General features: G+C 43.6%; 2 protein-coding genes across 10 annotated transcripts in view; one reads left to right on the top strand and one right to left on the bottom strand.

The window, feature by feature from the left end:
• Positions 1-52,689: 52,689 nt before the first annotated feature.
• CDYL2 (chromodomain Y like 2) lies at positions 52,690-113,989 on the top strand. The gene is made up of 7 exons (XM_077309766.1): positions 52,690-52,795; positions 73,283-73,877; positions 93,105-93,322; positions 100,909-101,081; positions 102,412-102,622; positions 103,598-103,741; positions 105,633-113,989. Exons 1-7 carry the CDS (start codon positions 52,772-52,774, stop codon positions 105,789-105,791), a joined length of 1,524 nt encoding a protein of 507 aa, XP_077165881.1. The 5' UTR covers positions 52,690-52,771; the 3' UTR covers positions 105,792-113,989.
• A 29,243-nt stretch (positions 113,990-143,232) lies between these two features.
• Positions 143,233-144,179, bottom strand: part of CMC2 (C-X9-C motif containing 2) — an 18,415-nt gene continuing 17,468 nt past the window's right edge. For all 9 annotated transcript variants that reach the window (XM_077309564.1, XM_077309556.1, XM_077309560.1 and 6 more), the window contains one exon: positions 143,233-143,472. In XM_077309564.1, coding sequence (XP_077165679.1) covers positions 143,392-143,472 — 81 coding nt within the window. In that variant the 3' untranslated portion in view covers positions 143,233-143,391. The remainder of the gene's footprint in view (positions 143,473-144,179) is intronic.

The following is a 144,179-nucleotide window of genomic DNA, read 5'->3' as shown; positions in this document are numbered from 1 at the left end:
GAAAGCTTTGCCCATGAGGTTGGGAGTTCAATCCCAGCAGCCGGCTCAAGGTTGACTCAGCCTTCCATCCTTCCGAGGTCGGTAAAATGAGTACCCAGCTTGCTGGGGGGTAAACGGTAATGACTGGGGAAGGCACTGGCAAACCACCCCGTACTGAGTCTGCCATGAAAACGCTGAAGGGCGTCACCCCAAGGGTCAGACATGACTCGGTGCTTGCACAGGGGATACCTTTACCTTTACCTTTAATAAATTATTGTAACTATGTATTTTAATGCTTCATGGGGTCGCGTTGGGTTGGACACGACTTCGCAACTAACAACAACAAACACATTTTAATGCGCTGTAACCTGCCTAGAGCCCAATGGGAGCGAGGAGGTCTAAAAACATAAAACAATAATAATAATAATAATAATAATAATAATAATAATAATAATAATAATAAAATTAAAACAACCACCAAAGCAATAATTTTACACTAACCTTTTTGCATCCATACATTGCTGCTGTGAACATTTGCAGTTTGCTAATGTTTTGCTAATGCCATTCCTTATATGTTTATTTATTGCATGTGATTTTGGTGTCATTTTTACACCACTGAAAGGCCATGCCCTTTATACACAACCAGTGAAAAACAATGTTAAAAACTGTGCAGAGATCAAGCAATTCAAGATAACGGTAAATATTAAGAAATACAGATTTGCACCTGGTTGGCCCAGGCTTGCCCAATCTCTTCAGACCTCCAAAGTTAAGATGGGTCAGCTCTGTTAGGACTCAGATGAGAGACCGTCAAGGCAGGCCAGGGTTGCTATGCAGAAGCAGGCAATGGCAAGCAACCTCCGTCTGTCTCTTTCCTTGAAAAATCTACAGGGTCGCCATAAATTGGAACAAAACATGAGTAAGCTCAGCTATTTGCAGTGTGAGGAGAAAGTCCTCATACAAGATCTACAAGATCTGCTTCATGAGCAGATCTCTTTGGATACAGGCCAAAGTGTCATGGATTAGATTCTAATAAGGTAGGAGCTGAAAGCCAACATGGATCAGGCGGCGTCCCACAACTAAATCCAGCTCATGGGAGGCAGGGGCAAACTAGCTGATCTGTCAGCTTAGCGTTGGAGGGATCGTCTGGCAAGAATCCCATCGACACAGAACTGGCCGATCTCACACTCAGCTTCTCTGTAAATGCAGCTAGCAGAGACGCTTCCGTATCTGATACTTGTGCCGAGTCTGTAAATCAATTACACAGCCATAGCCCCTTCCAGACTTCCTTCCAACTAGTTCCTCCCCTTCCCCCACCCAGTAGCTTTCACTAAATTGCCCAATCCATTAAACTTTATTCCTTGGTAGCAGCAATTGTATTAATTATAGCTGAATTGCAGGCAAGGGACATCATAGGAATTATAGAAGACAGCAACGGAGAGTATCAATTTGGCCTTCTGCGTACTCACATGGTTGGAAAAGAGTCAATTCAGGCACGCACACGGAACAGTGACTGGCAGGGGTCCAGCGGCGAGCTTCAGATGCCATAATACCTCCACAAACACTGCTAATAAAAACGGTGCTCTTTAAAGGGGCCCGGTGATATTTTAGAAACACATCTTGGCACCGAATTGCAGCAGCATCCAGTCGCTCTGCTCTTTTAATTTTAGCTTATTAGAATCCTTTATCTTTTCAATGCTCCAACTCTAATTTTCTATGTAAACGTATCACACTCATTTTGTGTTGCTGAAATGCAGTAATGGGAAGAGGCAATGAGTGAGTTTCGCTATCCCTTGAGCACAAAATTGCAAAAGTGTGATTGATTGTCCCCAAGCTACATTGTAAGAGCAAAGCAGGATGTCCCACCCAAAGTGGGGCCTTTAAAGAGCAATGCAGCCCTAGAAGACTGGAATGCAAATAGTGACTGGCAACTGGTAGGAGAACAATGGGCAAGGATATTTGGGGGGGGGGGTTGCAACACCAGCCACAGCATCATTTTACTTCTGGTGAAAAAGTTCTGGTAAAAAACAAACAAACAGAAGTACCATTCATAGCTCTAGGAGTTGCTATAAAATCTGTGGTGTTACCATAGAGTTTCCAACAACTCCTAGAGCTACCTTATGTCACTTTCTTTGTTGCCCACAAGAAGTGAGGTGGGCCTGCAGCCACCATCATGGTTACTGTCATTTTTTAAAATCTTCTGCCCCTGCTCAGAACAGTGGAGGGCAACGGGAGCAGGAGGCATGGCATTTCCCCACTCCCACTAGAGGAATGGGACTTCTAGTGTAAATCCATCCATTAGGAGATATTCTTAAATTTGCTGGTAACAAGTTTGATTTGGGTACACACATCCCTCCCAAATATAAGGATAGAATGGAGGGATGGGGCACCTACTTTGGGAGCCCCTGGAAACCAACCCTGTGGACCAATCCTTTTGAAATTCAGAGGGGAGTCAGGGAAGAGCCTCCCAGAGCTACCCTGAAATTTTGGAGGCTGTACCTCAAACCCCCACTCCTCCAGGCCCTCGGAAAGGCAGAAAAGCCAAAAACATTCCAATTTTAGTCAATGGAGGAAGTAGATTGGCTGCCTGGCTTGATTGACAGGCAGAAGAGAGTTGCTTGTAAAGTGTGTTGCTCTCTTCGGCCATTTCAAGCAGAATGTAAGAAGTGTGAAAAGGCAGCAGACTGCAGCGAGACAGCAAAAAAATTAGGAATGGCTGAAGGTGCGATAATCTTTAGTGCTTCGCCACTCAGCTGGCGTACTGCTATTTTTAGCGATGTGCAGAAATGCCCTAATAATCCACTATACCTACTGTATGCTGTGCTTATTCTTACACTTTTGAGTTTTTACTACCCCAGTTTCCTTACCCTGCCATATCTACTTCTGCGCACTCAGTTTTACACCCGGAGTTCTGTTTTGACCCTAATTGGGTATCTCTTACCAGTCTGAAGTTATTTTCATTGACCTGCAGAGGGTGTCGTGGAGGGGAGTGGTTAATATGATATTATCTCTCCCTGCCATTTTATCGTATAGAAGTCAGCTAATCCCTGATTGTCTCGTGACGATTTTTACCTCAGGTAAAGCAATTCAGTAGATATCTCTTGCCAGCCTGGAGTCACCGTACTGCCCAGCTAGACATAATAAAGAGTTATTACCCGGAGATATTGATCAAGGAATCCGTTACTGTTCTGTTTAGGTAGGCCAGGACCACTGTAAGTATGCTATTATCTGTTAAACAGATCTTATTAAAGGTCCTCTTTACAGGCAGCCCTCAGGGTAAAATTAATACGTTTCAATTATTTCAGGTATGAAGCTGAAGATTTCAGGGGGATTTTGAACAGCAAAGCTTACTTTAAAATTCCCAAGCAGTTCAATACAGGTATTAATTTTAAACCCTCCAACTGCTGCTTCTGCTGTGCTTGCCTTTAAATGGTTTTTATCCTCTACCTGGAAGACATATTTTTTTATTATTAATGCAGTACAAATCATCTCTATCTCTGGATATTTAAAAGGGGAGATTCCCCCCCCCCCCTCTGCCATTTGTAATCCCGTTCTTTGCGAGACATTGTTTTCAGCAGAGCAGTGACAAATATGCTATGATATTTGGGAATTGATGCTTCCAGAAACATTTGGCTCACAGGAGGGCATAACACAATGGTTGAACAAAGCCCAACTGCGGAGAGGGGAACCCGCCAGGGTTTGCAGGGTGCACCTCATTTCCCCCAATATTTCATTTCCCTCCTCCTGGAAACCCCCATCCTCACCTCTCCTTCCCTCCCATTAACTGACTTACCTTTGCCCCCATATTCACCTACATTTGATTTTTTTGCACCCCCGTCTATGTACAATTGCTCATGTATACATGGAATAAGTGTATTGGTGACACATCTCCATGACTAGGAATGCCACCTGGGGATCCCCTGGAATTGCAGCTCGCCTCCAGACTAAAGAGAACCATTCCCCTGGAGAAAATTGCTGCCTTGGAGGATGGTTGCCAAAGCATTATACTACACTGAGGACCCTCCCTACCCCAAATCCTGTTCACTCCCGGCTCCACCCCCAAATTCCCCAGGTATTTCCCAACCCAGAGATGACAACCCAAGTAACCAGAAATGGCTCAAAAGCAGAATTTCTGATCACAGACATAATGTATAAACATGTGTACTTCCTACAATTTTGGATTCAATACTGAGAAACCATGAGGTACATTGTGGGTCCATCTTTAGATGAAAGATTAAGCTATGTAACTCCACTCTACAAAGTATTTTGAGCCAAAATTTAAAAATTATCAGCAAAGCCTTGGTTTCTAAAAAAAATGTTGGCTAAGCTCAGCACACAACACATTATAGGGCACACACCTGGATACACCAATAATTTGACAGAAGAAGGTCCCCTGGATCCCTTCTATCTTTCTATTGAAAGCTTTTGCCCAAAGAGGAATACCGTAAAACAACTGGGATAATATGTTCAACTTATCAATTTATTCCGTGACACCCATACAAGAATAATCTGTCCTTAGTGCTGGGCAATCATGAGATTCTTATGGCTGCCGGGACATATTGGTTGCCTTCCAAAAAATAAAAACATTTAATTTGAGCTGAGGAACACTTAGCTACATTTAAAGAGCGGTCACGGTGGACAGACCATTTAAGGTTGTCATTAAATGTAATGCCTAAATGAGCCAGCAACCATGCGTAGGTGGGGATGTGCTCAGGCCATTCCCCATTCTACGTGCACTGATTTCAGCATGCATCCACAGCTAGTAACAAATAACTATAACAACAACATTAGTGCCAGCCTAACAAACCAGGAGCCTCTTGTGGCGCAGAGTGGTAAGGCAGCCGCCTGAAAGCTTTGCCCATGAGGTTGGGAGTTCGATCCCAGCAGCCGGCTCAAGGTTGACTCAGCCTTCCATCCTTCCGAGGTCGGTAAAATGAGTACCCAGCTTGCTGGGGGGTAAACGGTCATGACTGGGGAAGGCACTGGCAAACCACCCCGTATTGAGTCTGCCATGAAAACGCTAGAGGGCGTCACCCCAAGGGTCAGACATGACTCGGTGCTTGCACAGGGGATACCTTTACCTTTACCTTTAACAAACCAGGTAATCTTCTCAGGTCTTTCTCAGAGTGTCCATAGCTTTGGACGATGGTGTAGAAAGCCAATTTACGGCACCACAACAGGGTTTTTCGAGAAAAGAGACAGAGTTGGGTTGCAACTGTAGACTTCCTCTGGCTGGCAACTCTCACTTCCTCCCTCTAGATTCCTGTGGTGGCTTCATGCTTGCACAGCTCACTTTCCATGGCTACCCAGCCCCTGGTTTTATTTTCAGCTCCTACATGAAATCCCTTTTGTATAACTAAATATATGATTGATCTGGAATTTTTTAGCGGAATGGTAATGGTTCTCTTGTGGTAATGGTTCTCTTGAGAGCCTCTTGTGGCGCAGAGTGGTAAGGCAGCCGTCTGAAAGCTTTGCCCATGAGGTTGGGAGTTCGATCCCAGCAGCCGGCTCAAGGTCGACTCAGCCTTCCATCCTTCCGAGGTCGGTAAAATGAGTACCCAGCTTGCTGGGGGGTAAACGGTCATGACTGGGGAAGGCACTGGCAAACCACCCCGTATTGAGTCTGCCATGAAAACGCTAGAGGGCGTCACCCCAAGGGTCAGACATGACTCGGTGCTTGCACAGGGGATACCTTTACCTTTACCTTTAATGGTTCTCTGTTGCTATGGGCGTTCCTGTTTATACCATTTCCGTTTTATCTCCCCCTCTTACATTCACTACATTTCCTGAACCTGTTAAGCTCATTTTCAAGGCAATGTCGTTCTACACGTACAGCCTGACAGCTGAGTGATTCTTGGATCAGTGCGGTATAGTGGTTAAGAGTAGTGGACTTTAATCTGGAGAACTGGCTTTGATTCCCCATTCCTCCACATGAAGCCTGCAGGGTGACTTTGAGCCAGGCACAGTTCTCTCAGAACTCTCTCAGCCCCTCTCACCTCCTAAGGTGCCTGTTATAGGGACAGAAAACGAATGCAGCTGTAGGCCACTTTAGGACTCTTTGTGGTAGTGGGAAAAAAGAGTGTATAAGACTTATTCTTCTTCATCTATCTCCTTCTTCCAACTTCTTGTGTTGAACAGGTGTGATAAGAGAGAAGCAAGAGAGCCAAATAGCTGGGAGAGAATCGCAATTGGTCCTTAAAACAGAAATAAACAGTGACAGCAATTCTGTGTTTCAAAGACATTAGATTACTAATGAATACACCTTCTCAGTTCAAGAACAGTGCAGGATATGGCCAGGTTGTTTTCTTCTGCCTGGAAGCTTTCCAGGAGGTTCTGGCTGAGAACTTGGTAGGTCTTGGGCAGACCCAACAGGGCATTTTTATGTCCTTATCAGTATAATTTTCTGGCCCAGGAATTGGTCACATTTGGTTGATTCAAGGATTTCACCCCACTACATACATTTAATCTCCTCATGAGAGAGTTACCAAAAGGTGAAGCCTGAAACAGAGTACATTTGTCCTCATAAAATGAAATATTAATATTATTTCAGCCACCATAGAAACAGAAACAAATCTTGTTTCTTTCCCATTCTAATTTGCCATCTGTGGACTTCATTATTGACTTTTTAAAAGACCCCTGAAAGACAAGCTGATGTTTAAGACACTAAAAGGAAACCTCTGACACCCTTCCCCTGCAGAGCTCAACAAGCACATTTCTAGCAGTGGAAAGAAAAATATATTAAGCTCCATTTGTTGAGTGAGAGCTTAACCAGCAGTCTTTTGAAGCAAAATTGATCAATAGTACCTTAGGTAATAGAGCTTGTCTCCTGGTGAAATGCAAGGGAATATTACGGTCATTATTGAAATGTTCCTAGCAGTCAAATCTATGATGTGACAAAACTGAAATACAATTCTTTATTAAGTAGAAAGACTATAAGACATGAATGATTGTGAGAAAGTGCATGAAACTACTTTACACTGAATCAGCTCTTGAGTCCATCAACGGCAGTATTGCTCTCCAGGATCACAAGAAGAGCTTTCAAGTCAACCACAACCTGATCCCGTCAACTGGAGATGCTGAGGACTGAACCTGAGACTTTATGCATGTCAAGCAGATACTACTCAGTCACTGAGCTACAGCCCCTCCCCCTAAATTAACAATCACTGTGTGTAAACCTGGACACCTTCCAATAGAAAGGTCCTAGAAAGGTTCAGAGGTTCTGACTCTGGCTAACAAGTTGGAAAAAGAGACCACAGAAATGCTTGTTGACATAGGTGAACTTGTGGGATGTTTCTGCCCCTCTGTGCCACAAAACCTTGCTGCCTCTACCACAAGTTAGCCCTAAAAGCTACACATCAGCAAAATGGAGTGGAAAGGATTAAATAGCTAACCACAAATTGTATTATAGTAGAGCAGGGGTAGTCAAACTGCGGCCCTCCAGATGTCCATGGACTACAATTCCCAGGAGCCCCCTGCCAGCGAATGCTGGCAGGGGGCTCCTGGGAATTGTAGTCCATGGACATCTGGAGGGCCGCAGTTTGACTACCCCTGTAGTAGAGTATGTATGGGGGGGACTGAAATCATAGAATCATACAGATATTTAAATTTAGAGGACCATCATTAGATTTCTATGGGGAAAGAAATCAAAAGAATCATAGAATCACCAAGTTTCTAGATACAAGAAGAAGAAGAAGAAGAAGAAGAAGAAGAAGAAGAAGAAGAAGAAGAAGAAGAAGAAGAAGAAGAGTTGGTTCTTATATGCTGCTTTTGTCTACCCAAAGGAGTCTCAAAGCGGGTTACAATCACCTTCCCTTCCTTCTCCTCACAATAGACACTCTGTGAGGCAGGTGAGGCAGAGAGAGCCCTGTTATTGCTGAAGAAGAAGAGTTGGTTCTTATATGCCGCTTTTCTCTACCCGATGGAGTCTCAAAGCAGTTTACAATCACCTTCCCTTTCCTTTCCCCACAACAGACATCCTGTGAGGTGGGTGAGGCTGACAGAGCCCAAATATTACTGCTCAGTCAGAACAGCTTTATCAGTGCTGTGGCGAGCCCAAGGTCACCCAGCTGGCTGCATGTGGGGGAGCGCAGAATCAAATCCAGCTTGCCAGATTAGAAGTCCGCACTCCTAACCACTACACCAAACTGGCTTATTCTGTGACACACATACAAGAATAATCTGTTCTTCATGCCGGGAAATCATGAGTATGATTTTCATATCAGAAGGAAATTCAGACTCCCTTTTGGAAGCAGAAGGAGGAGTGGGTCTGAAAATAAGGTGTAAGGAGGCTGCATAATCCACACAGTAACATTCACAATATATATATATATTACAAAACAGGGCTGTGTACACAGTTAAAACCTTCAATTAAGTGTAATGTGCTAAACCCAGCAATTCAAGAGAGACATAAAATTGTATAGAGCCAATCTAGCCCCCCCAGAGAATTCATAAAACTAATTATCCCTTGTTATTCACAGCCCAGATTTGATTTAAGGGCAAAATATTTATACTGAATTGTTTATTTCGGTTAGTGCTCTATTTCTTGCAGCCTGATTTTGCCAAATTCAAACATGATGAGTCATATGCCGATTTTTGAAAAACTGTGTATCAAGTGAGTAAAAAAAAATTGGAGCTGCTCTTGAATGAAAAAAATAGGGGGGTAGAATATATATGCTAATGGGAGATCCCTGATGGACTGTTGTTTTTTTAACTTTAAACTGCATTCATGCAGATCTCTGGTTTGGATTGGGCCTCAAGGGATTAACTCCCTCCCTCTACATTGAATACATATTAATTTTGAGACCAACCAGAAATGGTTTTGTTTTCATTTCTGTATCAAATATGTTCCACGAACACTCCAGATAGGATGCTCCAGACAGGATGCTTTAGGATGCTTTGGGCTGATCCTGCGTTGAGCAGGGGGTTGGACTAGATGGCCTGTATGGCCCCTTCCAACTCTATGATTCTAGGATTATATAGCAAGAACTGCCATTGCATTAGTGGCTTGCAAAACTGAACAGACACTGAGCACAACAGTGCATTCGTTAAGTGTTCTGCCACGTGGCGTGACAAAAGGGTCTGATTCAGTGCAAAATGTCCTCTTGCACTAGAGCATTTACGCAAACAGAAATGCAAGTCAAATGTTTGTGCAAAATGCCATACAGTCAGTTTGGGGGAACTTTGATCCATAAGAAGAGAAGCTCTAGGTCAAAGGTGTCAAGAGCCCTGCATGGGCTGGTTCCTGCCCTTAGCCTGTATGGCCTAAGGGCCATACAGGCTAAGGGCAGGAGCCAGCCCATGCAGGGCTTTTAACCAGCTGTCGAGCAACTGTCGTAAGGGAAGAAGAAGAAGAAGAAGAAGAGTTGGTTCTTATATGCCGCTTTTCCCTACCCGAAGGAGGCTCAAAGCGGCTTACAGTCGCCTTCCCATTCGTCTCCCCACAACAGACACCCTGTGGGGTGGGTGAGGCTGAGAGAGCCCTGATATCACTGCTCGGTCAGAACAGTTTTATCAGTGCCGTGGCGAGCCCAAGGTCACCCAGCTGGCTGCATGTGGGGGAGTGCAGAATCGAACCTGGCATGCCAGATTAGAAGTCCGCACTCCTAATCACTACACCAAACTGGAAGGGAGGCAAGAGTTTGCTGGGAGGGGGGCAAATGTGTGCACACAGTGAGGTTTGTGTCATCAAAGGTGTAAAGAAACAGAAAAAAGGGCTAGGGGTAAATGTGTGTGGGGGGAGAGAGGAATGGCAGTGAAGGAAGAGAAAGGCACACACATCACTTCTAATTGCAGCTTTGGAGGTCTCACTTTTTATTCAGGTAGATTTGGGATAGGCTGGCCATGCTAACTGGACCCCAATGATTGTGTGTTCACAATAAAGGTTTAAAACAGGATGGATGCCAAACTAATAGGGAGGTGGCTGCTTCATCACATGCCCCTCCCTTCTTTTCCCGTTCATACCCCATCAACAGAAAACACAAACAGAAAAGTGTTTTAGCTGCCCAATCCCAATATTACTGTGCACAATGACGAGAACATTTTATTTGTACTGAGGGCATGTTGTTTTGCAGTCCTGTTGCATCACGGGCTGTGCCATTTTTTAAAAAATTTTGATCCGGAAATGGAAAGGGGAGGGTGGTTTGCCATTTCCTTCTCCAGTGGATCACCTTTTGTCAGAGCTCTCCGCTATGACCTAGCCATCATAATAATAACAGGGTTATTATTATAACAGGGTTCAGAAGGTTGGGGGCCTGAATCTGGTTCTCCCCAGATCCCCCCCCCTCCCCCAGTTCTTATCCCTCCTGCATTTCCCATAAGTGCGGGGCTGAGGTAAAGGTCTGATGGAGAAGCTGTTTCCAGAATCTCCAAGGGGCACTTTTTGTCCTCCAAAGCTGCCTTGTCATGGCGAAGGGGAGCTATGAGCTATGCCGTGCAGGGCCACCCAAGACGGATAGGGAGGGTGGTGCAAGTGCGGGCAAAACACTACCGAGACTGTCTCACATTTCTCCATTCACACGGGCCTGCCCCTATGTGCCCCCAAAACTCCTGCCAACTCCTGCGCAGTTGTGGGTTGCTGTCAACATCATGTGGAAGCAGCACTAAAACCTGAGCGCAATGAGAGGCTGTGCAGGGCCAAATTCCTTGTGCGGAAAAGGTCCTAGTATTCACACTTGCTTGCTGCTACATTGCAAGATCTCAGTGCCTTGTCAATTCAAGACCCCATAGTTATAGAATAAACGTGCTTATTTTTTTTCATTTTTCATTATGCAGCACATGAAAATATCAGACATCGACTATAATACTTTTTAACAGCTTGTTCCACATCTTTATCTCAGCGAGTGTCATCTTAAAAATAAATCAATTCTTTTTATTCCCTCTTATCCTTTTGTGTGTGCATATCTGGCAGAGAGAGAAAGTATTCAGGGCATGTGTTGTGCTAATTCTTCACCCTCTGACTCTCTCCCATTTTTCTCCCCGGTATTATCACCACACAATTTTTTGTAATGATCCAGTTATGTCCAATTCTTGTCTGAATTATCTCCTTCTAACGAAAGGTGAATGTACTGTGGGCTTTTCAGTTTACTTACAAACGGAAAAAAGTTTGATAGACATAATAAAACCTGGGAAAGTTTGATATGTATTATAAAAACCTGACAGCGTGATTTGGGGCTTAAAACTACCATGGGGCCATTTGCCTACTACTTCTCGACTGTGAAGCTGTCTTTCACTGAATCTGAGCCATGGCCCATGAAAGACAATATTGCCTACTCAGACTCCAGGATCTCAGGTGGAGGTCTTTCATATCACTAACTATTGTTTATCGCTATGTCACTGAGGCCTTGTGGGGCACACTTCTTGTGAGAGACCAGATAGAAAACTGTATTCCAGGCAAGTGCCTACCAGTAAATATGATCACTGCTTAACTGGTGCCTGCATTTAATCACTGAATCTGATTTAGTGGGTGGCTTTTATATTCTCCAAGGTGAAGTAACTATTCAGCTTCTCGACATCTGGATCAAAAACTGTTTTCCACACATCATCACCATCAAATCCTGTTTGATCTGCAGAACAGCCTACATTCCAGTTTAATATTGTATGTCTTATAGAACTTGTGGCTTCTCTATTATGCCCAAAAGTATCTTTTCCTCTGCTGTCCTTTCTTCTTCTTTTCTTCCTATTTGATCCTCAATATTCAGCTTGATGAAAAATTCTGTGGGATGCAAAAGCTTGCTATACAGTGATATTTTTTTTAAGTTGCTAGAATCTGATTCTCACATAGGATATATGTGAAAACATCAAGGCTTCTCCACTGCCACCAGTTCTGTTAGTCTTTAAGGTGCTCCTGGATGCTTGCTCTTTTCAGATCTGAAGACCTTGAACTTTATCTGGAATTCAACCGGTAACTAGTGCAGCTGCTGGAGAGCAGGTCGAATATGTGCACTCTGACCGTTTATGCACAGGATGTTTCATGCCGGGCTGCAGGCTGGAGTTTTAGTCATGGCAGGTTGCCCCACCTCTTCCTGCAGCCACATGATCTGTGCTCCTGCACGGGAGCTGGAGCAGTGAAGTTCCCAGTGCATAAACAGTCTATGAGTTCCTTGTGAGGACCCAAACAGCCGCATTCTGTATCAGCTGAAGTTCCTGGATCAAGACAAGGGAAGGCTCTTTCTTTCAGAATACCATGTCATTTCTGCATTGTTTTCTGTTGCATTTTCCCCGTAGGGTGCTGTATAAGATGTTTCCACATCAAAAGGCATTAGAAGACTCTTAGTTCTTGGATTCTTCTGTGGACCAAGACAACTACCTATATAATTTTTTAAAAAAATAACTGTTATAGCAGGCTATTTTGACAATGTTCATATGTTCCCATACTCTTACTTTATTCCTTCTTAAACCTTTCTCCACCACACCAATTATTAACGAGAAGTACTTGCATAAGTATACCATGTCTGGAAATTGTTACTCGGTTACAATAATACCTGCACATTCTGAAGATAATGTCATCTGCTTTTGGAGTGCACAGTGCACAGTGATGAAGAAGAGATGAGGATAGGCAACACAGGGGTTCTTGCAGAGTAAAAAGATGGCAGGAGAACTACTCTTAAGAACCTGGCATCTTGCAGTACAGTGTCTCAAGGAATTGACAGGGGTATTACAGTTGAACCAAGAACAGATAATTATGGGGGATTTGTAATTGCTGATGAGGAAAACAGCTGAGAAAAGGACACAATGAAGGCCTTAATGGCACTTGTGGTTATTTCACCTAAGTATGCTTCTGGTCACTTTAAATTGCTCAAAGGTACAGCTGCAGTCCTGTACACACACTCTTTATAACTCATAACATTCATGCGGGGCTTAGCAGCCTTACTGCATGCAGGGTCACAGCCAAAGCCAGCAAATATTGGCCAGGATCTTGCCTCACTATTATATTGTGGCACGCTTGCAAGCAAATAAGCAAAAGAGTCTACAATGTTAGCAGATGAGCTAACTCTCAGGCCCCAATCCAAGACGGTCACAACAGAGGTCAAATGTTTTTGGTCAGCGGTAATACAGAGATCAGTTCTCCTGGAGGTAACATCAAAGGACTGACTGTATGACATCACATCCATGCTGCCTCCTCCCCACCCCCCAAACTCCACCTATCCCAGGCACTGCCCCCAAATCTCGAAGAATTTCTCAAGCCAGAGTTGGCAACCCTAGCAGGGATCACCAAGCAGCTCTGATCGCCTCTACTGTAGGCTTGTAAAGATTTGTCATGATTTGTACAATTGCTGTTTGCAACCAAGACTATGAACTGAGCCTTTTATGCTTTTCCCCAGGGATGCAGTTACTATTGAGAACTGAAATTATATTGGCAGCATTACTTATAGTGATTTATTTATAGTAGGAAGTTATTTATACCAAGTGGCTCCCATGTGTTTGGGCTGCATTTTAACTATGCCAGTGATCTCCTGCAGCAGTGACTCTCCTCAGCTTTGTTGAACCTGTAGGTGCTTTTTGATTTTTGATAACAGGCAATGGATATTATTATTTATCATATGGTATGGGTAGCATAGCCAGGAGATACTAAGAAAGCCAGCTTGGTGTAGTGGTTAGGTGCATGGACTTCTAATCTGGTGAGCTGGGTTTGATTCCCTGCTCCTCCACATGCAGCCAGCTGGGAGGCCTTGGGCTCACCTCAGCAATGATAAAGCTGTTCTGAGCAATAATATCAGGGCTCTCTCAGCCTCACCCACCTCACAGGGTGTCTGTTGTAGGGAGAGGAAAGGGAGGGTGATTGTAAGCCGCATTGGGTAGAGAAAAGTGGCATATGAACCAACCCTTCTTCTTTAGCAATATCAGGGCTCTCTCTGCCTCACAGAGTGTCTATTGTGGGGAGAGGGAAGGGAAGGCAATTGTAAGCCGCTTTGGGACTCCTTTGGATAGACAAAAGCAGCATATAAGAACCAACTCTTCTTCTTCTTCTTCTTCTTCTTCTTCTTCTTCTTCTTCTTCTTCTTCTTCTTCTTCTTCTTCTTCTTCTTCTTCTTCTTCTAGGATTGTCTGACAGCCAGTCAAGGACATTTTGATCTGGTTTGCCATTTCCTGCCTCTGCATTGCCAAAACTGCCTTGGCACAAGCTGGGACATTTTGGGGGTGGTGCTAGGAGTGGGTGGAGTTTGAGAAGCATATGACATCATCTCCAGGTGGCACTTTGGCATTGGAGTTCTGTAGGCTAATGGTAAGCCTACCAATCACAAACAGTTCATGCCAATCTTCCTCCTAGAATGGAATTATGACTGAAATTATTTCCCCCAGAGAAAATATTCCTTTGGAGGGTGGTCGCTATGTCATTCTACTTTTCTGGTCTCCCTCCTCTCTCCAAACTCTGCTCTACCCACAAATCTCTAGGAATTCCCTAAATGAGAGTTGGTAACCCTATTCCAGTCTAATAACACACTTCCAAGGAATTTACAAATTATTGGTTTCACTTTCCAGTTATAGCTAGAAGTTTTCTGGTGACAAGTGCATCATAATCCTATGTAAATCCTAGCTGTTGACTGGGGCTTACTCCCAGGTAAGGATGCAGCCTGGACCATTCTGCTTATGGGGGGTGTTTGTGTGTGCCCATGCACAATTGTGCATACTCTCTTTTCTGTCTTTCTCTCTGTTACTCTTGATTCATTCTGCTCTAGTAATTGGAGTCGATGTCTTAAATGCATTTAAACCATGAATCATACTGCAGTCTCCAAAGGAAGAGGTGGAGTTAGTCATAAATAAACACTATCGTACGACTAAGAAGAGGATATGGTGAGCAGGGAGGCGGGGGAAGAACGGGAGAACGAAGCTATTTTAATCAGCAAATGTAGTGCAAAGACATAAAATTAAGCCAGCTTTGATATTCACAGCCAGCAGAGGGAGCAAGGAAAAGTGTTTCACATGGGAGGGGGAATAAAAAAACTAATTAAAAATACTTTTTCCCCCCTGTTGTACAATGCAGTAGGGTTCCAGACAGTGCCTGGCAACCAGCAGGAGTGTTGTAGTTGTGGGCAGGGACATGAGGGTGGCTGCAATGTCAATTTGACCATAGAGTTTCCAGAAAATCGCAGAGCTGCATTATGTCACTTCCAGGTTTTTACTAGAAGTGTTGCCTATTGTGAAAATCACATGTGCACAGCCGTAGTCCCTGTATGGGGGCATCATAAAAACCCGATTTCAGGATTCCTCAATTCTGTTGAGCCTGTAGCCATTTTGCAGATTTTGAGATCGGGTAAATGGGATCTGGGGTAAATCACCGAACTTTGACCAGTTCCATAAGGAGGCTGCCATTTTCAAAGGGATGTCCCTGCAAACAGGATGTTGATACCTGTTGGGATCTTCTTAAACACCCTCAGCTCCAGTAAGACAGAGGTAAGACAGCATTGCCTCTGTGTCCTGGGGGAAATACCTTGGGCTACAAGTGCTGCTTCCAGATTCTATGAGGCCCTGGACAGAGTATGGTGACAGACAGCACAAAAAAAGTCAGGTTCTGAGAAAGGGGTATGAATCTTCACCAGGCAGAGAGAGACAGAGTGACAGATTTCTCTGAGCACTCTGATTGGCCAGCAATAGCAGAGAGGAAGTTAATATATGATACCTGTATGCTGAAAGAGATTCAATCTGAATTGAGTCTATTATGGTTCTGGTAGAATCCGCAAGTCTGTGCTTAGCAGACCATCCGCTCTGATGAGAAACTCTAGTTAGAGAACTGAGTTTTCTCCTGCTTGCTAATCCACACAGTGTCTGGACAACTAGGCAGATAGTTGGAAGTGGCTGCTTCGCTCGTTGCCCAGCAAGCTTCTCGCTGCAAGCATGCCGGCGGACACAAAAGCACATGCTGGTGGCCGCGCCTGTCTCTTCCCCCCCTCACAGTAAGAAGCTCACCGGGCCGCAAGCAAAGCAGCCACTTCCAACTATCTGCCTAGTTGTCCAGACACTGTGTGGATTAGCAAGCAGGAGAAAACTCAGTTCTCTAACTAGAGTTTCTCGTCAGAGAGGATGGTCAGCTAAGCACAGACTTGCAGATTCAAAATTACATGGAAAGATGGGGCTATTTCTGGGTTCAAGGTGGAACATCTCCTGTTATGTACTAATACTTTCCACAAGGACAAAATCACTGAGGTTGTCTACCTGGCTCAGCTATTCATTTTCTTTGTAGTGTGGGAAGACAATAAAGAGAGATTATCCAGACACTCAAGCCCTCCGTTAATGTGACAGGGAAGTAGTTCATTTGATCATCACAAATATCGACAGATGTTGTCTATTTATACAGAGGGTCTGGCAGGTTAACATCTATCCACTTCACTTACCCCATCACAGCTTAATCTATTCTAGGAAATGTTTTTAGCCAGCCAAACTTCAGAAAACCCCTTCCCATTCAGAGTCAATTCCAAGGGCCATTCCGCACAGATTCTTTATAGCAGGAGTGTGGCAAATTGAAATCGCTACAAAAATGCGGTTATGCACAACGTCGTTGACAATCTGCCACACTCCTGAAACCGATCCGCAAAAAGCTCTTTGTTGTTGCGCTTTCAGGGAAATCCCAAAAAGTGAATTCACCCTCCGGAAAGCGCTACACTCTTGCAACCAATCTGCAACACTAGCGGGAAAGTTCTCTGTGTTACCATTGTTGCGGTTTCTGCAAAGTCCCTCCCCCTGGCTCTCTCCTCTGATCTTCCGGCGAAGCGATCGCCATTTTTTTTTCTCGGAGCGAGCGGAGATCAATGCACCGGCGAACCTTCGTTTATACAGAGAGGCTTCCCCAGCTGCAGTCCCTCCCCAGAGCTGCTTTAAGTCACCAAGCACCACAGAGCCCCGTTTGCTGGTTTATTTTCCCTTTATTTTTCCCTTTATTTTCGGCCGAAAATCGCGCCCGTGCGGGGGGGGGTTACTTGGGGGGAGCGTGGCAACGATAAAACGGCAGCTCAAACACCACCTGCTAGCTAGATTGGTCTCTCCATTGCAACGAATCAACGCAGATTGGTTGCAACGTGTTTTTTTTTAAAAACCTGCCTTAAAGGGAAAGGGGCTTTTCAGGAGCATGATAACAGCCGCCCATTGGCTGGTCATTTGATTGACGGCCAGGGGCGGGACAAAGCTCAGCAATATCGCTTCCTGGCTAGCAATTTTTGCCGAAACTGGAAACCTGTTGGAAACGATAGAAACGCAACTGGATTCCACTACAAAGGCAGGTATGCATAACGACGAATTCCACTATTTAAAATGGTGTTTTTTCGTTCCACAACCAATTTGCAACATAGATCCTGGTGTGGCCCCAAATATTCGGGTTAAAGTAATACAATGCCGCCCAGTTTAGCTGCCATTTTCTATGTTACCAAGCAATCCATCAGGTCAATGAATTTCCAACAGTATGCTGGAAAACCCAGGAACTCTTGACATGGGAAGGGTTCCTTGAAGCTAGAAGGTCTGATGAACACTGCAATTATCACCTCTGTGTGGCCCCTCTTGCATGGGTTATGTGTATTTGTTTTTAAACTTCCACCTTTCTCTTCCAACCGGGCTAGAAGCAACTCAAAGCATTAAACATTTTTAAAAGCCATTGATGAAAAATAACAACATCTAAAACAGATCATAAAAACCAGGAAACTCAACAGGTTGGCAATCAGTAAAAAAAGAGCAGGTATGCTTTGAAAAAGCATAACCTGGTTCGAGAGGCATTTAATTATACTGTTAAATCATGACTCTGTGTTTGTTGTTTGCGATGGCTTTGAAACAATGCAATAAAAATACTTGGCTATGTTGTTAAACCTATCAATAGCTTGAGAACTCCCAGGGGGAGAGCTAAGGGTGAAGGTCTTGAGGGCCTCCTTACCCTGGAGGGACTGTGGAGTCAGGGAAGTTGTGTGGAGTCAGGGCTTTGTTTTCATCTGATGTGGGGCCTGAGTGGTGAATGGATGCAAGAGGAATCTTTGCCTGGAGCCTCTTGGTGGCTCTCAGCAGCCCTCGCTCCGAAAGAGGACCACATTACAAGAATCACAGAGCTGCTGCCAAAAAATGGCAGCCCCCATGTCGAATTTCAACCATGGAAGGTTTTAAGAGTTTTTGAGAGCTCTTCTACGCAGGTAGGGAATTCCATCCAAGGAGCTGCCCAACAGGGAAACTTGTACTGAGTACAATTGACAAGGTCCTTGACAAGAATAGAATTAGCTTGTGAAAATTTGCCCTCTGTTGGAATGACCTCACACTCCTTTCAAATACTGACAAAGACAGGTCGTGGCTCTCCAGGGTCTCAGGAAGATGTCACCTCCCGCCTGGTCCTTTTCACTGGAGCTGCTGGGTTTGGAATCAGGACCTTCTTCATGCCAAGTAGATGCTCTGCAACTGACCCACGGCCCCTCCCTCCCATCGGGTGAGGGTTTTGCTTCTCTCATAATCAAACGGGCAGCCTTCCAGGCAAAAATGAAACAGTGCCTTTAAACATTCCCTGTTGATGCCCCTTGACAGTAAGCCAATGGCACACGGCGTTTTCACCAAGTAATGCATTTCCTTTTCATCATTGCAGCCAGCCAAGTTTCATGTGATCTTATTTTCAACAGCAAAATTACTTCCTGTAGCGAGTTCAGCTGCTCGAAACTCTTCGCAAAGAATCCAGCGCGGCAGGAAATAGTCTTGCCCTATTTAAATATTTTCTCATTATACAAGTTACTTCCCTTAAGGTTTTTTTTTTCTTTCTATTTTTTAATGTTAACTTCCCATTCAAACTCAGAAAGCTTAGGTTCACTTCCAAGGGCAAGACCACTTTACTTGAAAAAATAATTAATCGTTTCAAAGAGAACTTATTACTAGCATGGATAAATGTTTACAGTAGATCTTTTCCAGCTCCGGCAATAACAAAGCAAGGCAAACACAGTCACGGGGAATGGAGTCACATGCAGTATATTTAATAAGGCTGAAACGCAGCTTGGATTTTTCATTCTGATAAAGAGCGACTTATTTGCATTTTTAAAACCAACACTCTAGAACAGCCTTTCTCAGCTTTTGTTGCTGTTGAAGACCCCTGAAACTTTCTTCAGGCTTTGAGAAACCCCAGAAGTGGCACGATTGTGCAGAATATGGTTGGGAAGCAGAGCTGTGGACATGCCCACCTGGGGCCGCTCCCCTTCCCATCCCCTTCAGGCCAATCACTGGTCATTTTGGGAGGGGTGGGAGGTCAAAACAACCATATATGGTCATATCACAGGTAAATGTTTACCAAATTTTAAAAATATGTTGAAAAATCCCACCCATTCGGGAAACCCTTCTAGGGCTATCAAGATACCCCAGGGTTTCACAAAACCTTGGTTGAGAAAGCCTTCTCTAGACATGTATGGGATGTAATCGTACCATCTGCATTGCAAACCACTCAGGTGCAGTTCAAGGAGAAATGCTTTCAGACACAATAGATTATTGGGTTCCCTGAACAACAAAGCTTATATTTATATTGGAATGGCTTTGAAGGCTGCTTGCCTGGTCGGCCAGTTTCACACGGAGCTATGACCACAGCGGCTTTATTGACGTTTCGTCAAGGACTTCAAGCACAGAATAATTATAGAGCCAGGATCACAGCCTAGGTTCCCCACCCTGCTTGTTTGACTTTTCTGGAACTGACCCTGGCAGGAAGAGCTGAGGAGCTTTTCTGGTCCTTGAATGTGTATACAAAAGGAGCTCAAGATAAAAGGTTGTGAGATTGTAAGACAAAGGGTCCAGGGGTTGCTAATTCCATTTGGGAAAATCCTGGAGACTCGGGAATGGAGCCTGTGGATGGTGGAGCTGGCCCAGGGCAGGATATGATGCTGGATTGCAGGGGTGGCCAAACTGTGGTTCTCCAGATGGTCATAGACCACAGGTCCAATGAGCCCCTGCCAACACATGCCAGCGTGGACACAATGTGGCCACCCCTGCCATACCTGTTAGGGTTGCCAGCTCTGAACTGGGAAATACCTGGAGATTTTAGGGGTGGAGCTGGGAGTGAGAAGGATTTGGGGAGGGGAGGGACCTCAGTGAAGCATAATGCTATGGAATCCATCCTCCAAGGCAGCCATTTTCTCCAGGGGAACTGATCTCCATCACCTGTAGATAAGCTGTAAAACAAAGGGTTCCTCAAGTTCCACCTGAGGATTCGCATCCCTATATACAGAACTCCAAAGCTGCCATTTTCTCTAGGGAGCTAAGCTCTGTAGTCTAGAAAGCAAGTCTAATTCTGTGAGGAGTCCAGCCCCTATCTGGAGGTTGGCAACCCTAAACCCAGATGGATAGGGAGAAAGGAAGTTGAGGGTACAGCAGCAAGAGATATGGGGCACAAATCCTGGTTCTTCTCAAAAGCTTACTACATCGCCCTTGCCAGTCTAGATACACCAGAATTTAATATCCAAAAAGATAACATTCAGAAATCAACGGAAGAATACATTTGCCTCCCATGGCATTCTGCTGTTGATTGTTCTTTATTAAAGCAACTTTCAAGGGAAACTCCAAAGAGGAATTGCTGAACTAGAATTTGTTAGTGTGTTTGATTTTGAGGGTCTAAGCGTCTGCTGAGAACACTAGTTTGATCTTTGGCCAGTCTGCAAATCAATGTGTTTCAGGCTTGCATTCTCATTTGATCGGATATTTTTTTCTTTTCCTTCCTCAGTGTTAATTGGCTGAGGCTTGTGATCTCACTTCCTCTCTCACTTCCTGCCTCAATGTTGATTGGCTGGGGCTTGTGATATCACTTCCAGTCTCAGTGCTGATTGGCTGATGCTTGTGACCTCACTTCCTGTCTCTGTGTTGTTTAGCTGAGTCTTGTGACCTCACTTCCTGTTTCAGTGTTTATTGGCTGAGGCTTTTGACCTCACTTCCTGTTTCATTGTTGATTAGATGATGCTTGTGATCTCACTTCCTATATCAGTGTTCCATATGGCTGTATATTATACTATCTATGCGTCATAGCAGTCATTCACATATAGATTCATTTTTTATTTTATTGAACTATTTATACCTGCCATTCCCATACCTCAAGGAAGTTTACAAATGCAAATTAAAAAAAAAATCACGATAGAGTAAAAGCCCCATATAAATCCTACTCCTAAAAATGAATTTTCTGGCTCATGTCAGAAAATCCATTTGCACACATTTACTATTGCACTGTGATTGTGTGATAGTAAATACTGAGTGGGACCAACCATGCTTCAAAGGAAGGAAGCCTCTCCAGGAGTTTCCCAACGTGAATTTGGCAACCCGACCCTCCCATCACCCACCAGTGTCCAGGAGGAACCTGGCAACCCTTCTAATCATGACACCAAACTGGCTCTTATCTATATTATCTGCATCATCTATCATGTTTCATTTTCTATAGCTTCCCTTATAGCTCGTGGGCTCTTGGTCCTGTTGTTCACATACCCAGAACTAACAACCCCATGAATCTGTCATGTTCTAGCCCACAAAAAAATCAACCACAATAAAGCTGCTGTTAGTCTTTTAAGTGCTACAGTTCCCCTTATTCTTGTTTTTTGGGTCTGAGAATCACTCACATAAATTCAGTAGCATTTGCAAAAATCAAACTTCCAACTTGGAAGTGATGTAAAGTAGGTATCATTTGAAACTCTTTTGTTGTTACACACACGCACACCGGATCCTGTCCCTAGTCTTCTGCCAGTTACCAAGTGTGGACTGGCAATCTAGCCATCACAGCCTAAATTTTGCACCAAGACTGACTGCTTTAAAAAAAATTGCTTGTAAATTTTAGTCTGATATTGCTGGGAAGAGGGAATCATTATCTTTTACAACTTTTTTGAAACATTTGATTCCTTTGGCTGCAATTTCCTGCTCCTATGTGTCTCTGTATTGCAGGCTTTTTACTTCCCAAATATGAAGTATATTCTGAGGGTTTCATCATAATCTATTAAACAGCCTCCACAAGTATTTTCCAGCCTCAAGAGGTTGACTCTTTGCTGAAAGTGCAGATTTTATATTTGCTTGAAAAAAATTTATACTGAAGTAAAGGCCTGAGTTCTTGTTCCTGTTTTGGAAAATTGTGTGTTATGAAGTGCAATTTCTAAAGGTCAGAAGGCCAAACAACATGTTTGCAGAGGGGGGAAGAATCTGCTGCTAAAATAAATCTTAACTCAGAAAGAGGAGAACTTTCTGTCATTTGCCCCAAAGGCAATTAAAATGCACCTGCCGTGGCCATCTTAAATGCAGAATGGATATCTGTGGGCTTACAAAAAAATAATAAAATTGGCCATGTAGGGATAAATGCTTGGAATGTATATAGCATGGTAATGGAAGACAGCATGCTAAGTACTCGTTTAATCAAATTTCAAAAGTGAAAGAACAATAAATGAGAAACAACCAAAAGCAACCAAAGAAATAGAAAAGAGTCATAGGAAAAGGGAAAGCCATCCCAGCTCAAACATGTCAGTAAAAAGCAAAAAATAAATCAGTGTGTGGATATAAAAAAAAATAGACAAGTATTTCTTTATCTGGAAAATTGATTTCTGCCTTTCCACCCAATCAGTGTAAGCAGCTTACAATGGCAAAACCCTGCCCAAATGAAGACACAAAACAACACTAGTTTTATGCAAGCCAATAGGTGGGACCTGTGTCTCCCCTGCTTTGGCACCTCTCCCACCTTTTCAAGGGATTAAGAAATCTGGGAGATCCCCCACGCACGGCCTCTCCCAAACATGTGGAGTCACACACCACCAGAGGTTCTGCAAGTTTCAGGAGAGGGGGATTAGATGCAATGGAGGCTGCAAACTTGTGTGTGGGGGGGGGATTAGGCACAATAGCAACATCTGTGGGCAGCCAAGCCACAAACAGAGACTCCACCAGTTTCAGAGGGGGTGTGGCCACTGAAGTTTTCACATGATGTCAGCATGTTAGGGAGCTTCCAGACCATGTTCCCAAATCCCCATGACCACCCACCGAATTCTACCGGGCAACCCTGCTGATATGATTCACAATTGTTTAAAACGAGCTAAGTTATTGAGTTAACCTATTTATCATCACTTCTTCTTCCTTCAGACAGTGAAAAGTAGGGTTTCAAACCCACTCTTCTTCTAAATTAGAGGAGGGGAGAAACCATACATAATTTGTTTCAGGGAAGAGGAGAAGGAGGCAAGAAAACTAAAATTCCCCCTTGGGTCCTTGTGCATGAACCAGTGCAAAAGTCTTGATTGGGGTGCATCAGGAAGAAATGTAAATATGCTTCTTGGTTTCTCTTCCCTTGTGGTTTAAGGAACACGGTGTGCCTCGCACCCAGTGTCCTTTTGAGTCCTGTCTTGTGCCAAACTGATTCATTTAAAATTAATTAAAAATATGATTGGTCTGTTTGGGGGAAAGATAAGGCATAAATGTCAGTTTTGCTGTGACGATCAGAGAGGCACAGGAGAATAATCAGGGTTTTATATGCAATTATAGGCCCATTACCCACACACATCTTACTACAGATTTTCAGAGCAGTAAGCCTTTAATCTTGACTTCAGATTCTGTGCCCACCTTATGCCCCATTCTTTGATCCTCTGGTATACTTATTCTGCAGCTACAGTAAAAAAATGCACTTTTCTAAATTGGGGTGGAACATCCCTTGTAATGTGGGGGGGAGTCCTATTTTTTTTAATTAAGCAACTGGCATCCAACAAGCACTTTCCATTTAAATCTTCATTAATCATGTTTTGTGCATACATTTTAGCATTTGATCATTGAATGAAAGGGAACAGAAAGGAATGCAGGCAAAGGGAGAAATCCCAAAGTTGAAATTGACAAAACTTTTTAAAACTGACAAGCAGATGCAAAGTCCTGCTTTCGATGTTGCAGAGCTCTGTGTTATCAACCACTGTGAAAAACCACACAATATCATATTGTGGGGAAACAGGCTTATAGAATGCACAGTAGAACACTGACTGTGATCACTGCTGATGTATGTGTGCATCTCTGAGTGTGTCTGCAAGCCTGTGCAAAGTCAGCTACCACCACACTTTCCCAGGGTTGCAATTTGTATGGGGAAGAGTCCTCTGGCAGAAGATCTGGAGAGTTCTTTTAGTCCTGGCCCACTAAATTGGGGGGAGGGGGGGGAAGGAGGGTGGGTATTTCGGCCAATGCCCTAGCACAGCAGCATAATGCTAATTTTCTGCCTTTCCTTGCAAATGTGCATGGTTTTCCATTTGTGATTCTCTAATTTGATCCTGCACACTGGTCATGATCTTGGCAGTTTTTTGTTTTTTTAAAAAAAATTCTGCCCTGTCCTAATAGCACTCATTCCTCCAAATGGATTGATTCCAAGCTATTCTAAAGTCCGGCAGTTTGCAGAAGGTCCATGTGGCTCAGATGCCATCTTAAGGTTAGGCTCCCAAAGTAACCTGTGAGGGGCAGCAAAAGGAATGGGGAAAAAAAATCCAAGGAAGCAAAACAAGAGGGAAATTGGCACAAAACCACTCTCAGAAAACACAAGGAAACAGCAACCAGAAAGCAAACTAAGTGGTGAAGGAAGGAAAATCGATGCAGTATGAGAAAGAAAACCCAACAAACATACACGGTAAAAGTGAGGGGAAATACCCACATACAATAGGCCGTATTTATGAATCCATAACAACCCAGAGACAGTTTAATGGAGGTGAAATATGCTCTGAAAGCCTGACTTTGAAATGAACAGACAAATGTCAGCTATTATGTTCTGTACTTTTGTGGCATCAGCTGTTCCATCTCCTTCCAATGATTTTCTGTGAATGTTGTATAGATGCACATGGGCTATGCTTTTCTATGTCTGTTGTAAATATGCTACAGTCAATGCTTCCATACTAAAAAATACATATCTAAATACATATATTTGAGATCCAGGGCACAACAAGGGACAATAGATGAAAAGCATGCTTGGTTCAGTTCTAGAACATATGGCTAATTTCTGAGGGGGGAACTGTGGCTTAGTGGTAAACCTAAGAAGGGGTGATGAGAAAGGGGTGATGAGAAATACCCCCTTCTGGGATACCAGAGAGTTGCTACCAGTCTGGGTAGATAAGAATGACCTTGATGGACCAATGGTCTGATCCAGCAGAAGACAACATCATGCATGCATGTGAACCTATCCAGTAGGAATCCTTATTAGCAACAGTCCTTATTAGATGAATGCAATTTATGAAACTGCTGATCTATTTTATGTGCAATTTTTTTTTCAAGCTTAAAACTTGATCCATTCCAGGCAGTGTGTGGTAGAATCATGTAACTGAATAGGTTGGCTTAAAAAAATTCCTTACCTATAAGGCAGGGGTAGTCAAACTGCGGCCCTCCAGATGTCCATGGACTACAATTCCCAGGAGCCCCCTGCCAGCATTCGCTGGCAGGGGGCTTCTGGGAATTGTAGTCCATGGACATCTGGAGGGCCGCAGTTTGACTACCCCTGCTATAAGGAAACTAGATATTTGGAAGGATAGTTCTAGTTTAGCCTTTCCTAATACGTCAACTTTATATGTATGGAGGGTTGTGATGTAGTATCCCAACTATAGACTGAATTTCTACAGCCCCGATAGCTATTTTGCTGTCATCCACTGTTGCAAACACAGAGATTCAGTCAACATAGTGTGTTGTTGTAGCTAGACAAAGGAAACTGAAAGGTGCAATCCATTGGGTGATTCATGAGTGGCTAGAGATGAGTCATGCAGTGGGGGTGGTGACGTGAGTCATCATCCTATCCATGATGGTGACATGCATGCTGCATTGTACTTCATAACAGGATCCTTTTGTCCTGCCACTTCACCAACCACATCAACCATCTTCCTTCCTTGGCTGCTGCATCAGAAAGGAAGGTTCAGACAAAGAAACCAAGGAAGTAAATTCAGGAATCAATGGAAGTAGATTTCAGTAGATTCAGGATGGAAAAAAAGGAAATACTTCTTTGCTCGGAGTGCGATTCAAACGTGTAGTTCTCTCTCAGAGCATGTCATGATGGCCACAGGAATAAAGGGGGATTGGATAGATTCATGGAGGATGTCCATCAGTGACTGCTAGCCATGGTGACTGCAGGTAACTTCCACATACTGAAGCACTAAACCTCTGAATCTCAAAGCCAGGAGGCAACATCAGGAGAAGGTCTTGGCTTTGATGCCCTGTTGTTGGGCCTCCAGAGGAACTGATTGGTCACTGTGTGACAAGGTGCTGGACTAGATGGACCACTGATCTGATCCAACAGGGCTTTTCTAATGCTCTTGTGGAAGGATGTCATGGATAGACAGGAGGGCACTCAGTGTCTTTCAAGGCAGGTTACAGTCTCTGGATGTAAGTAGTGCATCAGCTGGAGGCAATGGTTAAAGGGTTAGACTAATATCTGGCTGGCCCACGTTAAAATTCCCACTCTGTCATGAAGTTTGCTGGGTGACCTTGAACCGGTTACTCTTTAACTTACTTCAGAGGGCTTTTGTGAGGATAAAATGGAAGAAGGGAGAATAATTATGCAATTATGAGCTTCCTGGAGAAAAAGCAAGGTAAAAATGTGCGAAAGAAAATAAATATTTCTCTGGGATTGCCAGATAGTTACTGATCTACTTCTAATATTTCTTCAACCAGGAAATGGAACATTCCCCTCAAGACTCTTGTGAAATCCTGGAGGATTTTACCGTGATTCAGATTCCCTAATGTGAATGGATCAGTCATTCCTGGTCAGTGATAGAGCTCCTGCCAGGTGTAGAAGAGGAGAAGAAGAAGAGTTGGTTTTTATATGCCACTTTTCTCTACCCGAAGGAGTCTCAAAGTGGCTTACAGTTGCCTTCCCTTTCCTCTCCTCACAACAGACAACTCGTGAGGTGGGTGAAGCTGAGAGAACCCTGATACTACTGAAGAAGAAGAAGAAGAAGAAGAAGAAGAAGAAGAGCCCTGATATTACTGCTCAGTAAGAATAGCTTTATCATTGCTGTGATCAGCCCAAAGTCACCCAGCTGGCTGCATGTGGGGGAGTGCAGCCTCAAACCCGGCTCGCCAGATTAGAGGTCCGCACTCCTAACCACTACACCAAGCTGCTATCCTTTTCCACCATCCTCTGACTCTGGCCTTAACAGGATATGCCAGTTCCAAGCCAAAGCTCTGGAGACTTTATTTCATATGAGAAGAGGAGATGACCTTTTCATTAGTTGGAGTCAACGCCACTTTTTGCTATTGCATCGCAATGACTTTTGCAGAAAAGTTTGTGCATTCTCTGTAACTCCTGTGAGCAAACGCAGTTTAATGAAATACAAAAAAAAAAAAAAAAAAGGGTTCAAACACTTGCCTCATAAGTATATTCCTTTTTCCAGTCATGCCTTCAGGGCATGAGATAAACATTTGAATTCCAGCCCAACCACAACAGAGTCAAAATCTTCAAAGCAGGAATGGGCTGACTTCAGACTTGAGCAACTGACCATTTTAACTAGGATCCCTTCCGGTTTCAAAGTAAGGGGCATACCTGATCCTTTTTATTGTTGCCATTGTGTAAGCTCTGAACTGAGGTGTGCATAATTGAGCAGAATACAAAAGATGTCCTGCAGGAGGCATCAGAGGAGATGCATATTTGACATAGATAGGATGGGAACTTCATGATAATTTTCAAAATTATCAAATTATCTCTTCCAGTGTCCTGATTGGCTCAGTAGGAGACTTCCTGCTTTTTGCGTGCACATCCTCCCTGCTTGCCGACAGAACAGTTGTTGAACAGACAGAATGATTGAAGACAACAGCAGTCTGGTGTTTCACTCTCTTGGCATGTTCAATTCCTGCCAACAATCATAGCCATGACCTGGATAGCCCAGGATAGTCTGATCTTGTCAGCTCTCAGAGGTTAAGCAGGGTAAGCCCTAATTAGTACTTGAATAGGAAACCATCAAGGATGTCCAAGTTGTGCTACACAGAGCAAGTAATGTTCTAGCAAGAAGGCCCTCTCCCCCTCTTCCCAGTGTTTTGGGGTTTCTAATCAGGTAGAGGTGTGTGGCTATGATCCGGATAGCTCAGGCTGGCTTGGTCTGGTCATATTTTGGAATCAAAGCAAGGCTGGCCCTTGTTAATACCTGGATGGAAGGCCACCAAGGAAGCCCAGAGGCAGGCCATGACAAACACTTATGTTTGCATCATGCCTCGGAGACCCTATGGGGTCACCATGTTAGCTGCAACATGACACCAAAAACAAACAAACCAAAATCCTAGACTATGCAATTTATGCATAAGCAGTCTTTCTGACTAAGCATCCACACTGCAATGTTCATAGAATCATAGAGAGTTGGAAGGGACTTCATGGGTCATCTAGTCCAATCTGCACTATACAGGACACTCACAACTCTATCGCTCATCCACTGTAACCTGCCACCCCCTTAGGCCTTCACAGAATCAGCCTCTCCGTCAGATGTCTATCCAGCCTCTGTTTTAAAATTTCCAAAGATGGAGAACCCACCACCTCCCTAGGAAGCCTGCTCCACTGAGAATCTGCTCTGACTGTCAGGAAATACTATTTCATCCCATTGGTTAAGGTCCATCCCTGTTCATTCAACCCCTGTTCAACTGGGGCAAATATGGCTGCTCCTTTGCTTCCAGGTCCACCTTTTGTCATGTGGGAGTAGCTGTGGGCTACTGAAGCTGGATCAGAGCTCTTTGGCACCAATGCTGCACACAGTCAAATCCCTCACGCTGATCTGGGGTGCGGACATTGTGCTGCCACCATACAGTCATTAGTGAGTGGATTTTCCTGTGTGGACAAGACAATCCAGTTGTGAATGATTGCTACTGAACAACAATAGCACAATGCCCAGTAAAGTATGGGTGGATGCAGGCTGGCACCTTTAATTAAGTGGGCAGGGTGCTCAAAGCCCACACAATCTTGTAAGTATTGCTCTTGATGGCCCAGTGAAATGCAGAAAGGCTATCGAAATAAGGCCCATATTTTCTCTCATTTGTGGCATCCAAAGGTAATGTCTTTCCATGCAGAAAGTTGTTCATTCTTTTCTAACCATCCCCCCCCCCCATTAAAGTGGCAAACTCTACCTGGAACCTAGACAACAGTTGTGTTTTTCCTGTCTCGAGAAACATCCCCAATAATCAACATGGTACACTTGGAACTCACTCTGTACATCTGCATCTGCGTAAGATAAGAATCCAGGTCAGCATTTCCAGAACTAGGTGACATTCAGGACAAGTATGATATTATGTTATCATTATACGATTCTTAGATACATAGGAGTTGGCGTGTACGCTACTCCCCCATCCTTTCCTCTTCACCTCTTTGATAATTGGGGGAGGGATGGGATTTTTAGCCGTCATGTTAGTAGATTGATGTTTTAATGGGAATTTTAATGGGGTTCGTTGTTGTGACCTGCCTCAAGCCTGTCAGGAGAGGTGGGAAATAATAATAATAATAATAATAATAATAATAATAATAATAATAATAATAGCAAAATCAGAGAAATTACACGGCATTATTGCTTATTTATTATACCTTAATTTTGCCTACTTTCCTACTTTTACAAAAAAAAAATTCCCTACTAAGCAGGACATATAATACCAAGGGTTGGATCCTGCCAACATTTTTGCTCAAGCTCTCCCAGTTCCCCTCCTTGCCCAAGTCTGCCAACTCTTGAATTGGGAAATCCTTGGAGATTTGTGAGGATGGAGCCTGGGCAGGGCAGGGCACGAGGAGTGGTCTCAGCTGGGTATGTTGCCATACAAACCATCCTCCAAGGCAGCCTTTTCTTTTCTTTTTTCCAGGAAAGCTGATCTCTACAGCCTGGAGATCAGTTGTAATTCTGGCAGATCTTCAGGTCTCATGTGGAAGTTGGCAACCCTATACCTTCCCACCCCCACCTTCCATGGCTTTTGCTGATAGAATAAAATGAGGAACCTTTCTTTCAAATTGCCTTCAACTCTATGAAATACTCTTATCTCTCTCCAGTCTTAAGTGTTCTTGACCTTAGTCTCTGATGACTCATCCCGCCCACTCCATCCTGAATGTGGCAACATACATATAACAATGCCAGGCATTTAAAACGCACTTGGGCTGCTCAGCATGGTTAGTCTACATACTCAAAGGAATACTGGCCCCACACCCTGAAAACTAGATCAACACTACCCTCATATTGCAGACAGGAGGAGACAAAACTGAGGATCAGAAATAATGGCTTTTGTACAATATCAGTCTAATCCCATGCATGTGTCTTTGGAAGTAAATATGCTCCCACATGATGAGTGTGTATAGGCTTGCAACCCTAAGAAGGCTGAAAAAAACATTTGAACTGGATCCAGATTATACCATGCCAGGATGTCAGACATAATTCAAGAACCAAGGTATCTGAAGGAAGACATTCAAAAAACAACTTGATTGGTTCCTGTTGTTCACAGGGGCCAACAAAATGCCTCAAGGAAGCCAAAAATAAAGACAATGATCTTCCCCTGGGACTGCCCATCATCAGTTAGTGTTTAGAGGCAAACAACGTTTCAACATGGCCATAATAGTCTATAGCCACTGATAGATCTTGATGCAGTAAATCATCTTGTCCCTTCTACAGCCATCCTAGCTAGTAGCCTTCTGGAGGTGGTGAAGTCCAAAGTTAATTGTGCTGTGTGAGAATAATTATTTTATGTTGTCTTTCTTTAACTTCCAGGAGAAATGCTTCTTCCTCCCCAAAAAACAAATCTGTATCTAAACTTCATTCAAGTGATGAGCCTGCAAGCACTTTTGAATACAATAATATGTTGACCTGGACTCCATTTCTTTGCCTCTCTCTGATAAGCACATTAACTCATTTGTTTTAGGGGCTAGCTGCCTGGCCTTGGCCTCCAGACATGAAATTGGGCATTTAAACAAAGATGCTTGGCCATAGCCATATATATATCATTCTAGGATCCAAACCATATACCTAGCATGCACACAGAATATCTTGCTGTCCCTCCTTTGGACTTCTGCACATCACATACGGTAGCTATTAATCTTTTTTCTAACCCAAACTATACCCTCTATCATTCCATCTCAGCCCTTTACTTTCTTGTAGAGTGCTTGTGTTAGTTTAAGTTGTGTGAAAGTGTGTTAGGGCTTTATTTTTATTTTTCAATATAATCATTTTTGTTTCATTTAAATTTGGTCTCTGCCTGAGTTTTCTAATAGGGACATCCTGGTATATATAGGTGGAGATCTCGCTTGTTACCCCTCTTGCTCAGACGTCTCCTAGAATTAAGTAATCCAATATTCAAGAGATGAGTCTATTTTTGGTAACACATCATTTTATGTGACCCAGAATTACATTAGCACTCTGTCTTTGAGACACATTCCAAAGACAAACCTCTACTTGCCATCTGTGCTTTTGTTATTTAGGTGATGGGTTAGGGCAGTTTTATTTCTTTTGCCTAAATCTTTTCATTGTGCCATCGCTCTTAACTTACAATTCTCATCTACTATAGGAGTCAAAGAGGCATCATTGTGGAGGGCCAGTGGCTTAGTGGAAGAATACCAGCTTGGCATCCAGGGAGTCCCAGGTTCAATCCTCAGTAGATCCAGTAAGCAGAATCAGGTTGCAGTTGATGTGAAGCTGAGACCTGAAAACCTTCTATGTTTGACTAGAAATACCAACCATGAGGGACTGATGGTCTGTGTCAATATAAAGCAGGCAAGCAAGAAGGAAGACAGGAAAGAATAAGAAATCATTTCCCTTTTCAAATTTGAGTTTGTTTTTTCTTGTCTAGTGAACCAGTGTGGGAGGGAGCAGCCATGACCAAGTATTAGCAGTCCAGGCTTGATGAACACTGAGATAGTCAACATGCATGAATCAAACATTTTTTGTAATCCAGACACAAAAAACTTTGAATTAGTGTAGCTAATGTCACAGTAACTCTCATCCCAAAGGTGAACAGAGAATGGGAAAGAAGTGTGAGATTGCATGCACAGAATATTTTCAATCCAATCAAATGTTATCTGAAGTTCAAGAATCTTGGTCACAATTTGCAAGTGGTGATCCAAATAGAATGGTAATCGATCACCCTGGCACCAAATTCCCAGGATTCTTGGGGGGCGTGAGATCATGATGATGATAATAATAACTGGTACAAACCTGATAAAAGTTTAGACTGAACCTGTATGCTCAGAGCTTAAGATCTCTTTACAATCAACCTAAACGGACATCAACCCACACAGATTGTCCTCCAAGCCCATTTCAGATTATCCATGGTGGTCCAAATACTTTGGAAGTGCTGGCTATCAGACCATCTGTAAATAATGAAGTAATTGTTTTTGTTCACGTCAGAGTGTAATGGGGATGCTTAATATATATTTTATTAGGGTTGCAAGCTTTAATTAATATAATCAGTACTATTAATTCACATGTTACTTGTTTAATTGGCAAAGAGCACTTTTAATGAACATGGGCATAATATAATTGGTGGGATGGTGAGCAAAGGACACACAGCAACTTCTGGTGCTATTTGAGTGTTATTGCAAGATGAAACAAAAAATCAAAAACCCAAATGACTAAGGATGGCCTTTTCTTGTAACAATGAATGGTAGGCCTAAATAATACACTCACCACGGGGAATTTTCTGTTTACACATGATGTCTTTGTCTATTTCTTTGTCTATTTCTATGATTCACCTTTACAATACTGGTGTCAGATACTCATGCTACAATTCCACTTAGAAAGTCAACAATGATTAAGTAGGGTTATCAGGTCCCTGTAGGTTGCAAGCTCCAGGTTGAAGAATTCCTGGAGATTTGGGGGTGGTATCTGGGGAGGACAGGGACCTCAGTGGGGTACAATTCTGTAGGAGCCCACCCTCCAAAACATCCATGATCTCCAGGGAAGCATCTTTGTAGTGTTGTAATTCCATTAGATGCCCGGGGCCCACCTGGAAGGTGGCATTGCATAATGAGAGAGATCAGCCCATTTGCAGCCTATGCCTTTTGGTTTTCAATGGTGGCACCGACACTTTGGAACTGCCTTCTGAATATGGTGCAGAGAGCTCTTTCTTCCATGAAAGATGCGAAGCAGAATTATTTTGATGCCCTTTTGGCAGAAGTCACTGATAAGTGTCTCTGATGGGCAGCAAGCCAAGGCACTGACTCATCTTGTAGCCACCGTTTGTAGCCCGGGGATGGGAAAGCAAATAGAGAAAGATGTTTTTTGAACAAAGTTTGGATCCGGTGGCACCTTTAAGACCGACAAAGTTTAATTTGGGGTATAAGTTTTGTGTGCATGTTCACTTCATGCTTTAATCATTCTTGATTGATTCTTAACTCACCAGGTCATGGTGGGTAAGGAAAGGAACTACAATAAACCGTCTTGAGTAATACCTTTGAAATTGGTAGAACTACACCAATAAGAAATGTGGCCTCTCCTTAAACACAAAAAAGACAAAAATGATGACCACTGCAAAAAACAGACATGTCAAATAGAAGTTGATGGAGAGAGGTGATCGAATGCATTCAAGAATTCGTTTTTCTGGGATTACAGATTGATGGGAGTGGCGATTGCAGCATGGAAATAAAATATTGAGTTGCTCTGGGCTTGAATGAGCTTGAATCGAGCATGGAAAAGCAAGGACATAAGCCTGACTCCCAAATATAGATTAGTTAGATCTATCATATTTCCAATAGCCACTGATGACTGTGAAAGTTGGACAATGAAAATTAGGACAAGAGAAGAATCGATTTGTTTGAACTCTGGTGCTGGAGAAGGCTTCCATTGACAGCAAAAGTCACAAACAAGGAAATACTACAGTGCGTAAAGTCTGATCTATCATTGGTAGGTAAAACCATGAACCTCCGGCTCACTTACGTTGGCCATATCATGTGATCCAACTCAATGGAGAAAGCAATTATGCTAGGATTGGTCATTGGGAAAAGGAAACCAGGCTGACAAAGGGCACGGTGGTTGGTCATGATCAAAATGGACATCGCCCAGCACATTGCACGGCTGAGAGGGGCAGTGTGTGATTGGGGGTCATGGTGACAGCTGTGCCATGGGATCGCCAAGAGTTGGACATGGCTGAATCATGAAATCATGTCACCTTTTGCACTTTGTGCATGGAAGTGTCATCACTCCAATGCAAAGTAATAACCATTGAGGGTGTGAAGCTGCTAATCACCGTTTAAAGCCAGCTGAGCCCAGTGGTCATTTCTAATTCAGGTGGCTTTAAGGGGGGCATTGGATGCCAAGACAAATATGGCAAGATAGAAATGAAAAGAAAAGAAAGGGGTATGATCAGTGGCGATCGTAGCTGTTTGGGCTTCCTGCAGTGCCACAAGCCTGGCTCAAAATATATTTGGCAGGGATTAAACTTGAGAGCAGCCACCCCAAGCATCAATGTGAAGGGGGGGGGGAGATACTTGGCAACAGTCAACAGCTCGTTGCCCCCCAGCTTCTAGATAAAGAGTAAAAAAGGTAAAGGTAAAGGTATCCCCTGTGCAAGCACCGAGTCATGTCTGACCCTTGGGGTGACGCCCTCCAGCGTTTTCATGGCAGACTCAATACGGGGTGGTTTGCCAGTGCCTTCCCCAGTCATCACCGTTTACCCCCCAGCAAGCTGGGTACTCATTTTACCGACCTCGGAAGGATGGAAGGCTGAGTCAACCTTAGATAAAGAGTACACTTATCCATTTCCAGTCTGCAAATAATAAATATTTTCAGTCCCCATTACAATACTTGGCAGCACTTCTTTGCCCGTTAATTTGAAGAAACGCAACACACATATTTTTCCCTGCTGTAAACCCAGCTGAAGGGAAATCCACAGCAAGTGCGCATTCTCCAACGGCAACTTGATTGCAAGCAGATTAGTCTGTGGAAATTACCTTGAAACACGGGCAACCGGAATTGATTGCTAGATCATGGGACTATCAATTGGAAAAGGCTGTTTCCATTCTGGGTGAAAAAACATGGGGCTTGAAACGCGGCGAGAAATTGCCGTTAACTTTGCAATAACACTGCGAGGCATTATTATTATTGCCGGAGAAAGTGTGCAATTGAGATTCAGCAGAGTTTATGATACCAATGACCTCAGGTAGGACAATTTCATGGAAGTGTTTTATTGCATGCTTATGTGGTCAGGGATGCTTGGGGGAAATCACGTGATTGCTAAATAAGGATGTGGATATTGTTAACCTAGCTAAACAATTAATTTTCTCCCTTACGAATATTATCAGTGGCCCTTTAATCCACCAAAATGGCAGTCAAACATTAATTTATTTATTTTATCCCCCTCCTTTCCAGGACATCTGATTGGAGTTCACAGTCCCCCTTCCTTTCAGCCCAACACTAGTCTTGTGAGATAGTTTACGCTTACAAAAAGAAACTGGCCCAAAGCAGCCAATGATAACTCCTAAGAAAGTCTACTCAGAGGTAAATCCCATGTTAGTACTCCCAGGAAAGTGTCCCTGGATGAGATACATATTATGTGACTGCACTTACCCATAAAATGCTCTGCAGCCTTCGTTTGCCTTGGGGTCATGCAGGGAAGGCAAGGGTTAACCCCTCAATATATTCAGGATTTTTAATCCCACCTCCCTTCGCCCACACTCCAGCCAGGCTGTGTTGGTATCTCAAATACTTTCAAATCTTGGGCCGATACACTCTGTCAGCCCAACCTAGCTCACACATTTGTTGTGAGGATAAATAAGTGGAGAGAAGAAGGATGTAAGTCACTTTGGGTTTCCATTGGATATAAATAAATAAATACTACAAAAACACATGCAATGGAAGATAATACCCCTTTGGCTAAAAAACATTTGTGATGTCTGACCCTGCTGCATTTCTACCATTCCTTTGCTGCTCTCGCTAGTCTACGGAGGTTGGTGACTGGGTGCTGCTCAGGCCATGAGGCTGGACACTCAACCAGGTCTTTGCCTGCCACCTCATTGTTCGTGCTGTGGCTTCCTCTGACCATGGCTTTCTTGCAGCTATTTCCAATGGCATGTTCTCACTAGTCACTGCAATCTTGACTCACCTTGCCTTCTCTGGGAGTGGCAGCAAGGCAGGGAAGAAGAGAAAGATGGGGAAGGGGTGATAGGAGAGGAGAAAGCAAAGAAAGGAGAAGGGATGCACCCTCCATGCAACTTTCTTGCAAGTTCCCGTTTATATTTTTTTATATTCACAGTGCAAACAGCAGTTGTGGGGTGCTGTTTAACATCAAGAAAATTACATAGATGGAAAGCTATAATTCCAAACCCTTAACATGCAGTCTAACCCCAGTCTGAACTGGGGGCTTCTGACTCAGTGATTTCAAAATGCTGATTAGGAATTGTTTAAAACATGCTTGGGAACTACCTGTCTGGGTCAGACCTTGCCACATTGATCCATGTAACGATCACCTCCAGAGTGAACGACTACAATTTGGGCCAAATAGGGATACCCTTGAAGACAATTTGGAAACTGCAGGGAGTCCAGAATGTCCAGGTTGCTGACTGAAACACCATGGTCAGCTCTTACCATTCCATTTCTGTGGCAGCTGTACTGGCTACCAATTAGACTCCAGATTGTATTCAAATTGTTGTGGATGTTCTTCCAAAGCCCTTAATGGTTTGGGACCCTCATTCCTATAGGGCCACCCAGGAAAAAAAACAAACATGCTCCCTTTGACTGTCAAGGAAACCCACTTGACCTCAACCTGGAACAAAGCAGTGAGACCCTAGAAACAGGGCAGAAAACTAATGCTACGTTCATTTATATCCCATCCTCCACTGATTTAAGAGCCAAAATGGTGTTCTTTCGGTCAGCAAACCAAAAAGTCCAGCAGCATCTCGAAGACCAACAAAACTTAATTCTGGGTATAAGCTTTCCTGGACAGTTTCTTTGCATTCCTCAACTCAACTATGTAGCAGCACCGAGAAAAAACTGAATTCAATCAAGTTACCCATTCTCCAGATGCTTCCTCAAATACAAATTGATAAAAACATGCACTGGTAGACTAATACCAGCAATGAAAGTCTCCTCTGCATGGGCACCTGCAAGTGCCTGTAAAAAGAAAAATATTATGATGATCTCTGCATGCTAAATCCTGCTTTTAACAAAGCAGGAAGAGCATTTTAAATGCCAAATGCTCATTGGAAGATTAGGGGCTCTGCTTTCCAGTGATTGTAATAAAGAATAATCTACCCAGTCTCCTTCTCTAAAGGAGGATCTTAATTTTTCTAAGAAAAGAAAGACACAAGTTAAAAAAAAGCCACTTAGCATGCTTGCACAGTCCCTGCCTCCCTGGAGAGCCAGCTTGGTGTAGTGGTTAGGAGCACCGATTTCTAATCTGGCGAGCCGGGTTTGATTCCCTGCTCCTCCTCCACATGCAGCCAGCTGGGTGACCTTGGGCTCACCACAGCACTGATAGAGATGTTCTGACCGAGCAGTAATATCAGGGCTCTCTCAGCCTCCCCTCCCTCACAGGATGTCTGTTGCAGGAAGAGGAAAGGGAAGGTGATGTAAGCTGCTTTGAGACTCCTTCTGTTAGAGAAAAGCAGCATATAAGAACCAACTCTTCTTCTGTTTTGGTAATATCAGGGCTCTCTCAGCCTCACCTGCCTCACAGGGTGTCTGTTGTGGGGAGAGAAAAGGGATGGCGATTGTAAGCCACTTTGAGACTCCTTCTGTTAGAGAAAAGCAGCATATAAGAACCAACTCTTCTTCTTCTTCTTCTTCTTCTTCTTCTTCTTCTTCTTCTTCTTCTTCTGCTTCTTCTTCTTCTTCTTCCTCCTCTATAATATCAGGGCTCTCTCAGATTCACCTGCCTCACAGGTTGCCTGTTGTGGGGAGAGGAAAGGGAAGGAGATTGTAAGCCGCTTTGAGACTCCTGTTAGAGAAAAGTGGCATATAAGAACCAACTCTTCTATTGCCAGTTATGAGTTACAGTCCTGATCTATGTGAAGTCACTGCTGGTTGGCCAAGCCCTGATCTATCTCCTAGGTACAACAGGGAAGAAAACATGGATTTGCAGAGTAGAAATAAAATACTAACTTTGATCCAAATATAATTCTTCCTGCTGAAGATTGCTTGAAGTTGTGTTGAAAGAACAGTTCTATACAACATCTGTTGGGGTTTTTTAAGTTAGAAATTTGACAGGAAGCCCACTTGAAACACACACCACCAACATAAGCAAACACAAGAGGCAAAAATGATGAGAAGCTAATAGGACAGCAAATACTGAACAGCTTTTTAATGTATTTTGACAGCTTTGACATCAGTGACTCCATTAAATATATATAGAAACCTACGTAGAAGGGAGCTGAACCTCAAAGTTTGAGTTGCCTATAGCTTCCAAGTAATTTCATTTCTGAGGAATAGTTTTAAGGAAGTAAATGCTGGTCTGATGCTTAGCTAAGGATGTCACCCTCCAGGTGGGACAGGGCTGTGGTGAACCCAAGATCACCCAGCTGGCTGCATGTGGAGGAGGAGCAGGGAATCAAACCCGGCTCGCCAGATAAGAAGTCCACACTCCTAACCACTACACCAAGCTGATGATGATACAAAAGCTGGCTTTGTTTTAAAAAAAATAGACTTTGAAACAGTAGAATGCATTGGGTTTCCACCACAGAATGTATGTGCATTATGAAGGGAAAGGTGCCCTAATAAGTCATGTGAAAAGCTATGAAGCACAAAGAGGTGGAGAAACAGTACAGACAGACACCACTAGGGACTATCTTCTTCGACCGTTTCCTTCACAAGTGAATCAGGTACTTCAGCAGAAGCGGTAGAAGTGTACCATGGTGTGCTGCACCATCATAGCTGTTCGTGTCAAGACGTCACAGATAAACTGCTGCCAGGAATGTTGCCTGATTCTGGCATAGCAAAAAAGATCTCTTGTGGATGGACAAAACCCACCAACATTGAGGAGAACATTTTGGCATCAAAATCCATGGAATTGTTGCTGGAGGACCTAAATGCCACACACTTTTTCTCAGCAGGATGTGAACCTTCCTACAAGGGAAACACAAAATTCTTTCCTATGACTGTTCATTACCACAATGGAGTGTTTTAAAGAAAGATTACCTGATTTCTATAATTCTAGAAGAACAGTGAGGCTATAGCAGGGGTAGTCAACTGAGTTCCTCCAGATCTCCATGGACTCCAATTCCCATGAGCCCCTGCCAGCATTTGCATGGGAATTGTAGTCCACGAACATCTGGAGGACCACAAGTTGACTACCTCTGTGCTATAGGACAGTGGTCTGACTTTGGACAGTTCTAAAGTTGTCTTCTGGTATATATCCATTGTGGCTTATCTCTTCAGTGGTAGAAGCATGAAAGGACTTTATAATGGGTCTGTTTTGGGGGCCTTGGGGGGGGTACCTGCATGTGCACCCAGGGTCACAGTTAAAGAACTGCTCAAATGCTTCTGGAGTTGACATCTTCCAAGTGGTGCCTGGAGATCTCCTGGACTTACAGTTTGATCTCCAGGAGATAGACATCAGTTTCTCTGGAGCAAAGGGATACTTTGGAGAATGGATTCTATAGCATTATACTTTGCTATGATCTCTCTATTCTCCAAACCCCATCTTCCCCAGGCCTCATCTCTTGGTGTAGTGGTTAGGAGTGCGGACTTCAAATCTGGCAAGCCGGGTTTGATTCTGTGCTCCCCAACATGCAACCAGCTGGGTGACCTTGGGCTCACCACAGCACTGATAAAGCTGTTCCGAAAGAGCAGGAATATCAGGGCTCCCTCAGCCTCCCCTCCCTCACAGGATGTCTGTTGTGGAGAGAGAGAAAAGGGAAGGCAAATGTAAGCCGTTTTGAGACTACTTTGGGTAGAGAAAAGTGGCAAATATGAACCTGCTGTTGTTGTTGTTGTTGTTGTTGTTGTTGTTGTTGTTCTTGTTCTTGTTCTTGTTCTTGTTCTTGTTCTTGTTGTTCTTGTTGTTGTTCTTCTTCTTCTTCTTCTTCTTCTTCTTCTTCTTCTTCTTCTTCTTCATCATCTCCAGGCAGCCCTAAATATTTCTGAAAGGATATTATCCCCATATACTGGGAAAACATGCTATTCCTAGTCAGAGGGAATATGTAGTTAAACTATAAATGTAATGATGGCTGATCTCTTTATGTTCAGATTACAGCAACAAGACAACCCGTAGATGGGTTTTATGAGAAATGTTCTCCATTTGTTTTACACTGCAATGCTTAAAATGAAGACGGTGTTACCAGCAATATACTGTGGCATAATATATCTTTTAGTTTCAGTTTTGTTTCTCCTTTCTTATGCGTAATCTAAAATTGAAAATTAAAGGGGAGGAGCATATATCCAATGGAGTTAACGGCAGCTGATTCCAGTTGCATATTCTTAAACACGTTTGAATGCGTTTCCAAATTTGTGTTCTCAGGCTCTGCCCTGGATTAATTTAGTGGACTGTGATTGCAGCAGCAGCAGCAAGGATAAAATAGCTATTGAGCCATAGTTTTATGATTAAATAAATAAAAGGCATACTATGGTGGAAGAGAGAGAAATAAGAATTAAAGGTGTTTGCTCAGCTTTTTGCAGTAAAACACAAACTGCAGTGTTGTTGTTTTTTTAAGCTGCACATACAAGAAGCTTGGCAATTTCTGCTATTTGCAACAATTTTGAAATATGTTAAGCTCTGGGGATGACCTGGGCAAAGTGGCAGCACCTTGCTGGCAAGGGTACAAGATATTTATTAATTTTTTCTTATAATCCTGTTATCTGCGCTAGGTCCTGAGCTGCTCGAGAGAGAAGTCATATATATATATATGACTTCTATAATTCTATAAGACCAGTAAGTCAATAATGAATAAATACATTTAAAAAAACAGTTAATTATATTACTACATTGTTATAAAAGGATTTTTTTTAATGTAGCATAAATGCAGAACAAAAATTATTTAGATAGACCAATCAAGGTAGGAAGATTTCTAAAAATTGTGGATTAATTTACAAACGGGCAATCCTTCAAATTCAGAGTCTTGCATCTCAGAAGGCAGTGGAGGCAGGCAGCTTAGCCATGTGCTTATGAGTCTATTTCTTGTTGGCTGGGATCCTGAAGGTTTCTTTCATGAATGAAAGGCAGCTTTTTACTGATATAAAGCAGGGCTCCCTGATTGTCTGCAGATCCTGCCCTGGAGCTGCCGTTGTGCTGTATCTCACATGGTTCTGGAGGATCTGGTGTGGCTGTTTTGCAGGATACATAGAACTGTAGCAGGAAGGAGGACCTTGCGCTACTTGGAAGCTGAAAAATTCAGCTTAGCCATAGAGCAAAATACTACTGGACCTGAATTTTGGAAGAAAGAGAAGGGGGGGGGAGTCTTTTAACTATCCTTCCTTATTGAAATAAACATATTATTCCCAGGTTTCTCCCCTCCTCTGTTTCCTTCCCCTCCCTCTGTTCTAAACTACTGTTGGCTCTCCGAGGCAGGACCTACTTCTAGCCCATGAAGTGCTATGCATGTTCATGGTGCTACATAAAATAATATATTAATATTACAGCAGGGCAGTGTGGCATAGCAGTTAGGGTGTCTAATCAGGACCGAGGGAGACTGGAGCTCAAATACATGCTCCGTTGTAAATGTCTCCCTTCGCCTAATCTCATTTACAAGATTATTGTGAAGATAAAATGGAATGAGGGGGAACCAGGTCCACCCTCCTGAACGTTTTGTAGGAAACAAAGAGTGACAGCTATCGTTAACCTTGACAACCTTTCATTTATTATAATATGATATGATGATGATTTTGGCCCATAATCCTAAAAAGCTATTCGGAGAACGTCCCTTCAATCAGTACGCATGGCATGTATTGCAGGTGGCACAAGGCAGAAACAAGAGAACTCCCATAGGCATGAAGAGTTCGTTTTGGTTTTGGTTTTGGTTTGAAGGAAGTATAGTCTTGAAAATGTTGAGCATTCCGGCGAATAAGACCAGCAGTCCTGTTGGCTCTAGCAGCCATGGAGCAGACCTTTGAGACATGACTATAAAGTAGTACAATTTCTTGGGAAATAAGAAATGTTGTTATAATTCATCATGCCTTAGGCACAGCTGGTTGATTCAGCCAGGCCCTTGTTTTTCCGCTTTGTCAGGATCACATGGCCTCATGTGTCGTTGCTGACACAAGGGTTCAAATACAGCTGACTTCCAGTTACTATCCCATCCAAACAATGACCTTTTGAATAAGCTTTGTACTTTAAACTTTCCCTCCCCACCAACAAACAGGCCACAGGAATCTGCACCGCCATGCGGGGTGGGGGTGGGGAGGAAACAACCCTTTAGGGGTTTTTTGTTACTGTTCACACAGCTAATGCTAAATGGGCTAGCTGCTGACTTGTAGTTGATTGGTAGGGCCATAATATTTAACAAGTAGCATTTTGTGAAAAAATCTCTTGGGAGGGGTTACAGTATATGTTATGGGAATTTAGCCTTGATCCAAATGCTATCCTGGGTCATGGAAGTGTTTAGGGACTCAACAAGGACATGTCTTCTGTCTGTGCCACTGTAATTTCTCTTCCACAAGAGTTACCCATGCCTGGGTTTAGACTGGAGTAACTTGGTACAGGATTTTCCCAACAGTAAGGACAGTACAGAATAAAGGCCACCCTGTTGATGTACTTCACTTATTTGTTTTCCAGGCTCAGGCCATCTTTGCAAAGCCTCGACCAGAAAAGACCATGGAAGGAAGGAGTGAACGTGGGGGATGAGCTAATCCCAGAATTTCCATTCTATGCTTTTCTCACTTGGAAATGTAATGGCCACCAGGTTGTTAAACGGAAAGCCTTCCTTCCTTTTTCACCCAGGGAAAACATGGCTAGATTTTATTACTCATTTATTTACATTATTTATAGTGTGCCTCTCTCACTTGGACTCAAGGCAGATTACATAGAGTAAATCAATACAATCAAAAGGATAGGACATTCAATAAACCATGCAATAGGATTAGGGTGTAGAACCAACCAGAAGACTACAAGCAGAACTGAGGCAAACAATAAGTATTAACATGACACATTAAATGATACAAAAACTACACAGTAGGGTCCTAGTTTCAGCAAGCTGCTGTGCCCAGTAGCATAGATCCACAATCCCTAATAATTTGTCCAAGTAACTTTGTGAATCCTTTAGTAAAGTAAATCCTTTAGTAAAGTAAAATAATTTATCCAAGTAACTTTGTGAATCCTTTAGTAAAGTGGAACCCTATTGCCTGGCTAGGAAGGCCCTGTTGATTAATTTGAATTCCCATTGCATTTAGTTTGGACATAATGTCAAATTACGGTTTATCATTTTATTTTATTATTGGATTTCTATGCCACCCCACTCCCATAAGGGCTCAGGGTAGTTTACCACATGGATTAAAAGACATAAAAACAATTGGTTTATAAATTAAATTAAAAATAGCATCAACTCACTAACAACATTCTGCCTCACTAACAACACCTCACCCCGCTGGCAACACGGCCATTACAGTTTACTCACACAATGTTTATGGCAGATAGTATTTATCACTGGCATTGGGAACAGAGAGGAAGCGAAGGAACTTCAAAGAAGAATGCAGGGAAGCCCATTTTTGTTAATCTCTTTGGCTTCAACCACAGGCATGGTGGAAGAGTACCATCTTTCAGGCCATGCAGAACTGTGACAGTGCCCTGATCTTCACTGGCAACTCATTCCACCAGGCTGAAGCCAGAGCTCAAAAAGCACTTGCTTTGGTTGAGGCTAAGCAGATGTCTTTTGGGCCAGGGACTACCAACAGATTTGTAGCAGATGGACAAAGTGCTCCCTGGGGAACATATTGAGAGAGGCGGTCCCTCAGATACACAGATCCCAGACCACATAGGGCTTCTCAGTTTGGGTTGAACCATGGAGTCTCCCAGTTCTGAGGCATGTGCAAGGAGAGAAGAGAGGAGGAAAAGATATAAATGTATGAGTTCCAAGGTTCATTCTCATGGTGTGTTGTTAGGTCTGAATGCAGCCTGAAACCATGATGGTGTCTGATTCATATACTCGTAACAGCAAGCTCAGTATCAGTTTCTGACATGGTCAGTGGGTGGGGAAAAGAAATATGATAAAACACATGGAAGAAAGGTGGACAGATTTTATGGGCTGAGTCCATCAGAGTCCATGACAGACTCTTAACAGAGGCCACGAGAAGGCGACCATTAGCCAAGATAGCCGAAGGAGGTTTCAAAGTAACATAAACTCTGTAGAGATTTGCAATTTCCTAAGCTGAAGAGTCGCCTATTTTTTAACATCTGATAAGACAAGAATAGAGAGAAGGACAGAATAATTGTGTTTTACCCATTTATTTTGAATCTCATGCTCAATCTGGTGTTGTGCTAAAAGTATGCTTGTGAACATTTTCTTTTGAATCAATACTTTATAGGTTTTGATGCTGGTAGTAGTTCTCTGTACCACAAAGACCTCCATCATCTTATACACACTTTTGTAAAAGGGGGAGGGAGGCTGGCAGTCAGCAAATGACTATTCCTCAGTGGGTGCACAAAGCAGCAAATTGTCCCCATGGGGAACAGACACTCAGCAGAGGGAGACACAGAGGCAAGGTCTCATATCTGGGAAGCTGGGAGTCCTGACCCTCCCTGCGGACAATTACATACAAAAGTAATGTGGTGGTGGCAAGTTCTCCTAGAGCAGTGGTTCTCTACCTGGGGGTCGGGACCCCTTTGGGGGTCGAACAACCCTTTCATGGGGGTTGCGGAAGGGCTAGCAGCTTGGCGGGGGGGGGCCACCATTGTTGCCACTCCTCTTGAAGGTGCCTGTCAATTTATATACCATTTATAATCAATTTATATACAATCATGAACAATGGATCTTCATGCCATTGGTCAGTTTTGGTTTAATTTCTGTGAAAGAAACACTTGCATAATTTTATGGTTGGGGGTCACCACAAAATTAGGAACTGTATTAAGGGTCACGGCATTAGGAAAGTTGAGAACCACTGCCCTAGAGAGAAAGAGAAGCCTCTCCAGGTGTTGGGAACATTTTGGAGGGCAGAGTGGAATAGGCCTGCAGGCCCTGTAGGCCCATCCAAACACAAGCTGTGCAGGAACAGCGGATTGGGAGGAACATTGCTGCCAACTGTAGCACCTAAACGGTGCATTCATTTGCACTTCCTGACTCCAAGAGTAAAGTCTGGGCAGAGCCACGAGCTCTTGGGTGCAAGTCTCTAGCTTATATCCTGTGGCCTTGGGTGAGAGAGCCAAGATAGATTCCACAAAAGATAGGATTCCAGTGGCACCTTAAAGGCTAACATTTATTGCAACACGAGCTTTTGAGTCACAGCTCGCTTCTCCACATGTGAAAAGGGAGGGAAGATAATACTGGGAATTCTTTCTAACGGTGAAGATTGCCAAGATCCTATACATTCCAGATTGACCCAAGATGGAGCTGGTTATTGTTTGTTTGATTTCAATTGTACTGCAATTTCATCCTTTTTTCCCCCTTCCTTTCTTTTTTTTACTGTCGCAAGCTGCTTTAGGGTCCTTCAGGGAGAAAAGCAAGGCATAAACATCTTAAGTAAGTAAGATTGCTCAGTCACACATGCAGCTAATCACCACCCAGCATTGCAGTCACTCTGCCTACGGATATGAGGAGTCGCTAGAGCCCCTTGCTAGCGCATCTCAGCGCAATATTTCTAAGGATGCTAAAACACCCCCTCCTTATTGTCTCCGTCGCGGGTGTCGAGGCAGCCACTCAGAAAAGCCATCCGTCTGATTATTAGAGAAATGTTGAACTCATTAAGTGACTGCTAATAGAATCCAAATGCAAATGTGGATTTGCCTCTTCCAGTGCCTTGGACATCAAGGCCAAAGTGTGCCTTTCAAGCACCCGCAAGAGCTCGTGCGTGCCCCACAGATGGTCCGACGGCAGTCATTGGGGTGCCATGCTATAAAACAGTTCTTAGCTCTTCTCTGAGCTTCAAAAGGGGCAGCCCAGGAGGCTGTCGTGTATAATAAATGGTCTAAGCACATAGGGGCTTTTCGTTTGATTCTCTGGATCCCAGCTGATGCTTCCAAAGCCTGATTTCCATTCCCATAAAGCTATTGCTTCTGTCTGAAACAGAGCTGGAGGCCACCAAGTCCTTCTGGTCAGATTCACTCAATTCTCCCTCACCACTGCAGGGTCTGTCTCACATGACTTATGCTCACCATGTTCCACAGTCCCTAAAAAGGGTAAAAGGTAAAGGTATCCCCTGTGCAAGCACCGAGTCATGTGTGACCCTTGGGGTGACGCCCTCTAGGGTTTTCATGGCAGACTCAATACGGGGTGGTTTGCCAGTGCCTTCCCCAGTCATGACCGTTTACCCCCCAGCAAGCTGGGTACTCATTTTACCGACCTCGGAAGGATGGAAGGCTGAGTCAACCTTGAGCCGGCTGCTGGGATTGAACTCCCAGCCTCATGGGCAAAGCTTTCAGGCGGCTGCCTTACCACTCTGCGCCACAAGAGGCTCTTGTAACCACAGTCCCTAGCATAGCCTTTTGGGTGGTCAAAAGTGGCTCCTTTCTCTTCTCTTTTGCCAAGCTGGTAGAATCCAGATCAGTCTTTATTCACTACAGCAGTAATTTGTAATAAAGGCCTTACAGTTCTTTTAAGCTGAATAAGGTCAAGAGTGAGAGAGAAATTACTTGTCCTTTTCAAGCCTTGGGAGATATTTCTCAGACAAACATTTCTTGTTAACATTGGCCAGTTTTTCTTCAAGCTTGAATATGGGACCAGTCATTTCCAAATAAAAATTGGTTATCATCTCCTGCAACTTGAAGAAGGACCAGTCATTTCGTAATAAAATATGACTGTATTTCCCAAGACTTGAACAAGGACCAATCATTTCTCACCTCTTGCAGGGGTAAAATCAATGTAACAGATCCATCATGCCTATCTTGTATATGTTTGAGTTATGGTCATAAATATTGAAGCCTGCATAACTTGCATGCCATTTGCCCCTGCTATTGACCTTTTTTGCTCTCTATAAATGTCAGCCTTTCTCAACTTTTGTACCATTGAGAAACCCCTGAAACATTCTTCAGGCTTCAAGAAATCCCAGAAGTGATATGATCATGCAAAATATAGTTGGGAAGCATAGCTGTGTACATGCCCATCCCGGGCCCCTCTCCTTCCCACCCCTTCCAGGCTTATCATTGGCCATTTTGGGAGAGGACTCAGGTTGACATGACCTCATATGGTCATATCACCCAATAAAGGTTTAACAAATGTTTAAAAATATCTTTAAAATTAATTGTCACCCACTCGGGAAACTCTTTCAGGGCTATCAAGAAACCCCAGGATTTCATGAAGCCCTGACTGAGAAAGCCTGGTATACGTCTATAGACTTTATGCATATGCCAACTATAACAAAAGTCCTGAAGTGGGCCCATGTCCAGTTAAGTGTGCACTACAGGCTATCACAGGGCTCTTCTTTTATTCTTGTCGCAAGAGACTAACATGGCAGATTCTTTGGAAAGGGGCAGAAAGAACTGCCAAGTTGTAGCTGATTATGACCCCATAAGGTTTTCTAAGATAAAAGACAGACAGAGGTGGTTTCCCATTGCCTCCCTCTGCATACTAACCCTGGACTTGATTGAGTGAACTTCTTTGGTGGTCCCCCATCCAAGTACTAACCAGGGCCAACCCTGCTTAGCTTCCAAGATCTAACAGCATTGGGTTGGCCTGGGTCATCCAGGTCAGGGCCTCTGGCATGTCCTGTCATGTATAGTTATTTGCTGAGTTGTATCTCTTATTTCCAGTTCTACTCTTTGGCTCGTTGATATTTTGCAAGCTTACCCTAGCTTCTAAAAGGGTTGCACTTCTTCCCATTTTTTGTGTCAACCATTCATAAAAGTAATGCCACTTTTTAAAAATGAATGAAGTTGCTATATAACACTGGGTTCATCTTTGAATTATCGCACAGGATCCTGTTGCCCACTTTAATGCTAGCTTCTTAATTACTGTCTTCCTGACTCCAAACATTCTTCCAATTATTAATTTAATGTCTTCCAGTCTACCTTCCCCAGTCTGCCTTTCAATATTATGTTATAGGGAAACAGAACAAAACGTAATCAATAAGCTCAAGGAGTCTCAGACTACTAGTTTTTTGTCTGATTATTATGGTCTATGCAGGCATGTTTATCATTTGTAACATGCAATAAGCGAAGGTGCTGCTTTGAATGCAGAAGATGGTGTTGAACACTTTCATGCTTCATAGTTTTTTTTCCCCAACCCCCTTTCTCTTCCATTGCTTCCCCTTTATTTAGCTTCAAAAACCCCGCTTGCTTTTATGTAATTCGACCCCCAAAGGATCTGGACTACATGGGAGCAATCAAGAATGGAGAAACACTGGCAGGAAAAGGATTACATATCTCCTTTCTTCCAACACGGATTCTTTTGGTTCCGAGTCCCCCCTTCCCCCCAATGTGGTCATGGTGTCATTCATTAAAAAAACAGAGATTGTCCATTGTGTGCAAATAAGCTATCAAGACAGAACTCGTATCATCTCCTTGCTTCGTCTCCATACTTTTCACTGGAGCTAGACCATAATTTTAGCAGCCAGTGTGATCAGGGGTTTAGAAAGCATGGATGAATCAGGCCCAAGGCCACAGAGAACCTGACAAAGGCAGAGAGAACAAATATTTGTGAGTAGAATTCAAAGATATAATTGGAAGAGGGTATTTCTGTTTAGACTGGGAGTCTTGTTGAGTCTGTGGGCACTTTGGGGATTTTGTGCATGAGAAGTAGGCGGTGGTAGAAAACACCATCAAGCCACAGCTATCTGATGATCCTAGGGTTTGCAAGGCACAAGACATTCAAAGGTGGCTTGCCATTGCCTGCCTTTGTGTAGCAACCAGAGTCAACCCTTAGTTTCTGAAATCAATTGAGCCTGGGTTAGAAATAGGTATGTGTGCACTTTAGAAGTGATTCCAACAGTTTGGTCTTTAATGTTCACAGAACATGCTACATCTAAGTGGCTAAGATGCATGGAACAAAAGATCAGGTCTATGGGTGTTTCCATAGATTCTTTATTTATGGCAACTATGCTGTAGGAATTGCAAAATCTCAGTGAGTCAGCCTGATGACCATGTTCTCCTTTGAGTCTGGGTCTTTTGCCAAGCTATAGGACCCGTGCCTCATATTTTCATCTTTTCCCCATTCATCCTTCAAAGAATTTATGTTAGTGAGATTTAATGCTCTCCCCCCCTGCTGTTCTCCAAGGGAGATTTTTTAAAAATGCCCTATTCTGAAGGAACACATTCCTCTGATTCTGTGTTGAAACCATCCTACATGTGTTTTTCTATTGCTCATTCCACACCATTATTCAACCCACTTTCCCCCTAAAAACCATGGAGTTGATGATGAGACTAAATTCATCGTCTTAATAGGAAACATAAATTCTCTAGTAATTCAATCCGTTGCCAAGTTTCTATAGCTGGCTATGAGGTCTCGTAATTGTTGAACAATTAACACTTTATGATGTATTTTTTGCCTTTTTTTGTCGGCCAGTAAAGGTCTTCCTGATTCTGAAATGGGTACCATCACTAAATGGCCTCCACTGAGGAGAGACAAGGCCAATCACTAATGGGCAGCCATGGGTTTCTGGTGCCAATAAGAATATTTGGTGGTTGCAGTCCACACTTCCACCACCAATTGAGACACCTGTTTCTGAATGGGTCCTTCACGCAGACACAACTGTGATGTCTCCTGGGCTCTTCTGAAAGTCCTCCAGCTCCAATGATGTCGACACTATCTGGGACTATTTATCTGCTTTGGGGGAGAAACTAGTGGGCACCAGGAAACACCCGCAGGAATAATGTTGGATATGATTGATTTATACAATGACATCACCAAAAAGGATGCTGAAGTGATCCATTGCTTCAAATAGTCAACACAAATCAATGATCTGACATACGAAATACATGTCCATTCTGAATGCATTGGTGGAAAACACATACTAAGACTTTGATGGTCACTATTTTGTTCCATGTTTTGTGTACCACATTTCAAAGAAAGTATTGCCAAATGGTTAAGGATTCCAACTTTCTTGCTTAACAGAGGGGCCAAAAGGGAGCTTCATGTTTAAACCTACAAAAAAAGATGAAAGGGAATGTGTTGACAGCAATCAAAACGATTAAAGGGATCTCCAAAAAGGGAGAACACATTACCTCCAAGTGAAGTAGCAGCTGGATATAGAGTGCTTCCCTCAACTCTTGAGGGTGTTTCTTACATGCATGTCCATCAGGTTCAATCCCCAATATCTCTGGTGAAAAGCATCAGGGATGTGAATGACCTGAGACCCTGGAAAGCTGCTGCCGAAGTAGACCACACTGAGATGCCATGGGTCTGACTCAATATAAGGCAGCTGCTTCAGGCATCCATGTGCACAGACGGGAACTACATTTCTTCTTACTTCTCACCAGAAACATTATGCTTCTAATCATTCTTCCAGCCATCAACCGGGTATGGAGAAATCAAATGATGAACAGACTCATTGATGAATATCTCAATGGCCTTCGTTGACATGCATTGTGTTTCAGATGGTGTGATATGAAAACTCTCCCTTCAGACATATAAGTAAACATTTTATGTCAAGTTTAACAATGGATGAACATAGATTCAAGTGGGTAACTTTTTTTTGCCATTGAGAAGCCCCTGAAACATTCTTCAAGCTTCAAGAAACCACAGAAGTGGAACAATCAGGCAGAATATGGTTGGAAAGTCCAAGCAGGAATTGAGAGGTTTAGCTTGTGGAGACACACCTTCCTTCTATTACACTGAAACAGATTTTCTTAAATGTAACATATAGGTATGGAGGGTTAGTTATCAGGAAGGGCTAATTAGAGTAAAGCTGGGATAGCACATTTGGTAAGACCAGTAAATAGCAAGAAATTGGCAGGCAGATAATTTCTTTAACAGATATGAAAACAGACTTTAAGTCCAATGCCCAGCTCATGACCAACAATATGCAATTTCTGAGTATACATGAGAACTGCGTCACTTAGTATATGTAGTGTGATAAGAAGCCCATATCCCCCATTAAGTCCAGGAGTTCCATTGTCATGCGTGTTGTAATAACCTGTAATCCAGCAACCTTCTCTTCTGGTCTGTTTCCAAAATTCCTTTGCAATAGAATAGCTACTTTGAGTGCTCCGCAAGGTTGAAATGTTCTCCAACAGGATTCTGAGTTTTGTGATTCTAGGTGGACTTGATGGGACACATGTAGGTGCAAACTGATTCTTGGTTACTCAGCATTCACTGACCTGCAGATAAGTGTATGAATCAATTTCACTTGAACTGCAGGTTTTCTCCACCCCACTTTGCAGAAGGAAGCTAATGGATTCCAACTTGTTTTGTTGAAGCAGTGGTAAAGTTCTGTTGGATCAGAAATCTCATTCCTATGTGCAATTCTCATGCCACCATCATATAGCGATGTGTAAAGATCAGCACTGTGCCTTGTAATGTTTACCCAGAACCAACAGGCATCCTTTTAGAGTATGACCAAAGCTTACAGAAGTGAGCAAAAGGGCAAAACACTAGACTTTAGCAGAACACCGTGGCCAGGCTACTTCACATTTGAGTTACTCTTGAGGAGGATGGTGGCATTTAAGGGAACAGGTGTATGAAGGGGGGACCTCATTGTTTACCTGAGCAGGGTTTCAGCAGATGTTCTTCCATGGAGACATCCTAAGTTCTAAAAAGAATCTCCTTCTGCCAGCATGAGTTGACTACCTACAAAGTACTGAAGATCATGGGATATGAAAATGGAAGACTAGCTGTAACCTTTCAACTAGTTGGGTTTCTTTTCCCTCCTCCATGAAGATCTAGAGCAGGAAGGCTCTCGCTATTGGGTCACAACCTACAATTACACTGGAACCCTCTATACAGCTGCCATTTTGTTCATGCGTCATAAAACTCTTGTGTCCTTGGCAGAAAAGATTCTCCATGGCTGTTGACCTTGGCTTGTTCCTCATGGTGGTACACCTCATGGTACTCAGCTTGCAGGTGGCTTGTTGCCACTTCTCTCCCACTGGGGTCCTCTTGAGATTTCACCTCTGGCCCCTCCTCCTCCTCCAGTCACATGACTCTGATGTCATCTACATATACTTCAGAGGACCCCGGGTCTGGGAAGCTTCAAACTCTACAGTCCAGAGAACATTTGTGTCCTTTGAGATGGGGTGGGGTTGAATTTGGAGAAAGGAGGTTCAACCGGCCCACTAAGTGAAGAAAAAAGGGTCAACCAGCGCTCTCCACCCCCATCCCTGGTCCTCTACGACCTCCCCCCACTCAAGCTCCCTCTTCATCCCTAGGGAGGTGGACAGACGTGGATGGAAGAAGGATGCCTGGAGAATTCTGACCCGTGCCCAGAAAAGCCAAGGGGTGCGGGAGGGAGTGGGGAGTGGGGGGGTGGACCTGTCGGGTGCGGAGGGATCGGCCTTCTTTTCGACACCCCCACTTGGCACGGGGGGGGGGGAGGTTCCTGAAGGCAGAGCCACACGCGCGCAGTCACACACACACACACACACACACAGAGAGCGAGGCGCGCACGGCTGCGGAATACTCTCCTTGGCTCGCACACATCCAAGAGCGCTGCTCTCTGCTCCGGAGCTGCCGCCGCCGCCGCCGCCGCCGCTGCTGGTTACGCCAGCCCCGCCGCCCGCCCGGCCGCCCGCCTCTCGCCGTCTCCCTTCGCCTCGGATTCTGCGCACACCGGCAGCCCCAAAGCCTGTCATTCCGCACCACACAGTTGGGGTTTTGTTTTTTTCCTCTTCCCCTCGCTCGAGCCGGAGAGCGAGTGGGGAGGGGAGGGGAGGGGGGAGAGGGCGGGCGGGCGCGGGGGGGCGGGGGGAGCCGCGAGGCAGCCGAGGCGGCGAGAAGGCGCACCGGAGCCCAGTCCCGCAGCCCAGCATGGCTTCGGGGGACCTTTACGAGGTACGCCCCGGCGCGGCCGCCCGGCGAGAGGGCGAGCGGGGAGCGGGGAAGGGGGCAGCCCGGGCGGGCGGGCGGGGAGAAAATGCCCTTCGCCGGGGATCCCCGCGGAGCTCGCGTCGCTTTCTTTTTCAGTTCCTCCAGACCGGGGAGGAAATGGCCAAGGCGAGGGCTCGGCGAGGCGGCGGCGGAGGGATGGAGCGCTGCCCTCCTCTTCCTCTCGCCACTTTCGGGGGGGATCGGAGCCCCGCAGGCCGCGGGAGGGCCGGGAGGGGGTCCGAGGGGAGGGGAGAGCCGGAGGAGGCGCCCTCGGGGCGGAAAGTCCGCGGAAAGAAGTCCTCCGGCGCTCGGGACGCCCACCCCACCCCCCGCGGAGGATTGCGCCCGGGCGCAAAGTCGGAAGAGGGAGGGAGGGAGGGAGGAGGAGGAGGAGCTGCCTCGCTCTGCCTGCCCCCCCCCCCGTTTCCCAGTGAGGGGCTGGTGCAAAGAGGGGCTGAGCAGGGGGAGGAGCCTGATCGGTCACCGGTGCATGCTGGGGGATTGGGGGCGGGCCCTCCAGCAGGAGAGCAGGAGGAGCTGTCAAAGTTTGGCAAGGGCTTTCTGGGAGGTCTTGGGTGGGGTTGGGAGCCAAGATGGGGCTGCTCATCGGGGAGCCCCCTGCAGACGTCATTGCTGGGGTGGAATGGCATTGGTGCTTGGGGGCTGGGCTGCCCCAGGAAGTCCTCCTCTCTGCCCCTGGGGTGGGCTGCAAAGGCAGGAGGTGCTGTGCTCAAGGGGGACCTTGTTGAGCAAGTGGATTCCTGTGTTAAGGCTCTGGTGTAGACCTCATTATTCTTCTGGCCATGTTTGGACAACTGGGATTCAGTTGGCACGGTTGCGATGAGGCTTGTTGGAAACAGAATGGGGCTGCATGGGTGCGTCTGCGACCCAACAAGAGACCCAAGTGGCCATGTCTAGATGCTGGTATAGAGATGACCTCAGCATTTGACTGGATTGGCTGCCTTCTGTGCCAAAGCCTTCTCCTCAAACTCTTGTTCCCTCTTCTTCTACATGGACTCCACCAAGTAGATGTAAATAATTTTCCGGACCCAGTGCCCATTACAAACTTCTAAAATGTGGATTTGACCATGGGATATCAATGGGATATTGGTGATGTATCTTTAGCCCCATCATCTTTATTTGACGTCTGTTTCTGAAAGCGTAGCTATATAATAAGTCCTAATGATGCTAAACCCCATATTTTATGGTGTGATGCAGGGAAAAAATGGTTACAATTCAGGTTGGTCCAAAGTTCAGCTGAGGTGTGGAGAGTCTAAACCTTGTACTTTGAGGGCTGGTTCAGATATTGCAACAAATTATCTTCTATTTGAAGATGTCTGGTTCCTCAGCTGTGTAAGATCACCTAGAAGATTTTTCTTCTTTTAAGAACAGTCACCATCTGCGTAAAGATTTTTCACTCCATTAACAGCCTCATTTATAGACAATTAATTGATTATTTAATGGGTTCGAGTCAATGTCAAGGTCTTAATAGTGATTAACTCCATTTTTTACCAGTTGGAATGTTGGGACGCATTTTATTACGATTGTGATCCAGATGATTTTGTTAATACTTTTGAAGATATTTGATGATTATGACACTTTATGCCAAACGAATGGTCTTTACCTTGACATATAATTTGCCTAAGATGATGTGTAATGATAATCACGATCGTTTCAAGCCAGCAAATCATGTGAGCACGTAGATGTTGATACCAGTCAGGGAGGGCAAAGAACCATCAGCACAAATAATTGACTAGTTGATGAGGGGATATTTAATGGGTCCTCGTTATTTTCTGATTAAAGAAAAGCAAGCAGATAATCTGCAACAATGATTTCAGCCTCACCATCATTTCATGGGGAACAATGATCAAAATCTGTTTTGACCCCACGTTTTAAATAATAATGATCAAACCAATATATTATTGGCCCCAGTAAGTCAATTGGTGGTTTCAAGACCTATTTCTAAAGCTCTTATGGGGTCAAAATTTAGTTGTGTCAAATGTGCTGTTTGTATTGGTCAACAGATTTATGTGTATCCAGGTTCCATGCCTCAGTTAGCCTCCATAGATTCTTATAAGGAGTACTAAGAGCTTTTTGAAGGAAAAATGAGCTAAAACATAACATGGATTTGGCTCTTTCTGTTTTCCATAGAGCAGAACAGATTTCTCAGTAGTGTAGAGTTGTCTTGTTGGTCTTCCGTGGTGGATTAAAAAGCTAAGAAGTCAACGTATGGAAGAACGCTCAGGCTCTTTCTTGTGCAGTTTATTGATATACCCTTGGAGAACAATGAACATTTAAATGATTGTTGGTGCCACTCTGTATTTCTTCTTGAACAAACTGAATATCTTGCAGCAACTTTAGATGACCAGAAGTTAGTTCAGAATGGATTCATCTTCACTTGAAACTTGTTGCTTAAGTGGCTTGAGTAACACTGAGTTTGTAGTTAGTCATGGAGTCATCTTTCTTTCTTCTCCAACTTCACCATAGTTATGCTTCCTGCAGTGATGGATGCTGCATTTGATGCATTTGGTTGGGGATTCCTTTTGCAGCTCATCAAGTTATTTTCTTTGATGGAAAAATTTACATTGTTTCATGGCATGTATGGCTTGGTGGGTTCTAGACTAAGTTGGTATTGTGTTCATATGGACATCGAAACACATCCTGTAATGTGGGTATTTTCAGATGGGGCTGAGGAGGTAGAATTACTGATCAATCTTATGCTGTATTGAATATCCATTGAGTTCCAAGTGGAATTTCTGTGAGTAAATGCAATGGCAAGGGCAAATATAATCATTAAAGTCATCGTTCTCTACGCAGTTAAGCCACCTGTATTGCTAGAGGAATCTTCGACATAACACTATGAGGTTGGATCAAAATAGTGGAGTTGGATCCAAAGAGCCCCTCCCTATTGACGAAGGAATTATTCCATTCATTGAAAACATTCTTCCACACGCAGAAGTATTCTGATCACTTAAGGACTTTTTTGGTGGTTGGGTAGACAATTGCAGATTCAACCCTACAGCTTTTGCCCTTCTGCTTTCAGCAGCTTTAAGTAATATGCTGACTGGAAAATATTTACATCCATTAGAGTGAAAATGTGTTTGTCTTACATTTGTCAGCAAATATGACTGAAGCATATGTTTTAAGCTGTTACATGGTGGTCGTCTATCACTTTGACACCAAAACTTAAGTATAGCTTTTGTTTACAGATTTGAGTTAATAACCATAAAGAGTTCCTATGCTATAAGGAGGAGGAACCTTTTGGTTATAAGGTTCAAAAATATTCTTCATTTCTCCTGGCTTGGGACCTTGATTGAACAACTGGTTCATCTGACTAACCAATGGGTGGTGGAAAACACCATCAAGTGTCAGATGAGTTATGGTCATTGACCCTGTTGTGTCTTCAAGACAAAAGATGAAGAGACATGATTTGCTATTTGGACTTCCTTGGTCATTTCCCATCCAAATACTAATCAGGGCTGATCTGGCCTAATTTCCGAGATTTGACACAATTGAGCTATCATGGGCCATCCAAGTGAGGGCCAAGAGCCAACGACACATATATTCCAAAACGCAAACACACACAACAACAACAAAAAACCCTTGGACCAAAATTGCTTTCTTAAGCTGAGAAGAATGAATTTTTTTTGTAGCTGTTTCATTTTTATTTAAAATATATGAATACCCCATTTGCTACCAATTAACGGGACTGCAAGAGGTTTGCATAAATGAAACCGGCAACAATCTCTAGTGACAGGACTACAAATAAAAAGAGACAGACCACAACCACCACTTGTGAGCTATCCAAAACTTGGTGGGAAAGCTCCATTTTTAGAAAGCCGCCAAATCATTGCAAGGTTGGAACCTCTGTTGTCTCTTCAGGAAGCCCGTTCCAATAGCACAAGAGTGGCTACTAAGGCAGCCTATGCCGAAACTGTTTTCAATTACTTGAGTGTAGGAATTATTAATAATCTCTGGGCTGATGATTGGAGCTGCCTTGTTGCATATATGAGTAGAGGCATTCTTGCAAGTATGAGAGTCCCAGAAAAAAAATTACAAAGAGCCAGTATGGTGCAGTAGTTAGGATCCTTGGCTAAGACTGTGGAATCATGGGTTCAAATCCCCACTCAGCCAGGAATCTCACTAGGTGATACCAGGCTAATTACACCCTCTCGGCTTAACCAACCTCATAGAATGGCTGTAAGGATAAAATGGCAGAGGGGAAATCGTGTCTCTGAGCTCCCTGAAAGAAAGTTGCATAAAAATGTAACAGAGCTAGTATCTTACTTGGACATGTTGAAAACAACATTTAATACTATTAATTAGGAGAATATTTTTACTTTAATATGATGCACTAGACTAGAGAATGTATTGATAATGTCCTCCCATTACACCGCTTAGTACTGGCGATGTGCTGAGATTATAATGATAATTAGTTTTGCCGATGGAGCTATCGGGAATGGTTGCAAGACACTATTATGGTCTCGGTGATCAATAGTTCTGGCTAAATGGGATATGATGGACCATTGTGATGACAATATCTTAACCTTTCCCATACTTCTGCATGAGGGGGGAAAAAGAAAATTAAACAAGGTTAGACACCAGGATTTCATCTTTGCATTGCTAAAATAGGATCAGGATTAGCCCTAAACAGTTTTATTTTCTGTCTTCAAGTGTTGCATATTTAGTATCTATTTGGCAAAGATATTACAAGGTGACAGTTAAAGTCAGTTGTTGTTGGTAAGTAAGATAATCTTTATCTTATGGAACATATTAGCTTCAAAGCCCGTTCCTAAGAATGGGCCTTGAAAGGGTCCCCTCCCCTGGCCCCTGGGTAGGCAGCTTAAGGTGGCTTTGGGCCGCAGCTCGCAGCCGGATCAAGTGGGGCAGGTGGGGGCTGGCCAGCTCGTTAGCAGAGCGGGGACAGAGCTCCTTAGCAGGCAGTCAGCAGGCCGGGAGGCCCTTGTTAGTAGGTCCTGTTTAGCAGGCCAGGAGACTCTCGTTAGCAAGCCCTCTACCACGACCCTTTGCCCAGGGCCCTCTCCCTTTACCTGTTGCTAGCTCCAGGCAATGAGGTGCATCTGAGAGCAAAGAGGCTAGGGACAGAGGGCGGGAGTTGCAGGGGCAGGGCCAATTACAACTTGGACAGCCGGACACGTTCCACCCCCCCAGGCTGTTTCACAAATATATAGAGGAATCATGGATAAGGATTTCTGGATGCAAATGTCACAGGTAAAACCAAACCCATTTAAAATATGTTCATTTAAACAGGAAAACATGAAGGATGGGCTTAACTCTTCTCATGAAATCTGTGGGTCAGTCGTTCGTAGTGTGGGAGGATAGATGTCTTATGTTTTTAATCTTTGAAACAGAGGAATGGTGTTTATGTTTTGTAAATTTGGTACATTAAAATGAAAAATACGTTAAATCAAATAGAACGCACTGGTATGTTCAAAGATGTCAAGTGACAATCAAACTAGTCACAATGTTTTATATCTTCCCGATGTGTGTTTCAGTATAAAAATGTCTTCCAGTGATGTAGGCTTGAAATATGGTCTGCCACACTTCTTGAAAGGTGGTGAGTTATTTGTCATTTACACTACAGAAGGAGCTTAGAAGGACCTGAAGGAACCAGAAATATGTCTACATCTGAGAAATCTAGCCATCAACCTTTTGGAAGGGCTGACAAGGAGGTGTAAATTCTAGAGCAGAAAAATGTAATGTCAGTGCTTAATTAAGATCTCTCAGTTAACAAATTTCCAAAGTTATTAACTGAAGAGTCCTTATCACAAAACACAACATGGCTAGCTTGTTTGGGATCCAAAATCATTCACTGATCTTTCTAGGGAAACATTTTTGGCAGAGTTAATAAGTGACTTCCTCACTGTACTGTTTTCATCCTTTACTATCACCACACAGATAAATCTGATTAGATAACGCCCTTCACTCTATGGACCTTGGTTGGTGGGGATTGCCCATGTGTCTCAACTGGCTTTGTTTTCGTTCATTAACACCAGGATATAGCCACATCTGATTAGTTATGTATAATGAGATGAAACCATTCTCTGCATCATCATCACTGATGATCATTGTTACAGAAGGCACATTTCTCCAGTTGCTTTATGCCATTAAAGGTCATCTGTATCTACTTCAGTTGTACATTCTCGGGCTTAAAATGGAGACCAAGGGGTTGAGCAAAGGGCTTCATAGGAAAGGTGTATTTTAAGGGGAAGAGAGATTTGAAGGGAGAGATGTTGTCCTGCTAGCTAGGCATTTGTTGAGCAATTTCAAGTCCAGGCATCAAAATCCAGTTCCAAGGTTAAGTCCAAAGCCTACTCTTTTGTTTCCCCCATGCACCCCACTAATAATATCCAGAGGCATAACTCCCTTTGTTCACAAATGTTCCATTTAACCATCATGGCTAACGGGCGTTGAAGCCCTCCATGAATTGGACTCATCCCACTCGCTCACTTTTCATAGTCTAGAGGGCCACATCACAAACAATGTCTGTGAATTCTACATTGTTATTAGACAATTTTAAATCGCACCTATTACAGTGGAAAGTCTTTAAAGATACGCTCCACACCTTTGCTGTAAAGAGAGGGATTGAAAATATTTTGATTGGGATGGATCATTTCCAGTGTAATGGAGAGAAAAAAAAAGAATCAAAGAGTACCAATGACATTTAAGTGGCTTCATTGGCCTGAATGGGAGTTCAATCTCTCACACAAATTGGGGACTGTAAGTGGTCAGGCAAAATTTGATGACGTAATACTGTTGAAGCTTTGTGGACATGGATTTGAACATGCCTTCAAAAGGAGGCAATTGGGAGCTGCTCTGGACTTTCCAAGGGCAGAATGGGCTTTGATGGTGGCATTATGATGTACTGGTTAGAATGCTGGACTGGGAGTCAGTATATTGGGCTTCCAAGCCTGCTCTTCTCTGAAACACAGTTGGTAACCTTGAGCCATCAGAGTCTTTCATCCTAGCATGCCTCACAGTTTGGTAAACTTAACAAAGAATTAATTGTAGCAGGAGGCCATCTGCCTTCTGGTGAAATTTAGGGAAAAAATGTAGTGGTGGTTGTTTAAAATCACTCTTGGAGCTGATGCAGTTAGGACCTGTAGGGTCAAGTTGAATATATATGGAATACAACCCATTGAATTCCTTCACAAGTGGCTGAGATCAGTTCCATGGGGATCCTGAAGGATATTCCTGTGTTCCTGTTATCGTAATCAGGACAATAAAATAAGGCACCATATATACCACGAAAAAAGAGAGGATAAATAGGCAATGAATGGATATTTAAACAAATAAATGGAGTAGGAATCACCCTATCTAAAAGCAACGATTTTATTTCAAGTTTCATTTTACAGTTCTGGCAACTGTTAAGTATGTTGATACAAAGTCCTGCGTGGCTTTAATGACAAACAGAATTAGTAATGTACTCCTCAGTAGTAAATTTTCAGCACTGTTTATTGACACTCATTAACGCTCTTGCTGTTGACTGGGGATCTGTCCTTATGTGTTTTCCACACTGTGTTCAATTCTAGCACGTACCAATAATGAACAGCTCAACCCTAAAAACCCTTCATCAACAAAAGTCCTATTAAAGTGAAATAGGACCTTGGCGAATAGAGGTGCTTTAAGATCTAACTGCCAGGCTTTAAATAGGAATTAAGAAGTCAAAGCAAAGTATTCCTGGGATATCAAAAGTGAGAGATTTTGGTTTTAATTGGCTGGATTGTGCAGGGATGAACATAAGCATGTGGTGAATTAGTTGGAAGAGACCCGTTTTCTAATGCTGGCCTGCTAAGTGGATGAGCTTTCTGGGAATGCATCACAAGCAAATCAGTTATTTATCCAGAGACGAAGTATGGTTTGGCATGACATGAATGAGTCTGAAACACTCAATTTTGTGTGTTTCCTCATAAGAACTTAAGAAGAACCCTGTTGGTTCAAGCCCTTTTTCACACAGTGGTGAACCATGTGCCCTGCAAAGCCATCAAACAGGTCAGATGGCACCAGTCAGGTGGAAGTTTGCAGATAAGCACCCATAGAAGCCAGTAGAAGGTGCTGCATACTACCTGGGTATCCAGTTGTAGTCCCAGATCACTCCCCAGCAGTGAGCAAGCTGAGTCCACAACCTATATTTGATTCTATGATTGACCAGTCCTCTACCTTCTGTTGATTCAGTTGGGTGCTTCAACCATTTCAGATTCACAAACAGGGATTCTAAACCAGGCTTCATCTGTGGCTTAGGACTGCAGATTGTGAGCAAGAAACAAAGCAGTTTGTTGGAACACCTACATTCATATATCACACCAATTTGTGGCAATATCAAAAGCCTTCCCAATCCAAGAACTCTTGAATCTCACCCATCTCCTCGAGAGCAGATGATCTGGCAGTCAGTGGCAATGATTCCATTTGTTTTACTGAGATGCATTACACCATCTGGGGTCCTTGCCTGTTACAAGTCACACTTGGAAAGAGACAGTATTTTATATTTTCTTTCTTTTTATACTAGTATATATATATATATTATAATACCAATAATGGTTATGGTCCTCTTATTTTTGCTCTTGGATTTGTATATTTGTTTGAATTGTATACATAAGGTCCACAGATTTTAATGCAATTTATATAGTATAAAATATATGGCATGGATAGGGCGGTGCTAATTTGATATTTGATGCACAAATAATATGTATTTTGCAAGGGGAAATGGTACAGGAACAGTGGTATGAATTATCTGCATTAATCTAACCTCCTTTGTCAGCCTATTATTGCCCAGATGTTTATAGTTATGCAAGGATCACACAGAAACACCCACATGTAATTGAGAAGATAATATATGGACTAGAAATATTTTATTACCTGAGTCAATTTGAGATGGTACTCCATTGATGGGAGGAGTAGGTACCGAGTGGGAGAACTATGCTCAATGTGGGTGGTATAGGAATGGAGGAATGGCCATCCAGGGGTGAGAAAAGAGCATGGACAAAAACTCTGATGGAATCTTTATACCTTTGAATTACTGTAAAAGCAATATTAAAAAACCCCAGAAAAACAGCAAATGGAATGCAAACTGAATGCTGAAGGGAAGAAAATCAATGCAGAAGAAGGGGAAACTGACGCATATCTGCTTGGAAAGCAGGGTGAAACGCAGAAGGAAGAAAACTCCTATGGGAATGCCCTGTGAAAATGAAGGAAAACACCACTGCAGAAATAGCCTAATATAGCCTATGACACTTTTAGGGTGAGGGCCAGGCCTTATATTACTTTGGTGGCTGTGTGCTCCTCTGTAACTGAGGGAAATTAAGAATCAGGGCACTGCAGTACCTTTAAAAGTTCCGCAGGGATTGCGAGGCAGAGCTGTTCCATCAAGCCTATGGTTGAGGCCTAGAAATAACCTATAGTGCTGCTTACAACCCATCTAACAAATTGCCACTGGAAGAAAAACTCCCTCTTTTTACTTGGGAGAAGGAGGAGGCGGGAAAATGACCTGCTTAGTTTACACTGAATTATTAATTTTACTATTTTAAAACTTAATTTAATGTCTTATTTATGGACTTTAATCCATTGTAAGCCACCCTGAGCTTATGGGGAAAGAGAGGTCATAAATGTAATTAATAACAATAACAGTAATATGGTTGCTTCCTGTGAAGCTAATGACATGAAGTTCCTGTTGTGGACTTCCCATCCCCTGTTGTGCTGTGGTAATACAGAAAGTACCCTTGCAGTTAAAGCAGCATGAATGTATGCCCTTAGGCCACGCTATCTCAACCAGGGATTTGTGAAACCCTGCAGTTTCTTGATGGCCCTGGGAGTTAATTAATTTTTAATATATTTTAAAAGTTTGTTAAACATTTATCAGGTGATCTGACCACATATGGTCATATCAACTCATTCCCCTCTCCCAAAATGGCCAATGATGGGCCTGGAGAGGGTGGGAAAGGGAGGGGCCACAGCTATGCTTTTCAACCATATTCTTCACAATCGTGCCACTTCTGGGGTTTCTGGAAGCCTGAAGAATGTTTCAGGGGGTTCTCAATGGTCAGAAAGTTGAGAAAGGCTGCCTTATGCTATAAGAGCCAGTTTGGTGTAGTGGTTAGGAGCACCGACTTCTAATCTGGTGAGTTGGGTTTGATTCCCTGCTCTACCACATGCAGCCAGCTGGATGGCCTTGGGCTCACCACAGCATTGATGAAGCTGTTCTGACTGAGCAGTGATATCAGGGTTCTCTCAGCCTCATCTTCCTCACAGGGTGTCTGTTGTGGAGAGAGGAAAGGGAATGCAATTATAAACCACTTTGAAACTCCTGGTGGAGAAAAGTAGCATATAAGAACCAATTCTTCTTCTTCTCCTTCTTCTCCTCCTCTTCCTCCTCCTCCTCCTCCTTCTCCTTCTTCTTCTTCCCATTTTTGTAATTAGTGGTTTTATCTTACTAGATTATTTTAATGGTCTGTTTCTGGTCTGGAGTCTGTTGTGAATAGTTTTCATGCTGTTTATGTCCAATGGCTTGTTTTTACTGGATATTTGTTTTATATTGTTCTTTATTATTGCAATTGCCAATCACCTCCAGCAGGACTCTGAAGGGGTAGCATAGAAATATTCTAAGTAAATAAATAAAACTTCACAAATGCATAAACAGAGCACGAAACCATTAAAACTGCCCTTCCTGACTCAGTTTTCAAAGACGGCAACGCTAGGGGCCATTTTGCCGAAGTGAACTCCATGGATTAAATGTGTGTTTTTGAAGATCGGTCTGCCCTGTATCTATTGCCCATTAACCCCAACTATTAACCCTTGAAAATAAGAGTTTCTTCATACAAAAATAAACATTGGGAAACAATCACAGGGATCGTAGAAATGGATCGAATATATAATTAGCTAATGGTCGGGCATGTCCTACTCCAAACAATTGTAATATTCAAATGTCATAAAAAATCAGCTATTCTCTTTAATCAAAGGAGTTACTGTGATGGCTAATCATGCCTAGGAAAAATAGTTCTTTTGTCAATTCATTAGCCTCCCAGCAGTGTGGTGTATCCCTGGCTCTATATATTATATTGGTCTCTCACCCTCTGTCTCAGTATATTTGTGTGTCTTGGGGGGGAATATTTCACATAAACGCCTTGGTAGTGTCAACAGTTTTGACTCAAGAATGAATTATTCTTCATTGTGAAAAGTGCAGAAAAATTATCCAAGTATCCAGCCTTTTCAACACATGAAAACATTTGTGGAGCAGTAGAATTGTTCCCACCTGTGTTTGTTTGACGTACATTAAAGAGGAGTTTCCTACAGGAAGAAAGTGGTGATTAATAACGGTATTGGGATAACTTTTTTTTTGCATTACAGAAGAGGTTGGTACATTTTCATCTTGTTTCTGACATCCCACACCACTTGTAATATTGCCATCATTAAAGGACAGCCCCGGATTTATTCCTCTGTACTTAGTTGTGTTAATTGGAGAGTAGCAATCTGCTAGCAATATATTTATACTGTTTCATGTCTCCTTGGATAGGGGCTATGCCAAATCCTGCTCCCATTCATTATTATGCAAGGGAACAGAAACGAAGATAGGTAAAGGGGGGAAATCCAATGTTGACAAACCTCTCTCTTTTTTTTGAAAACTGACAAGCAGCTGTTTTCCATATTGACAAGCACTAGTGGATTCTCTGCTGTGTTATCACATATTGGGGGGAAATGGGTAGAGTCACACTGTCTCATTACATGGGAGAACATATTGAATGTACAGAATGCATGGTAGAACCCACTGATGCTGACATTGCAGACTTTCTTCATTGGAAACGTGTGCAACTCCACCACACTTTGCCCAAGGCAAGAATTTGTATGGGAAGGAGTCCTCTGGCAGAAGATCTTGTGCCACTGAATGGGGAAAATGATATTTCCCCTGATGCTATAATGCAGGTTTCCCATCTCAGTGTCTCTCTCTCTACTTACATGTTATGTTCTTGCACATTGCAGATCTTGCGTATTCCAACAAGAGGAAGACCCAACATGAGATAAATGTACTCAATAAAGGAAGTCACAGCCATCAGTTTAACAAGGGTTTAACAAGGGTGCTAATGATAGGGCATTTTGATGGTCAATCATTCATAGGGTCACCATTAGAAGCCATCTGAAGGCACTTCACACATGCACACAAACACATACTAACACACATAGGTGAAATAATAATAACAAATAAAAAAGCAAGAAAACTCTGACAGTATTCAAAGGGATATGGATTAAATCAAGAATGTGATTTTGGCACAGTGATGAAGACATATCCTTAAACACAGAACTCAACAAAATAATGGAAATAAGACACTATCTCATGACCACCCCCCCTTCCATTACCCATTAGTAAGCCAAATGTTTTCTGGGATTGAGATAGACACTGGAGAAGGAGATGCTTCAAAAGATATGTCAGAACTGGGTACCCATTCATTACTGGAAAATACTTGGCTTAGAACCACCCAATATTTTAGGATTGGCCCCTGCACCCCATAGCAGCCACTTTGTAGTGGTGCCCACTATTTTGTTCCAAAATTCCAAAAGTGTACACAGACTCAACAAGTTTGGGGTCCCTCTTCTAAGAGACCATTGTACAGTTACATTATTGTGTTACCCTGCTGCTTTAATGTAGTCCTGACCGCTCTGAGCTTGCTAAGATACAGTACAGTTTTAATTAATCAATTAATTAAGTAAACAAATTAGAATTCTGTGAGGTATCAACGTATGCTTGCTGCAGAAAATGGTAAGCATGTACAATTTCAGCTTCTCTTTGGATTAAAGATATGTTCAAATGAATAAACATTCTTAAGTACAGGTGACAAAGTTGTCAAGACTAAGCTCCGAAACCTCTGCTTATTCATTCTTCTGCCAATAAGCCTTGTATTGGAATGATGACTAGTTGGGAGGGATTTTTGTGCTCTGAAAGCAACGCACAGTATACAAGAAAAAAATGTGAGTAATGTTCAGTAATAATTCAAGTGGAAACAATAAAATACAAATGGAGATGTGTTTTGAAACATATTTTATGTAGCTGGCAACTTGGAGTGCGACTTAATGGCTCTGCTATTGGGTTCAGACCATAGTCTGCAAGATTACTTGGTGATTCTAATTAATAATAATAATAATAATAATAATAATAATAATAATAATAATAATAATTCCTGTGATCCCAGCATTACAGGCTAGCCTCGTTCTAATATCATGGTCATGTGACTTTTCTACTAGCTGCTGATCACTTCCACAACCTGTTCTTGAAGTATGTGCCCCACTTCTATGTCTTGGCAACTTCTGGCTAATCTAAATGATTCTTGGATTTCCCAGGTCCTGGGAATTTTTTTACTTTCCTACATCACCCTCTGTTGCTTGTTTTACCTTCAGCCAGCCCAAAGCAAAGTCAGATGACATCATCTGAAGATGAAATGGGAAAAGGCACACAGCATACAATTTGTGTCTGAAACATTCCAGGACATTTTTTTTAAAGATGGAAAGTAATAGAAACAGTTGAGACAGCAAAGAAAAAGTCTAGGACTCATCCAGCATTCATTAAAGCAAGGATATTGCTGTTGACTTACCAACCATCGGTTCCATATTTGGAAGTTTGGGGTCATTAAAGAGTCTTTGAACAGGGTAGAATTTTTTATTGAACCATCTCAGACTTGCATAAGGTTAGCATGGTTGAAAATAATTATCAAGATGTCCAAGAGAATAAAATGGGATGCGCTGTCATTTCATTCTACCACTGAAGTCTGTTCTAACTGTAACTATAGGTTGAAATGGGACTAGATACAACATCATCCAATTTCCAAAAAAGGCAGTTCAACAACTTATCTGTACAACTTTTTCCATCCTCTTCTAAATAGCCTAGGATCACTGCTTTGGGAATCAGAACCAGGTGTTTTACTCTTACAGAGATGTAACTGATTTATTTTCCCACCACTGAATCTGATTGGAAGAAGGTAATGGCAGCCTTCTCAGGGGTTGTGTAATCCAGTTATTTTTTTCACATGGAGTACATAAATGATCTAGACATTCTTGATGAAGAGATATGTCAGAAACACCGTCTCTCAGCAGACGGATTGGAGGGCAGGGAATCATCCAGAGATGCCATGGGCATCTTCCTCCATCGTTGAATGTTTTAATTGTTGTAACTTCTCTACAGCAGTTCATTAATCATTCTTTCGCAGCCAGTGCTTTGTGAATTACTTCGTTAGGCAGCTTTCTAAATAAATGATTACTCTAAAGTATATATTCTTCTTGATTGAAACCCTTAAATTTTCCTTATGAGTTTTTATGGAATAATTAGCCCACAAATCACTTGACAAGTGCAGGAAGGAAATTTAGATACTGTGCCACCTATTCATTTATTGGAAGCATCTCCTTCTCCTCCCTGCCTTTCATTTGCTGCTATTAGTCAAAATGTTACAGGCAACTGTGTTCTACCTGGCTTGAATGATGCCTCAAAAGCCAGTGGAAGCATAATACAGATACTGTGCGGTTTCTGTTGAGGAAGCCTACATGTTTAGGAAGGTTCCAAATTTAAAGTCAAGAGGTCAGGTCTCCACCTCCAATCTGTTTAATCTTCCAGGCATGGATAAATAAATAATAAAATAAATAAGCCCTGAGCCAACTAGCAACTATATTTGGACTCTTTCCAGTGACTCAAGAGATGCAAATGTGGTGTAGCCCTACCTGCTGAGAATTGTTTACCGATGATCTCATGATCAAACGTAGCCCTCTGGCAGCGGCAGTATCAGCAGTAAAATAAATAAGTAGTAAATAACGGTGCATGCATAATGCTCTGTTAAATCAAAATCTTAACCTTTCATGCCTTAGTAGCTTTCTTTCAACAAGGACTCTGAAAAGAGATTTGCAAGTTTAAGCCTCATTAATAAATGGAGTCTCCTTATTCCCACAAGGTGAGCAAAGAATAAATAAGTGAGACTTCCAGAATATTAATTTTTTTTTCCAAAATGGTTCAGTGATAGTTTTGTCAGCTTTCTTTACTTACGTGGCTGTGTGATAAAGCCTGTATTAACAGGGACGAGTGAAGCTTTTTCTCTGAAGTCTCAGAAGCAAAGTCTTTGAAAAGAAATTGTGACTCCTGATCATGTACTTTATAAACAAGACAAGATATACGATTGGCCATTGTAAAGGAGGAATTCCTCCATGGACATAAATGGAATTCTGCAATCTTAAAGCCCTGTCTCGGAAGTAATTTATAGCATTGTTTGTGATAGGGAAAATCACAGGAATTTTTTTTTCTCCTCACACTATTGCAAGAAATTAAATTCAGACATTGCGGACAAATCATTATGAGAATAACCCCCCAGAGGTGTTGTAGTCTGTTCCATTCCCCCATCCTTCCTTCCCAACTCATGTGGTTCTCAGATATTGAGGACATATACTAAAAGAAATCTATATCATTACCTTTCTTCCAAATAACTGGGACCAAAGGCATGTAATAAAAATAAAACCATTTAGATCACTACAGTGAACATCAAAACTAGAAAAAACAACCAGAAGAAGCTAAGAAATAACATCCTTTATTAAATCCCCAAATGCCAGCAAAATACAAAACCATGAAGCGTCTAAGATCCACCTTCCACCACTTACAAAAGAATAGTAAAGATGAGGCATTCATTTCACTGGAAGACTGCCACAGACCTGGGGTAGCCATGGAAAAAACCCATGAACAGGCAGCTTCAGGAGACACCCTTATAAGCACAGAGCCAACCTACTGTGCTGACAGAAACTGCCACACAGGCTCATCCTGGGAGTGATGGTCCTTCAAATATTGGTCCTTCAAGGACTTACTTATTCCTACAGAACAGACTGTAAGGACATCTGAATTTGTTGAGTTTATTCTCTTACCTCCAAACTAGGATTCCCAACTGGATGAAACTATGGTACATAGTCAAGAAAATAAATTACAGCTTCACCCAGTTTGGTGATCAAAACAAACGATAATTTCTTGGAAATATCTAAGCCATATGCAAGGAAAGGAGGGAAAGAGAGGGCTTTTGCCAGCCTGAGAAATTCCACAGCTTAATGAAGCCATGGTGGTATTTGGTTTGGGAAATTTCTCATTTGTCCACATGATGAGTGCCAACTACTCACAGATGACTTATGTTGACCCCATGGGTTTTTCAAGGCAAGAGATGCTGAGAGGTGGTTTGCCTTGTGTCACAACCCAGGTATTCCTTGGTGGTCTCTCAACAAAATACTGACCATGGCCAACTCTTTTTAATTTATGATATCAGACAAAATCAGGCTAGCCTGGACTATCCAGGTCAGAGCACCAAGTATGCTACCATTATTAATCTGAAGTGGGGTTTATGAAGTCTGCTGTGTTGACTGACAAAAAACACACTGATCTATCTTGTCTGATAAAAATCATCCAGCTACCTACCAGGTGGATAAATTTTGTGACCAGGTCTGCAGATTCAAGAAAAATGTGCAGTTTTGGAAATCAAGGAAGGTCTTATGAGGCCACCTACACCATCATTAGAAACGTAAAAAGAATTATCAACATGTTTTATTTGTACTCTTTTTGATTGAATTACTCAAACAGCTTGATTGTCCATCAGTATTTTTGTAAGTATTTACTTTAACTGAAACTGTCCTTGAATATAGAAGATTTTCTTTCTCTGAATTGTACTGGATTTAGACAAAGATCTCTATATATACTTCACTGACACACTGATCTGACGCTTCTCACAGAAGTTGTTCATGACCATGGATTAAGGTGACCAAATTTCAACATTGGTAAAGCGGGACACCATTGACCGAGGGGGGTTCATGATTAAAAATTTGGTCTATATGGAGCAACAAAAAGTTTCATAGAATGCATAGAATGCAAAAATAGTACTGTAATATATATATTTTTAATTTCAACATAAGTACAATTTGCCAGGTGCTCCCAGATGTCCCTCCAAAAGTGGGACTGGTCACTTTACCATGGATGCAAGCAAGTGAACACTGGTGCAGGAAGGAGAAGCAAAGGAGATAGATACAGATATATAAGATTATGTTTCATAGTGTACAAGAGATGGAAGGACTTCCCATTCAACATAATGTCCAAATATATTACAGGGTGTGATCACAATGACGGATCAGTTGAAGACTAGCAGATGGGTCAGACAGAGAAAGAGTTCAATGGATGCTCTTGTCTAGAACAGGGGTAGTCAACCTGTGGTCCTCCAGATGTCCATGGACTACAATTCCCATAAGCCCCTGCCAGCGTTTGCTGGTAAAGGCTCATGGGAATTGTAGTCTATGGACATCTGGAGGACCACAGGTTGACTACCCCTGGTCTAGAATAATGGCTGTGCTTGCCATTCTAGGAGGAGGCTCAGATGACAGATTTCTCAACTGCAAAAAGCCAGTGAACTGGCCAACCATTTGCTGCTTTTTATGTTGATTATCTTGTTTCCCATTTTCCTCAAAATTAAAGCATTTAATTGGGTTTCTTTTAATATTGGCTTCAGTACATTCATTATTTAAATTCATTCAAACGGAGACAGCAGAACCATATATTGCAGCAGCATTGTTTTCATGGTAAAAAATAGTCCTCCAGCAACGGTGGGGGTGCGGGAGGTGCACAGCAATCAGCATACAAAATGGGGTCGCAATCAGCATACAAAATTAACTTGCCAAGGGCTGCCATCTCTTTATCCATGTAAATTAACTGTAGCATCCTTCGACAGACACGGTCATTATGTGTAATACGATATCAAAGTGGAAGGCAAAAAAAGGTGAAGTGGGAACATCTAGATGGCCAGTTGGCATGTGGGTTTTATCATATTTAATCCTCTTGAATGCCCTGGGAGTTGCCTAAGAATATAAGATAAGTCCTGCTGAAAATGGTCAATGTCCATCCAGTCCACAATCATATTTCTCACAGTGGCCCATCACATGCTCTTGGAAGGCCTACAAGTAGTGGGTCTTCAGACTTTGAATATGGAGATTTTATATAGCCAGCACTGTTAATACCTTCCACTGGTATTTATTTAACATTATTTATTGTCTCAAGGTGTATTATACAGAGTATGTCTTATTCATTTTAAACCCATCTAAAGTTAACTGGTGCCCTCACCTGAATGACCCAGGCTACCCTGAGACAGGCAGTGTCAAACCAACTCTGTTCATCTTCTCTTGCCTTGAAAACCATATGGGTTTGCCATAAGTCTGCTGTGACTTGGTGCTACTTCCAAGTTAACTGCCACTGCTACTTCAGGTTACAGAGAATTCCTTGAGGAGTGGAGTATTTTCTTTAGTCTGTCCTAATCTACCCCCTCATCAGCTTCATTGGGTACTTCCAAGTACTTCCATATTATGAGAGAGGTTCTCACTAGCCACTTTCTCCATACCACTTTTCTTTTCTTTGCTGGTAATTTTGATTGCCTTACTTAGTTGTCTGGTTTTATTGCTAGTTTAGATTTATTGTGGTTTTATAGTGTATTTTGATCCTTTCCTTCCTTTGAAGAACTCAGTGTGCCATGTAACAGATAGTTCACCTCGCCTTCATTTTATACTCACAAAACCCATGTGGTAATTTAGGCCGAAAGAAAGAGATTCATTCTGGGCCACCGAGACCAATTCTGCATGGGTGAAAAAAACTGGGCTGGCACTTGTACGGCAGCAGGGCTAATCCCAGCTTCCAAATGACATCAGTGCCAGCCCAGCCTTGTCCCAAGCCTGCCGTGTTTTAGGCCCTCTATTCCCCACAACAAGGGAACGTGGATATTTCTATGTGAGGGCCAGTCTGCTTTGAGGGCCATGAGGGCGTATCCAGGTGCAGGCCCATGTGGATGGGGAAGAGTTGGGCCTTCTAGGCCCAGCTCCTCCCCTGCTTATGGCTTTGCGGCATCACGGAGCCAACTGGGGCATATTTTGTTATTTTCAGGAAGGTAACCACAGAATCCCACCTTCCTGAAATAACCCCCCTGCCACCACCCCCTCTCCCATCGCAGAACCTTTCCTCGTGTGGAGGCAGAAATCCAGGACAGACGGCGTCCACCGCCGAAAACATTCCCCCAACACAGCAGCCACCGTGCTGAATCGGTCTGAGTTTTATAACACCTTGGTCTCCTGACAGCCCTAAACAACTTTTATTTTGCTTGCTATTCTTACATATATAATAGTTGTTATTCCTTTATTTTATTTATACATCATTTATGCACCATTTTTCTTCCCACTGGGAACCAAAAGTGGCTTACATCATTCTTACCTTCTCTGTCCTGTTCTCATAGCAACTCTGTGAAGTATGTTAAGCCAAGAACCCAAGGTCACCCCACAAGCATTCATGACAGAGTAGGGTTGGAACCTGGGTCTCCCACATCCTAGTTCGACACTAGTCTAACTACACTCTGCGGATGTTATGGCAGCCGTAATTTTCTGCTTTAATCTCTTTTTTAAAACCCTGAGCCTAGGAAAGTTTGTATTTTTAAAAAATCAGAGTGCTGAATTTTGATAACTGACCAAATTGGAGGAGGATATTTGATAACTAAGTACCTAGACACAGTCCTGGCAACTGATTATCAAACAGTGATTCATTTGACATAATGCTAATGAACCCCTTTTAACAGTGCTGTCATATCTTAACTGATTCATAGGAACTATTCATGGGATTCTCAAGGCAAGAGACATTCAAAGGTGGTTGGCCATTGCCTCTCTCTGCATAGCAATCCTGGATTTCTTTGGTGGTCTCCATGAACCAATCAAGGCTGATCTTGTTTAGCTTCCAAGCTCTGAAAAGCTCTGGGATCTTCAAACTGCTGCGTGATGCAAAACTATAATTTAATTCCACTAACCGTGGTTATAATGATTGGCCAAATGCCAAATGTACTAACTATGATCAGTTCAGGTACACCAACTGGAAACCGTGGTTTGAACTTGGTTTATTAACAGCAATTAGTCCTTAATGATGGTGTCATGTGATGTTTTGCTTGTTTCCTCATAGAGTTACCAGGCCTCCGAGCCAACAGCAGGAGACTGGGGCGGGGTAGGGTTGCCAGTTCCGGGTTGTTGAATTCCTGCAGATTTGCAGTGGCAGCTGAGGAGGACAGGAACCTCAGTGGGATGCAATTCCATAGAGTTCACCCTACGAGGCATCCATTTTCTCCTGGGAAACTGATCTCTGTCACATGGAGAGCATTTGTAATTCCAGGAGATCTCTAGATACCACCTGAAAGTTGGCAACCCTACAGCAAAGCCAGCCAAGTCTCTATAGGGGAGGTAGGAAAGCGCTGAAACCAGACTTGGTTGGGGCAAGCCCTAGTTCCACATCCTAAGTGTAGTTAAAGCAAAGCATTGTTTCACGTTATCTCTGAACCCAGCCCATCTGTGTTTCCATCACTGAATTATTTTTTCCCTGTGGCAACTTACTGTGGTGCTTTTTTGGTTGCTTTCTTCCCCGCTCGCTCTTAGGTTGAAAGGATTGTAGACAAGAGGAAGAACAAAAAGGGGAAATGGGAATATCTGATACGATGGAAAGGCTACGGAAGCAACGAGGACACTTGGGAACCAGAGCATCACTTGTTGCACTGTGAGGAATTTATCGACGAATTCAACGGCCTGCACGTCACGAGAGAAAAGCGAACGAAGCACGGGAAGCAAGCCGTCACACCCAAATTTCTACGAGAGAGCCGAGGCTCGCCCCTGGACAAAATCCCACACAGACCTACTGACACGGGGAAGAGCAAAGGTTTGTCCCATAAAAAGAAGCGAATGGCCTCAGCTTTCCCAAAGCCAAAAAAGAGTTACACAGCCAAGCCAGCATCTACGGGAGACAGAGCAGCAAAAACGGTGTCTTACCGGACTACTCCGAGCGGTTTACAGATTATGCCCTTGAAAAAAACTCACAACGGCCTACAGAATGGGGATACCAATTATGAGAAGGATTCTAGACATTTTGGCAATGGTTCCCAAAAGCCAAACGTGGATTTAAATGAACACGAAGGGGACCATGACCTGCCTAGCATTCTGGATGTAAATAACGAGACGCCTGTCATGAATGGAATCGGTATGTGATTTTCAGCACTGTGACTTTATTTATTATTGTGATTATTATTGTTATGAATTGTCACAGACAGATATTTGACTGGTAGATGGTGTTCTTCAGTTTGAGATCTAGCCAAGTTCTTGAGGAATACAGATATATCTTTGTAGGAGTCTTGCTGTTGCAAATAACACTGTCTTCTGGAGTGGAGATTTTAAATGATTTATTATTGTTATTGTTAGGTAAAGGTATCCCCTGTGCAAGCACCGAGTCATGTCTGACCCTTGGGGTGACGCCCTCCAGTGTTTTCATGGAAGACTCAATACAGGGTGGTTTGCCATTCCCTTCCCCAGTCATTACCGTTTTACCCCCCAGCAAGCTGGGTACTCATTTTACCGACCTTGGAAGGACGGAAGGCTGAGTCAACCTTGAGCCGGCTGCTCAGATTGAACTCCCAGCCTCGTGGTCAGAGCTTCAGACAGCATGTCGGCTGCCTTACCACCCTGCTCCACAAGAGTCTCTTTTGTTATTGTTATTATTGAGTAAATAAGAGTGGCACGAACAATAGTTTTGGTACCTTACTTATTTCCTTTGCAGAATTATGCTGCAGTGTGCTGAGCTGTTTGGCGCTATAAAGCTATCAACTACTGCATGTTTATACTGGTGACTGCACATGGGAAGGTTATGTGCATGTAATGTTGGAGTGCTTATTTGGCAGTTGAGAAGGTCACAATACTCCATCCAGTCTTCCCACATGAGGATAACTGTGCCACTCGGTAGCTACAAGATGAAACAGAGTTACACCTATCTAAGCCTCCAGATGTTGGTATAATTCCACTTAGGAATTCATGTTAAAGGGTAATCCAAAACAGGTCTACTCTGAAGTATGTCCTATTTTATTCAATGGAGCGTATTCCCACGAAAATGTTCTTAGGACAGCAGCCTAATTAGTCTTTCAACTGTAACAGGACCATGTTAATAATACTGGCCTATGTTAAAGAGCTGTTGTAAGGCTTCCAAGAAGATATTTGTGCTTGAAGCCCTTTGAACACTGAAAATACTATGTCAGTGCTAATTCTTTGCCATTTAGCTGCATATCATCCTTTCATCCCCCAATTTCTTGCCAACTCCTTGAAACACTGAGTAGTGGAGCTCAAATGGACAATACAAAGCAAGCAAATGGATTCTTGTGTACTTCAGCTTCCGTTTCAGACACCAGAATGCAAATTGTATCCCAACAAAAGTTATTGTGTTGGAGTTAGCACCTCAAAGACACAAATGGGCATTAGGCTAATTGACAATACGAAAAATATTGACCATATATAGATTGTACTTTCAAAATGCCATGGCCTTGCAAACCACTTGAAGATTTTGATTGAGAGACTTCCTGGAGCTGGATCCAGCCAGCTTGTATCACTTAGACTAATTCCCCTTCTTACTACAGCTTTTCTCCATATTGGTCGCATGATCGCCAACCTAGCCTTTTTGTAGCCAAAGAGAATTTCCTCTCTTTGACCATTTACGCACTGGGAACTTCACTGCCCCAGCTCCCGTGCAGGAGCACAAATCGGGGGCAGATGAGGCACACCAGGCTAAATGCTTCCCCGTGTAGGTGCAGGAAGAGGTGGGGCAACCTGCCATGACTAAATCTCCAGCCTGCAACCTGGCATGAAACCTCCAGTGCAGAAACGGTCTTTGTCAACAGCGGGGGTGGGGGGTTCAGTTGGAAATGTGGAATAACAATAGGTGCCTCTGTGGCTGTTATCTAGCCCCTTCTCAGAGCTTCAAGACTCTCTTAAGTGGGTCTGAGCTTCATTAGAACTAAAAACAGGGTGATCTTATCCCCCACCCCCAAGACCTGAAATGGTGATCCAGCAATCAAGTTATAAGATTAAGATCTCAGATCCGGTTTCTAAAATGTTATAGAAATTATGCCCCAACCCCCAAAAAAGTCCTTTAAGTTTTACTGGAGCCACCTCCTTCTGCTCCACGACTCTGTATCATTTTATACAATTATACAATTTATTTTGTTGCATAGATCTGACTTCATTCTAATTCCAGAATTAGAATCTTCCTATTGTATCATTTTGGAGATTAAAAAAAAATGTTTTTATCTTTTAAAACGATGATCGAAACTTACAGTATCCCCTTGACTATTACATGTTCCAGATGAGTTGCCGTGTTTGGTAATACAGCTCGCCCCCGCTCCCAAAACACAAAGAAAAATGTGTTCCACGGGAGAAAATGGCTGCTTTGGAAGGTAGATTCTATAATACCTGGGGTTTCTCCCCTCCCCACACCCTGCCCTCTCTGGGCTCCACTCCCAAACCTTGAGGAGCTTCTCAAACCAGGGCTGGTGAGCCTACATCAGAATACAGCATGGTATAGAAAAATGTAGGCCAGTGGTGAGCTACCTTCAAGAGCCACATGACTTCAATATTCAGAGTTAGAAATTAACAATGATCCATTATTTAGAAAGCCTTTTTGCATAAGTGAAAATATGCAATTTAATGTCACAGGTAAACAACATGGGGACTAATAATCCATTCATGTTCTTTAGGCCTCATACTAGTTGCTGAAAGTACTTGATTAGGAAGTGAGGCATGAAGTTTCACAATAAGTAATATAGGCACGGGCATCCTGTGTGAATGTTTTAGTGCAGTGCCATAAATCTGTGCATGGTTTGCACTGAGATTCCTGGCAACTGGTCGCTTCTGTTATTTCTTCTGCTGTACAGGATCTCTGAGAAGCCCTTTAGTCCCATAAAAAACCTTTGCCCGCCATTCCCCACACACCCTGGTTATTCTGGCATTCCACCCATCCCTCCAATATGCCATCATATAAAGATCTTTTCTTTTTTAAATACCTATCTTCTACAACCATGGATTGCAGATCTGAGAACTTGTTCCACTTCACAGAATGAATACCCAGAATCACTAACAAAAGATGAGGTCAGTTTAGTTAATGCTGGGAGCCCCAGTCTTACAAATGGCTGTGAAAAAAAACCACAGAGATAAAACGTGGCAGTCAACCATACAATCGGCTGTGAGCAATAGAATCAAAAGAATACTACAGATTCAGGGAGTAGAAAACACCACATGCCCACCAAAATAAAATCATTTTTTCACAAGTTTTTACAATGGCAAAATGGTAGGGGTCTCAATCAGGAAACCAGCAGAAGACCCAATGAGGTCCAGCAGTCTAGTGATTACAAAAGAAAGAACTCCTGATAAGTAGACACCATTAAGAATTATTAGGAGCTTATTTTCTTCCAGGTAATTTGGAGTACCACCTGAAGCGGTAGAGGAGGGTCTGTAGCTCAGTGGCAGAGCGTTGGCTTTGCACACAGAAAGTCTAAGGTTTAAGCTAAAAGGATCAGGTAGTAGGTGATATGAAAGACCTAATGGTCTGATCCACTAGAAAGCAGCTTCATGTGTTCATCATTGGATTTCCCCCCTGCATTTCTAGGTTGTTTTGTTCAGGACTCATGGGAATTGTTGCCCATGAACATCTGGAGGACCACAGGTTGACTACCCCTGGTTTTGTTTATTATCTATCTTCTTTTGTCTTTATTGGTGAAGACAACAGAAAAGTTGACTCAACTACTGATGTCAGCTACTTGTGTCTCCTGAGCCAAATCCAGCCCCTTAGCAAGCCATTGATCTTCTGATGGTACATGGGTCATTGGACTTTGCTCTATTGCCCTTGTGTCAAAGGGGTCATCGAGCAAACCTAGATATTTGCCACGGTTTTTCTGAGGCTTTCTTCCAAGTTGCTTGGAACACTGATGTCTTTCACAACAGCAATTCCACTCTGTTTTGGTGTGTCATCTGTCAGTAAGTAGTTATTGGGACTCCTTGATAGCCACCTTCTCTCCCATCACTGGAATCTCTGTATTGTATCCATAAGCATGCCAACAAATTAATTGAACGTGAATAGGGAGGTACTATTTTTTTTAGATTAGTTTCTATATTTGCTTATAACCTTGTATGTGCAGGGGACAAGGAGTATTCTATATCCCATTCATCTCCTCTCAGAGCCAAGCAATCTCAGGATCTTCATGTTCACCTAATATGGAAGTCTATGGCAGCTTCCCAATATTTTTGCTGATCTTTTTCTCAGTCCTTTCTCTTCCTGCTATATCCTTTCGGAGATTATGAGATCAGGATTGAGCACACTATTGGAGGAAGGGATAACACAGTGATGTGTTCTTTCGCAGGCTCTCATTTTCGACGCCTAACCCTTCGCCAGGTTTCTTTTCACTCTTTTAGCACTCGCACAAAGCAGCAGTCTTGTAATGGCCACTGCAGCTCTCAGTTCTCTTCCCGGCTCTTCCCTGTTCCGATTTAAGCATTTCAATTTAAAACCATTTAATTTACTGGTATATTTGCATATTGGCTTGCCTCTCTCTGGATTAGTTAGTAGAGTCACAGCGTAGCCCTAAACAAAGTTGCACCCTTCTTAGTCCGCTGACTTCGATGGGCTTTTGTGTGTGCCAAGTTGCTTCAGTTTTCAGGCAGCCCTATGAATTAATGACCTCCACAACTGTCCTAGCATTAACAGCCTTGCTCAGGCCTTGCAAACTGAGGGCCAATCAATCATGTTGCGTCTTCCTTTTTTTCTTCTGCCTTCAACTTTTCCAGTGACCAAAGTGCTATAGCCTCAGTCTGTTCGTTTTTGCTTCTAGGGAGTTTAGACTGTATTTGATCTAGAACCCACTTATTTGTCTTTTGGGCTATCTATGGTATCCATAAAAATATCCTCCGAAGCTACATTTCAAATGCATGAACTTTGCCCTAGACAGGTCTAATTGTATTTAGAAGTGCACTGTTTCGACTGTTTTCCCGGACAAAGGCTCTGGGATTTAGAGGTTAATGCCTCTGAATATGGAGGTTCCCCTCAGTCACCATGGCTGTTGGCCACTGACAGCCATCATTCATGAATCTAATTCCCTTCTAAAGCTGTTTATTCCTGTGGCCATCTCTATGTCCTCTGGCAGTGAATTCCACAATAGCTTCCAAGCATTCTCTAGGGATCCGACTCTCTAGTGTTTCCCCTTCAGCTTTCTTTTTTCTATACCCATCATTTTTGTAAAGCTCCCTCTTTAGAAATCAAACATTACCATTTTTGACTTTAAGGGTAATGTTCCATTGACCTGAATGCTCTTAACAGCATTGTCGTCACGGTTCCCAACTAGTGTAACAACCTGTACGTCTCTCATCAGGTCTTGAAAACACCAAACCCACTTCATGATCACTTCCCTTCTGATTGGCTCTGTGATCAGCTGTTCCAGTTCACAGTCCATTTATGGTGCGTAGGAATCTCGTTTCTACAACATGACTCAAGCACATATTTACCCAGTCAATGTGAATGTGGTTGAAGTCTCCCAATATAATAACATTATCGGCTTCACCCCCCTTATTTCCTTCTCTATTTCAAGATCAGTCTCAAGGGTTTGATCGGATGTGCAATAATACACACTTCACTTTGAAGTGATTCTTAAAGGTAAAGGTATCCCCTGTGCAAGCACTGGGTCATGTCTGACCCTTGGGGTGACGCCCTCCAGCGTTTTCATGGCAGACTCAATACGGGGTGGTTTGCCAGTGCCTTCCCCAGTCATTACCGTTTACCCCCCAGCAAGCTGGGTACTCATTTTACCGACCTCAGAAGGATGGAAGGCTGAGTCAACCTTGAGCCAACTGCTGAGATTGAACTCCTAGCCTCATGGGCAGAGCTTTCAGACTGCATGACTGCTGCCTTACCACTCTGCGCCACAAGAGGCTCTTGAAGTGATTCTTAGGGCCCAGTATTTCCACCCATATTGCTTCTGTTGCAGAGTTAATTCCCCTAAGGCTTTCTAACTTATTTGATTCTTTGCTCTCTTTGATGGATAACACAACACGACACCGAACCAATCCATCCCTGTCCATAGATCTTCCTCATTCCACCGTGTTTCTGAGATACCTAGTGTATTTAAATTATCCTTGAATACCTGGCATCTGACTTGTCCCAAGCTTGGCGTAGTGGTTAGAAGCACCGACTTCTAATCTGGTGATCTGGGTTTGATTCCCCACTCCTCCACATGCCGCCAGCTGGGTTACCTTGGGCCAGTCACAGCCCTGATAATACGGTTCTAACCAAGCAGTAATATCAGGGCTCTCTCAGCCTCACCTCCCTCACAGGGTGTCTGTTGTGGGGAAAAGAAAGGGAAGGGGATTGTAAGCCACTTTAAGACTCCTGGTAGAGAAAAACAACATATAAGAACCAACTCTTCTTCAAACAAGAGGACTCCCAGTTCCCAGTGGCTCCCCCTCTCCCTGGTGTAGTTTAAAAACTGCTCTGGCAATATGTAAAAGGTGCCAGCAGACTAGTTCCTTTTGTATAGGTTTGCCTTGTCTCAGAAAGTTCCCAAGGTGCCTAACAAATCTAGCCTTGTGTGTCCTTAGTAACGTTTTCATATAAGCAGCCACCACCTAACTCCAGGTACACCTGGGTTTTAGAGGATTTCTTCAATTGTGGTAATTACATTCCCAAGGTGTAAGCCCTGGTTGCTTAGAGATCCACGAGGAAAAAATACTTGTTGGTCTCATTCCATATAGTACCAGCCTGTGGGTTGTTCACAGGGTGTTGATAATGTACAAGAGTCAGCTCAAAGCCCACGCAAGTTGTTCAAGCTGTACTTAAGAGGAAAATCAAGAGTGATTTTTCACTGTCAGATCAGGATTTTCTATTTATTTAATGCTGCCAGTTGAGAATGGAAACAATTTTGGAGAGATATGCTATCAATATGCAAAGAATACCCAATGTGCACGCTGTCTCTCTCTCAGTTTTGTGGACTTTATTCAGCTTCAGTAGGAGCAAATGTGGGTGAGCTCAGAGAATCTGAATTATGAAAAAACACATTTGGAGATGCGGTCAATAATATTGGTAGTGTTTCATCTGTAAATATGTATCCTGTGTCATATGGCAAGTTGAACATGGTCCCAAAGGTTGGAACGCCAGAATACCAAAACCCTTTTCATTGGTATCCAGGTTTTCCATGTTCTGGGAATTTTATAAGAGTGAGCATTCTGTTTTGCAGCCCCCTCCCCCCCCAAATCTGTAGCTTGTTAGTGGTACAGTCTGTAAAATGAGCAGACCCCATACTGAACACATTTCCCCCATTAAGCTCAGCCTCCTACTCTCACTTAAGAAGACCCAGCACAGCATAATGGAGAGATCAATAGACTTCAACATGGACAATCCTAGAGATGAGCTTGGTTGGGCTTAGAATGAGGACCAACCCAACCAACTATGCCGGTAGTTGATCATGAAGTCAAGACACAGGTGGCTTATGGTGACCCTCTAGGATTTTCAAGACAAGAGACACTCAGAGGTGGTTTGCCATTGCCTGCCTCCATGTCACAGCCCTGGTATTCCTTGGGAGGTCTTCCAATCAAATACTTGCTTTGCTTCCAAGATCATACTATCCTGTACTATCCAGAAACTCCTGGAGATTTAAGGATGGAACCTGGAGAGCACAGGGAACTCAGTGGGGTACAATGCCATAGAGGTCACCTTCTAAAGCATCCATTTTCTCCAGGGAAACTGATCTCTGTAGTTGTAAGTCCGGGGGATTCCCAGGTCTCACCTGGAGGCTGGCATCCCTACCTTGTGCAATCAAAAAGAAGGGAGAAAAAAAATCAACCCCCCCCCAAAAAAACCTAGAGTTTAAAGAAATCAAACTATAAAGGCTTAATAATTCAAATTCTCTACATACAAAATTAAAATTATCAATCCAGGCCCCAACCTGGTCGAATGAGCTCCCGAAAGAACTGGGTCAGTTCTGCAGGGCCTGTAAGATGGAGCCAGTGAACAGTAGGCTACTCTGATTAACATCATTTCGGCCCCGTCTATACGAATACCCCACCAAAAAAAAAAAGAATCGAAATCTGAATAAACCATTGGCCATGTGGCTGGCATGATTGACATAATTATTTTTAGTGTATGCTTTTAAAGTTTTATTATATTTAATTAGTACTCATTAGGTATGTTGGAAGCCGCCCCAAGCCAGCATGCCTGCAGGGGTGGGGTATAAATAGACAAAGAAATAAAATAAATTACTAGAACATTTCATGTATTTATTACAAAATGATTAAAACGGTGTATCAGCCAAACAAGAGCCTCAAAATAGAATAAAATTGTTGAATATTATCAACAAATTATTATTATTATTATTATTATTATTATTATTATTATTATTATTATTATTATTATTATTATTATATGTCCTTCTTCAGTGGTCAGACATACAAATTAAATCGTATACAATGGTTCAAAACTACGAACAAATCAAATAATGTCAAAATAATTCCCAAAAGTTGGAGAGGAAAGAAGGAAATATTATATATACCATAAGTTTGTCATTATTAAAACTGGTGCATTGTTATAAATATGACAGTTATTTTTAAACATTATGGTAAGTTAGTTACTTAGAATGAATAGCCATGACTAATGGCAGAGGGTAGCTTCCCCAAGTCAATTTGTGACCAAGGTGACATTTGAACCAGAGACATTCTAGATCACCACTCATTTCTCTCAGCTACTACACTGCAACAGCTCCAGTGTGGCTCTTTTCACTGAACCACAATGATTTGTATAGCTACATGCGGAATCCTAGAACAAAGTATCAAAGTAACTGGATATTTCTGGATGGTTCTGAGCAAACAGACGAACCCCTGAGAATTTTCTTTAGATGAAGCATACTCTACTGCTCAGTCCCACACCTTTCCTTTCGCTACTGCTTTGTTTTCATGCCTCAGCAGTAGCAAAAGCATGTCTGGATTTTGATCCCTTCATTCCTCATCCTTGGTCTCGCTTCCTTGATGAGTTCTTTGCCTGCCAGGTCAGGATTCCAGCTACTATTGCTTTGTGGTGGCCAAGAGACACACAATAAGCCACAGCCAAGCTGGCAAAGAGAAATGAGGCAACCAGCTAGAAATAGGGGAAGGAGAGGAGCAGCAAAGAGGAAGAACGTGTGGTTGGACCAGAGAAGACCTGGCCAGACCCCTCCAGACCATATTTATGGCCTGGAGGTGTCTGAAAAAACTAAGAGTAGGCAAATGAAAGGCATGACAGCCCCTGCAATGGGAGACTATGCTTCCTTTCTATCTAACCTTTGTTTCTAATAAGGACTAAGAACTGCTAATATAATAATACAAGAGTATTATTATATTACTCTGATGGAAGTTATAGCTGTGAACATCCAGGTAGGTGTGGATATCTCTCAGAATCACAACTGATCTCCAGACAAAATGGCTGCTTTGGAAGATGGACTCTATGTCACAATTCCCCACTGAGATATCCCCTCCCCAAACCCTACCCTGCCAAGGGTCCATTCCAAATCTCCATAGATTTCCCATCCCAAAGTTGGCATCACTACTGGAAGTGCCTTTTATGCCCCCACCCTAGTCACCCAGTGGGTGATAGCCATTAGCTGACAAGCCTGTTTCATCCCATCTCCCAGTGACTATTGGGAGGTAGAAGAGAGAGATTGGTCCAAAATCATGCAGCAAGATCCATAGACTGGGACTATAGTCTTCCGAGGCTTAATTTATGTCTGCTTAGCAAGAGTCAATGGCTGACTGTCAGGAAAAGGGTTAACATTTATTGACACTAGTTGCTAGTGGGAACAGGCAACAGTGGGTCATGTGGTTTGGTTATTGGTATGCAAAGTGTTTATCAGCCATTGCTTACATGCTTTGCTTCTCATGTCTGCAAATAAGTATGGAAGAGAGGGTTTTCTACTTCCATCCTTTGTTCTGAAAGAAGAAGAGAATTGCTTTAGGCTGGATGGAGATCCATATTGGAGTTCAGCCATGTAACTTGCTAGGACTTGAGCTCCTCCTTGAGCAATAGAAAGCCATGCTTTTTCTTGTTTTATTCCCAAGTTCTCCTACCCTGGTAGTCTAATAAAATATGCTTTTTATACTATAACTAGCCTCAAAGCCCGTTCCTAAGGACGGGCCTTGAAAGGTTTCCCTCCCCTGGCCCATTACCAGGAAGCTTGAGGTGTCTTTGGGCTGCAGCCAGATCAAGTGGGGCGGGCGGCGGCTGACCAGCTCGTTAGCAGCCCTGGGACAGAGCTCCTTAGCAGGCAGTCGGCAGGCCGGGAGGTCCTCGTTAGCAGGGCCAGCCTAGCAGGCCAGGAGGCCCTCGTTAGCAGGCCCTGCCTAGCAGGCCAAGAAGCCCTCGTTAGCAGATCCTGCTTAGCAGGCCAAGAGGCCCTCGTTAGCAGGCCCTCCACCATGACCCTCTGCCCACGGCCCCTTACCTGCTGCTGATCCAGGCACTAAGGTGCATCTGAGAGCAAAGAGGCTAGAGTCCAGGGACGGAGGGTGGGAGCTGCAGGGCCAGGACAAATCAGGGTGCAGCCAGCTTTGCTGCTGGGAAAGACCTGAAGGTTTGGGGATAGAACCTGGAGAGAACAGGGACTTCGGTGGGGCACCATGCCTTAGAGTCCACCCTCCAAAGCATCCATTTTCTCCATGGGAACTGATCTCTGTTAGTCTGGAGGTGAGCTGTAATCCCAGGAGATCTCCAGGTCCCACCTGGAGGCTAACATCTCTGCTAATCTGGCAAGGCATTTCTTGTAAGTTCTTATAAGACAGTGGTTCTCAATCTTCCTAAATGCCGCGACCCTCATGCTGTGGTGACCCCCAACCATAATATTATGCAAGCGTTCTTTCACAGAAATTAAACCAAAATTTACCAATGGTGTGAAGATCCATTGTTCATGATTGTATATACATTGTTTTTTTCCCCTGGGGTTTCTCAGTTCAGTTCTGCCTCTTGCCCCACCATGCCGATCTCGCTTTTTTCCACTGCTCCAGACAGACGAATGCTCTATCTCTATCTACCCCGCAAGGCTGTCGTGTGAATGGCGCCCCCCCCTGGCCAAGCTGCTTGCCCTGCCGCAACCCCTGTGAAAGGGTCATTCAACCCCCAAAAGGGTCCCGACCCCCAGGCTGAGAACCACTGTTATAAACCCTACTAAACTACAGCTCCCAGGGTTTCTTGAGGAGGGGCCACAAACATTAAGCCAGCATTCCCATTGCCCTCTGTGGCTAGCAGTTGCCAGCCTATCCAGCCGCACTGGAAACACTTCTTTAATTTGAGCCACTGCCTTAAACGTGTGAAATTTAGCCCTCTGAGCTATCTGCTGCCAGATGTCAAAAGTTCCCTTCACTTGCCCAGCCCATGTTGGCCTAACCCTTGATAACATCCAGAACGCCGGTTGAGGTTTCTCTGGCTCGCAGCGGTGTTCCGTCTCCTTCCAAGGACATTGGTGGCTGTCAGCTATCGGGCTGCTGTCTGCCTCTTTCATGATACTGTCACTGAGAGTGATGGCTGTGCCAAGTTCCTTGACAACACATTTTAGAAAAAGAATCTCTTCTATTATCCTCCTCTTTCTCTTTCCCCTTGATCTAAGTCTCTCCGCCACCTGCTAAAGAACTCTGGCTTCACATTTTGCAGCACGCTGTTCCTTTCTTTTACTTTTCTATTCCAGGGGTGATCTGTAATGGCAGTGCTAGTTTCCAGTCCCAAGTAAGTTCATATTTGTTTCTCTCGCTTTGGGGGATACAGCTGATATCCTTTTACGGCAAAGATTCCCTTTACTATATTATACTTTAAGGCTGAACAAATTGTTGTGGGTTTTTTGAGGACCCCACAGAGGGTTTAAGATTCTGCAGCGCAGAGAACTATTTCGTAGCTGGATTTTATTGTATTTGGGGTTCACCTTTTCTTTGGACAACTACAAAATCCGGGGCAGCTATTAGAGGGTCAGGTTTGTCACAAGGAGTATTGGGAGAGCATGGCAATTTTGTCACCTCTTTTTTTCCTCCCAATATATTGTTTTAAATGTCTGTTCCACGGCTGCTGCTCACAACTATCAGTGACTGCCTGCCAAAAATATTGAAAGACTTAAAAAAAAAACAACATGAAAGATTTGGTCAGCCATTAAAAGTTCTACTACAAAAATAAAACCATCAATTCCAAAAAGGGCCTAGGGAAATAACTGTATGAAACTAACCGTCTGCTTGTAAAAACTGATGGGGCAGGAGACAGTGAAAGTCTCAAGCTCACAGCTGAAACATACCGTAGTTGCTTCATTTCCCTGAAGAGTATCTTTGTGTTTTTTATTCTAGCTGCTCTTAATGAACACACTAAAGATAAAGCTTTTCCGCGTTCTCTTTTTACTCGCTGTTAAGGTCCTGTTTCTTTGGGGGGGTTCCCTATTCTGCGCATGGTTTGCTCCCTCTAGTGGCCAATTCCATATCAAACAGCTGTATTTCCAGTTTACCTCCCTGCAGTTTAAATTTCCAGGGAAATATTCTGGAATTAAAGTCACCTGATATCGAATTGACCACTAGAGAGAGCAAAACGTGTGCAGAAAATGGGAGAAATCCCAAGAAACCAAAACAACAGGCAATGAAATAAGAACATGGAAATGCCAATGGTGAAGGGTGCTCTATGCATTTATTTAAATTTACTCTTTAAAATATTTATATCCCATCTTTCCTGTTGGCTCGAGGTGGCTACTCAGTGTCCTGCTGTTTCAGGAACTACAAAATAGAAGTTGCAAAAGGGATGTTTGGATCAAGTATGGGAGGGTTATAACCTGCTTCTTCCATGCTGCTTCTCCATCCCAGTGATGCATGCCCAAGGCTTCTATTTAACCTATAAAAAACACAGAGGCATCCTGTGCAATTTTCCTCAGAACAGGGTATAGATATGAGGTCTTACATGGGAGGAGACAATTGAAATCACAAAAATGGCAAAGCAAGAAGGGATTGAATTCTCCATGTTACAGGCTGGGTCTGAATCTCTGTTTATGAGATCTTCTCTAATCAAATCTATCTTAACCCTATGATAGGCATACGTTTTTAACCCATACAGCCTTCCCCTTCCTTTGAGCTCCAAACCAAAAAAGGCTGCACCTGTTGATTTGTCACATCTGCTGTGCAGCTGTAAAGGGGTTGGCAGAAACACAGCAAATGTATGGCAATATAATTTCACCGGCGTCAAATTATTTTCCCTTCATTCAATGAGTAAAGCTATTAAGTTCTTGCTGGGCATAATGTGATGCATCTCCTGTGTTTGCTTCTGTTGGTCATTTTGTGAGATCCAAACAGCCTGTGCAATTTCAGCTGTTGTTAGATTAGGCAGATTTATTCGGAATGTGTAAAATAGTCAAGCGTGGAGAGCCTAATTGTCCATCGTGGTGTCTCTATCTTCTGCTTCCACTTTTCTCAAGTGCCGACAGGTCTCCTGTGGGCCTGCCATTAGTTGAATTGCTCTCCTCTCATGCATCTCCTTTTGCTTCACTTGGCTGACTGCTGTGAGGTTAAGATCTTCTCTTGTCACCCCTTCAACTTGCCCACTAGGTCCTTTCCTTGAACAAACGAGGAAACAACAATGAATGAAGGTAGCCTGATTGCCTAACGTGTCCTGTTGTTGTGTTTGATTCCCTCGAAGCATTCATCCCCCCTGTCCTCTTCTCTTACCATCTGTACTTCCAACAGCTGCGGCTTCATCCTCAATACTATGTAGAGTACTGGTGTGGTGCCCTGAATTCAGCTTTCATTTGTTACCAACTCCCTTGTACCTCATCTTCTAGATTTCTTCAAACTTTTCTGTAGCTGAGCTCATTCATGCTTCCTTAGACCTTACTGTATGCTAGGAAAGATACCCAAACTGGGCCAGTAGAATCCGCCATTACCCCTATGTTAATGCTGAGTTCATATTTCATATTTTGAGTTCATATTTTGGGGGAGCTCTAACAAATCTTCCTGGTTGGGAATATATCCACTCCACCTCACAGAGGGCAGAGCCCAATCCCACCCCACCCCTGGACAGTCAGAGGTGCTTAGTTGTGAAGTAAGAACTATTTTGGTTGGTGTTGTGATCCCTCTAGCTTAATGGCAGGAATCTGAGGCTAAAGAATTAGCTTGAAATTAAGCTAAAAATAAAGGTGGCATAAAAATGTCTAGATTGCCTTGGAAACTTTTTTGGTGGAGAGGTAAGAAATAAATGTTTTAGGCACAGAAAAAAGTAGCCATTTGTAAACTACTTGGACTATAGTCTGATGCAGGGGTAGTCAAACTGCGGCCCTCCAGATGTCCGTGGACTACAAACGCTGGCAGGGGCTCCTGGGAATTGTAGTCCACGGACATCTGGAGGGCCGCAGTTTGACTACCCTGGTCTGATGGAAAAGCCCATTTGCTAAGTTAGTGTGTTCTTGTGGGCTTCGGTTGCTCTTTTCTTTCTCTTCTTCCACATCCACTCATTATTGGGGAGTCCTTGATATCAGTAGAAATGCCTAATGATCCAAATCTGCAGGGTCCTCCCGCCTATCAAACAAAGCCCATCGCTCTGTTAACAAAAATCTTAATCGATTAAGCATACAATCATCAGTTAATTTCCATATGAGTCAATTTCCATGGTGTCAAAAAAAGGTGCATTGTTTCTTCCACTTTACGGAGACAACGTGCAGGTGCCTCATAGCAAGAAATCCAGGAATGCTTCTTTTAAGATGGCGCCTCCCACAAGCTAAACACAAGCTAAAGACCAGGAAGTGTGCCTTAGCAAGTCACAAGTCAAGAGTCAGAGCCCCAGAGGGATCCTCTCGATTGTTGACTGACCTTGCTTCACCCTCCTGGTCCTTTTCTCAGCAGGCATGCAAACAGAGGCGAGAGATGTTGGGCCTCTGTTCTCTATGTATGAACACTTGAAGTAGGTCCCTCCAAAAGGCAGCCAAAAAAAGTCAACCCTACATGGGTCCTAATCCAGCAGATGGGGAACCACCTAAGAGTCCTGAACTATGAGCTGAAGACCAGGGTTCTTGTTGTTGTTGTTATGTGCGAAGTCGTGTCCGACCCATCGCGACCCCATGGACAATGATCCTCCAGGCCTTCCTGTCCTCTACCATTCCCCGGAGTCCATTTAAGTTTGCACCTACTGCTTCAGTGACTCCATCCAGCCACCTCATTCTCTGTCGTCCCCTTCTTCTTTTGCCCTCGATCGCTCCCAGCATTAGGCTCTTCTCCAGGGAGTCCTTCCTTCTCATGAGGTGGCCAAAGTATTTGAGTTTCATCTTCAGGATTTGGCCTTCTAAAGAGCAGTCAGGGCTGATCTCCTCTAGGACTGACCGGCTTGTTCGCCTTGCAGTCCAAGGGACTCGCAAGAGTCTTCTCCAGCACCAGAGTTCAAAAGCCTCAATTCTTTGACGTTCGGCCTTCCTTATGGTCCAACTTTCGCAGCCATACATTGCAACTGGGAAGACCATAGCCTTGACTAAACGCACTTTTGTTGGCAGGGTGATGTCTCTGCTTTTTAGGATGCTGTCTAGATTTGCCATAGCTTTCCTCCCCAGGAGCAAGCGTCTTTTAATTTCTTTGCTGCAGTCCCCATCTGCAGTGATCTTGGAGCCCAGGGTTCTAGAGTTTACTATTATACCATACATAGCAACAGTAAGGCCTGGCAAGACTGACTAATAACCAGTGTAAGGTGTGGGGACACCCAAGGACATCTCTTCAGCATCTTCTGGGCCTGAGTCCCATGGAAAATATGTCAAGGTCAAAAATGTTCCTGGAAAGTCAAAAGTCATTTTCTGGCAGATCAAGAAAGCTTTTAAGAAGCAAAGTATCTTAGGCAGAGGGTAGGGAGAGTAAGATTACTGAATCACACCATGTTGTTCTGTTACCAAGTTGGCTTTAAGCATGGAGGTAGCTCATTGTTCTCAAATGGTTGTGCGTCACAGTGCACAAACGATGCTATATGAGCCAATAAATCACGCATTACTATTGTGGAAGACTTGTGGGGTGGAGAAATAATGAAATTCATTAAGAGCTTCAGAATGGGATCCTGTAAACTGAAGCCCAATTTAAGGGCTTTTGTGCAGGATTAATAATCACCATCCATAATCATCATTTCAGAGACTAGATCCTGTCAAACTGCATTAAACATGTTGCAGATGTGACTCATGAGGAAAATTAATTAAGGACTGCTTGGGAAGAACAGTAATAAAAACAAATATTACAAAAACCTGTATGTCCGGGCACTATTAAATATTTAAAATAACTTCTTATTGCATTAATAAACAGAAGTACCGAAAGGGTAGTTGGATTTCTGGAGAGTCTTTAATAAGCCATTGAATTAGTGGCCCAGTCACAGATGGTATTGAATTCTTCCTTCCATTTGCCTCAGAAGCATGTAATCCAGACCTTCCTGAGTTAATTGAAAGACTTCTATGGGTCTTTGGTTACTCCCAGAGAGACTAATTTGCCTTAAATTCCCATGATAGTGCACCACTGATGTTTAACTAAGCAGAGAAAGATCCGGTATACAAAATGCATCTTTTGCTTACTTATTTATTTATTGCTTATGTCTATTTATATCCAGCTTTTCTTCCCAGTGGGAGCCTAAAAACAGCCTACCATGGCAGCCTCCCCTCCTCCACATAATCCCTCAACAGCAACCCTGTCAGTATGACCAAGGACCACTCTACCTGAGACTAACTTTTGTGCTAGGCTCATGGGCACCCGCAAGTTTCAACAAGAAGGGCAAGCTATAAATGAAATATATAAGAGCCAGCTTGGTGTAGTGGTTAGGAGCACCGACTTCTAATCTGGCAAGCCGGGTTTGATTTTGTGCTCCTCCCCCACATGCAACCAGTTGGGTGACCTTGGGCTCGCCACAGCACTCATAAAGCTGTTCTGACCAAGCAGTAATATCAGGGCTCTCTCAGCTTCGCCCACCTCATAGGGGAGAGGAAAGGGAAGGTTAATGTAAGCCACTTTGAGACTCCTTCGGGTAGAGAAAAGCGGCATATAAGAACCAACTCTTCTTCTTCTAAAATAAAATAAACAGCAAAACAGGGATTTGGACCCAGTGCTTCTAGGCCCTCGTGTAACAAGCTAACCATTATACCAGGGGTAGTCAAACTGCGGTCCTCCAGATGTCCATGGACTACAATTCCCAGGAGCCCCCCTGCCAGCATTCGCTGGCAGGGGGCTCGTGGGAATTGTAGTCCATGGACATCTGGAGGGCCGCAGTTTGACTACCCCTGCATTATACTATTCTTGCTCTCCTGTTGTTTCCTATTTGAATCATGGCAAGTTATCCTAGATATTTGGGGGAGGAGCCTAAGGGAGGTGGGGTTTGTAGAGGGGAGGGACTTTGACTGGGTGTCATGCCATACATTCTATCTTCCAAAGCAGCCAGTTCTTTCCCAGGGAAGCTTATCTCTGTTATCAGTTGTAATTTCAGGATATCTCTAGGCTCTACCTGTAAGGTAAAGGTAAAGGTATCCCCTGTGCAAGCAACCGGGTCATGTCTGACTCTTGGGGTGACGCCCTCCAGCGTTTTCATGGCAGACTCAATACGGGGTGGTTTGCCAGTGCCTTCCCCAGTCATGACCGTTTACCCCCCAGCAAGCTGGGTACTCATTTTACCGACCTTGGAAGGATGGAAGGCCGAGTCAACCTTGAGCCGGCTGCTGGGATCGAACTCCCAGCCTCATGGGCAAAGCTGTCAGACAGCTGCCTTACCACTCTGCGCCACAAGAGGCTCTACCTGTAGACTAAACAAAACACAACACCGTTCCCCTGTTGTTGTTTTTTATCTACCTGTCGACTGGCAACCATACGTTTTCGATATAAAAATCATCACTAAGCAGAGTTTTTAGTTAGCACACCCACCTTTCTTTCCTTTTCTCCGTCTCCGTTTTAGTGTTTAATAAGCAGGGCGTGATGCTCAGATGAAAAGGGGGAGCTTTTCCTCGCTGTTTATGTAATGGACCCTTGTTACCTTATCATTATTCATATCCGATATTGCAGTGGAGGTTGTCAGCATGAGGAAATTCATAAAATAAAAATTAAAAAGGTTTAAAAGGCCAGCTAAAATTAAGCATTTTAAAACCTGCCTCACTTCACGCACACCTCAGAAGCACATGCTAAATTCCCTCTTTGTAATCAGCAGGTGTTAATAGCGGAGCAAGCCCAGCATTAATGTTATAACTAGGGAGGTACCAGTCACAGCCAGAGACTGGATTTAGTTTTTCCCATACAAATTGGCTCCCACTGATTTAAAACTAAGCTGATTTACCTTAAGTAAGGCCGTAGTTTCACCCAGCTCAGCACTAGCCAGCTTTATTGAACCTTTAGGCACGTAGGAAATTTTGAAAACAGATGGTTGGCATCATAACACAAAGGCAACCATGTAAGGTTGAGGGCTGGGGTCAGAGATATGAGCTGGGTGTGACAGTGACATTGCTATGTCACTTCCAGGTAAAACTCAGAATTCGCATAGGGTAGCTTATCCAGGAATTGCCAGAAATTCTATGATTTTACCACAGAGTTTCTGGGGATTCCCAGAGCTACCTTTTGTCACTTCTAGGTTGTATCACATTGGTGACTTTGCTGCTTTGTTTTTCTTCTACTGCTGTACCAAGCAGTGGGAGACAACAGAGTTTGCCAATAGGAGGCCTCTGGCAAGTCTAATACAGGAGAATAACAAAATGGCTGCCGTGGGAAATGCACCCAATTCCAGAATGTTATGTGGTTCCAGAAAACACTAAGTGATTCCAAGTAAAGTATCCTCCTCTGTTACCCATCAAAGATGATGCCTCCTGCAGACTTCTGAAGCATCTCCTGCCCCAGTGAAGTGGAAGAAGGCTAGGATTAGCTCTCAACTATGGGTAAGAGGAAAGCAGGTGCTAAGCTTTCCATCACATTGGGACCATTGGTTGACTCTGATCTGCTGTTTTTTTCTGCTCCCTGAACGTACCAAAAATAACTTGACATTTTCTGCATGTAACACATATATGCTACCACCAAGCCACAGCCCCTCCCTTAAAGAAAAAGGTTGCAGTCTTGACCACATTCTGAATGACTCCATCATACAAGGCATTATTCTTCTTTGCATCCATTGCTGGGAAGCATGGGTGGGAGGATGCTGTTGCAGTCACCCAGCTCATGGGCTCCCTAGAGGCAGCTGTGTTGGCCATTGTGCAAACAGCATGCTGGACTAGATGGCCCTTTGGTCTGATCCAGCAGGGCTCTTCTTATTTTCTTGAGCAGTCCGGCCATGCTCTGAAGACACTGTCCAGACCTGCATTTGATCATAGACACCAATGCTTGTCTCTTTGGGGGAGTGGGGAATTGATAGCCATAATGACATGTGTCCCTTTTGGCTCTTTGCATTTGAAAGGTTCTTCCCTGGCTAATGGAGGCCTGAATCTTCATAGCACTGTGAAAAGGAAACTGGAAGGGGAGAAGGATTACGTCTTTGATAAGAGGCTAAGGTACAGCGTGCGTCAAAACGAGAGCAACTGTCGGTTCAGAGACATTGTAGTGCGCAAAGAAGACGGATTCACGCACATCCTCCTGTCCAGTCAGACCTCAGATAACAATGCACTGACTCCAGAGGTATGCAGGTGAACCTCAAAGCCAAGGGGAAACACCCTGAAAAATGGGGGCTTGGTGACCATGAGAAAGTCAAAGACAATGTTAACCTGTGTTTACGATTATTCCCTCTTTTCAATGAAGATGGTTCCCTCAACATTCTTTAGTCATCAAGACCATGGTAGCCTTAGCCTACCGGTGGCTGGATCTTGAGATATATTACATCCTGAAAACTTATTTTGCAGCTGTTCTTCAGGATATGATAGATCTCACATTTTTACCATTAGGGAAAGCTTTGGAAGGAAAGGTTGCCACAAGTTTCTGGTTTCATGGTATATGTGAGATTGCTCCATGTGGTCCACATTGCTTAGTACTGCCAACCCGCCTGGGCTCATGTTGCAGGGTTGGCTTGATTTTCTGGAATGGAGTAAGTTCACAAGGGGAGAGCCGGAATCAAGGGGTAAGATTGATTTTTGCTTGGCTTCATGTTGTCAGGTTCCAACCAGTGACTTCCCTGATGGTTCATGTGTCTACACCAAGTGATGTTCTCACACCTCGGGGACTAAGCTTCAGGAGACTAGGCCCAAATGTTTACAAACTTTTAAGTCCTTTGTGGCATCTGTCAAAACTGTGCTGCTCATCAGGACGCTGTTGTCTATGTGTACACCATGAGAATAAACCTCAGCTTTGGGTAAATAATAGGATTGATCTGCCTGACTGCATTAGTTTTCCAAAAAATTTTTTGAAGAAGAAGACTCATGACAACTCCCATCCACAGGGAGTTTCTGGCAAAAGATGAGCAGAGCTGGTTTGCCATGGCCTTCCTCGGTGTAGAACACTAGCATTCCTTGGTGCTTCCCCATCCAAGTACTTATCAAGGCCAATCTGCTTTGCTTCCAAACTCTGAAACGCTCCAACTAAACTGAACTTTTCAGGCCCCATGAGGAGAAGACCAAACCCAGGACTCTTCAAAGCAAACCCTATATGATCAATCTGATCAATCCTCTGCTTCTTCCAAAGGCTTCACAGTGGCATACCTTGATCTCCCCTCTCTTGAGAATGATAGGCTCAAGGTCATCCATTGAACATCATGGTGAAGCTGGAATTTCATCCTGCCTCTCCCTGATCTTAATGTGACACTATACCTTCCACTTACTGACTCACACCCGCATAAGCTGAGATGCTGGCAAAGGGCATTTTCACACCTTCTTTTCCCATCATGCATACAGCAACCCAAAGACATTGGTAGAGCTCTCTTCTCACTCTCCTTTGTCTTATCCCCCATGGGAGACGGATCAAGTGAAGTGCAGAAGGGAATAATTTGAACACCGCCTTGGTGGTTCATCCCTGGTGGAAGAGGCGACTCACCTCAAGAGGGAGACAGTAGCTGAGGTGCAGAAGTAAATGAGTTTTTAGAATAGAGGCAATAACGGGAAGACGCTAGAGGCAAAACAGGATTCCGAACCCCAGCTATCAATAGCCTGGGGCTAGTAACCCAAACCTACCTGTCTCTGCAGTGGTCAGACTAATGTAAGCCATACTACCTGCATGACTCAGATCCTTTTCACATATTGGGAGGCCGCCAACCACATGCCACAGGAATATGCACTTCTTCCAACACACACAACTGCCATGTTGCATGAATGTGGGCAATGCACATATTTATTTTGTGCGTACAGTCTCACAAACCGACCACCGTATTTTTCAGGGTTTGCGCTCGTATATACCAAGGCTGTACCTGCATGACAAATAAACATGTTACCCTTGTGTGCATTTCATGCTGACTGGACACATTGGGAAGTTCATGAATAGTGCCCAATCCAATTATCTGCCGTTAATAAGCTCTGAGTTCACATGATTGTAACATCTGACAAGCTCTTAGGATACAGTGCAATCCCATGCAAAATTTCTCCAGTGTAAGCTCACTGTAATCGCTAAAATTATTACTGGTTTGACCAGAAATAATTGTGCATAAGAAAAAATAGAGTCCAATAGCACCTTTAAGACCAACAAAAGATTTATTCAAGGCGTGAGCTTTCACGCCTTGAATAAATCTTTGTTGGCCTTAAAGCTGCTATTGGGATCTATTTTTGTTGTGCTATTTCAGACCCACTTGGCTACCCATTTGAATTGTGCATAGGATTGCACTACGACCTATGACTTTTTCCATGCTGGCATTCGTCGATGTAGAAAATTAACACTTGCAGAGGGAAAGAATCAAAGTGATGCCTGATACAGCCATCCCCCACACACATCCCTGTCTCTATGATTCAAGGGCCCCATATGTACACATGGGGTACACCTATTGCACCCGCAATCCATGCCTCCATTTAGCCTAGGTGCACAAATGCGGACCTGTATATGTTTGGGCATTTGCATCTAGGTGCTGTGCCAATGGAGCCCTTGAAGGCATGGAAATTGGAGGAAGAGCCATTGACATAGCTACAGTAGGATCTTTTGGCCCTTTGCAGGCTCGTTTGGAGGCCAGCTTCCTGATAAAAAGAGCATCCCAGGCAGGGTCAGTCTGGGAAACCTCCTTGAATCTTCCCTGCCTCCCCTCAGCAGCTCAACAATATCGCCATGTCCCCTGGGTTTTGTTTTCTCTAGGCAGTGGCTCATGCCACTTTATCCCCAATTAATTAAAGCTGCTTCCAAACCTATTGATTGCATTACTGTTCCCTGCATGTATCAAAAGAGCCGAGCCAGCGTTTGCCTGCCAGAAGGCACATACTTCAGGAGCGCCGTGCGAACAGAAGGATTTTTTAATGTTTGAGGCTTTGTGAACTCGGGAATTGAAGAGAAGCAGCGTGAAATATTCGGGGCACAATTTAGGAAGATGACCTGATCCCTCAGGGGCTCTGCTTTTATTTCTTTGGAGGTCTTCTCTTTGCAGCCTCTATTGAATGTTTTTTTTTAAAAAAATCATAAGCCAGTCTAGTAGAAACTCAAGAGGGAGAGTCTTATTAAGTCTGGTAGTCTTTGAGGTCCCAGAAGACTTCTTATCTATTGGGGCTGCAAGAAGAAGAAGAAGCAGGAGAAGAGCTGTTTTTTTACCCTGTTTTTTACTACCTGATGGAGTCTCAAAGCAGCTTACAATCACCTTCCCTTTCCTCTCCCCATAACACCTTGTGAGGTAGGTGGGGCTGTGAGAGAACTGTGACTGGCCCAGGGTCAACCAGCTGACAATCCAGCGCTCCAGATTAGAGGACGCCACTCTTCACGACGACACCACGCCGGCTCTCCCCAGAGACTAACATGGCACCCCCAGTTGACATTTGCAGCCCTGCCAGATACTCCCGCAAGCTCACCCATGTCAATGAAGGCAAAATCCAGGCAACTTAAACAAAACTTGAGAGACGAAGGCCATGGCACCAAGTAAAACCAAGAAATCCATAGTGCAGATGAAAAACACACGGGGCTCTTCTTTTTTAATGAGTAGCAATGAGCGAAAAGGACTGGGGAGGTGCAGATGTTACATCTGTGTTCTGTTGACCATTCCTCAGCATATCATAGAGTTGGAGCTGAGCACAAAAGCACACTGCTGGACTGCTGCCCCCCCCCTTTCCTCTGATGGACTCAGCAGTGGCAATGGGAATCATTAGGGAGAGGTTGTTCATACCACTGCTTTCACCTAGCAGCTAAGACATTTTGACAGTTTGTGGTATTGTATAATGAATAATAGGAACTGCCACATGCATCTTTCGTACAAGATTTGGACTCACTGGGCCATATTTTGCTCCGGTTTGGAAATACAAAAGCCATACAATGAATAGCAGGCCTTTTCCATTTGGATTGGAAGGGGGAGGGGACTGTCTGCATATTCATTGTGAACCGCCGCGAGCCGGTTTCCGAGAGCGGCGGTCATACAAATCAAATAAATAAGTAAATAAAAATATAGTTCTCCCATGGGGTGAATTGTCATGGAGACCACACAGAAGTAGAACTTGGCGGAATGGCTTCCAAAACAAAGAGGGTCACTGGCTCAGTGCTAAAGGCCCCACCCATATTGCATGTAGAAGGTCCCAGGTTCAATTGTGGGCACTTCCAGGGATTTTAAAGCATCCCTGAAAGCAGGTGTTAGGAAAGCCCTCGAGGACTACTGGCAGTCAGAGTAGACAACACGGTGCTAGGCGGAGCCGGTCAACACCACACTAAATGAAAGAGCAGAGAAGCGTCTTCCTTACCGGGGATTTATTGATTTCATTGACCCCAGGCAGCCATTAATCTTTTAAACCGGTTCATTCAGTTAACCTGCCTTAGTATAATGCAATTTCATATGTTCAAACCAGACAAAGAAGACCATACTCTGAAATCAGTAAGTGGAAAACTGATAGTCCAAGCTAGGCCTGTCTCAGTAGACCTCAGAACCTAAGCAGGGTCTGCTCTGTTTAGTACTTGAAAGGGAGACCACCAAGGAAGTCCAGGGTTCTGCACAAAGGCAGGCAGTGGCAAACTACCCCTGTGTGACTCCTGCCTTGAAAACCCTACAGCAGCCTTTCTCAGCTTTTCTACCCTTGAGAAACCCCTGAAACATTCTTCAGGCTTCTGATCCCAGAAGTGGCACCATCATGCAGAAGATGGTTGGGACCAAAGCTGTGGACACGCCCACCTGGAGCCCCTCCCCTTCCCGTCCCCTCCAGGCCCATCGTTGGCCATTTTGGGAGGGGGGAGTGGGTCAACATGACCATTTACAGTCATATCACCTCATAAATGTTCAACAAATTTTTAACTTATGTAAAAAATTAATTCTCAGTCCCATTCAGGATCCTTCCAGGGCTGTCAAGAAACCCCAGGGTTTCATGAAACCCTGGTTGAGAAAGCCTGCCCTTCAGGCTCCCCATGAGTCAGGTGCAGCTTGGCAGCACACAGCCAGGGGGATGAAGTCCTTACCAGTCATTTAATGGAGTTGCTTCCATGCCTAAATGTACACATCTGCTACAACTCCGCAAATAAATCAAGCTACAAAAAGTTCAGAAGTGCAATCTCCTCTCGTGAGCAGAAACGTGATTCAGAGAAAGGTTAGTATTAGGAAGAGAGGGCTATTATTTTAATAATACCAGTAGGGAAAGGCCTTTTAAAATATTTTACGAGTGTTTTATGAATAATTTGAAAGTTGTAGTAAATCAAGATGTAAATTATTCCATCTCCCTGGGAGCTTTTATTGCTCCCTTCTTTTTAGAATTTAACGTGTCACCAACCACCCAACTGTACATAATAAATAAATGTGCTCTGTATTTGGTGCGCAGGGGGTGGTGAATTCCCGGCGCCCTTTTGATTTTAGACGGCACTAAATGAAAGAGCACAGAAGCCTCTTCCTTCCCGGGGATTTATTGATTTCATTGACCCCAGGCAGCCGTTCATCTTTTAAACCGGTTCGACTCAGGGTGTCGCTGATTTGTCAGTCTTTGCACATCAAAGGATCACACCTCTTTACTAAATACACGTACTCAGGTTAGAGGTAGGGAATTGTTTCGGAATGAAGGTAGGTCAAGGGCCCTAACTGCTGCAAATTTTTCTGAGACCAGCCAAACAGGTTTGAGAGGGTTTGGAACCCTGCAGAAACCTGACAAACCTGTTTGTCTGTTGATGAAAGTGTATTGGGCCTCAAGTCCTTTCTGAGCTCCGAGTGAGTTGAGGTATTGTGGCTTGTGCTAATCATTCCACTGCTTGGGGTTTTTTTTTTCAATTTCTGACAAGCTTTGGAGGAAAAAAGGAAGGCTGCATCCACACAGTGTTGGATATTGTGCTTTTGTGTCACTCGGACAGTCATTTGCTTCAGCGATGCTCTCATCCACACAGTGAATGACTGCGGTAGCCTCAGCCGTAGGGCAACGCTGGATCCGCCCGGAGGCAAAAAAGCACAGAGAGAAGAGAGCTCTCAGCTGCAAAAAGAAACACAACTCCCTCACTGTTAATCACTGCCTAGAGCAGGGGTAGTCAAACTGCGGCCCTCCAGATGTCCATGGACTACAATTCCCAGGAGCCCCCTGCCAGCGAACGCTGGCAGGGGGCTCCTGGGAATTGTAGTCCATGGACATCTGGAGGGCCGCAGTTTGACTACCCCTGGCCTAGAGAAAGGGGGTTCCAGGAGGGATGGAGCTGCAGCTCAAGGCTTAACCACACAATGCTCTTCCTCCCCCCCCCCCTTCGTCCCCAGGATGAGTCAGCCAGCGTGGTCTGGGAGTTCCTGCTTCCCAAACACACAGAGGACTGATTAAGATTACCACGGAGGGTTGAAGGGGCTTAACCCTCAGCGTCCCCCTCTCCTTTCTGATGTAGAACAGCCCAGGAGCCATTAGTTCCCCGCTGGAGGGGAACAGCATGGACAATGGCCATTTAAAAGTGTGAACCACCTTGTTTAACTTCTGACTGGAAGGCAGTTTAAAAATTTAACCAGTAAATCAGTGAAAGACACATTTTACGCAATAAAGAAATCTAAAAGTGTGCCTTATGCTGAATCGGACTGTTGATATCTCAGTATTACCTGCTCTGACTTGCAGTGGCTCCCCAGGGTCTTAATTGAAGGTTTCTCACATCACCTGTTCCTTCTAACTGGCAATGCCAGGGATTGAACCTGGGACGTTCTGCAGGCCAAGCAGAAGTTCTTCCAGCAAACCACAGCCCCTCTCAAGTCCTGACTTGCAGCTTTGCATCAACGTTAGGTCATGGCCCTGTACAGATTGAAGACAGCCAGGATGTACCACAAGCATTGATGTATGATGGTACCAGCTACAATTTTTATTATTGCTGTTGTTGTTGATATTGTTATTGTTGTTATTATTAACCATTGTTCTCCGTCCAGCTGGGTCCCATCGATTTACAACAGTAAGCATAAAATACAATGGAATCCCAACCTTCCCATGAGATTCCCACAAACCCACAGTCCCACCCCCTAACAGACTCAAGGGACCCTTCAGCTCAGTACCTCAAGGAGGGTGTTCGGAGGAAGGACCCGACAGATCTTTCTTGCCCTGGCCTCAAACAAACGTCTGGTGGAAGAGCTCCATCTTGCAGGCCCTGTAGAACTGAGCCGGTTCTGACAGGGCCCCAAGCTCTTTAGGAGCTCATTCTACCAGGTTGGGGGCCAGGACCAAAAAGGCCCTGGCCCTGGTAGAGGCCAGGCACACTTCCTGTAGGCCAGAGGTCACCAACGATGTCTCTATACCCATAAAGCATTTGACGCTGTTAGGAGTGTTGTTTTTAAAATCTTGCCCACCAATGCTCTTCTTGTGACCACACAGCCCCACAATGCCATCAAGTGGCCACCAAACCCCAAGCCACATGGGGGGGGGGGGAAACAATAACCATTTTTGAAAGTAAAGGAGGTAACTACTTTCTAGAGCAGCTGCAAGAAGCCTCACCTTAACTTAATTTGCCTATTTCTATGGCAACTGCTTGTTGCCTTTGACATTGGGAAACATCCCATTAATTAGGACATTTTTTTTTTAAGTGGCGGATTGAGAACGTTTTTAAAGGCCAAGGAGATCCCAACCAGCTCAGCGTATATGTGGAACAAAAAACTGGTGCTTACTGTTTGCCAAGATTTGAGGGTTACGATCTCGCTTGGCGACTCAGGTCAGTCAAAGCCCCGTTCTTTTTGTTCTCCGCAGATCATGAAGGAAGTGCGGCGAGCACTGTGCAACGCATCGGCGGACGACAGCAAACTCTTGCTCCTCAGCGCCGTGGGAAGTGTCTTCTGTAGCGGCCTAGATTACTCTTATTTAATTGGCAGATTATCGAGTGACAGAAGAAAGGAAAGCACCAGGATTGCAGAAGCAATAAGGTGACTTTGGTGTGCTGGGGTCACTCCATTAGGAAATGCAAATTTTTTAAAAAAAAATTAAAAACCCGCTCATACATATCGCTCTTTTTTTTATTTGGGCCATAGATTAGCCAAGACTGACACACACAAAGAGTCATCAACACATCTATGTATAATAAAATTTTAGAGCCAGGTAATAGACCAATTTCAGTGGTGCAGACATAATTAATAAAGAAACTTAACCAGCTTCTTCTTGTCGAGCATACTGAGACGCAGAATTTAACCACCTTAAAAGGGGTTTTGTTATAACAGTCTGAGAGGAGAAGGGAAATATAAAATTCATCAGGTCTGCCTGGAAAATGTGACGTTTGGAGATGTAGAAATTGAATGCCCATTTACAAAGGACAATGCGCTAACATGTAATTTCAAACACATCCAATTGGCAGGGGTAAATACAATGAGAGTAAGAGATATGTGTATGTCTCAATTCCAGAGAGCTCACAGAGGCAAAGGCAATATATGTGTGTGTTCTGGGATGGTAGGATTAGGTCCAACAACAAAAAGGTAACATTTCATATTTATATTAGCAAGAAAGCCCATTGCAAGCAGGAATACAATGGGCGCTAGGACCCAGGGGACACCAGGAGGTGCAGATCTCTCTCTCTCTCTCTGTGTCTCTGTCTCCCTCTACGTCTCCCTGTGTGTCTCAGTATGCCTCGCAGCAGAAGGCATGGCAGGTAATTAGGGCTGGTTTGTAGGAGGGAAGGAGGGCTGGTGTGCAGTTTGGGGCAGCTCTCTCTGTATCTCTTTCTGCCTCCCTCGCAGCAGGAGCGACAGGAGGGAATGAGGGCTCCAGTTCACCTGGAGAAAAATATAACAGATCTGGGTAGAGCAAAGTGATCAAGTAGCAAGGAATGGAATGACAATTCACAATTGGAAGAAACTTAATCCCTTTGGAAAAGATTGCATCAATGGCTATTAGCCAGGATAACTAAATGGAACCTCCATGTTCAGAAACAATAATCTTATGAATACCAGGGGATGGGGGCAGCAGCTGCTGCAGAGAGCCTGCTCCTGCATGGCTCCTGTTACATTCTTTAGTCAGACCACTGGTCTTTACAACTCAATATCATCTGATTGGACAGAATGCCAGACTAGGCAGACTTTTGGTCCGATCCTGGAAGGCAGTCCGTATGCTCTATGTTAAAAGTTTCTCCATCTGAAATCAGATGACAGTTCTCCGAGCAGGAGGGCGAGGAAAATGTAAAATGCTGCCTTTGTTTTCCAGTGGAAGGGGTGAAATTTTAGAACACCATTGATAACTGTCTTCCTCTTTTATCCTCTGTTTCAGGGATTTTGTCAAAGCTTTTATTCAGTTTAAGAAGCCTATTGTGGTAGCGATAAATGGCCCTGCACTCGGCTTGGGGGCTTCGATATTGCCACTGTGCGATATTGTCTGGGCAAGTGAAAAAGCCTGGTTCCAGACACCTTATGCAACAATCAGGCTCACTCCGGCTGGCTGTTCATCTTACACATTTCCACAGATCCTAGGTGTAGCTTTGGTAAGACTGCTTCCTGTACAAATTATTTTTTGTTTTTGGTTCTGACCCAGATGTAATGCAGTGCGACAACATTTCAAATGTACAGGAATGTCTTCATCCATGCCCTGCCATGCGGCTGCCCCAGATATGGGGTTTCTTTTTTGTACTGTTCTGCCATCTTGATGCTGTTTAATATCAGATTGTTTTAATTGTGGTTGGGGATGTTTTAATTGTTGATACATTCGGACTGTTGTTTTTACTCATAGAATCATAGAGTTGGAAGGGGCCATACAGGCCATCTAGTCCAACCCCCTGCTCAACGCAGGATCAGCCCTAAGCATCCTAAAGCAGTTTTATTGTGAGCCACCTTGGGCCAGCTGTTGCTGGGAGAGGCGAGATACAAATAAAAAAATAAAATATCTCTCATCCTAATGTGCATATAGGCATCTTCAAGGGATCGTGTCCTCAATTCCCCCTCTTCCTGAAGTTAGCAGGGTCCTCGTGAGGATTAGGGCAAGATTTTATCCATAGTGGTGCTCCCCTCTCCAGAAAGATCCATTTGGCTTATTCAGATTGCCCTAGTTTGATAAGAGAAATCAAGACGTTTAGCGCTGGCGATTTTGAGACACGTGCTACATGTATTTTCATTCTCAGTACTGCCTGAGGTAGAGCTTTAGCGGATGAGAAATACCTGGAAGGTCCCATCAGGACAGTATAACACAACATAAATTTAAAAACTAAACTAGGTCTAGTCCCTATTTAAATTTCCTGGTGAATATCTGAAAGTGCTTTACTCTGAGTCAGGTCAACATTGAATGATAGGACTCAATGATATCCAGTCTCTAGACTGGAAATGCCAGAAATTTAACATGGAAACCTACACACATTTATACCCAGCTGGTGTTAGAGTCGGACTTATTTCCACATTGCCCTGTCAACCTAAGCAGCCCGTCCTTCTACCCGGTGTCTTGACCATGGGTGTTTGGGTCTTTGCAGGCAAATGAAATGTTGTTTTGTGGGAGAAAGCTAACAGCACAAGAAGCCTGCAGCCGAGGACTCGTCTCCCAAGTCTTTTGGCCCACGACATTCAGCCAAGAAGTGATGCTGAGGGTGAAAGAAATGGCATCCTGCAGTGCAGTGGTAAGAAAAATATGGGGGCCGAAATCAAGAAGTCTACTTGGTAGCCTTTGGCCCACCACTTTTCCACCCTTAGTCTCTTATCTTCAGACTAAGGATAATACCGATCTCTCTTAGGGGATAATTATACTGATTACAGTAAAACAACCTGTGGGAGATAGTATGGGATTCTGTAAAAGAGCTTGTGCGGTACAGTGGCTGGACTGGGGCTGACATTACCCGGTTCATATCCCTGTTTGCCATGAGGGATGGCGTGGTGCAGTGGCTAGAATATCAGACAAGGGCCTGGGGCTGCTGGGTTCGAATCTGTTGCTCATTCATGGAATCCCACCAGGTGACCTTGGGCCAGTCATAATTTCTCAGCCTGACCTACTTTCACAACGTTGTTGTTGTGAGAATTAAGAGGAAGGAGAACAATGTGAAAACCTACGCCTGCAGCCAGGAGACACACAAAAGCTTACTGTGGGTCTTACACATCTTCCCACAATTCACCTGCCTTGCCGAACACATTTGCAAAAATTGCTTCGTGAGCAACTCTGTGATTCAAATACTCTTTTTTTCCCCAGAAGCCCCCATGCCCCACCCCCCAAAAAAAGGCTGAAGTCTTGTTTTTACCTTCTGTTTTAAAGATGGTAACTTGGGCACAAAAGTAGCGGCTCCCAATTCTATTTAAAAACTCTGAGGCACACAAACTTTTTAATTAAGTGAATTGTAGATTACATCTCTTTGGAGGCCCTTGGGATGAGGCACACAAAAGAAACACACACTGAAAAAGCATTGTGTAGCTTTCTAGGATTGTGCAACTATTCACCGCATTGATCTGACAACATTCGAGGCCTGATCCTGCAAATTCTTCTTTTCCTTTCATTATCTCCCAAGGCCTCGTTTTATCTTCTCCTTTTTAAAGATACTGTCCTGTGCCTGCACATCGGAAAACCTATAAAACTTTCAGCTTAGGAGGCATTGAGAAGTGATGCTAAGGATTTTATTATTTTTTTGTCTCTAAGCCCTTTTGAAAAATAGATAAAAGAGATGTGTGCATGCAGTTAACACAGCATATAATGTACACCAAGTCTCTTTATTATTATTTGAAAGATCACCCCTAGAAGTGAGGCTGTTCAGGTTAAGGGCCTGCAGGGAATTGCAGATGGGGGATACATTATTAAGAAACAACCCCACGCCTCAATAATGAAATAATATGCCACCACTAACCCCCTGAGTGCCTTGTAAAGACTACTGCTATAACGCAACTCTCCAGACTGCTGAGGTTCAACAATAAGTCTGTTGCTACAAAGCTTGTGAATCTTTCCCACATTCCCATCTCTCCAGTAGCATCTTCTGACTCCACGAATGTTGATTCATGGGCCCACATGGACCAAATGGATCAGGAGGTTTGCAATGATGTGGGGAGAAAGGGTAACATTTCCCCCTTCTGCAAGAACCAGCTCTGTTTGTGGCAAGCTGCAAGACTGGCTCCAACTTTCCCAAGGTTGGAAGGGGTTATTGGGGTGAGGGGAACAAGGAAAAGTTCTATCACTGCTTGTGCCTTCCCTTGATGGATTGCTGGACCCAGCTCATCAGAATCAACCTTTGTTCTTCCTTGAACCGTTTGCTACCCACGGTAATTATACCTTGCCCTGACCTGGATGTCTCAGGCTAGCCCAGTGTTGTTGGTTCTTGTAAGCCCTGGCTTGTATTTGGATGGGAAACCACCAAGGAAGTCCAAGGATGAAACATAGCGGCAGGCAAATGGCAAATTACCTGTGTGGGTCTCTTGCTTTCAAATTCCTGCAGGGTTGACATAAATCAGATACAACATGGTGGCACTTTCCAATATCTCGATAGCTTTAATATATTCAAACTATGATATTGGGGGTTATAATTTTTTTCACAGGTATTAGAAGAATCTAAATGCCTGGTTCGGAGCTTCCTGAAATCTGGACTCGAAGACGTCAATGAGAAAGAGTGCCAGATGTTAAAACAGCTCTGGAGTTCTTCCAAAGGACTGGATTCATTATTCAGTTATTTGCAAGACAAAATTTATGAAGTCTGACCCTCCCATCATGCGCCTCAAAAGAGAAAGGGTTCCAAGAGAAGAGGGATTTCTGATGTCACCTGGGTTTGGACAGCTAAATTACAGTCCAAATCTAATAAATCCTTCTGAGGAATTTGTGTGATAATGTATCTAACATACTTTGGGCTGTGTCAGTTTCCTTGTGAGTTAAATAGAAAAGTTTCAGCGGCCGTTTCTAGCAGGTTCGATCCTCGTTTGACAAAGGGAAAGAGGACTGGAGTTGTGCATATACACTTGACAGAGGATTAAATCATGCGCATGCGCAGATAGAGGGAACCATACATTCCGCCAGCTGAAAAGCACTAGTGTCACCACTCAAGGGACACCACGAGTTTTATGTTTGTTTGTTTTTTAACTTATTCTTTATAAGCAGTTTGACGCAAGAGGTCGAGTTTAGAATTTGAGTCAAAGTTACACCTTTTTGAGCCTGCTTTAGAACTGTTTTAATACTTTTTTTTTTGGCTTGGTTTTCAAAATGTTAATGGGATATTTTTTCTATAATTTATATGTTATGGTGTATAAAAAGTTCAATTTTGCAAAAAGAAACAGAAAAAAAAATCTCCAAACAACTCTTCTTGGGATTCTTGTCCCCCGGATGAATTTATTTAATTAATTTATTTGTACCTCTGCATCTAATATAGGTGGTTGTGTCATATGTAATTTTACTATTGTCATACTTCCACAGACTGGATAAATGTTCTGTTCAAAAGTGCAAACTCTTCAATTTACCTTAACAGAATGTCAGGGGAAAAAGGAGGATGAAACAGGTAACATACACAACATTGAGGGGCATTAAGTTCAACAGCCATGTACATATTTTGGCAGGTGGCACAAAAGGCATCAAAAGGTCCAGAATAGGACCATCATTTTATAGATTCTTTACGGGAAACAAGCTGAAGTTGTGTGTGTTACACCAGACCTTCTTTTTTCTTGACATGATACATAGGTCGTTTCCGCACTACTGATACCAAATTTTGCCTTTCCAGCTGCAGATCTGAATTGCACGTTCACTTACTCCACGGTTAATGACTCCCCAATTACAGCAATTTCATCTTTAAGGTGGGTTCTAATTCAGGGCGGCCCAATGAAGAATTCCTTGCATTCAGTTTTTTTCCCCCTCGGCCACCATTTTGATTTGTTTGTGCACGACCCCCCTTTGACATAATGTCCGTCACCATCCTCGCACCCTCCATCCTGAAAAATCTACTTTTAAAAAAAAATGTGGTGATCGCGTTACAATGCTGTCTCTAAGCATAAAAGAATAGCAGCAATCAGTCTCGATTGTAACGCAATAAACTGAAATTTAAAAAAAATTCACATCTAGTATACTTGGGAGAAAAGGGGGAGGGAAGACAGTCAATAACAAATCAAGTCTAAGGGAAAACACAAAATGGCAGAAGGATGGGGCACAACAAAGAAAGGTGTAAGCAGACATCGTTTTGGAGAGCATGTGCTGACTAAAAACAACTTTTTGGAAAAGGGGAAGGGAGCAAAGAATGATGAGAGACTGCCCCCTTTCGAACCAGATGCAGAAAACATATGGCGGATTTCAGCCTAGGCAACAACAAGGAGAAAGCCCAAATGCGGAAAGCCTAGAGGTGTCTCACAACATCAAATAGAAATCCAAAAGGAGACTAAAATAAGGTATGCGGAAATTATCACAGTGTAGGATTTTTGTACTTTTTTTCAAAGACTTATATCTTTACTCCTTTTTCCTTATTAGTGGGACTTTAATAACAGGGTGTATGGTACCCAAACTGTGGTACTGACAAAAAGGGTAAGGTGTCCCTTTGTGCTGTGAAACTAAGAACTTCAACTGAGCCTCTGGTCAGCTTTGTTTTTCAAATGTGAGACAAATATCATTCAGAAAGTTGGGAGAGAGACCAGCACAAAAAAAGTTATGAATTAGATCAGAAAAGATTTCCACTCCACTTCCTTCATTCGGTGTTCTGTGTGTGGCATTACCACTCATACTTTCCCATCAGAACAAACTATAATCATTGGTCCTTAGAAGAGTACCCTGGTATTTTAGGGAGTCATAACTGACAAGATATTCCCTACTGCATAGGTCTAACACCTTGTGGAACTAAAAAATGGAGAAGGCAATGAAGCAGAAGATCTGTACATCTAGATATTCCAGTGGTTTGTGCGTTGGCTGGCTGTCTCCACACTACTACAATAAGCTCTTAGTTCTTTTAAATATGCAAAGCAGAATGCCCCTTGCAAAAGAATTCGAGGAAGGGTGAATCAACATTTCGTGAATGTCATGGAGAACATGTATAGTTTCCATTATTTTTTTTAAACCACCATTGTTGTTGTGCTTTTTGTTATCCATCCATTTCTAAAGGGAAAAACACTTTTCAATTATGTTCCATTTCTGTTTTGCATTTCTGAGCTTCCTGATAAGGCTGTTTAAGGGGGGGGGGGTTGTTTGTATTTGACTCCACCACCTAATTAGAACAGTTCTGTGGAGAAAATCTGTAGCAAATCAGGGCTTAAGGTTTACCTGAATGTTCTTGAATGCAATATTAAAAATGGTTTCTGGAACTATCTAACCATATATGCCTAAAGGACCCTCTTCATTCAAGGGGTATTATTTATACTCTTCTAACCGGGTTGGATCCAACCAGCGTTTTCATGGGTGAAAAGTGGGAGGCCATTTTTAACCACAACAGAAGGCCCACGTAGACAAAAGCCCTGTGGGACAAGACTGCAGTGAAAGCAAAATTGAACTGAAAATCTGGTAGGATCCAGCTCATTCTCTGTTGAATATTAAGGGTAGCCTCAACCAACTACTCACTATATTTTGTTACTTACTTCCTGATATCTCATCACATCTCATCTGATGTTCTACTGTTGCACAAATATTCAAGAAACATTTTCTTCTAATAAGTGTTGACCCTTCCACTGGGAAAAGATTTCCTCAGTTAGATCAAGTCTTTTTCTTCTGGAGAAGCTACTTTCTACAATGGAAATAACTGGACCCAATCTCATGGAAAGGTGGATCTTTTCTGCCTTTCCCAGCAGTCTTTGCGAACCCCCAGGTACGTAGCATTGCCTTTCTGGCCCTCAGAAGGGCTATCAGAAGAAGGGAATGGTGAGAAATATCCACCACACATTTTGCTAGTGTTTGAAAAGGCAGTGTCCTGTGTACAAAGAGGAAGAGAAGACCATGCAGAGGGTGGAAAGAAGATAAATAGGATAGTACAGTCAAGACCTTCTCCTCTGTTAAGTGTCATTCCTTGTTTGTCTCCAGATTGCTACTCTAAAGGCAATTTCCCCCCTTTTTCTCAGAAATATCACACTCAGTCTTACCCTCTCTCTCAGCTAGAGATGTAATTAGGAATCTATCTCTGTCTTTACTCTTTAATCAGGTTGTGCACTGTTTCTGTGCTAATTATTTTGCCAACAGGGGTTATGTTGCCAATAGATCACCATTTGTAAACCCAGCCAGAATCATCTAAAAGTGTTGTGATCAAGAGGCTAGACCTGCATTTCCAAAGAAAAGCATACCAAGGTAAATCTTAGAGCAGAAAGGGGCATTTTTGTAGGCTACACACTGGAGTGCAAAGGATACAGAATCCTTAGCCCACAAACAAAAACAGTTAAGATGTGCAATGTGGTCTACACTGATAAAGGGAGAGATTGAGAAATATGGAGAAAGTAGACATCAGTGAATCATTCTACACCAACAAAGGAAGCTGAAGCACAGCAAACAGAAATAATGCATTTTGAACTCTATAGACAACATACAGGACACACCTGCAGAACCTTAAAAAACAGAAGGGGTTGCAGAGCTAAGTATGAGATAGTCAAGTAGATCAAACAAAGGAGCACTGCTGAGAAGACTTTTGAATCTAGCGAAGGCAGAAGCTATATCTGAGCCTTCCACATGGAAAGACATGGCAAGAAAACCTGCAAAAGAAGCAAAAACATGGAGAAAAGCCACTTCAATAAGAATACTCCTGAGCATTAGTGGCAAGGATCAAGCATGTGGAGCATCTGGACATAAAGACTGCTTTTCTAGATGAAGGCACAGAGGAAGATGTTTTCGTGGAACAGTTGCCTGGAGCAGATCAATCCAAAGACAAGCAACTCATCAATAAACTCTAAATGACTAACATAGGCTATAAGATGTTGGAATGTGAAACTTCATAAAATGCTAACCAAGGAAGGATTTGAGCTAGGCAAGGCTGAACAGTGCCTATACTCAAGATATAAAGACAACAAATGGGCTTACATTCTGACATATATGGATGACCTAATTTTATGCTATGAAGACAGGGAGGACTGTGATGAAATAGTTAAACATCTGAATGAATTAGGAAACATCAACTACTATCTTGGAATAAAAGTAGTCCAAGGAAGAAGATGGATGCTATCTTCTCAATTAGAAGCAGGAAATTCTAGAATTTTTGGACTACATGAATATAAAAGGGGCAAGTAGTGCTATGGAAACAAACTACCCAAACCAGCAAAGAAGTAGTAAACTTCTGCCTGACAACAAGCAATACAAAGAAGCAATTAGAAGACTGCTGTACATAAGCACATTGTCACCTCTAGATATCACAGCAGCTGTAGGCATGTTATACAGAAAGACAAAATCACCAAGCAAAAGGGACTGGAATGCAGTCAAAAGACTTACAAAGTACCAGCATGGCACTGCACATCTGAAACTGAAATTATCAACAAATGACACTCCCAGCAGTGGATGCAGGCTGAGCAGGAGATATACAGACAGAAATTAAACTGGTGGACATTTGTTCTTCTATGGCAGTGGGACAGTCAGCTGGAGCAGCAGGAAGAAAGAAACTATAGTTGTGTTCTCAGCTGTAGCTGAGTATGTGTCTGCAATAGAAGCATGCAGAAAAATGAATACTGCAACTAATGCAAGACTTTGGGACAAAGAAACACAAACTCTTTGAAGATATCCAAGGGCGCATAAAACTTGCACCAAAAGAGATCAACTCAAGAACTAAACACATGCATGAGGAGCATCACCCAGTAAGAAGCATGCAAGAAGGGATAGTTGAGTAGGAATACTGTCCTACAGATGAAATAATTGCATATATACTCACCAAGCCACTTTCTCTTTTCTCAAAAACAGTTTGAAAGTCTATGTAAGAAGATGAATCTTGTGGCTTTGCACACTAGACTTTGAGCATGGGTGTTGGAAAAGGCAAAGTCTGGTGCGCAAAGAAGAAGAGAAGACCCTGCAGGGGGCAGCAAGAAGATAATTAGATAGTGAGGTCAACATCTCCTCATCTGTCAAGTCCCATTCTCTTGTCCATCTTCAAATGTCTACTCTTAGAGCAATTTCCCCCTTCTTCTCACAAGTGCCACACTCAGGCTTACCCACTCGCTCAGCTAGCGATGGAGTCAAGAACCTCTCTGTCTCGCCTCTTTCCAATCAAGTATATTAGTTCCTAAATAAACCTTTATCTTCTCTTTTAATCAGGTTGTGCACCACTGCTGTGTTCATTACTCTGCCAACACACAGAGTACAACCTCGTGACATTGAGCAAATGAGGGGAGTCAAAGGATATTATATGGCAAAATCAATTATTACCCTTTTCTCTTAAAAGGTACAACCCAAGTTGATGCTTCCAATATGTTAATCGAACTGGCAGAGAGCTGGTGCTAAGTCTTGATTACCGCATGTAATTTTGGGGTGTCTGAATATGTGATTTTAGAACAAAACATCATATTACAATTGGTTTTTCAACATCATGTTTTTAAAATATCACCACCTTTTCTTTGGCAAATGAATGACTGAACCACACTGAATACCGTTTCTTCATAAGAACTCTAAAGCTTTTTCAACTTTTAAACATCAATTTCATAAGTGGTTACTTGATTTCAGTTTAATATCTTTTTTTTTTCAAAAGGACAGCCTTTTTTAAAAAAAATCTTTTAGTTTTGTCTCTCAGCACTGGGTATTCTGCTATATAGGTGTACTGTATATAAGATCCTGGGTACATTTATGAATATTCACAGTATTTAAGAAAATAAATGCAAATTTGTTGTTGAGTATGTTGTATTATTTCATGTAAATTGTTTTGTACAAATCTTAAAGGGTGGGCAGTTTTTGCATTTGTAGATATGGAAAGGTAATGCAGTTCCTTTGTGTGTTTGTCATGCATGCATTTTTTTTTTTGGTTGTACATAAACCGTGGCTTTGTTTATTAGCTGGGTACCCCTTCTGTTTCAACGAATAAGCTTTCACACTTTAATACAGTATATATTTTGAAAAATATAAACTTTTATATTTCTGTGGTAGATTAGGGTAAGCGTTTTAGGCAATCTTTTCCACTATGGTTAACCATTCTTTTAATCTCGAATTTTTTCAGGTTTTGTGCCAATTGTTTTCCACTTAGAACGATGCATTCTTTTACTCTTCTAAATAAGATGCAGGCAGGGGTTGTTTGTTTCTTTACTCCTCCCTTCCTCCCTTCCTCTCCAACCTTGAAATAACTGACTTTAAAGTATAATTTGTAATACTGCATTTGTGAATAAGCCTTACCACTAGGTGGAATAAAGCAATGTTGACTGCATATGTAGAACTGACTATCTGGCTGGATGCGACACCGGGTGACACCAAGCAGATATAAAGCAGGAGGTGGGTGGGCCCTTTTATGCAAAAGAGGTGGGATCTGAGAGAGGTGCTAAACCCAGTCTCCACCACTGCCTTCTCCACACAGTACCTTCCCCACAACTATCACCTTTTTCAGCCCTAAAACCTGAAGCGAATGTCACAGGGAGATGAGCAATTTGAGGAAGGTGATTTGGGGAGGAGGCATAAAGTGGAGGAAAGGTTTGGTACTTCCTTCCTCAGCCACTTTTCTGCTTGCAATGCCTTTTCAACCACCTGCATTTGTATAACCTTCCTTGAACTTGTCGCATCAAATTGGAGGCGGAGGACTTCCCCCAAATAACCTTGTGCAGATGGGCCGGCAAATGCAGAGTGCAAGGCTTCAGGCTGTGTGTTTGTTCTCGCGTGTGTGTGTATGCGTGTATGCGAAATGGATAATACGGGTTGTTTCTTTCAAACAACGTGGTTAGGTGTGTCAGCATGGGCTTTGTTCCCTACCTACGGTGAATATGGTCCACCCCAGTCATACCAATCAATCTCAGGCTTGTTTTCTGTGGCTGGACCTATCCAAATCAAATCTGGCTGAAGCCAACTCTCTGTCGGAGATGCTAAAGAAGTTTACATAAGTGACTTAACGACAATCTTAATAGTGCATTTAAGTACTTCATATCCTGAACGTTATTTGTGTCTACCCAATTAGCTGCATGTTTTTAAGCCATATTCAATCTCTTTGCCCCTACTTTAAATACAACCCAGAAAGTCATTTGCTAACTTAACTGATGTTGTCGACAGGTTTTCAACTATATGGGAATAAAGATATATTAAAGAAAGGGGTATGTATGGAAATATAAGCCCAGGACCAAAGAGTTCCATTGACCAAGTATCCATTAGTTAGAAAAACGAACCAGTTTCTCTTGAACAGCAAAGAGCAACTGCTGACTCCCTTCTCGCTAAAGTTTTGTTTCATTTCTTACTCATTTCAGGGAAAGAGAGAGAGAGAGAGAGAGAAAAGGGCAGGGTGGCCAGAGAAGGCCTATCTTCTAAAAGCTAATTAGGAAATGAGAGACAACCAGTGAAGGGTAAGAGTGTCTATTGGTAAGGCTTATTACCAAACCTCAGAGATAAAGCAGATAACCAAAAAAAAAAGTTAACAAAATTCCAAAATTTGTTGGGAACAACTTATTTGATTACTCTTGCACAAAGAAATTAAAATGTTGAACTTTTCAGAGTAGGCCCTTGAGTTATTTTGTTGTCTGGATGTCGTAGGTTAAGACAGAAACAGCATCTAAATATTTGTAATGGATAAAAAGTATACAGTATAAAAAATATAAGGGTATGGGGCACCCCTTAACCACAGTGTTGTAAATAATATTTCTGAAATCGGGACAGTGCTGAGGGACACATTATCTTCTGATATATCAAATATTGACTGTCTAGATCAAATTGTACACAATATATTTGTGGATGGTCCTGTAAACTAGTGTATGAACACATTTTTCTGGGTGCCTTAGAAGTTGTATTTTTCATGTGTGTTAATATGCAGTATTTATACATTGTGAGAAGCTGCTTTGAATAAAAACATTGAAACGTCCATTTGGTGAGTTTGTTGGGAGTTTTGTTTGTTTGTTTTACAAAAAGTCATGGTGTGGTCAAAGAATGTCATGATAGGGGGTTATAAAAATTCTGCACAGGTTAGAGTCGTCAAAGAGAGAAGTTTTTCTCTCAGAGGTGTCCAGTGAAGTTGATAGACATTACTTACTTGCAAGTGACACCAAAACTGGGAGGAGTAGCAAACACCCCAGAAGATACTGATAATGTTCAACGGGATCTGAACATGCTAGAAAAAATGGCAAATAAGAACGAGAGACAATTTAATAAGGATAAGTGCAAAGTTCTACTTCTGGGTCACAAAAAATGATAGGCATGCATTCTGGATGGGGTAGCAGTAGGGGGGAAAAGCAAAGACAGTCTTTGGCTGTTATCAACCGAGGCATCACATCACAATTACGAGATGTCATAGTCCTGCTGCATACCTCATTGGTCAGACCACACCTCGAGTACTGGATGCAGTTCTGGAGGCCTCACTTCAAAAAGGATGCAGACTAAACTGAGAGGATGCATAGGAGAGGGTTATTCGGGACCTGGGGATCAAGCCTTATGAGGAAAGCCTTTGGGACTTGGGAATGTTCAGCCTGGAGAAGAGGAGTTTGAGAGGGGAAATGATTTCTGTCTTTAAGTATTTGAAAGGTTGTCACTTGGAGGAGAGCAGGGAGAGGTTCTTTTTGACAGCAGAGGATGGGACCCAGAGTGGGTAGAGAAAAGCGGCATATAAGAGCCAACTCCTCTTCTTCAAAAATATCCGGGCTCTCTCAGCCTCACCCCCCTCACAGGGTGTCTGTTGGGGGGAGAGGAAAGGGAAGGCGACTGTAAGCCTCTTTGAGACTCCTTTGGGTAGAGAAAAGTGGCATCTAAGAACCAACTCTTCTTATCTAGCAGGGCTTTTCATACATCCTTGTTGATTGTAGCCTTCCAACGGGTTAATCAGAGTATAATTTTGTGTCTGAGAATTCATAGACTCCTGTTCAGCTCCCTCTTGTCTGACAATTAAACTCCTGCTAAAAGGCACACCAAGAAGCCTGAATAGTCCAGACTAGCCCAGTCTTGTCAGAGGTTGGACGCTAAGCAAGCCTGGCTCTAGTTAATGTTTGGACTACCAAGGATTGCTATGCAGAGGAAGGCAGCAGCAAACCACCTTTACCTCTCTTACCTTGAAACCCCGTGGTCATAGGATCAACGTGCTGGTTGCGGCTTCACAGCATGCCATTTGTGTTACAAAAGGTACACCCTTAGGTTCATCCAGGGCTTCATTCAACAATAGGCTTCGTTAGGGTTTCGTTCAACAAGCCTAACACACCCTTTCACTGTAGGGTGCAACTGTGCTTATTATAGGCCTATTAGAAACTGCACGTACGCTCGTTCATGAAGGTACAGTGGAACCAAACACCAACAGTCAATTCTACACAGGGAGAAGAGCTTTTTGCCCAAGTTCAGCTTACCCACGCTCGCCAATGCACAGGCAAGATGAACCTCGATATCAAAGACACGAATTTTTGATTCAGAGTTCTCATACGTGTTTAAAAGATTGCTTCATAGTAACCGATTATGCACGCGGCGACCCCGGGGCCGCTTCTGGTTGCGCCCCGGTCACCCGGAAGCTGCACTTTCTTCCGCGTTTCACTGACGCGGCTTTTTCGCCGGCATGCACTGAAGCTGCGGCCAGTTGCAGCCAGCTCCGTGCGTTATCGGTGATTTTAGCCGCCGCCATTCCACCCCGAATGTGAGTTATTCCCCCCGTGCATAATGGGCCATTCTGATCATCTCTAACATCCGTTAATTGTCCCAGTTAATCGGACCCGCGTTCTTAATTAAGTGGTTTCCTTACACAGTAAAGACCTGGATAGGTATATGCTCGGATAAATCTGCTGAATTGATGTAGATACTTTGTTAACACATTTTTGCCATCTTGGATCGTGATAATCCTGTTCAAAATAATAACTAAAACTTACACATGCATATAATTGTCTGCTGGCCACTAATTAATAAGCCATGTGAAGTTTAATTTGCTGTCCTTGACCAGGCTATGCTTGCTATGTTGCTGATTTTAAATTAACATAGTTCTCATACTAATTGATATCAACCAGAATTATCTCCAAACTCTATTAAGGCCACTGTTTACTTTGGTCAACTGATCTAAGCATTTACTGAAATCAGTCATTCCCTGGTTGTGCTCCTGGCACAGACACAGTCCACGGTTACTTCCTAGCACTCTTGGACAAATTTGTGCCACCCTTTGAAGGGTACACAAAGTCAGTGTTGAGAATGATGGAGAATGTTATGAGTAATAATTACCAACTATGATGTGATTCCGACTTCTACATGCCAGAGAGACAGAGGCAATCAAGCACCAGGGGGGTTCTCAATTTTGTTCCTGGTCTCAGATGACCATGTTTTTGGGATTTCTAGCACCATACACCCTACAAAAACATTCATAACCATTTTTTAAAGTTTCCCCAAGCACTGGAGAGTTGCTGATGGCATGCCCATAGGCACCTGTTCCCCAGTTAAGGAGGAACCAGTTTTAAAACTTTCAGAACCAGCGTTTCCATGGAACAAAGTCTGAGTCCACTGGCACCTTTAAGACCAATAAAGTTTAATTTAGATATAAGCACAAGAAAGCTTATCCCCTAATTAAGCATTGATGGTCTCAAAGTTGCCCCTGGACTCAAACTTGGTTCTACTGCTTTAGACCAACATGGCTACCCACATGAATCCAGCTGTTCCTTGGTTGCAGAAGAATGTTCAAACCACCTGTTCCACTTGTTATATGGTAGGTATTAGGACAATATTTAAACTACCAGCAACCTGATAGCCCAGGCAAACCCACTCCTGTCAGAACTTGGAGGCTGAATTAGCCATAGGTTATTGGATGGGACTTCACCTAGGACAGTGGTCCCCAACACCCGGTTTGGAGACCGGTCTCGGTCCGTGGATCAGTCGGTACTGGGCCGCGGCTCCTCCTCCCCAGCTGCTGCCTTGGGGGCTGCCCTGCCACTCTGCTGCCAGCTCACCTTTGGTGCTCTCCAGCGGCCATCATGGCTGGGGCTCCCCCTTGGCGGCACCTGCTGGCAGCGACCCCCAAGCGGGTGGCAGAAAGTCAGGGGTGCCAGCAGGAAAGCAAGCAGAGCAGGGGCTCAGGCGGCAGCAACAACGTCCCTCGGCAAAAGACTACCCCCCCCGGGCCCCAGGAAAATTGTCAAGCGTTGACCAGTCCCCGGTGATAAAAAGGTTGGGGACCACTGACCTAGGAGGCTTGGGGTTGCTATGCAGAAGAAGGCAGTAGGAAACCATCAGGGCTCATCTCTTGCCTTGAAATGCCCATGGCCCTGGGTTCACTATGAATCAGTCACAATTTGGAGGCTTCTTGTTGTTGTTGTTAATCTCAAGTGTGAAAGGCACCTGATTTCACAGAGTGATGTTTAGCATTAACATCACAATTTCACTTTTTAAAACATTATCTTATATATTCTTCGCAACCAGCCTTCATCATCACCATGCTACAGAAAGGAAAGTGTAGGTTGATACAGAATGGCTTGCTGAAGTCTGCCTCATGACAGTCAAGCTCCGAAACAGGGACATCTAGAACAGTAGTCCCTAATTCTGTGTCCGGGGGTGCCATGGCATCCGTCAGCATCTGTCCAGAAGTCTGCCAAGTGTTTTTAGAAAACAGGCAGTGCCAGAGGAAATTTTTGCCTGGCAGCACTTCTGACTGGAGATCTGATTGGCTTGTGGTTTTTTACAATGATGCTTTGGGATCAGCTGTCACCGTGGGACAAGGATCTTCACGGAGTGACTGAAGGAAAACTGGGCGTATGCAAGAAAACATTTTAAAACTGCATGTCAACAGAGCTTCTGCCTGAAACGTTGAAAGGTTATTTGCCACAGTCATGCATAATCACACTTCAGGAATCCTGACTCCACTGGCTCGCTTTGCTTCCTCCAGCAGCCATTCTGTGGTTGGCTCCGCCTTCTGTAGCAGGCATTTTGCAACTGGCTCCACCTCTTGTGGTAGCCATTTTGTGATTGCGCCAAACACCCTGCATCTCAATCCCAACGGCATCTGCAAGCTGAAAAAGGTTTGGGACTTCTGATGTAAAATCATAGGATCATAGCCACCACACTATACCAGCTCCCAGCTCTGGAGAAAATGACATCTGCATTGATATAAGGGTGTTATTTCACGTTGTCTTTCATTACTGTTTCTTTTTCCTTATTGCCATATCTCAGAAACTAAGTAGTGTTGACCCTGGCAAGTATTCAGATGGGAAATCACCAAAGGAAGACCAAGGTCATGACATGAAAACGAGCAATGGCAAATTACCTTTGAATGTCACTTGCAGTGAAAAACTTATAGCAGAGGTAGTCAAACTGCGGCCCTCCAGATGTCCATGGACTACAATTCCCAGGAGCCCCTGCCAGCGAATGCTGGCAGGAGCTCCTGGGAATTGTAGTCCATGGACATCTGGAGGGCTGCAGTTTGACTACCCCTGACTTATAGCATTGCCATTAGTCAAATGTGACTTAACACAACTTTTTGCTACCACCATACCAGTCAATAGGTTGGCCTAAATTTGCACATATTTAAATTAATTAAAATAGGAAAACTTGGAATGGCAAAAAAAAAAAACCTCAGCTTTCCAGCTGTGAAAGAGCAGTGAAAATGTTGCAGCATCCTAAATGCTACAAGCCTCCAAATTTTTATTTCCTGGTGACAGAGTTCTTTTCCCGATGTAAGAGAGAAAATTTGGGATTTCCTATGTTTTTGGCAGGTCTTTCATCTTTCCTAGAACAATAATGACTTCTGCATCAATATGCAGGTATAATAATGTCTTTTAACTTTATGCACTACTAGTCACAAAGCCCGTTTTAAAAATGGGCCATAGAAGGGCAGAAGGGTCCCTGCAGAGCAGGGCCACCAAGGTTGACAGCTGGGCTTCCAGGCTCTGAAGGAGACCTGCCACCCTTTGCCCTCCACCCCTGCACCCCTGATCCTGCAGAGCAGGGAGGGCCAGGCCGCAAGCTGGACCAGACAACCCTCTCAAGCTCTCCTTGTGGCCAGAAGGCTTGGGTGCATGACCAGATGGCTTTCCCCTAGCCCTCCCAGCAGCCAGGAGGGCGGGGAGCACAGCCATGGTGGAGCATGGCAGCATACAGGTGAACAGCCAACCTCTGCTCCGAGGCTTACCTCCTGGCTGCTTTTCCTCCCCATGCTAGGAGCTAGGAAGCATCAAAGAAAAGTGGGATGGTTTGTAGTTATACGCTAAGCCTAAGGGACAAGTGTTGGGAAGCTGCATGGAGGAGGCAAAGGAACAGGGGATGGGCGACAGGGAAGAGATGCTTGATGGCCATCAACTGGGGACTGCCATCACCCTATTGGGGGGATGTCTCCCAATGACCGCCCATCAGAGGCTCAGCCTGTCGTCGGCAGGACAGTAAGCTTTTTATATGGTATGATTTATTCCCCAGTTGCAGTGACTTCATTCTAACGGAAATATTGAAATTGCTGAAATATACGTGAGCAAGGTCAAAAGCCTTCAGGGTTATTTTCCTGGTCTGTTCCAAAAGCATCAAAACAGTCTTTTCACCCTGCTTCTGTCTTTCACTTCATCTATGGCAGAAGCTAAATTTAAATGGAACGGCTATAAAACATTAATGTGCTATCCTAAGGAAGTCCTTTGCTTTACAATCGCAGCGAGGTTTTTTTTTTAAAGGGAGGTCATGATATGATAGCTATTCGGTACAGAAAAATGAGCCAGACTAAGGATGAATAGAATGAAACCCCCAAACCATCAACAACCCCCTTCCCCAAACACCAGGTGGCTGCAATCGATGGCTCTAAAGTAAAATGTTGAGCATCTCTAAGGGCCAAACTATACTTTACATTTTTAATGAGTTGGGTCTGGACCAATTCTCTGGACCTGAGGTGCCTTTCCTGCAGCTACACAAAGAACAGCAGGAAAACCTTTTTTCAGAGAGTGGCGGGGGCCAGATTTGGCTCGGGACTGTGGTACATGGGGAAGAGCCCTCCCTTCTCCTTGCTGCTTTTCTCAAGTCAAAATAGTCTCCGGGGGGAGCCCATTTTGGAGTTAAATGTGGAGTATTCTACAGAAAAAAACCCCTATGTTTATTTTGGCCTGAAGCTGATATTGGAGGCAGAGGTGGGCTGCTAGAATAACCAGGATGTGAAGGGAATGACAGGCAAAGTGGCTTTTTTTTTTTTTAATGGGGCTAGTTTTTTGGAGTTGCTTCACAGAAAGGAAAATGATAGAAATGAATTGTTGCCAGGAATCCAAATGCAAACCATGCACAGATTTATGGCAGTGCACTAAAACACATGCACAGTGTACATTCCTTATTTATTGTGAGACCTCACATGGGCCATTTCCAAATAAAGGAAGAAAATTTTGACTGCAGAAATGGTATGGATTAGCGCAGCAGTAGGAAGCAGGAGCTGGGAGCAGGGTTTCTTCTGCCCCTGCTGGCAAACATGCCACTCTATTTAAATATTTTTCTCTAAGACGAAGAAGAAGAGTTGGTTCGTATATGCCACTTTTCCCTACCCAAAGGAGGCTCAAAGCGGCTTACATTCGCCTTCCCATTCCTCTCCCCACAACAGACACCCTGTGAGGTGGGTGAGGCTGAGAGAGCCCTGATATCACTGCCCGGTCAGAACAGTTTTATCAGTGCCATGGCGAGCCCAAGGTCACCCAGATCAGGGGTCCTTAACCCCCGGTCTGCGGCCCGGTACCAGGCCGCAAAGGCCATGGTACCGGGCCGCCAGCGGCCGCGCCTACCTCCCCCCCGCAGCGAGAGGGGGGGAAGAGGCAGGCACAGCTGCTGGCACGCCAGCAACGCAAACACGACACGCGGTGCTGCCGCGCATGCGTGTTTGCGCCCCTGCTGGCGAAAACGTGCATGTGCGGCAGCTCGCGCGTGCGCTTTAGTACCACCTAGTGGCGAAAACGTGCATGCGCAGCAACTGCGCATGCACGTTTACATGCAGCTGCGGCGGCCGGGCCGCCGGTTCTCTCCCACTCTCAGAGGCGGTCCCCGACTATAAGAAGGTTGGGAACTGCTGACCCAGATGGTTGCATGTGGGGGAGTGCAGAATAGAACCCGGCATGCCAGATTAGAAGTCTGCACTCCTAACCACTACACCAAACTGGCTCTTTACCTCACGGGTAGTCAAACTAAGCCCTTTACCTCACGGGTAGTCAACCTGTGGTCCTCCAGATGTCCATGGAATTCAATTCCCATGAGCCCCTGCCAGCATTTGCATGCCCTTCATTTGTACTTCCTTTGGCTCTTGCCTTTAAGATTTTCTCATTACAGTTTGATAATAATTTTTAAAAGAAAGAATCATAGTGAGCCTTTCTGAATATCAATTATTGTGTCTGTCTGTTCTGACATTGCATTTCCATTGCAACTGCAAGCCCATGCCCAGCACAATGGTAGGGGCAGGGGTAGTCAAACTGCGGCCCTCCAGATGTCCATGGACTACAATTCCCATGAGCCCGTGCCAGCAAATGCCAGCAGGGGCTCATGGGAATTGTAATCCATGGACATCTGGAGAGCCACAGTGACTACCCCTGGTATAGGGTAATTCGGTCTCTTACTACCCTAGAAGAAGGGCATCCAAATAACACTGAATTAGGTGTGAGGCTTTTGTGATCTATTTTGCAGATATGATCCTGATGCTCTGCTGTGACCTTCCTCCAATGGTTAATACAATAAGTGAACTGGAGGTCCCTTGGCTGCCTTTGAGGGATGGGTTTGAAGGCTTCAGAGTACTCGCACAAGCCAAAGAGGGTAGGTTGCTAACTTCAATGAGACTGACCACATTCCTCTTGGATTCCTGTCCCTCATGGCTCTTAAAACTAGTGACAACGAGAGGGATTGTGAATCCACTCCGAGATATAATAAATCTATCCCTGACCACAGGGAAATTCCTGGGGAATCTAAAGGAGGCAGTGATTCGACCCCCATTGAAGAATCTGCAGGACCCAGCCAGCTACCACCCCATTTCGCAACTAGCATTTCTGAGGAAGGCAGCTGAACAAGCAGCAGCAGATCAATTAAAAGGAAATGTTGGCCCTGGTTCTATTTCAGTCCGGTTTCTGACCTGGCCCTGAGGTAGAAACGGCCTTGGTCGCTCTTACAGATGATCCCTGGTGACAGCTGGACCGAGATGGGTTTGGTGCTGCTCGTGTTACTCGATCTCACGGCAGCATTTGACATAGTAGATCATGAGCTTTTAGCTCACTGCCTTGTCAACATGGGGATATGGGGATCAGCCTTGCAGTGACTAACCTCCTTTCTTCAGGTTCAAGGACAGAGGTTGCCATTGGGGAAGAGCAGTTGTACTGCTGCCAACTCCAAGGTTGGGTACCACAGGGTGCAATTCTCTTCCTGATATTATTTAACATCTTTATGCACGCTCTTGCTCAGCTGGTTGGGAGACACAGGCTTGGGTGTCACCAGAACATGGATGACACCCAGCTCTATCTGTTAATGAGCAGCCAGCCAAATACACAACCTGAGTCCTTTGGCCAGGTATTTGAGAGTCATGACAGAACTGCAGCTGACAGGTGCACTCACTTGGGAGTGATCCTCAATGCTTTCCTTACCATGGAGGTGCAGATGACTAGAGTTGTGCAACAGGCAATTCCCTGCCTACACCAAGTGAAGCTATTAGCACCCTATCCAGCCCTGGAACACCTAGCCACAGTGATTCATGTGATTGATGATCACCTCCAGATAGGACTACCATAACTCACTCTACATGGGCCTTCCCTTGGCTTGGATCTGGAAATTACAGCTGGTGGAGAAAGTGGCCCATATTCAAACTGTCCTCCAGCAACTGCATTGGCTGTGAGCTGAGTTCTGGTTCAACTTCAAGGTGTTGTTTTTGATCTTTAAGACCTTTAGGTCCTACATACCTAAGGCCCTGAATTGTTTTAAACTGTGTTTTTAAGTTTTTAACTGTGTGTATTCAAGCTCTGATGGAAGCTGCCCAGAGCCTGCGGTATAGGGAAGGGCAGCCTAAAAATCAAATACATTCAAATAAATAATTTTCACCTAGAGCAGTCTTTTTAATTTAAAAAAGGGACAGAGATGTTTGGAACATTAAGCAATAAAAAAACTCCAGCTCACAAGGCATAAGAGACAATCCTGTGCAGAATTACTCAGTGTTTTTCATTGTTTGTTGTCAAGTTGAAATCAACTTATGGCCAGAAAACTCAAAAAGAAATGTGTTTTAGCTGCCAGATCCCAATATTACCAATATTACTGTGAACACTGAGGAGAACATTTTATTTGAAGTGAGGGCACATCGCTTTGCGGTCCCGTAGATATGTGGACTGTGCCAATTTTTAAAAAGAAATTGGGATCAGGAAATGGAGAGGGGCGGGTGGGTGTGAGGGCAGGCAAAATGCTGCTGAGACTGTCACACATTTCTCCCTCTAGACAGGCTTGCCCCTGCTCGTACCCTGATTTGCAGTGCAACAAGAAGAATGAAATCGGGATTCTATGATTTTCCCTCATCGTGGAGCAAACTGGATGAAAACTCGTGCCACTTATTGGGGAGCTCCAGGTTGCTGCCAACGTCATGTGGAAGCAGCACTAAAATCCATTAGCAATGAGAGGCTGTCCAGGGGCAAATTCCTCATGCGGAATGAATCTCAATGATGGACTTCCAGATAAAGGTCGTTTAGATAATCTTCATCAGTCTGCCAATTTTCTTTGTCAATTTTCTTCTTCAGATGAAATATTTCAAACATTGTTATCAAATATAAAAACAACGCTAGTGATAACTTATACACAATTGGCACGATAATGACAAAATATTTTTACCTTAATGGATTCAAGCCTTGAACTTTATAATTCGAAAAAATTTTATCTTCTGCATAGGCTGATGAATCTCCTAAGTATCATAGCAACATCCTTGTTTTATAAGTCATGTACCCGTCAGTTGCTTAGTACGAAAACAAACTTGAAGGTACAGAACTTAATATTACACCTTTTTGCAATTATAAGTTATGATGCACCATTTTTAGTAAATATTAAATAACAGATATCAATTGATGAAGATCTTATTATATTACAGTTTGTTCAAAATATAGCCAGAGCTTTTAATTTGCACTTTAATGATTTGTTTTGTAAATTCTTGTGGATTCTAGCCTTCACATACTACTATCAGAACAAGCCTCCAGCTTCTCATGCTGGTTAATGAACTACTGTAAAATATTAATTGCATCCCAAAATACAGCTAATATTACCTCTTTTATGGATTCTAAGCCTTTGTGCCTGTTGTTATTATCACTCTGCTCTACAAATAACTGCCCTTGGAAACAATCTATTCCCATGGTTGTTGGATCATGGAAATATCATATTCATGCAAGATGGGCAGTTACATTCTAGACCAGGGGTAGTCAAACTGCGGCCCTCCAGATGTCCATGGACTACAATTCCCAGGAGCCCCCTGCCAGCATTCGCTGGCAGGGGGCTCCTGGGAATTGTAGTCCATGGACATCTGGAGGGCCGCAGTTTGACTACCCCTGGTCTAGACCCTGCACACTGTTCACAGAGGAGGATCCATGCCTGAGTTTGCGGTTTTGATCACTTCCATGAATAATTCTTGGCCGGGATGGGGGCTGCCATGCAATGCTGACTTCAACCACTGAAACCGGCCACTTCTGCCTGTAGGATAAAATAATTAGAGAAACAACACTCCTCCCCAATAACCCAACCATTTAATTTAAACCTCCTCCAAAACACCCTTCCAAAAAGTTTTTCCATCCAATCAGATTGTCACAGGTATAAATCCTTACATTTGTCTCGCGTGTGGACGTGTGTGCATTTTATGTACAACCTCACTTTGCTTCTGTCGGAAATATTCACCAGGCTCTGAGCAACAGGACGAGGGCTTTGTGCCAATCAAATGATGACTCAGCATTTGGGCACAGCAGTTGGGGGAGGGAGGCATCCAATGTCAGCCGTGAATTTTAACCTCCAGTTGAGACAAGCGCTTTCTTTGAAAGCATCAGAAAATTCCCAACAGCAAATAATTAATTATCACAGTAATAATAGGATGTGGGTTTTCCTTCGGAGTGTTTGTGCCTTCTGTGTTTTAATTTGGCAGATACAACCGATGGCTTCAAAATGTAATAAGGGAACCTTGTTTAGACAGAGAAACTGGTAAACAACTTGGTAATATAAGAATAGTCTTCTTGCAGATCCTACTAGGCAGATAAGACAACTGGCTGGCTCTAGGGTGCTGCTGTGACCTCTGTCTGCAACAGTGCCTGGCATCCTTAAGTGCAAGCGTGTTTTTCAATTACCATACAGCTGCCATTCAGGACACAACATCTGTTTAAAAAGCTTCTCTGCTATGATTCATTTGGAATTAGTACTCCACAGTGAGGCACCTGTGAGCACCACAGGAACCCAACAATGAGTTTAACACCTGCGAGTTTCACTGAGGAAACAACTTCCACATAAAGCAAACTGGTTTTCTTCCATCTCTTTGGGGCAGCGGAGTGTTTCAGAAGAATCCAGGAGTCATCGCCTTTAGGCTCAAGGATCAGTGTGTATCGTTATCCTGATGGAGTGCACACAATCTCCCACCGACATTTACAGCAGGAATCTTCGTAGAAATTTAATTGCCCATGCAACTTCAGCCGCGCTAGGGGAAATATAGGGGTGCTGAAAGGTAGTGAATAAGGTGTTAAAAGTGCTACTGAAGAAACCTGGGTTCAAGTTCTCACTCAGCCATGAGGATCACCTTGGAAGGTTAACAGATTTAGGTTCCAACATGTGTTCTTCCCTCTGGGTATGAACTTATAGCCATCTCCCCTCCCACACACACACATACTCTGTCTTGTTATTAAAGCGCCTAGTATCTTTGCTAGTCACAAAAGCACCACAACCAGGCCATCCACAGACAAGGCTGGTATTTCCACATACTTGGAACACTTCCAAAGTATGCAGGAAAATATGACTTTGTAAATTAATCACAAATACGCACATAAAGACAGGCTGAGGACTGAGTATGTTCCAGTAAGACAACATACTGAGAATGGTTGAGAGTCTATTCAAGAAAGGAAGGAAGGAGGGTTAATTTGCTTATAGAAGCCCACAGAAGCAAGTTTTTAGGGGGGAGGAGTTTCCAGATTGTTTCCTGAAGTTCCTCAGAGGTCCTCAAACTTATACTAAAAAAAACATTACTGTTAAAACCAATTATCTTCCTCTTTCCATAACAGGTTCCTTGTTAGGTAAGCGGGGCTGAGAGAATTCTGAGGGAACTGTGACTGGTCCAAGGTCACCCAACAGGCTTCTTGTGAAGGAGCAGGGAATCAAACCCAGTTCTCCAGATCAGAGTCTGCCATGTTGGCTCTAGAATACCTACATTTGAATTCTTACTCTGCCACGGAAGCTTATTGGGTTACTCATACCCCGTCAGCCTATGAAGAGATTTTGTTTAAAACTGTAGTCTCCATCAGATCTGTCATAAACAATGGGATCTCAGTTTTATCCTAATATGAAAACATTTAGAAAACACATCGATCCATGTAAACAGATGAGAAGGAACTTGGAATATGCGTCCTGTGAGGAATCAAGACAGAGGGATATCAGCAGAGTACTGGTGATGAATTTGATTTCCTTTTAACTCATCTCTACAGAAGTTGGTTGTCTACTCAGTTTAATATTAATAACTGCATTTTCAGCTTTGCAAACTAGTATAATATCCTGTCAAAGAGATACGAGGCAAACTCCAGGAAATTGAGGGGGGGAAAGCTATTGTTAGACTAACAGGGATGAAATGTTAATTGTCAACAACATTAATTGACGTGTTGTAAAGATCTCTTTTTTCCCTTTTATATGACAGAGTTGGGTCTGGTAATAAAATCATAGAGTTGGAAGGGTCCTCCAGGATCATCTAGTCCAGGGGTAGTCAAACTGCAGCCCTCCAAATGTCCATGGACTACAATTTTTTGCTGTTCTCGGTTTTGCTGTTCTCGGTTTCCTGGATCAAAATTGATCTATTTGTATTTGTCATTTCCTTAAAATCTTATTAGAAAGATGCCATGGTAATACATAAAATAAATATGAAAAATTGGGGATAATAAACATTTTAGCCCATGCAATTCGAGTGAATGCATCACTATGCTGTTTTTCCCATTTCTTCAGGTCTAATTTTATTTGTCTCCACAATGGTTTATAATTATATTGATACATCTTATTCAAATTTTTTGTAATTGTTATACCAAGATATCTGAAACTTTTTTGAACTAATGGGATATTTAATTTCTGAGAAGCCTCTAGCTGCATTTTAGGAATAATATTACTACATAATAGACTAGATTTTGAAAAGTTTATCTTTAGCCCTGAAATTTGACTACAAATTTGAAATTCTTCCTTAATAGGTTTTATAGTAACATCTTCCTCCCCCCCCACCCACCCTATAAGTAGACAATATCCATTTCCAATTGCAGCAGGAAACTGATGACATTATCAATAACTCATACTGAGAGGGTTTTAACTTTTGAAACAGGATATACAATTGGGGCTCTGTCTCTTGTGACTCCCCTAGAGAGCAAGTTACACAACTATCAAAAATAATTCCTTTACTGCTGTCAAACACAGTTTGAATTCAAAATAATTCTGCCGCTAAGTCAGTCAGCCTCCAGAAGGAGCTTAGAGATCTTCTGAAGCTATAACTGATCTCTAGATCTCTAGAGATCAGTTACCCTGGAGAGGGTAAAGCCAATGGTACACATAGATTCTTGGTGAAATCCCTCTTCAAATTCTCTCCACCCCCCAATCTCAACAGGATTTCCAAGGCAACTCTTTCTGCAACTACCAAGAGAAAAACAAAACAGTTAAATACTTGGCATATCCCCTGACCTTCTAATTTCAGGTTTCTCGTTCTTTATGTCATGTCAGTGCCAGGTTCATTCCTCCATGCATTTTCACGACACCATGGGTCGGATGCAGTGGCAAGGGCTCCGCAAAACGATGCTACTGTGAGAACGTGGACCCCTACAGATATTATGAGGGATGACTGTACAATGGAAGGAGGGAATCAGCAGGCATCTATTTGACCGTTTATGCACTGGAGGTTTCATGCCAGGCTGCAGGCAGGAGTTTTAGTCATGGCAGGTTGCTCCAAGTCTTCCTGAACCCACATGGGGGAGCATTTGGCCTGGTGCACCTTATCCACCCCCTATCTGTGCTCCTGATAGCGGGGTGGGCCAGTGAAGTTCCCAGTGCATAAATGGTCTTTGTGGAAATCTACCATTCGATCCAACTCAATGCAACATCAACACGGGTATGACTTGAGTCCATTAGGAACACACACACAGGCATGGAAATGCTGGTTTTCAAGAGTTCGCGATTACGTGAAAATCTAACTAAATACAAGAAGAGTTGCGCCAAATCAGACCAGCAACCCATCTTGTCCAGCACCCTGTTTCATATAGAGGCTAACCCGTTGCCCTGGAGGGCCAACAGCCTGGGCCAAGAACATTCCCTGATGTTGCAGAGACTTGCTGCTTCTAAATATGGAGAATCCCTTTTTATGAATTAATAAGATCATTCATGCTCATTTCTAAAACTAAAAGTGACCTTTTGCTTAGATGGCTTGGCAAGATGTATGACATGCAGTCACCTTCCGTTGCCTTCTGTGCTTGCTTTCCAGAAACATTACAAATGGCTCCTATTCAGTTTTTTTTTTAAATAGCAGCAGCATTAACATTCAAGATGCACATATTTTACTTGGCTTGCTCTTCACCTACCAACTTAAGTTTTTAATGCTTTGCTTGAGAAGAAGAAGAAGAAGAAGAGTTGGTTCTTATATGCCGCTTTTCCCTACCCGAAGGAGGCTCAAAGCGGCTTACAGTCGCCTTCCCATTCCTCTCCCCACAACAGACACCCTGTGGGGTGGGTGAGGCTGAGAGAGCCCTGATATCACTGCCCGGTCAGAACAGTTTTATCAGTGCTGTGGTGAGCCCAAGGCCACCCAGCTGGTTGCATGTGGGGGACCGCAGAATCGAACCTGGCATGCCAGATTAGAAGTCCGCACTCCTAACCACTACACCAAACTGAGCAGTAAGGATGTCAGAATAAACTAGAATAAACATAAAGGGCCGCTCACCGCTGTCCTAAACTGCCCCCATATCAAAAGAATTTGTCCCCCTAACAAAAATATTCGGGCTGCGGGCCTGATCCTGGGTTTAAAAAACAATTTAAAAAAAAATTCTCTGTGTGAGACCCAAGGCATTTTGAGAATGGAATTATGGTCACTGTCAAGCAACAGCTGGAAAAAAAACCTATTAACTTCACAAACACTTCAATTTCCTGTTTCCCACTGCTGGAATACCAATCACCCTTAGTAGAAATAACTTGGTTATTCCTGATGTTATCAGAATGTTTAATGCATTCTAGGCAGATATTTCTGATAAAAGGAAACCCTCAGCTATTGAATTTCTGCTTGTTGTGCTGCAGTTAAAGCAAGACAGCCTTTGCCACAAGGAGGAGAAACATTACATGATTTCTTTGTTCCTTTTTATTTTATTTTATTTTTAAATCCAAACTCTACGTTGTTATGGATAATACCCGTATCCGGTTTCCAACAGATGAGGTGGGCGTTTGTATAAGGTTTATACTGCCAATTAACTTCCTCATATAATGAAAGTTAACTTCCCCCCCCCCTGAAAAGACAGCTTCGTCTGACGGATGAAGCTAACAAGTCAAGTCATCTGTGCTGTACGACGGTATTTATTCAATATATTTATTTCTTTAAATATTTACACCACACCTCCTCGTTCTGGAGATGGCTCCAGACGTCTTAAAACAGAGAGGGCAAACCAGCAAACCAGCAATCTCCCGTGGAAAAAAGCTCTGCAATTCATGTAATAAAAACCAGCGATAACTAAGAACCTGCAATAAAATCAACATTGTAGACTGTAATATCATTTGAAAAGGGTCTGTGAGGCAGCTTGATTTTCATTCCAGCCCATTGTCTACAATCCTTTGGAGGGCTCAGAAAATGGCTAGCCCCCCCCCCCTCCCCAGTTAAAAGTATGTACGTGTTTGCTCATTCTTTACAAATCCTTTCACTCTGAATCTTGCAGATTGTAATCTAATTGTGTTGAGTTGGACTCACAGTGTGGTCATGAAGAATCATAGAGTTGGAAGGGGCCATGCAGGCCATCTAGTTGAACCCCCTGCTCAATGCAGGATGAACCTGTCCAGCCGTAGCTTGAAGACTGCCAGTGAGCTTACAACCTCCTTAGGCAGCCAATTCCACTGCTGAACTACTCTGACTGAGCATTTCCCCCCTGATATCTAGCTGGTACTGTTCTACCAGTTTGGTGTAGTGGTAAGGAGTGCGGACTTCTAATCTGGCATGCCGGGTTCAATTCTGCACTCCGCCACATGCAGCCAGTTGGGTGACCTTGGGCTCACCACGGCACTGATAAAATTGTTCTGACCGAGCAGTGATATCAGGGCTCTCTCAGCCTCACCCACCTCACAGGGTGTCTGTTGTGGGGAGAGGAAAGGGCCCTTGCTGCCATCAGGTAAGGCTGATGTCACAAGACTGTAAGCCGCTTTGAGCCTCCTTAGGGTAGGGAAAAGTGGCATATAAGAACCAACTCTTCTTCTTCTTCTACACATAGTTTAAAATTATTACTATGGGACCTATCCTGCCAACAGGAACCACTCCCTGCCTTCCTCTGAGTAACAGCTTTTCAAATACTTGAAGACAGCAATCATGTCCCCTCTCAACCTCCTCTTCTCCTAGCTGAACATTCCCAAGTCCTTCAGCCTTTAACCATAGGGCTTGATCCCTGAGCCCCATATCATCCTTGTCGATCTCCTCTGCATCCCTTTAATTTTGTCTACATCCTTTTTGAAGTGAGGCCTCCAGAGCTGGACACAGTAGACCAGGTGTGGTCTGACCATTGCAATATGCAGCAGGACTAAGACATCTTGCGATTTTTATGTGATGCTCCTGCTGATACAGCCCAAGACTGCATTTGTCTTCTTTACATCACAGTCTGCTCATATTTAACTTGCAGTCCACAAATATCCCAACAAGATCTAATTCACACACACTGCTACCCAAAAGTGTCTCTCCCATTCAGTATGCATGCTTCTCATTTCTTTTCTTACTGCTTTCCTGGGTTGGTCTTACTACTTCTGCTCACTGTTTTGAATGGCTCTCTAGAAGTCTGTAAAACTACCAGGTTCAGTTTTATTTTAACGCTGCTACTTGCCTGTTTTGATTATGTTTATGTGTCTTAGAAGCCCCTCAGAAGCATCGAAGTGGGAGGGGACAGGGAGAAGCTTGTGGAAGAGACCAAAAGGTTGTGTGATCCAATCTGCTCTCCTAAGAGAGAAACACCCATGCACCAGCCCACCGCTGAAAGCACCTAATACCCCTCATCATCGCCAGTAATAATTTGGGTGTTAGGATGAAAGACACGCAGAGATGACTACAGCAGCACCAATTTCTAGGCTCCTTGGAGGACTGAGTCCAGAGTACAATTTCAGGAAGCAATTATCTTGGAGAAATGCTCTAATTGGGGACAGATTGGGTTTCCTCTGGAGCGTTCTCTCTTTCACGCCCCTCGCTGTTTACCGAGAGACGGCTAAAACACAAAGCAATGCTCCACCGCTTCCCAGTTTGATCTCTATGGCCCAGCGGGGCCCAGGAGATTACTACTATACTCTTACCATACAAGGCTTCTCCCTCATCTCTGTGCATCTTACCCTGCAGATTCATGATTTGTTTTAAAGGGTGGTGGGAGCAGCGGGAGGGGGGAGGACAGACTTTTATAATTGAGGTGAAAAAAGTAAGTGGAGCTGTCTCTAGAGGTCTGGACACCAACAGATATCAGCCAGAACTCGCAAGAGGAAACCAGGCCATCTAGCACGGCACTCAAGTGCGTTGAATAGGAAAGATCCGATAGCATCTTGCATTACTGGACTGTACACCGCTGGATCCTAGACAAGCCAATAAACCTGCAAGGCGTTCCATGCTGAGGTAGAGAGGAGCCTTGAGGCCCACAGCCAGAGTCCAAAAGACAAGAGAGCCCTTGCTGCCATCAGGTAAGGCTGATGTCACAAGACCTTTATTTTCCATAGCAGAGTCTTGGCTGCTAACAATAAACTCCCTTGGGAACTTAGACCACTCAAGCATCCTCCTTGCAAAAAACAAAACAAAACAAAACCTGCACAGTGCTGTTTATATCATGAAAGACGACAACCAAAAATCTGTCCCAGGATTCAGTCTCATGAATATATGGCAGGGGCTCATGGGAATTGTAGTCCACGAACATCTGGAGGACCACAGGTTGACTATCCCTGACCTAGGGGGCACTCACAGAGGCTGGAGATGGGACCCATTGACTTTATTGTCTACTTATTTAAGATTGACTAAGCAATGATGCCATGCTGGCAAATTCTAAGTTTCTGTCTCTGCACGGTGCTTAAATCTGGTGAAAACTACTGGAATTCTTTGTAAACATGCCACCAGAGATCAAGTCAGACCACTATATTGTGTTATAAGGAACTGTCATCACCGCATGTGTTTTTGTCTCTGTCATTTTTCAAGTTTTTGCTAGTAAGTCCTGAGGGACAATTCCTCTCAGCAACAAATGAGCACAAAGACGCATTGACGAAACGGCTGGAAACGTGAAAGGGTGGTTGTGAAGCACACTAAGGACAACAGACATTACAGCTGGATGAGTCAGCTTTGCCAGGCAATGAATCTTCGCTTCTCACTTATTTGTGCTCTAGCTAAGGCAAAAGTTTGCTCGAGAGTTGTTATTTGAAAGGCAACCGAGAACAGATACTGAAGGTCAGTCAATATTTCATGTAGCTGAGCAGTTTTTCAAGGGCAAGGAAAACCTGCTTGCTCACCTCCTTGTTTGAGAAACCGTAGGAGAGCAATCGGTGACTGGTCACTGCCGTGAATATTTTCCTTGCTTGACAGAAGCAGTGCCAAATGTCTTTACCATTAACTGTGTCATTCAGCATCTGGTTGCAAAAATCTTCAATGATTGCCTGCCTAAGTCATTGCACACTGTCAAACTGCGGTGAAGAAAAGCCATTTTCAGATACTGAGGAAGTTGGGGTAATGGAGGAAGAACTGAGCTACAGAACAAACTGAGTCCAGGGGCCCCTTTAAGACCCAAGAGAGAAGCTTTCATGTGTACACACACTTCTTCAGAACCTACAAAATGGGCCTTGGATTAAGCCAAAGTTTAAGAAATCATACCAAGAGATTTGGTTACAGAAAGGAATTCTTGATCACTATCCAGCACTGGGGCTATGAAGCTCCATGTTGCATTTCCAACATGCATATTTAGTGGAAAGAAATCAACTCCAGATTACTAAATGAGGCCATTTAAGATTCCCACTAAGTGAATTTAAACCAGACACTGGGAAACTGCTATCACTCCATCGAGCCTATTAAGACTGTACTGAGCAGTGAAGTGGTTACTGAATGTGGTATTCTTGCGGAATGACTCCTGGACGGTGGAAAAGCTGGGATCACTGGATCACGTTGATCAATTTTGTTGAATAAATTAAAACGTTTTAATTGGATTTTGAATAATTATGCAATTCATTGTTTCAAGTTTTGAATTTTATTATGACCATCCTTAGTGGGTCATGCAAACTGTAGAGTAGGTCAGGGTAGATAGCCCAGTTTCATCAGAACTCAGAAGCTAAGCAGGGGTGGCCCTGTCCAACGCTTGAATAGGAGACCACCAAGGCATTCCAGGGTCACAATGCAGAGGAAGGCAATGGCAACCAGCTCTGAAGGTCTCTTGCCTTGAAAATCCTACAGGGTCACCATAAGTCAGCTGTGACTTGGCAACACTTTCTGCCGTCAGGGTAGGGGGCACTGGGGATGAGGCTATGGAAACAAGGGGGGGAGGCCAGAATGTTTTTAGGAACTAGCAGTCTAATCACTACATTACACTGGCTAACTCTGATGAGTTGAGTGATAACATGGCGGACAGTTGGTTGCTTATCCTGCTCACTCTGAGGCCACTTAAAATGAATGGATGGATGGATGGATGGATGGATGGATGGATGGATGGATGGATGGATGGATGGATGGATGGATGGATGGATGGATGGATGGACGGACGGACAGATTGATGGGATGGACGGAAGCTAAAGTTTTTCTCTTTTTGCCAGAAAGTGGAAAAGTGAAACATGACTGGAAAGTGAAGTTCAACTAAAAATATTTATGCATTCTACACGAAATCTAGGAAGATGCTGATCCTGTACATTTGCAAGAAACTTCATTAGGGAAGAAAAGAATAAAAAAATAACAGAATTTCCACAGAGAGGTACTTAGGTCAGCTGTTTGCTTTCAGGCAAAATCTCTTTAAACAAAATTAATTTAAAAATGTATTTAAAAACGTTTCTTTTGTGTGGTGCTTGGCAAGACAAACACATTATTCCGCTGAGTCAGACCTTCAGCCTTTCAAAGTAATCTACCCTGATTAGCAGTGGGTCTCCAAGTCCTCCCATCACCAGCAAACACTGGCAGGGACTCATGGGAATTGTAGTCCATTAACATCTGGAGGACCACAGGTTGACTACCCCTGTTCTAAAGGATGTGACTTTGGCCTTTAAGCAACAGCATACATAGCTTGAAAACCAAAAAAGCTTTTAAGCAACAGCATACTTTATCCCACCTTGTCCCCCTCTGTGTCTGTCATACCGTTAGCCTATCTGAAAGCCAACAAGCTGGTCAGAAAAGTGAGTGGCAGAGGAAAGTGTCATTGAGTTACAGCCGGACGGTGATTTGCCATTGCCTGCCTGAACTTCTTTGGTAGCCTCCCATCCACCAACCTTGCTTAGGACCAACCTTGCTTAGCTTCTGAGATCAGGCTAGCTCAGACTATGCAGGTCAGGACTGAAATGCAAGTAGCTCTGGAGGAATGTGTTCTGAAACACTAGAAGAAGTAGAAGAAGAGTTTGTTCTTATATGCTGCTTTTCTCTACCCACAGGAGGCTCAGAGCGGCTTACAGTCACCTTCCCTTTCCTCTCCCCACAACAGACGCCTTTTGAGAAAGGTGAGGCTGAGAGAGCCCTGATATTATGCTCAGTCAGAACAGCTTTATCAGTGCTGTGGCGAGCCCAAGGACACCCAAGCTGGTTCCATGTGGGGGAGGGGGGAATAAAACCTGGCTTGCAAGATTAGAAGTCCGCATTCCTAACCGCTACACCAATCTGGCACTAGGCGCATGGAATCTCTCGTTCTTCTCCAAACCACACCCTGGGAATTTACCTAGGGCAAGAAAACCAGGAAGAGGACGTCCTATACAGAATCATAATCAAGTGATTCCCAATAACAAAATTTACTTTGAGATGTTCTTTGTGTCACTTTCCCCAAAACAGCATTTGTAGCCATCATTAAAAGTGAGGGCTTTGCACTTCAAATGCATTCTACAAATTGACACGCAAAGTGCCAGTTTGCTGATGTGGCACAAATGGGGCCAAAATGCACAGATCGCAAGCCTTCTGTTGAATGTCTGCTATGAATGCAGAGTATTATGGGACATTTTGTACAGGTTGCACTCTTCATTAACCTAAAGAGTGACTGCTGGAACACAGAAGCCAGAACTTACAGGAACAGCTCACATAAAAAGCGTATTCTGTAGCAGACCTATAAATACCCATTTTATTTTTAATTCATAATGCTGCCAGCCATTGGCTGCTGGCCCAGGAAAGTGGAACTCAACCCCAGACTCCCTGACAACATAAAATGCACCCAGCCCAGCCCCTCTGTAAACAAATATGCTGTCCAAAACCTTCCTACAGCTCAATCACTGGCCTTGAAAAGCCATGTCAAAATTGCCCGAAATGACCTGGTCCAGCCCTCTCAAGCAAGCAAAACCACTTCAGATCTCACATGGTCACCTGCTTGCCAGAAGACACGTGACCTCAAAACCAATCCCCTTTACATAAAGGGCAAAAGCAGACAAGATCTGGAGGCACCCTGAAACCCTGCAAGATTTAAGGTTTATTTCCACATTAGGATTTTTAAAAGATGGCTAAAGAAATGACAATTTAGAATACCGCTCTTACAATCTGATTTATTTATTTAGTACATCTTTATTCTGTGCTACCCCTTGATCTGGATGGCCTAGAGTAGCATAATCAGATCTAGGAATCTAAGCAAGGTCAGCCTTGGCTAATATTTGGATGGGAAACCTTCAGGGAATACCAAGAGTTGGACACCGATGCAGCAGCATCTGTCTCAGGACAGATCACAATAATAGTAAAAACATATATCCTTCCCCCAAAATCTCCCTGCAGATTTAACCTGCATGTTTTATGCTGGACATAAACTGCCATAATATTGAACTGGTCACAAGAGGGAGCAAAACATCTGAGGAACAGACACACACAAAGCAAAAGGAACTTTCAAGTGGAAAAGTTCTCAATCCAGCGAGAATCCAAGTGGATAACTGTGTTGGTCCAAAGTAACACAACAAAGTTTGAATCCAATGGCACCTTGAAGACCAACAATGATTTGTTCAAGGCATGAGCTTTCGTGTGCATGCATTGTCTGAGGAAGCCTGCATACACACAAAAGCTCACGCCTTGAATAAGTCTTTGTTGGTCTTCAAGGTGCCATCAGACTCAAAATTTGTTGTTCAACTATAATCCAGGTTGTCTGGATGCAAATCCCCACTCTGCCACGATGGGTGACCATGGGCCAATCACCCTCTCTCAGCCAAGTTGTCTTCACAGGAGGGACATGAGGATGAAGATGGGTAAGGATGCACCCCAAATGCTGCTCTGAGGTCCTCGCAAGGAGACTGGGATCCAAATGCAGTCGGCAGGTTTATAAACTCTTGGATTAATCCAGTGACACCAGTCTTAAGCGCCACCTATAACTATTTACCACTTACTGTGTTCTCTTACCAGACATTTTGTTTTATTGTTGTGGCTTTCCATCTCAAGAGCATTCACAAGTGGCAGCTTCTCCCAATTGGTAACCTCACACGAAGGCAGTACAGAGCATCATAAATGTCAAGGCGCTGATTTAATGCGATTATCTGGGGAGCGTGATATTACAAACGCCGTAACTTGGCATTCCTTGCGTATAAAACACCTTTATGACGGGTTTTTATTAGCGGTGACATTAGAATTAGAGGCAAATTGAAAGGTGGTTAAAAAAAAACATCCTCCTCCTAAGCAGACTCTAAAAGGGCTTGAGAAAGGCAGCAGTGAGAATAACATGCAGAAAACCCAAGCAATATTCTCTCCATGAAGCTTTTTCCCTTGCAAAAGGTCAAACCTGCTCAACCTGTATCTCCGTATAGATCAGTGGTTGGGGGTTGGGACCTTTTAGGTGTTGAATGACCCTTTCACAGGGGACATGGAAGGGCAAGCAGCTTGGCCATCCACACAACAGCCTAGCGGGGTAGATCAAAATAGTGTTCACCTGTCTGGAGCAGCAGAAAAGAGGAAGATCAGCATGGTGGCCCAAGAGGCAGACCTGAACTGAGAAACCCTGGGGGAAAAAACCAATGTATATACAATCACGAACAATGGATCTTCATGCCATTGGTCAGTTTTGGTTCAATTTCTGTGAAAGAACCCTTGCATGATTTTGTGGTTGGGGGTCACCATAACATGAGGAACTGTGTTAAAGGGTCGTGGCCTTAGGAAGGTTGAGAACCACTGGTATAGGTTGACCAGACGCAAGCATCACTAGCTTCTTTTGCAATGGCAGTTCTTCTAGCTGGCCTTTAGGACTGTACACCATTCAAACATACTGCCAGTTTGTTAGACACTACTGATAATTTCTACTAATGGAAGGGGGGGGTGATTTTTCACTGATTCATCCTCGAGGGTTTCCTGTCTGCAGAAGTAGATGTAGGAACAGTCTCCACCGGATGAACAATTAGCCTTGGGACTTAAAACATTGTCATCTCCTACTGCTAACGTCTTTCCTTTTTGATTCCCTGTCGAATCGTTCAGTCTGTTCATTCTTGGGGGTGAGGGGAGAAATCTAAATAATTTTTAAAAGACTAGGCAGTTTTATTGCTCCGGGTGAGGTTCCCAGTCCACAAGCTGTACACCCACGGCACCTCCATGCAAGAACAGAATACAGCCGGCAGAATGAAGCTTCCCTGGCAGCAACTTTCGGAGTTAAGAAAAAAAGGATTCTTAGGAGTGTAAAACTGTGATTTTAAAAAGAAAGGCTCCATAACTGCTGGCTAGGCTCACCGATTTCCCATCAGGCCATTTGGGCAGGTTATTTTCTATATATTCGTACAGTTTAGGCCTGCAGTTTGACTACCCCTGGCCAATCAGCAGCATTCCACACATGCATATTATGGCATCCTCAGGGGAATCCAGATCCTCCATCCTAGACCAGTCACTGTTCCACGTTCAATCATTTTAGTCAAAACAAAGGCCAGTTAATTGGAGGGGGGCGGAGGTTAATGCTGTGTTTTAGTCTTGAAAAGAGCTGCTTTTTCATACCCTTTCTACTACCCAAAGAAGCCTCAAAGTGGCTTACAATTGCCTACCTTCTTATCCCTGCAACAGACACCCTGTGAGGTAGGTGGAGCCGAGAGAGCTCAAAGAGAACTAAGACTGGCCCAAGGTCACCAAGCATATGGTAGAACAGTGGATAATCAGATTCGAGGACGCTGCTCTTGAACACTACACCATACTTCCTCTCTACTGGACCAGGGTCTGGGAGGGCCAGGTTTGAATCTCCACTCCGCCATGGAATCCTGTTGGGCAACCTTTAGCCACCTAACCTACCTCACAGGATTGTTGTGAGAATAAAATGGACAAAAGGGGAATGAGGATGCAGGGCACTTAGGGTCCCCCAGCTGGGGAGAAAAGCAGGATATAAATGAAATGTGTGGTTCATTTAAGGCCACAGGATCAGTACTATTTTGCACATACCTGTTTTCATGTAGCTTTACGGGAGTCACAGCCGCCCCTTGTCATTTAAGTAAGTAATCCAACCATCTGTGATCCAAGGAGTGAACTAATTTCACCTAACCTGTGGGTTCAGAACCTGTCTGAAAGGCAGGCAGGAATGAGTACCTCTGCTCCCCCAGCACCTGGCAGCTGGCAAAGCTATTCAGCAAGATGCCCAATTCGGAGAGCAGCAGGATGAGAAAATCAGAGGCTTGGCTCACAACTTAGGCCAGCTGTCAAAAACAATACACTTAGCTGTCAAATATGTTGATACAAGCTTCTCAGCATCCCTCCTTTCAAGTGGGTGGACAACAGCTGGCCCATTTCTGAAGCCGGAACAGGGCTAGATCAGATCTATGGTAGAGAGCGGCAAGACATCACTATTCTGCTTAGCGACTTGCTCCTTCCCATAATCAGAAACAAATATGTCCTCCATAGAGAGCAATGCACTCCGCTAATGTCAATTTGTTGGTCATCCCTGCCCCTAAGGGCTTCGACCATTAATGTCCTTGACCTGGTGGAACAAGCTGCCTGTTGAAACCTGGGTTCAGTAGGGCCTGCAAAACAGCCATCTCCCACAAGGCTTATGGTTGAGGCCACCGATGTCCAGAAATTATACTTAGGCCAGTGGAGGGGAGAGTATTTAAGAGGGTAGAGGAAGTGGTTTTAACTGTATTATCCTTATCCATTGTTGTTCCTCTATATATTTGTGAAACAGCCTAGGGGGTAGGACATGTCCGGCTGTCCAAGTTAGAATAGGGCCAATCAGGGTGCAGCCAGCTTTGCCCTGATTGGCCATGTCCCTGCAGCTCCCGCCCTCTGTCCCTGGATTCTAGCCTCTTTGCTCTCAGATGCCTCAGTGCCTGGAGCCAGCAGCAGGTAAGGGAGAGGGCCCTGGGTAAAGGGTTGTAGTGGAGGGCTTGCTAACGAGGGCCTCTTGGCCTTCTAGGCCAGGCCTGCTGATGCGGGCCTCCCAGCCTGCTGACTGCCTGCTAAGGAGCTCTGTCCCAGCCCTGCTAACGAGCTGCCCAGCTCCCGCCTGCCCAACTTGACATGGCTGTAAGCTGCGGCCCAAAGCCACCTTAAGCTGCCTGGCCAGGGGCCCCTTTCAAGGCCCGTTCTTATGAACGGGCTTTGAAGCTAGTTATTACCATAAACCACCCCAAGCCCGCATGCGGGGAGGGCTACTATAGGAATCCAGTAAATACACAATCCAGACTCCAAAGTCAGAGTAAGGAAAAAACATTGGCCTCCTTTAGACTTCTTTTTTGAAGCATGCAGATTATCCGCTGATTTAACTGCATGAATTTGGATGAATGGTGTCTGCTTAAGTTGGCCTATCGTTAATACAACAGTTCTGAAGTTCAAAAAGCACACTTTGTTTCTTTTAAATAATGTATTATTTACTTATTGTGATCGTGATATTTTAACCCTCCTTCCCAATAGTTCAGAATAGCTTGAAATAAATAGAAAACCACACAGCAGGTAAACCAACAATCAATAACCACTAAAACTAAAAACATTCTAAGTAATACCCAGATGCTCTGCAAAATCTTAAGTCATACAGACTTGCAACGTTTCCTAATTGCTTCTAGAGCTCACTCCACGAGTGGGAAAAATGGGGGGAAATTATAGATTTTGATAAATTAGCTCCAAAAAGGGCCCTTTCAAAAGATCCTGTTGCATATAGGTAATTTTAGGGAGGCATCCCTTTAGATTTTTATCCACACAGTCCGTATTTATTCCACCTTATCTCCACAGTTCTCAGGGTAACAGACCTGGTTCTCTCTTCCCCATTTCCCCTACCTTTTGAAGAAGGCTAGGTTGCAAGAGAGGGACTGGCCAAGGAACAAGCAATGAGCGTCAGGGCTCAATGGAGATTGGAACTAGCCTTTCGCAGATTCTAGTTTACCACTACTTTACATGTTGACCACTATGCCACTGGCTCACTTCAAGTCGCAACCCATGAAGGGCTTTAAAGCTAGGCACCCAACACCTTGAAGGGCTTGGTAATTTACTGGAACCCAACAAAACTGTTGCTAACATCAGCTGACTTTGAAAATCACCCTCCAGCTAGTCTTACTCTCAGCATCCTACAGGAAGAAAAGCCTCCTCTAATACCACCTTAACAGGCATTCCCATTTCTCTTACTTATTGTTTGGTCTTCTACACCGCCCCTCCCCGTGAGCAGACTTGGGGTGGTTCACAACACACATTGCAGGTACGTCATATTATAAATCAGTTTAAAACATTATTAAAACCCTGTGGAAGAGCCTCTTGTGGCGCAGAGTGGTAAGGCAGCTGCCTGAAAGCTTTGCCCATGAGGTTGGGAGTTCGATCCCAGCAGCCGGCTCAAGGTTGACTCAGCCTTCCATCCTTCCGAGGTCGGTAAAATGAGTACCCAGCTTGCTGGGGGGTAAACGGTCATGACTGGGGAAGGCACTGGCAAACCACCCCGTGTTGAGTCTGCCATGAAAACGCTGGAAGGCGTCACCCCAAGGGTCAGACATGACTCGGTGCTTGCACAGGGGATACCTTTACCTTTACCTTAAAACCCTGTGGTGCTCGGTTGTTCTTGCTCATGAGTGAATTGATCCACCACCTAGTCCACGTTACGGATTGTACGTGATACAATGATTCAGATTCTAATTTCTAATTTGATGAAGGGAATAACCCAGAAATGAATGGCAGGAGCCCCATGGATTTTATTGGCTATGGTAGATTGCTCCATCCTCAACCGAGGGGCCTGGCAGAATAGCACCATTTTACAGGCTCTGCGGAACTTAGTTCTGTCAGGGCCTGGGTCTCAACTTGGGGCCCTGGCTGAAAAGGCCCTGGTCCTGGCTGAGGCCAGACGCACTTCCTTTGGGCCAAGGACCACCACCATGTTGGTATTAGACGGCCTTTTTTTCTTGACCACGAGAGGCGTTTTTTCTTCTCCTTTGCTGTGGCTGTTAACAGGATCCACCCAGTTCATTGAGGAAGCATCGCAGCACACGTTTAAAAATCTATTTAACAAAGAAAAATCACAGCACTGCGATTTTAATTGCTTTGGCTTCACCCTTACGTTTTATAAGCAATCTCTGTGCAATTTAAGGATATTTTTGCCTCCTCCTCGAGGAGCGCTTGATGAGAAGCCACAGATGTTAACCTTTCACGACTGGCAAGCAAGAGCACGTGCACATGTTTGTGCCTTAAGAAGGCAACACATAATCCTAATTACTCTCCCCAAAGCTTGGTTGGTATTGGTTATACATTACATCCCGATCGCTGTGTTCTGCATAGAAAGATAAAAACAGACGGGGTGTCTCCAAATTTAAAAAAAAAAGAAAAAACGCTTGTTGGGGCAACTAAAAAGAGTTTCGGAAAATAAAAACAGCTTAGCTTGGTGCCCAGCCGACTGCAGTTTTGGCAGCTGATGAGCCACAGTGGGGGAACGCATGCCAATTTTGTATATGAGCACACACTCAAGAAAACCCCCCCAACATGTGTTCACTCATTTTATCATTCTACGTGAGACAGAGTAGAGTGGCAGCTAGGCTAAGACCCAGGTTCAAATTCCCGCTCTGCCATAGATGCTTGCTGTTAGACCTTGGGCCAGTTACACACACTCAGGCTAGCCTACCCCGCAAGGTTGTTGTGAAGATAAAACAGAGAAGAGAATGAAGTCAGTCACTCTGGGTTCCCATCGGGGAGAAAGGCAGGGTATGAATAGCAAACGAAAAGAAAGCTCTGGGAATATGCTTCTGCCTCATTCTTTTGTCATGGCATTCCCTTCAAAGCAAGCCGTGTGCGTGTGTGTGTGTGTGTGTAGTTTCCTTTTAATATGAAGTTAAAGGTAAAGGTAAAGGTATCCCCTGTGCAAGCACCGGGTCATGTCTGACCCTTGGGGTGACGCCCTCCAGCGTTTTCATGGCAGACTCAATACGGGGTGGTTTGCCAGTGCCTTCCCCAGTCATTACCCCCCCCCCCCCGCAAGCTGGGTCCTCATTTTACCGACCTCGGGAGGATGGAAGGCTGAGTCAACCTTGAGCCGGCTGCTGGGATTGAACTCCCAGCCTCATGGGCAGAGCTTTCAGACTGCAAGTCTGCTGCCTTACCACTCTGCGCCACAAGAGGCTCTTATGAAGTTACAAATCTTTAAAACAGGCAAAACCATCAAAGCAAATTGCATTCTGCAAAGTCTTTTGTCAGACAATCCAAAAGAGCCACTGATGCCTCGAGAGGCATAAGGTGCCAACTGCAGCCAATTTTTATTACAAACACTTCAGAGTCTCTGTCTCTTCTGCATTCCGGGGGGTCAGGAAATGGCAGGGGCAACCTGACCCTTCAGCCTGTCTTCTGGACACTGAGCTGACCACCAGCCCAGGCATCAACTCTATGAAGCTCTACTCTTTCAATGGAAGGTTCCTCAATTTCTGCTTCAGTTCTTCTGCACGCGCTCGGTTCTTGGCTCTTCTTTCTTGGTACTGGAAGGGGAGAAAAGAAACAAAGCAATAAATGAATTATAGATGAGTTATGTCACTCCATTTAAATGCAGCATTGGCTGGATCAGTCAGGAGGGAAAAGAAAAAAAAAATTGGAGGACACGAATTACATTTGCATTAGCAAAAAACAACACCACAGTATGAGGACTATTTAATCTACAACTTGAGCAACTCCATTTGCTTTAGACAGAACGTGGCTTGCAAAAAACAAAAACAAACAAACAAAAAAGGAACAAAAAACAGCGTTTTCCTAGGCACCAAAATCCTTCCAGCTGATAATTAAACTTGTGCTTCTGTGACTGTGAATGCAAGAAAACTGCAGAAGCGGAGCAAGCGAGAAAGCCAGAGCCCCAGGCAAAACAGGAATATGGCTTCATACACCAAGCCCTATATATGAACATGCGCCAGAAGGAGCAACAGGGAGAGAACAGTAACAAACCTTTCTCGGGAAAAGTGGGAACAGAAAAGCAAAATGAGCACAGGATGTGAAAGCTGCGCACTGTGTCCATAAGCTCTAAGATCTCAACAAATTGCAGAAGGATGCTAGTCCTCTCTGGCCTAGGCTGCATTCAGATGTTATGATGAACAGAGGTCAGGCCCTGCTAGGGGCTTGTTGTTGGGCTCACTTTAGCCTCCTCCCATCCTATAAATAGAGTCACCGAAGATGCCTGGATTTGGGTAGCTTTGAG

The sequence above is a fragment of the Paroedura picta genome, chromosome 14 (assembly GCF_049243985.1).
Source record: "Paroedura picta isolate Pp20150507F chromosome 14, Ppicta_v3.0, whole genome shotgun sequence".
Lineage (NCBI taxonomy): Eukaryota > Metazoa > Chordata > Lepidosauria > Squamata > Gekkonidae > Paroedura > Paroedura picta.
This window is presented reverse-complemented; position numbering and strand designations above follow the sequence as displayed.

Coding starts and splice junctions, on each gene's coding strand:
- CDYL2 (XM_077309766.1), top strand. CDS start 52,772: ATGGCTTCGGGGGACCTTTACGAG. Junction 93,323..100,908: donor ACAATGCACTGACTCCAGAG/GTATGCAGGTGA, acceptor TGTTCTCCGCAG/ATCATGAAGGAAGTGCGGCG. Junction 101,082..102,411: donor AGGATTGCAGAAGCAATAAG/GTGACTTTGGTG, acceptor CCTCTGTTTCAG/GGATTTTGTCAAAGCTTTTA.